The sequence below is a fragment of the Alligator mississippiensis genome, chromosome 12, assembly GCF_030867095.1.
Source record: "Alligator mississippiensis isolate rAllMis1 chromosome 12, rAllMis1, whole genome shotgun sequence".
Lineage (NCBI taxonomy): Eukaryota > Metazoa > Chordata > Crocodylia > Alligatoridae > Alligator > Alligator mississippiensis.
In genome coordinates, this window is record NC_081835.1 from 39144596 (window position 1) to 39288774 (window position 144179).

Below are 144179 nucleotides of genomic sequence, written 5' to 3' on the forward strand. Positions count from 1 at the left end.
CAGTCACCTGGAGTCTGCGTCTAGGCTGCCCTATGGCTCCTCTGCACTGCCACTGCTGCCCTGCTGGGCAGCCCGGAGGCAGCAGTGACAGTGGCAGAGAGGAGCAGCTCAGGAGTGGGCTCTGGGCAGCTGGAGCGAGAAGGGCCCAGCAGCAGTATTTTGTCCACCCCTCGTCAAAACGGATGAGAGAGATTAACGCTTGTTACAAAAATTAATGCATTAATTTGTTTTGCGTTGATCGTGTACATTAGCTGACAGCCCTAGTTTGAATAAGAATATAAAAAACAGGATACAGAAACAACCTGTCAAATTACACTTTACTTATATTGAGAAAATAGGCAACAAACAACACGGTATTCAGATGTACAAATTTACCATTATTTGTTGACAAAATGCTAGTATAACCATGCTGGACACTTCATTTTCATGATGATAAACTGATTTCTTCAAGGATTTTTCACATTTTACGCAGCTGTAAAAAATGTGTCCATGGAAATTATGATTTCAGATGGAAAGACTTTGTTTGCCTATTGTTTAAAATCAATTTTGCTACTAGATCGATTAGCAGCAAACAAATTTGACCCCCACAAATTAGAAGCATTTTAAAGGTCATTAAATGTTTTAGCAGCATACCCAATAAAATATATCCTGTACAAATAAACATTGCACTTCAACATACACAAGGATTTACTATTATTTACACAATATAATTTGTATAACAGCAAAAATTATATATACAGAAAAAAGGGGAAATATTAACAGCCCTAGACAACGGCAGATCTATTGTTGACTCCTTTTTTTCCTATACAGTTTCCCAAGATGCCTCAAGAAAATTATTTCCATATACTATTACATGAAAATAGATCTTACAAAAAGTTCAATTCCCAGCTAACACAAAAGTTTTTACTGTACTAAGTTGTTTACTACACACAAGAACCATGGAATCCAGTTTAGCTCTTTACACTGAGAAAATGCCACATACCTCTACCTACTCCAATACTGTGATTTACTCCAGAATCCACATCCAGGTCACTTAGCTGTATGAATTACCCAGTAAGTTCCAAAGGTAATTCCCTGCCACACAAGATCTCCCACTGTCTTGCAAGGAGTGAAATTAGTTTTTCACGGCTTTCTGCACTTGGAATGAAGATGCACCATTGGATTTCTAGATTTCCACTGCTTTCATGTTTAATGTAGCCCTCTGGGGCACTGAAAGCATCCCCAAAGTGATCCAACGTTAGGTTCTGCATTAAATCTTGGTTCTGAACATCATCAAACACAAAGGTGAGGGCCTGTGGATATGTCTGATAGCCCATAAGTACCCTATCTAAATCCCGGATTCGTCTTCCATCTGTAAGCTGATATTTGTCTCTCTTTGGTGGTTCCTTAGCAAATTCAGGTAGTGGGTAACTGATATAATCCTCATTGAAGAGGAACAAATTTGAGCTAGTTAAAATAAGAGTTTTAGGATGACGTAAACTACTGACTTCAGCAATTACTTCGTTATGGTTCACTTGAAATGCCAGGACATACAGTAGAATATCTAGAGACTGGAGACTAGCCAAACTGTCCATCTTCTCTCCCACCAGAAAAGCAAGGTCTCCGATCTCCTCTTCATTGGGATAAACAAACTTTACTTTGCTAGAATGAATCAGTTCATAATTCTCCATTTTTCCTGCAAGCATAATCACACAAGTTGTACTTTTCACTTAATATTACACAACAGTTTCCCGATGCATTAAAGAACTTTGATAGTGTATTGTAGCTGAAACAATTCAAGCTTCACATTTATTTATATACCATTTTTACTTTGTATACAATACATGAATAATTACTTGAATGCATTTCTCTCCTGGATTTGTCTTCTGTCTTTTGCATCAAGACAATTTCCAGGCAAGTCAGACTGCAGACTGTTTCAGTGGTGGTGATTACAGAGGCAGAAAGAACAGGTGAATTCCCAGATTGCATTTATCGAGCTGGGGGGTGGGGGAGAATCAGTTATTTTTGAGCCCTTAATTTACTGAATCTATTCCCAAATCACTGGAATGCATATCTTAAGTAAACTGTCCTGCTCTGATAGACCCACAAGAATTAACTGGGTTAACAGGAAAGTAGAATAATCAATGCATAAAAACATGTTTTGGACTTTTATGTGTTACAGTGTTTTAAGAAAATGCAGAACGGACCACTTACCTGTACTTTTATTTCCAAATTCAGAGTAAAAGTCCTTATCTACTGGTTCTGGTGAAGGTGTGCGTGCCAGCAATGATAGCACTGCCATAAGCTGCTGTATAAAAGAATGAGTACTGTAGCTGTCTCTAGTCAGGCAGGTTACTATATGATTGGCAGAATGTCCTGAAGAGAAGATAGAACTTGATATACTTGAGTATATAAAAGTAATTTTATTATAACTATTCAGATGTTTTTCTGTTGTCACAGAAGATTAGGGATACTAAAAATGATCTTTTGAATAAAAGGATAGGGTAAACTTTCATCATAGGTACATATAGATACCTTGCCTTGGAAATCAAATGTACACTTCTTGGTAGGAGGTTTTAACTTCATGACTATTTGCTGCTTTGAAAATTTAACCTTAGAAGGAGACTATCAATTTACTATTGCTACAAGTGTCCCTATGATTCCCTCAGATTAGAAAGGAAAAAAAATCTCTTTCTGTTAACTTCCTATGTATATACTTTGGGTAAGGTCACCTCTACTAGTGGTTCTCAACCTCTGACAGGTTGCGTACCACCAATTCAACACAATACAGCCTTAAGTAACACCAGCATTTTTTCATACACATAGGTAACAGGCTTTATACTAAAACAACATAAAATCCTTTAGTTTCCAGCAGGTAAGTCTGTGTAGGGGGAAGGGCAGGGTGAGAGTAAAGGGGTGGGGTGGGGGGGCAGACTGAGACCCCCGTGGTGATGGCGAGACTCAGACAGGGACAGGGTTTGGGGTGAGTGGAGGTGGGGCAGGTTGTAGGAAGGAGTCGTGGGAGGCTTGTCCAGGGGCGCTGGGATGGGCATGGCTCCTCATCATTATGCACACACTGGGAGAGGCATGGGGGCACTTGCCCCTCACCGGATGTGTGTGTGGGGTGGAGGCGGGCTGCCTGCTGGGCTCTGTGCAATGCCATACACCTTCCGCGTGCTGACTGTGCTGCTTCCCCTTTCCGCCTGGCAGTGGAAGTCACAACATGGCATTGCATGTGGCTCCCAAGGCAACAGCAGTGTGGCGCAGAGTCCATCATGCAGCCCACTGCTCCCCAGGAGTTTTCTCTCCTTGGGCTGGCCTGCTCCATCCCCCTGGCAGGGCTGGCACAAAAGGCCATGGCCCCTCCCACCCCCAGGGCCTTTCCAGGCTGGCCTAGGCCTGTCCAGGGGCACACGGGGGCTCCTGCTGCTGCACGCACCCTGGAGGAGCCATGGGGGGCACATGCCTCCCTGATTTGGGCACGGGACAGAGGCTGGGTTCCGTGACTCGTTACTGCTGCCTTGGGTGTTGCATGCTACACCACGCTGTGCTTCCTGCCACCGGCTGGGCAGGGGATGCAGTGCAGTCAGCACATAGAAAGCACATGGCATTGCGCACAGCTCCTGAGGCAGCAGGTCACAGAGCCCAGCGCACAGCAGGCAGCCCATTGCTGCCCTATCCACAAGTCCGGGGGGCACATACCCCACATGCCTCCCCTGGGGTGTGTGCAGTAGCAGGAGCCCCCCATGCCCCTGGACGAGCCACCTGGGCTCCAGCAGTCCCACCACCTGCCCCGGGGCCCCATTCACCTCAGCCCCTTCCCCTGCCTCTGCTCCTCTCCCTCACTGCAGGGACCTAGATCTGCCCCCCACTCTCCCTTTCCTCCCCCAACACACTTACCTGCTGCATGCTGCTCCACATGCAGCCTGACTGTGTGCGCGCATGTGTCCCTCTCCCCCCAGCCTTCGTACCACTTGTAGTATGTATACCATAGTTTGGTAACCGCTGCCCTAAACCATTTTCATGTCTTTTGTAGAGATTTTCTTTTCATTTGTATCATACAGCAACAGGAGAGAGGAGGGCATTTTAAAAACCAGGACAATGCAAATAAATAGCAGTAAGGACCTGGATGAGAATGGGGCAAGTGCAACGCTTGACATTACATTTACTTTACACTAAGATATAAAGTTGACAGTGGCCCTCAAAGTCTAAAGGCTGTATTTTCAATTTCAGACTTCATTCATGCTTAAAAATCACAGTATGATAGAAAATATCAAGCCTTTGTTTTTTGGGGTTTTTAATCGCTTCGTTTTTACTAAGTTGAATCGTATTTTTATACTTATTTTGCCTTCTAGAACAGGAGTGGTAGCGTTTTTTGAGCGCTAAATTATTACGGCCTAATAATAAGACACGGGTTATAATTTTCCAGAGCATCTAAGTGACCAAGAACCCTAAGAGATGTTCACTGTGCCATAAATGTAACATGCTAATTACACTATAAAATGTAACATGCCACACATTTCCAGCTAAGTTATGGTCCAATAAAACCTCATACCAATCACAAAAATGTTTCGTATTTACTGTGGAACATCTTTGGAGCTATTTGTATCATGCCTTAAAATGGATATGTGGCAATGTGTCTCAGATTTGGGGCTGGTCCACGCCTGGGACACAGCCAATCCCTGGTCCAACGTGCGGCATCAGGTAGGGGACAGTCCTGGGTCCCACAACGGAAGCTGTGGGATTGTCCTCTGCCCAATCCTGATGCTCAGCTGCCATAGGGGCCAGGACACAGCTGCTTCCTACCAGGACTGAAGACTGAGGCAGCTCCAGGTTCAGCCCCAACAAGGGTGATTTGGATGTAAGGAGTGTTATGCCCCATCTGAAACGCTGCTGGTCCGAACCATGCACTAGGAACTCTTGAATGCTAAACCAAAAGTTTAAATTAAGACCAGAGAGAACTGTTGAGATTTTCCTCATTTTATTTTTTGTAGGGAAAGTGAGACCACACAACTTCCCACATGGAAGAATTAGACTCTTGGCAAGGGGAACACTGCTGTAAATCAGCAGTTGGCAACCTTCTGGGGGCATGGGTTAGAACAACCCAGCTCAGGTCTGAGGTGGGGCAGTGTTCTAACCTAGGCCACACAGATGTTCAGTTTCTACTGGGAGAACTGGTATTCTCTTGGTAGAAACCAAAAATGTGCAGACATTCAGGCATTTTCTCCTGGAGCAATATAACTGCTCTGAGGAAAAAAAATAACTCAGCAACAACCAGGTAGAAAACACTCCCAAAAAAGGTTCTCCTGGGAGACCAAACGTCCCCACAATTTCCTCTGGTTTAACTCCTCCAAGGCAACAGGAATGGAGCAGCGAGAACAACTCCCATGCATTTCAGAGACCAGGGTCACACTGGTCTGGAGAAGCCACAAGGGGCAACTGGCTCCCACCCCTCCCACAAACTGGTAGGGAAGGAGCAACTGCCAGCTGTTCCCCACCTGCTCCTCACTCCAGAAATCCCAGGAGCTCTCAGGGAGCAGGCACTGCCCCCTGCCTGCTTGCCCTGAAGCGTCCACCCCCCTGGAGGTTTTCCCCAAGCCTGTCTCCTGCCCCCACCAGCTTTTAAATCATCACCCCTGGTGCTCAGTGGCACTGCTGCTGGGGATGGAAGTGGGAGGGGGAAGTGGAGAGGGACAAGGGGAAGAAGGCAGGGGGAGCTCCACTCCCTTTGCTCAGCTCCCAGTATCAAGGCCTGAGCAGAGGGAGCAGCAGGACAAAGCCCCTGTGTCACCTTCTCACAATGGGAACTCTAAAGCAAGCAGGCAGCTGTGCCACTTTGCACTGATTTCTGATGCCTAGCAGCTGAGCAAAGGGAGCAGCATGACAAAGCTCCAGCTTACCTTTCATACAGGAGTTCCTGGTGTGAGAGGCAGTCAGGGGCTTTGCTGTATTGTTACCTCCACTTGGCTCCTGATGTCAAGAAGCCTAGCAATGGGAGTTGCAGTTCCCTGCTTGCTTCTCACGCAGGAGTCCCTGATTTGAGAGAGGCAGGTGGGGATTTCACCCCAATGCTACAGTCCCTCTGGGAATGGAAAGATCACCCTAGTCTGGGGAAGGCACAATGAGCATGAGGGCAGTTGCAGACTGAACATCTATACTGCTCCCCCTCTTGAAATCATTTCTAGCAGTGGAAATTTTCCACAGCTAGAACTGAACATTTGTATGCAGCCTTAGTCACTTTTACCACTTCTCCCCAAGCCCCCAGCTGCAGCATAGGCATAATTTCCAGCTGTCTAGCACCACCAAATCCCACCAGTTCATGTATTACTGCCTACATATGTAATTACAGAAGCATTAGTGATGAAACTTACAAATACAAATTCTAATACCAGCATGACACCCCGATTATCCTGAAGTTTCACTTCATTAATCCACTCATATGCACAAATTGAAGAAAAATCCTAAACATGCACAGTACACTGTGTTCATTAACTGAACACTTAGTCCTTTGACATGCTATAATGTGCACGCTTAAAGGCAAATAAATATTTATCAGATACAAAACAGTTAATTGAAGAAACTTTATTTCTGCCTTCCACCCCACCATTCAAGACCAACTCAAGTGATTTTAAGTCATTCCTTACATTCAAATTAACCTAGTCAGAGTGCAAGTGTAAAATTTCAAACCCCAAAATAGGGGGAAAAATTTTTATATCACTTCAAATGGTTTGACTTCTCAGCTGTGATTATTTATATGGCATAACCAGTGTGAAATTAATGTAAAAGCAAATTAAATTAAACACAAAGAGGCAGCAAGATAATATGATCCTACATATCAAGAACAAAGTAAAGACAAGAGTTTACCTAAGACCAGACCATTCTACAATACCTGTAAAGCATGAAATGTACTTACCAGTAATCCTGAAGTACTGATCAAAAAGTCCAACATTTACTGATTGCAGATCATTAAGTTTTAGTACTAAGCAACATGAGAGGTGAAAAGAGCTATTTTCATAATCTGAGTTTTTTTGGTTCCAAAAGCCTAATGAATGGAAAGGAATATATAGTATAAGACACAAAGGGAAGAATGCTTACTGCATCCCTTCAAATGAATCCCTTCAAAGAAGAAATGCTTACTGCATCCCTTCAAGGATGACACCTTTAAAGATAACATTCTCTGGCTCTCAATTTAAGGGAAAAAAGACAAAAATAATCAAATAAAGACATCTATTGTACATGTAAAAAACTTTTTGTATTAAATTTGATATATAGGAAATTTTGTAGGAAACACTTTGTTTTTAAAGATATGCCTTCTGTTTGAAGAAATATTTTATAAACATGTTGATTATAATGAATGTTGATTGGCTGTTACTCTCAAAGGCAGGATTTAGATCTCACATTTTAGGAATGGCAGCTAGTGGCAGCTTCCTTAGGTGTGAGAACTTTAAAACTTATTTTTAGTACGGGCGCACAGATATAATTTTTTCGGCCGATACCAGTGGCCGATTATTGACCAGCCATATCGACCGATACTGATCCGATTGCTGACATGCAGCCCAGCAGCTTGGAGAGCAGTGTCCAGCTGGTCTGTTGGGGGGAAGGGAAGGGGCGTGGGGGCCACATTGAGGCCCCCATAGTGGGGAAGGGAGTGGGGCTGGGGCAGGAGCTGACCAGCTGGGGTAGTGTAGGGCACAGTGTGATATGGCGCTGCAGGTGGTGTGTTTGGAGGGTGCGGGGGGGTGAGGGGCAGCATCCACCACTGTGTACACCCCAAGGGAGGCATGGGGGGAATGTGCCCCACACATCTGTGAGTGGGGCGAGGGCAGGGTGCCCGCTGTGCACTCGGGGCCAGGGGTTGCACTGGGCTGGGACTGTGGTTGTGCCAGGCAGCAGTGGCGCTGGGAGGGGGAGTTATGGCTATAGCCACCCCAAAATTCACTCTAGCCCCCCATAATCCCTCTCCCAGTGCTGCTACCGCCTGTGCCACCCTGACCGAGCACAGCCCTGGCCCAGCCCCCACCGCTGGAAAGAGCCCAGCGCAGCCCCCCAGCCCTTGCCCCATGCACAGATCCAGGGGGCACATGTGGAGAAGTCACCCCCTGAGCCTGTCTCTGCTGTAAGGCAGCAGCCCAACCCCTCTTCCTGTGCTACCACTGTGCCTGCGTGACTAGCTGGGCTGTAAAAATTCCAATGGGAGGGGGAACCTGCTCTATCATCTCAGGTTCCCACCACTGCAGGTCATGTGACTAGTCATCTCACCTGGTCAGGCTGATGTCATTTGGAAGCATCAGTCAGCAGCCAATGGGGCTGCTTCTGGTGGGAACTTAGTGATGAGGTCATGACAGGTGTATAAGAGGGTCCCTCAATAAGGAAGGCGCCAGACATCTTTGGGAACATGGAAACAAGCAAACAGTCTCTGGAGCTCTTTTAGACTCTGGATGAACATGCGAGTAACCTACCTGAAATTTACCCAGTAATTTAGGATCAAGTGTTCTAGAAGCGTATCAAAAGGCTATCAAGCCGCTTCCATTTGCTCAGGGTTTTTCTTTTGATACTTCTCTGATCTGTACCCTCTGCATGTCTACCCTCTTCAGTCAATAAAGCTGTGTTATAGCAAGCCTTGCTGTACCTACTTGAGAGGGATGAGGCAAGCCTTTTTAGCTCCCTTTTGCTCGGCTGGCTAAGGGAGGCTATTTGTGAATGTTTCAGGTTGAGAAGTACCCCCCCAAAGTACCACAGTGGGTTAAGCAACCCCAAGGTCCACAGGGTCTGTGCACCCTGGGTGGCACAGAGCCCTAACAAAGACCAAACCCCAGGTGGTGGCAACAATTACCCCAGGTTTGTGGGTGTGCTCCAGGAGCGGGGTTGGCCAGATGTAGGTACCCCAGGGGAGACACCTGAAGCATGGTTCCTGGTAGGGCAGTGAGGCGGGTGGCTCAGCACAGAAGTGCCTCCTACTGGCCTGTCACATGTGCCCCCCATGCCTCCCCTGGGGGTGCACGCAGTAGAGGGAGCCACCCCCCACCCTGCGCCCCCTGGATGAGCTGCCCATGGCTCTGTCCCATGCCCCACCCCAGCTGGGCACTGCCTGCCCCTGCCCCAGTCCCTCCCTCACTGTGGGGCCTCAATCTGCCCCTCCCCCCCAGATTTACCAGCCAGACACTGATCTCCAAGCTGTCAGGCTGCACTCCTGGCTATGTACATGCTGTGACTGCTTGCATGCACGTGGCATTTATTGGTGACATTATCAGCCACAACAGCCAAAAAAAGCAGATTGCCGACAATGTCAATTTTCCTTTTACTGGTGCTGATACTATATGGACTGATGTATTAGCGCACATCTAATTCGAAGCACAAACTACAATCTGGCCAAAACATACATGCATAATTAAACTGAGAAATGCTGCGGGGAGAAACAAGATGAATGAAGCAAGTCCAAGGGTGCACCAATAAAGATTTTTGGGCCGACAGCAATGGACTATTATTGACAAGCCATACTGGCAATAATGATCTGACTGCCCATATGCAGCCTGGCAGCTTGGAAAGCAGCATCCAGCTGGTAAGTCTGTTAGGAGAAAGGGGAGTGGGGGAGGGAAGGGATGTACCATGGGGGTCTCAGAATGGGGCTGGGGCAGGGAGGGGTGGAGCTGCGATCAGCTCATCCAGGGGGCATGAGGAAGTGGGGAGTGGCTCCTGCCACTGCATGCACCCCCAGGGAAGGCATGGGGGGCATGTATCCACTATATTTGTTGGTGGGGCAAAGGCAGGCTGCCTGCTGTGGGCTGGGGCCAGGGGCAGTGCCAGGCTCTTCCCAGCAGGGGGCCTAGGCCAGGGCTGCGCTTGCAACCCACCCTGGCTGGGCAGCACTTGCCTCTGCCCCAGTGCCTCCCTCACTGTGGGGGCCTTGATCTGCTCCCCATCATGCCTTCCTTTCCATCCAACAGACTTACTAGGGACTCTGCTCTCCAAGCTGCTGGGCTGCACTCCTGCCTGCTCTGCTGCACCCATGCACGTGGCATTTATCAGGGACATTATCAGTCATATCAGCCAAAAAAAGGTGATTGCCAATTATGTCAATTTTCCTTTTATCGGTGCCAATACGATATGGGCTGATGCACCTCTAAGCAAGTCCCACTAAAACCAGAAGAAAACTGTCTACCATATAGACCAATTTGTCTACAGTGAACTATTACTAGTAAATTCTTTGTCTTTCGAAGAGAAACATAAAAAAGTGTCTATCACAGTGACTCTCATGGTGCCAGGGCATCCTGGGGTGCTGCCAGATATTATGAAAGGTGCAGTGAGGTGTGAGAAGATAAGCAGATAAACTGAGCAGATAAACACAGGCTCAGCCTTGTCCCTGCCCAGATGATCTGCCATCCCTACTGTCGGGCCTCTGCAAGGAAGTAAGCACTATAATACATGTTAGTTTTTTTAATTGGGTGCTGCTCAATTAATAAAAGCTTAAGTCCAGTGAGAGATGCTTTGAGTTCAAAATGGTTTAGAACCCCTGGTCTATCAGAATAAAACTGTTCATTATCCATGCAGAAATATTATGCTCCATTCCTTTTAAAAATAATCATATGAGGAACTCTTAGTCCAGCATACAGTTACCATATAATATGGTATGAAAAGCAGCTTGCTTTTTCTTGTCCCCAAACCGGTAATTACCGGGAGCATGTCACATTCTCAGAGCTACAGTGAAACATCCAGTGAGATCTACTGGTATATCCTATGACTTACGCATATGAATTAAGGGCATAATATGACTCTACGGACTTTTCACACAGCCCTGGCAGGCACTTCAAATGAAAAGGTGCTGGTGCCTAAGAAGTAACAATAAGGAGAACCATGAACAGGCTATCCGAGAAAAAAAGTGAGCGAAATACTTGGAATATTTGTCTGAAAGGTAGAAGTCCCATATGTAAGCCAGGGAAAAACCAAGACATAACATAAGAGCTACTGCATGAATTCAAAGTGTGATACTAAAAAACAGAGAGAGACCTACCCATTAACATGCAAATTTATTAGAGATTCAAAAATTAACAGATATCTTACCCAACTGTTGCTCACTAGCATGAATTACAGAATCATCCAACAGGAAGTAAATTGCTTTTGTTGAGAGCAGCACACAAGCTGTCACTTCTACATCAGGAGTCTTATAAAATAAAACAGAAGACCACACAAGATGCCTCAGCTCTTCATTTTCCACCTACAAGACCAATTGTATTTCTTAATTAACTTGAATGTTTTAAGCTTATACATTTTCTTCACCTATGACTTGCAAAAAGTTGTTTTCAGAAATTGCTTTTCCTGGCAATCCAATGCCACCCCCTAACCAGAATCCAGTGGGAACATAATCATTAAGTAGAAATACAGCGACCACTGAAAATGTTCTTACAGATGGGATAAAATAAATGCTGAGATTTTTGTTACTTCTAGCTTGCAAAACCATTAACTATTAGTTTGATAGAGTTCACCAGAAACTGTTAAGGGCTTCTAGAAAGTTACAATGCCTGCCAGATCTCAAAAAGCACATAAACTCTTTATGTAGTGTGAAGGTACCTGATTTCAAACAGCTTTATGAAAGAGGAAGGAAACATGACTAACAAAGCTAGTCTTGGTGCTACAATTTTAGCTGTTGCTCCCTTCAATTCTAGCTTCTGACAAGTGTGCTATGCAACCCTGTGCAAGTCCCTTAACTTTTTTGTCAGCTGCCCCAGTTGTATAAACAGGAGTAACATATACTTTGTAAAACATTTTAATGAATATGAAAATGCAACATGAAAGGCATACAAAAGATGCTGTTAAGTAGAAAAACTGTTTACTAATTTTACATTAAGTCCCTGCGATATTTAGGCTAGCATACATAATACATCTGTTGAATATTCACTATTTTTTTTTATTCGATGAAGATAATTAAACAAGATTTCAAGTAAAAAGCAAAAAATGTGATGTTCACTATAGATTTAAACAGCCTTTCAACTGATGTTCATATTTTGACCGATCATTCTAAACTACAAGATTAATTCTATTTTTAAGCTGGTTATTTTAGTTGGGTTGCTAGCCAAATTTATCACAATGGACATCCAACCAATTGTCTGCAACCTCCCCTTCTACTCTTCCTGAAAAAAAGAAATAATTTACTTTGAGAATGTAGCCGAGTCAAACATGAAGCTAATTTAGGCCCTGAGAACCTGGTAGATAAACCAAGTTCTGAAATGTCTCATTTTTACTCCTATGGGGCTTCTCCAAATGGGAACTGTTGGAAGATTTAGGCTTTATCAGCTTCCACATTTAGTAGTATCTACTAAATTCTAGACTTAAATTTCAGTCAAGAAAGGTTTTTAAATACATTTTTAGTTTTAAAAGTTTAGAAGTGCCTAGAAATAGTCCCTTTGATTTTTGTACAGTACCTCAGCAATGCTGTTATGGAAACATTCTATAATAGCATTTCCCTTTAGCCCAGCCACATACTGAAGAGGCAGAGGGACTGAAAGGTAAACTGGAATTTGGTTATCTTCTGTAATTTTCTGCATCAAGAATTCAGATGGATATACAGATGACAGGGTCAAATGAGGCTTGCAAAAGCTAGGAGACATAAGAGATCAAAAATCATCATGCAAACTGATAAGCAGAAACAGTCCCAACTCCCACCTCCTAAGCAATGTTAAATGTTTTCCATTTCATTCAGTAGTTGTGAATAAACTCTTATGATTTTCATAGCAGTGGGCCTCCATTTAGTTACCATATTTCCTCAAAGATAAGATCACCCTGAATATAAGGAAAATTTATAATGCATTATAATTTTTCAGGGACAGACTCTTAATTATTGGAAGCTGGCCTGGAATTTGTCCACCTCCCACTTCTACAGCAGGGAAAATAAATTTATTATCCTCCCCCCAGCTTCTTCCCCTTGAAGCCCCTGCCCCCTTTTTATCATCAAACCCTGTTCTCCCTGAGCATGTGGAAGTGAGGGCAAATTTGAAAACAGTGACCTTGAAATAAACATGCCTGCAGTAATTTGCATATAGTACCCATAGACTTAACTTCATCCAGAATTGATACATATTACATTTTTGAAACTACTGCTAGTTTTAGCACAGGTACTCCATAAACACTCTTTTATGCAACACTTCTGTACCTACTTATATATGCTACAAACTATGTATGGCATTAGTCCAAAGCCAAAAGGCTCATGATTATCATATATTTCAGTGGGCTGAGCCCCAGCAGAGAAAACAATGTTTGCTTGTGCCTTGAACTTTTATGTAAAGAAGGTGTGGGACAAATACAGTTTTTGGACAGGGTCACAGAGGGCACAAGCTGTGTTGAAAGCATGCAGGTAGGGTGCAGCAGCTCCCAGCTGTGATCCAACTGGGATTCCACTGGGGTTTTATAATATACCATGGGCAACCAAAGCAATGTAGCAAATGTGGCAAGGAGGTGCACCTGTTGGCACACTGTCTCCTCCTGGTGTGTTGCAGCTGTGAAAGGAAGGGACACAGATCTGCAGAGTGCCAGGAGTCCCTAAAATGCAGTAGCTGTGGGGGGTGGGACACCTATTCTGCAGGTGTTCCAAAGCCTATCTAGACAAAGTCAAACCCCCTGAGGAACAGCATGAAACAAAAAGGGACAGTGAGGGGAAGAGGAGGGCGAGAGTGAACTAGAAATGTTGGATGAGACCCTGCAGGAGAGAGGAAAGGATAAAGGGGAGTGTAATATCTAAAATTGAGGGGGCTCAGGAAGAAACAGGAAAAGGAGGGGGAAGCAAGAGAGACCAAGACATGGAGAAGGGTGGGAGAGAGAAGAAATCGAACAAGAAATGGAGGTGGAACAAATAAAAGAGCCCATAAGTCAGAGGAAAAGGAAGACAACACAGGGAAAGAACATAAGGAAAAGGAAACCTGAAAATGGGAGAATGAATCTGAGCCAGAGAGCAGCTTCCTGCCATTAACTCCCCTGGGCTCCAGCCTGGAGAGTCTGGTGGAGGTGGGAAAATGGAAGGCTTGCGGCAAGTGCCGCCCCCCCCCACAGTCTTGCTGACCGGGGGGGCTCCCCTGCAGTCAATCCCACTGAGGCGATCGCTGCAGCCGCTTCTGGGAGTGGCTGTGGCCACTTCTGGGAATGGCTGTAAACTGGCCAGCACTTGCAGGGGGGGCACTGGTGCTCCAGCCTGCCCCCCCTCCTCCCATTGCCTAAGCAGCGAGCGCGGCCGGTCAGGGGGTGCACCAGCAGTCTCAGGGGGTGCACGTGCACCTCCTATGTGTCACCACTGGCTTTCTGAATGCAAAGGCAGTCAGGCAGCTTGCTTGAGGTGGGGGGGAAGATGGGGAAAGAGTTCACCAAGGGGAGTAGCAGTGCCCAGGAACCTTAAAGGGACTGGAGCACTCTTTAAAACAAGCACAATGGCAACACTGATGATAGGATAGCATCTATTAATGTAGGGTTACCATATTTTCAGTTGCAAAAAAAGGACACCTGTTGGGGGGGTGGACACCTCATTCCCAACCCACAGCCCCCTGGCCCTGCCAGTGCCCCTCACTCCAGACCCACAGTGCCTCGTCCCCATGGGTTATGCTGGTGCCCCTCACTCCCAAACCACACCACCCCATCCCTGATGCTGACCCTCATTCTCAACCTGCAAACCCCTGGCCCTGCCAGTGCGCCTCACTCCTGACCTGCAGGCCCCTGGCTCCCCACAGCCCCACTGGAGGGAGCCTCCAGCTGTCCCTATCCCAACCGGGCCATAGTGCAGATACTTTGATTTGTTCAGGTGGTCGCAGAGTGAGTCTGGCCCCAGCCCGGGTGGAGGGAGAAAGAGGGGAGACTTGTGGCACCTGCTGCCCTGGGCTGGGGTTCCCATGCTGTGCCAGGTGGCCTGGCCATGCCTGTCCCTCTCTCTTGGGCAGCATCTCCTGGATGCTCTGCCCCTCCAAGCATGGGTACCAGCCTGGACACAGAACTCCCCATTGCTCCTGAAGGGCATCCCCACCTTCCCCTACTGGATGGGCAGGCACCTGCCCCCAGCTCTCCTGCCCTGCCACAGCCCTGGTGTCCAGACAACTTCCCCATCACCAGGCACTGCCAACCCCCACCCAACCCTTCCACACACAATCCCTGGACAGTCCCCAAGCCCTGGCCCTCTAATTCTGTCCCCTCATATACTTACCTGCATCCAGCTGCCAAAGCTGCTCCCACCACCCTGCCTGCATGCCTGCCGGCCATGTGCATTTGCATGTGCACTCACACATAGTGTCCCTGCCTCCAATCACTCTCCCCCAGCTCCCGTCAGCAGAACAGAGCAGAGCAGAGCAGAATCCTAGACATTTGTTCAGATTTTAAAAAATTCCCCGGACAGAGATCAAAGGATACAAAAAGAAGACATGTCTTGGAAAACCCAGATGCACAGTAACCCTAATTAATATCAGGAGCATACTAACAAGGAAAAGATGGAAACAGATCAAACCAATGTTAAAACCAAATAAAGGGAAACAATCTGCCTAACAAGAATGTTGGATATCAGGGGAGAGGATTTATAAATGCCTTGAGAAGAGGTGGAGATGGGGACCATCCTGGTGCATCACAGGACCCATGGGAACAAAGCAGCTGGAATGGCAGTGTTATTCAAGAATCCAGAGGTGACAGCACAGCGGGTGGAAGACATCTGTAGCACACTGCAGCAAATGATAGTATCAGTCAGGGGAGCAGAATTTAAAGTTTTTAATGTATTTGCACTACCAGCTGGGAGGTGGGAGGCTCTGCTTAGAAAGGCAGCAGTTTAGGTGGTCAGAGAGAGACTGTGGATAATAGCAAGTGACTTCAATTGCATAATGGAAATGGTTGGGAGAACAAGGGAAGGAGAAGGAATTTTAGACAGTTCACCCAGATTAACAAATACAGAGTCACAAAGAGATGTGTGGGCAGGGGAGAAGGTTTTCACTAGAAATGACCCTAGTGGAAAGAAACAATCAAGAACTGATTTTGTGTTTGTATCAATATGTATACCATAGATTCTGAAAGTGGAACTGACTTTTGGCAAGAGCCATATAAGGAGAAGGGGGGCATGGAAGTTAAACGTATGACAGCTTCAAGATGAGGGGTGGAGAATGCTGAAGAAATATTTAGGAGTACCAGGGAATGGTGGATAATGCTGAAGAAAATGGGAGAATTCTTCAGGAAGGCCGATGAACTGTGGGGAAAAGAATATAAAAGGTGAGAGCTACAAAGAAAGATGCAGGAGCTGCTAAAAGAAGCTACAGAAGGAAGACCAGTATGAAGAACTAGAAGAAACAAGGCAACATATAGAAGGCTGATTTAAAAGAAAGATGAGAGAAAATGTTTGTAGCACAACTGAGCTAATTAGCACCCTGGGTGGGAGAAAACGAAGAGCGGTCCCAATATTTTTGGGCTAGAATTAAGATAGTGAAAGGAGAGCTAAAAGTAGTGTGGGTAGAAGGTTGGTTCTTGGGTAGAAAAGCAGGAGGAGCTGTTGGAGTCAACAAGATTTTCTGAAGAGCTATTTCAGAAGAAGTAAATAAACAGGAAGAAGATGCAGGTTTTACTGGAAGAAAGTAGAGGAGAAGGAAACAAAGAAAATGGAAGAAAAGATAAGCTTAAAAGAAGTGGAGGAGTGCTTAAAAACTCTTTAAGGCAGGGAAATCACCAGGAGCAGACTGCCTATGGAATTTTATGAGAAATTCTGGGCATGGGCAAGAAGGAATATAGTAGAAATAAGAAAGGCAGGGAAAGACTTTACAAGAGATTTTGTGATCTTACTTTTCAAGAAAGGGGAGAAGGAGCTCCTAAAAAACTGGAGACATATATACTCCTTAACATGGACTATAATGGCCAAGATGTTGGCTTTGAGGATGAGGAAAATCCTCCAGAAGATTATACATGAAGGCCAAGTATGCACACTACCAGGTAAAAGGATCTCCAAAGTGATCAGAAATACACTGTCCCACATCCAAGAGAGGAAAACAAACCCAAACCTAGATTTAGAAAAAAGACATATGACAGAGTAGATCATGAATACATATTTAAAGTGCTAGGAAAAATGGGGTTCCCAGAGAAATGTATATGTTGGATAAGGTTATTGTATAGAGAAGTGGAGAGTCAAGTTCAAATTAATAGGCATCTCGGAAGGACTTTCAAAATCCATATGGGGTGAGACAAGGGTGCCCCCCATTGCCACTACTATTTGTGTGTAGCATGCAACCGTTAGCACCAAGAATAAGTAAAGACAAGATCATAAGCAGAGTAAAGCTACCAGGAGGAGGAGAGGTAAAACATGCATTATACATAAGTGATATAAATGTAGTAGTTAGAGACTTCCAATGGAAGGGGGACTACAGCATACATTAGAGTACAGAGAAGCAACAGAGGCTAAATTAAATGGATCAAAAAGCACCATGATGGGAGTGGGAAACTGGAGGGACTTGGAGAAGCTGAGCCTTCAAATGAGAGAGAGAAATCAGAGTGCTAGGGATCCTGATAGACACCAAGGGAAAAGGTAAAACATACAGCACAGAGTGCCTTAAGGTGGGGCTGCATAAATTGAAATACTACATCTGTCAGGACAAGGAAGAGACTGGAGAAAAAGAAGTGGAAGAGGGACTGAACACACTTGTTTCACTGAACCAGAGAGGACTGATGGGAGGGGCAGAGAATTTGAAGTGGTTATTGAGCTAATACTTTTTAAATGGGGTTCCGTATGAAGAAAGAGTTCTGCTAGGGGTTTTTGTGGGAAGCTGAAGTATGTTGTTTAAGGGTTTGATATACGTAGTTGTATATTTCTGGATGTTAGTTGTTTTTTCAATACAAAGTTTTGGTAAAACAAGGATGCTCAATACGTGAAGCTTTGTAAGTATAGGGTGCTAAATGTGGTGTTTTTAATAAAATCTGTAAATGATAGTAAGAATAAAAAGGTTCCCATCAGCATGTTTGCCCCACATGGGCCATGTGTTTCATAGTTACGATCAGTGTTGGTTGCATTTAAATCAGTTTCATAGCTGGTTTCCATGTCAGACAATGTATTTAACGACATTTTCTTGTATCTGAATATAAGATGAGTGGCTTTTCCCCCACCATGGTGGTGGCAGTGGTGGGGAACTCATCTTGTATCCAAGTAAATACATAATTTCACCAACATCTGTTTCTGTCATTTGTTACTCATACTATGCTGCAGGCAAAATGCCAAGCTGTATTGCCTGAGGGCATCTGTTAGGCCATAAGCATAACGCTGAAAAATGCAGGTACAATGCCATATGACAGGTCACACACCACTATCCAGGATAAAAGAAAATACTGTTCTCCCCAAATACAAGAGACCTGATTCTCAATTGCACCAAAATTCATGTTCAAAGTAAACAGAAGTTTTCAGAAACCTTAGACTATTTAGGCCATATTATATTTAGCACTGTAGCATCTATATTTTAAAGGAGTCATTACCTTGCTCTCTGGCTATAGTTGTCTGAATCTAAGAGATGATTCCTTACAGATTCCAACATGTTTGAAGCTTTGAAAATAATTATTGTCTTAATTTCCTGCAGAAGTGTTCTTAAGAGACTGTAGGTTCTTAGAAAATGGAACTTCTCATGAGGTAGAACAAAAACTGCTGTAACAAATCTGTATCCAATACGTAACTCCAACACATGTCCATCTGAAAATGAACCTTTCTGCTGGATGGAATGACCAGTAGGATGCAACACAACTGAAGCTAGTGGAATCCTGCTCAGTTTGAATACATTTTTTGCATCTTCAGAGTTTATGGATTTACCAGGAAGTCCATGGAAGTCAACCTTTACTATGTGCAAATGCTGTGGTGTTAGAAATATCCAGCAAGGATGGAACACATAGTGACTCTGTTCAGCACTTTTACACAACGTGGAATAAAATGCAGAACACAAAACATATTTAGACCACGCTTTGTTATCACCTACCAAGTCTGGTTGACGTAAGGTTTTTAGAACGTCAGTTTTATTACTGTAAACAAGATATGCTGGAAAGCAGCCTTTTATCTCAGTGTCATCTGATGAAATGTGATAAAACCCCATGAGTTGGTGGACAAATTCTTGCAGGCTTGTTTTGTTACAATATAGTGAGGAACTTGATAACATTGACATGCAGTGTTGAGAGCAACATGTATGTAAGCAGGAATAGAAATCTTGAAGATTTTGGGAGTCTGAAATGATAAACAGGCAGTTGTCACTGTTTTTCAGTTTCAGTGTTAAACATATTTCGGGCATGAGAAAGCCAAATTCTGAGAGATCAGTATATGGGAAACACAGTGCTAGCTTCAAGGCAGAAGGGATATGCTGACAATGTCCTTTCAAACCATGATGAGGAATCTCAAACACAGCTATTACACTATCAGTCAAAACCAAACAAGAGGCAAACTGCCTGAGTCCTTTATGAACCTGAATACAAAAATTCCAGAGAATTTTTACTACATCAGTGCTTTCTGCTGCTGTGCTATCAAAAGCTGAAGAATCTGAAGTAGTGCTAAATTCAAAAGTTTGGTCTCTTCCATGAAGTCCCATTTCAAAATAGCCATCTTCAGTGTCTGTTGTTCTGAAATTACTCACAAGATTCCCTTCGCTTTCTGTTTTTGTAGAGGAATGGGGTGATTTCTGAATTGCTTGTCTTATCAAGACAGAAAGGTGCTGGATAAAATCCTGGTTGTTGGTGGTATAGGACATGCAAGTAAAAGGCAGGATGATGGTGTTATGTGGGTCAGGCACCACATAACATTCCTCCTCTAAATGGTCCAAACTACAGAGACAGAACAAATTACATTAAGAATAAGGTTGAAAGCAGTCATGTTAAGACTCATTCCCTTTTTATTTATTTATTTATTTATCTATCTATCAAGACTGAGAATCTAATCTAGTAAATCAGTTTGAGAAAGAAAAAATAAAGCAGTCTGCTTATAGTGTCCACTAGTTTGGACAGCATCTTTGAACTCCATAGCCATCAGTTCTTACAGCAAAACTTTACATTTCTTACAGAAAACCCTTCACTCTCTATTTTTTAACCCTAATAATTCCATCACTGAAGGTTTAACTTAGGGGGACCAAACATACAGTTTATTTTGCCCCCGAATGCTAGCCCTTGCATGGGGCCAGATCTGGTAAATTGACCTCCCCTCCTCCCTCTCCCTAGCTCCCAGTATACCTGGTCCAGTGACTGCTCCAGCCAGTATGTCACCCATGTTGCACACAGCATGGATCCCAGAGCAGTCAGAATGGGCACTGTGTGCAGTGCAGACTGACCGGAGTGACAGCTATACTGCACATGGTGGACACCCTGACTTGACTGCATTGCATACAGCACCTGCTCCAGCAAGTCCCAAGACCTGCACTGCATGCAGCACTCACAGTCCAGGACTAGCTGGAACAAGTGCCACATGTGGCACAGGCCAGAACTGCTGGGATGGTGCCAGATGCACACTGGCTGGACTGCACCACACAGTGCCCTTTCTGGCCATACCAGGATCTGCGCCACATGTAGCATTGGTTCAGACTGGCTAGAGAGGTGGACTGGATCAAGTATGCTGGGAGAGGGAAAGGGGCAGGGGAGAGGTTCCACTGGCTGGATCTGACCTGCAGACTGGCCCCACATCACATCTGGCCCAAGAGGCTGGATGAGTTTGACACCCCTAGTTTAATTAGTGTTAAAGCAAAATAAAAGCCTATATACCACCTCTGTCCACTCTGCTTTATAGCTGCTGCTACAATTACAAATATATCTTACAGTTCAAGAGTGGAAGCATTTACCATGAAGTTTTCAGTCTGAGAAAAAGAAATGCAATGTTCTTTTTAATTTAAACGTAGAATTTAAAACATGCAAAGTATTATAGACAGATTTATATTAGAAGTTAGACGTCTCACCACATGTGATGATCTTTTCCATATTCTTTGGATGAGTCCAAGAGAGAAGTAGGTGCCTAGGGAGAGGAACAAGAATGTCAGGGAGATATTATTACTCATACTTAAAGGACAGAGGTGTTAAACTTCACTGAATATAAATGACTCAATCAGTGCTTAATTCTTGAAGTGTTTACAGTCTGGTCATGAAAATAAGTTGTTGAACCTCAAAAGGTCTGGTTGTTGTGATTGGTATTACTCATTTTCATTTAAAGGACCTTATCTGAGGAAATTAAAATCTTTTATCAACATTACTTCAGCCAAAACACCCTATCTAGTAGACAAGGACACAACTAGGGGTGCACCAATAGAGATTTTTAAGGTCAATACAGATAGCCAATATTTAAGGAGACATATCAGCCAATACTGATCCAATATCTGATACAACTGCAATGAGGTGGTAAGTCCATTGTTGTGGAAGGAGAGAAGGGAGGGAAGAGGCATTGGGGGTGAGGGCAGATCAACACCCCCCGCAGTGAAGGAGGGGGTAGGTGCAGGGGTGTGGGACAGAGGCGCAGTTCATGGGGTGGGGGCAGCTTCCACCTCTGCTTGCACCCGGAGAGGGCGAGGGCGGAGGGGCCTGTGCCCCTGGATCTGTGTGGCATAGGGCAGGTTGCAGCTGTGGGGTGAAGCCAGAACTGGAGCTGCATGGGGCTTTTCTTGCTGGGGGCTGAGCTTAGAGCGGGCTCTGGTGGTGCTGGGAGAAGGCTGCAGCCACCCCAAATTTTGGCGCAGCTCCGCTCCTAGCCTTACAGCACTGCCTAGCACAGCCGCGGCTGAACACCTCACCTACACCCACGCGCTGGGAAAAGCCGGGGCTGCGCCAGGCAATGGGCGCCGATGCGGGGCTGGGAACAGAGCTGCACCTAAATTTGGGGTGACTGCAGCCTCTTCTCAGTGCCCCATTGGGCTGATATCCGATATAGACAATTTTCTTTATATCAGTACTGAGCCGATATCAGAGAGATGTATTGGTGCACCTCTAGACATCCTTCCCTCATCCCCCACCCCCAGCAACTATATAATTATGTATGTATACATGTGTGAAAACTAGTTTGAGATCTTGTGATGAAGAATATTAAATGGTGCAAAGTTTTTCTGCAGATAGCACACAGCTAACTGAGATACAGAACTAAAGTAACTTCCTGAAAACCACCTTGACCCAACTCTGCCACTGCAAGCAACCAGACAAATGGGACAGAAACCCCAACTCTCCAACCTTAGCAACCAGGCTGACATTAGACGGTGATGGGATACTAAGATTGGGTCAATCTTAATATCCACATGCAGCACGGGTCTCAGACTGGCTGTAGCAGTCACCAGATCAGGCATTCTAGGAGCTGGGGAGAGGGAGGAGGGGAGATCCACGTGCCAGATCCAACCCATGGACTGGCCCCATGCAAGGGGCAGTATTGGGAGCCAAATGGTAGGGCTCTGTGGGCTGCATGTTTGAGTTAAACCTTCAGTGATGGAATTATTAGGGTTAAAGAATAGAGGATGGAGGGTTTTGCTGTAAGAAATGTAAAGTTTTATGTAAGGCTTAGACTGAAGTGTAAGGTTTAGCCTTAGACTGAAACATTTAATTGAAATACTGTAATGAAAGCTCAAGACATACTGATTCTCTGTAAAGCCATATGTTGACTCTCTCAGACATATTAGATGTACCAGCCCCTCTAAAGCTATGCGGGAGAAGAGAAGATTGACAGTAAGAGTTTTTGTGACTGAGAGCTGTCAGTTACTATAAATTAGGTCCTTTGCTCAGTCTGCTAGTCCCCAAAATTTTGAGTTTGCCATTAGCTCTTGGATATTTTTCTCAAAAAGTTGAGAATTCTGACTTTGCATCCAATTTATTAAAAATGTTCAAAATAAAAACTGACTATTGTAACTGTAACCTCTTAATTTACAAGCACTTATAGGTTAACTGTTCTGTAAGAAATCATTTTACATTAGAAAACCTTTGCTATGAATTACTACAAGAAGATTCTGAAAAAGAACAATAACTTAACGGCAATATGTTTTTAACAAAACATACATACCTGACTTCTAAATCTAGAGTCTGGTATTTCAAAGCATCTCTGGGGAACTGTATGTTCTGGTGGAGTCAAACTACTGGACTGCAACAAGCTGCTGGCTAGGGCTGTTTCTCTGAAAGTTATTTCTAGAACAAATGCAAATAACTCTTAAAAATGTTGAAAAAACCAAAGCATAGCAGCTAACTTATACAAATTTAATTGAAGTATTTCAACAAGACTTTACTTCAAATAATGAATACAAGAGTGTGGCTTCACCTAACAGGCTGTGCAGACAACAGGAAATGTAGTTACATGATGAATTAAGTCTAATTATAGATGCATCAGCACCTGCATTAAGCATTGTACCAAGAACAGGAATAAAATCCCATTGCTAATATTTGAATTTAGCCAAAATATTTGGCATAATAATTCTGCAGATGACTAGAGAATATTTTAAAATAAGTACTGGTTGGCAAAGACAGCATTTGAAAATGCAAGTATTCTCACAGCTGTTCTTCAAGAATCAGTAACTTCAAATGCAACAATGCTTGGTTAAAAAAATGGCTCATATCACAGAATCATAGAGAAGCAGGGCTGGAAGGGACCTCGAGAGGTCTAGTCTGACACCCTACCCGAGGCAGGATCATTCCTATCCAAACCATCCTATACAAATCCACAATCTAACTTCTTTGTGAAAGTACCATCAACTGTGAACAACACAAGACCTAACACCCTAACCTGCCAAAGTAAAGCAGAGGGAACACTGCAGCCAACAACCTGCTCGTGTAAAAGGTTGTTAATACACACTCAAACTGAGGGCCTCAGCCCTACTATACAGGAAGGCAAAAACCCCTACAGTCCATACCAATCTAACCATGGGGTAAAATTCCTTCCTGACCCCAAATATAGTGATCAGTCTGATCCTGAGCAGAGAGGCAAGGCCCTCTAGCCAGAAACCTCTAGCTGTCTCAGCAGGAACACTGGTACACCATAGTCGAAATACTACACCATAGTACATCCCCAGCCTTGGCTGCTTCTGGGGAAGTTTAAAAAAAAACCAACCCTGATATACGTAACAGAAAGTAGGGGGAGAGGCACAGAATTCCATCCGAGCCTCATGTGGCAACCAGAATAGCCCATAAGTATGGGAAACACCCAGAGTACAATGTAGGCATAGCTACTCCTAGATCATCCCCAACCAGTGGTTGTCCAAACCCTTGGATGGAGATTCCATAAATTCTCTAGGCTGTCTATTCCACTTCCTTACTGCTTTAACAGTGAAGAAGCTTTTCATCTTTAATAATACATTCCCCCTGCTTAGAATAACTGTTTTGAGTTCCACAAGGATGCAGGGGCTATTAAGTAAGTGAATCTATACTACTCACTATGACAACTGTTACAGATCAGCAATTGATTTACTTTAATTAATGATTAAAGGTGAGTTTTCTTGGACCAGTCATCCAGAATTACAATATCAATTTAAACTGACAAGCTTGCACACAAGAAAATTTGTGAATACAATTTTCTAGGCTTTCAAACTTTATCAAGTAATAACAAAGCTTCATTTACAACTACGATTTCTTTTTTAAAAGACAACATTTATTCCTATGGCAGAAAATGTCAGCAAAAAAAACAGATTAAATCAGGGGTCAGCAACCAATAGCCCACAGGTCATATCTGGCCTGCGAAGCTATTTGAGCCAGCTCAAGGACATGGGCTTTTGGTGGCAGGCACATATTTTGTGCTGCCATGGGGAGAAGCAGAAGCACCCAGGTCCTAGTGTATACCTTTCTCTGACCTGAGCTCTGTCACTCCAGTCTACAGCCAGAAAAGGTTGCTGACTGCTGGGCTACATCATCATATATTACATACCCACTCTTACAAACACTTACACACAAATACACACACAAATATATTTACTCCCTTCCTGTGAGAAATTTACCAGTGACATTTAATTTGATTAATACAGCGTTTTTCAACCTTTTTTTAACAAGTGTACCCCTTCTGTCTCAAAGTTTCAGCTCATGGACCCCTTTATATTTTTTTTTCTCGTTTTTAATGTTACCATTAAAAGGAGGGAGGAAAGGGACTGGGGGGCAGATCAAGGCCCCAACAGTGAGGGAGAGAGTGGGGCTGGGACAGGGCAGGCACTGCACAGCCGAGGTGGGACACAGGACAGAGCTGCAAGAAACTCATCTGGAGGGCACAGGAGGGGGGCAGCTCCTGCTGCTGCATGCACCCCGGGAGGGCATGAGGGAGCATCTGCCCCCAGATCTGTGCACAGGGCAGGGCAGGCTGCCGCTGCTGGCTAGGGCTGAGGCAGCACTGGGCTCTTCCCAGCATGGGGCTGGGCCAGGCTGCACTCAGGGCAGGCGGCAGTGCTGGAAGAGGGGCTACGAGGGAGGCAGGGCTTCAGCCACCGCAAAATTTGTAGGCCCCCTGTAGCCTCCCTCCCAGTGCTGCTGCCACCCACCCCTAGCACAGCCCGAACCCCAACCCCCTGCTGGGAAGAGCCCGGCGGCACCCCAGCCCCAGCCCACCCTTGCCCCATGTGCAGATCCGGGGCACACGCCCCCCCCCCATGCCCTCCTGGGGTGTTATGCAGTGGCGGGATCCCCCCCTGCTCCCCCACCCTCCAGGACAAGGTGAGGCTCTGTCCCACTCCCCGCCCTGGCTGTACAGTGCCAGTGCCTGCCCCTGCCCCAGCCCCACTTCCACCCTCACTGCTGGGGCCTCGATCTGTGTCCCCCCCATGCCCCTTCCCTCACAATAGACTAACCAGTCGGACCTGGCTGCTCTCCATGCTGCCAGGCTGCACTCCTGGCTGCCTGTGCCCTGCACTGCAGCTGCATGCATGCACAGGGCATTTATCGGCAACATTATTGGCCACATCAGCCAAAAAAAGCTGATTGCTGATACAGTCAATTTTCCTTATATCGGTGCCGATCTGATATGGAACTGATGTATCGGTGCACATCTATGTAAAACAGTAATTTTTTCTCATTCGTTCTGCCTGTCCCAATGACCTTTTTTTGACAACCACTGGATTAATAATATATCACTGAAATAAATGTGCTGGAAAACTGCAGAGAAAACAAAAACAGCACACTAGGAAATGTAATTTTTGGTAGTTTCAGGTCCCACTGTGAAATTGATACCTAGCTGACATATATCAAAATTTCTAACAAGACTTCTCAAAATTAGGATACTCAAACTGCCTTGTACTATTTTTGATATTTTTTTTCCATTTTTGCCTCTCCTAATTTGTTATTTAAAAAAGTAAGACCTAGAGTAAACAAAATTTAAGCCTTTTGATACTTTTAACAAATTTCTACGAACTGAGGACCTGAAAAAATGCATCCTAGTTTTTTCGCTGCACAAGTTCACTTACTTCTAATCTAAATATTTATTGCAGCAGGATGAAACTTTCTGGCAGGTATGCCACAAATAAAGCCTTGTGCCCTCTCCCAGTGTCACTCCAATACCTTTCTCCTACCCAATCTGCTGCTCTGCTTTCTGCTCCCTGCCCAATCTGCTGCATGCCACATACAGAAGTTGCCCAGGCCACTTGAAGCACAAGTGCTGCAGGCTGGCCACCCTAACTGTACAGTACCAGAAAGAGAGCAAATGTTAACCAAAAATTTTAAATAAAATGTTGTAGTTCTTTTTAACTTATTCATGTACCTTCCCTTTACTCCAACACAAGAAGTCCTAGCATAAAACTGCAGGCTGTTATTTTATAAGACTACATCCCCAAATATATGATCTAAAATGGTGATTTAATGCTTGCAAAAACTATTACAGAATCCAGCTACCTAACAACAAATTGTGCACCTATTATAGAAAAAAATACAGCACTTCATACACAGGTGACAGAAGAGATCTCCTAAAAAGAAGTAAAAAGATCAGATGAAATACATTAAAAGGTAAATTGAACAAATATGCGTTCTGAAATATCCTGTTGGTCTTTAGCATTATTCTATGAGATGAGTCAGACTCTTCCTAAAACTTCAAGAAATGATAGTAATAGGGGTGCACCGCTAGAGATTTTTTGGGCTGATGCCTTTTTTTTTTTTTTTTAGTGAGCCATATCGGCAGATACCGATCCAACTCCAATATGCAGCCGGGCAGCTTGGAGACCAGTGTCCAGCTGGTAAATCTTTTGTGGGGGAAGGGGCACGGGGGAGTAGCATCGAGGCCCCTGCAATGAGGGAGGGAATGGGGCTGGGGCTGAGGCAGGCACTGCACAGCCAGGGCGGGACACAAGATGGAGCCGCAAGAGGCTCATCCAGGGGGGCACAGGGCTCCTGCTGCTGTGTGCACCCCTGGAGGGCATGTTCCCCCGGATCTACACGGTGCAAGGGAGAGCTGCTGCTGGGCGCTGGGGCCAGGGCTGCGCCAAGCTCTTCCCGGCGTTGGGGTTGGGCCAGGGCTGTGCTCAGGGCGGGTAGTGGTGGTGGTGCTGGGAGGGGGGCTGCAGCCACCCCAAAATTCTCCATAGCCTCCCCCAACCCTCCCTCCCAGTGCTATGGCTGCATGCCCCAAGCACCACCCCCAGCGGTAGCCTGCCCTTACCCGACACAGATCCAGGGGCACATGCCCCCCATGCCCTCCTGGGGTGCATGCAACAGCAGGAGCTGCCCCCTGCACACACCCCAGACGAGCCACTGGTAGCTCTGTCCCAGCCCAGCTCCGCCCTGCCAGTACTTGCCCCAGCCCCACTCCCTCCCTCATCACTGGGGCCCCAATCTGTGCCCTGCCACATCACACCCCTTCCCTCACCAGATTTATCAGCTACACCCTGCTACTCTCTACCATGCTGGGTTTCTGGCTGCCTGCATGCTGCACGTATGCACGAGGGCATTTATAGGCCGCATCAGCCAAAAAAGCCAATTGCCAATAATGTTGATTTTCTTTATATTGGTACCAATCCGACATGGGGCCAATGTATTGGCACACCTCTAGATAATTACCATCTTGTTCTCTCTCAGATGAGGAAAGCATAAACTGTAGACATTTCCACCTCTTCCATCATCATTCTAATATTTACAGGAAGGTAAAATTGCTTACGGTTCAACTCTTAAAATTTACACACACCATTGTTTTTAATACTCTTATGCAATTAAAAGTGGTCTTTTCTGATACTATTTGTATGCATTTTCATTTTAAAATAGTTTGAGCTCTTAACTATAGAAGCCAAAATGGCCCAACTATGTTCATTTATCCATAAGTCATGCCTTAGCACTCCCTTAAGTAAGGAACAAAGTGTATAACCATATAATTGGCTATATATTAATGGCTTCTGCAAAAATACAAAAAAGCAGATTTTTAATACTATATACAGTGGTTTTTTAAAGCATATGCTAAAAAATATTTAGGTAAGGTCAGAAAGGTTGCAGCATGATAAACAATCACTGGATTAATCAGTCGATACTGATAATACTGACGTTTTCCTTTGCTCATGTCCTTTTTTGATTACTGTATTTACCCAAATCCAAGGTGACTTCAAACTTAATAACCCCCACCCAAAAATAGATTCTATACATGGGAAATTGTAAGTGTTATAAATTTTCCAGGTATAGAAAATAATTATTGGATGGTCATCTTAAATTTGTCCCCCCCACCACTGTGGCAAGGAAAGCAGTGGCAGGGGGACAAGTGGTGGTGGGAGCAGGGGCAGGTAGCTTGAACCTGGCCCTCCCTCTCCCCACCCCCACTAGCTCCCCTGCTGCCATGTGTCAACCTGCTAGGTGTCTCAATGCCGCTCCCCCACTGTCTGTGATGATTGGATTTATAATGCCTTTTCTAACTGCAGGTACTGTATTTTTACTTGATACTCAGTTCTAAGACAAGGCTTTGTTTTCCTCATGTTGAATGGGGGGAGAGGAGGAAACTTGTCTTGGAATTGAGTAAATAAAGCACTTCCTTTTCAGTTGCCTGATTTAATTTGCTGAATAAACAATATGAGTCCTGCTACACCTAAAACTACCTTTTAATATTTTAACATTAAACAGAGAAAAGCATATTTCCATATAAATAAAGTTGCCAAATAAGGCATTTCCTTGAACTGGGATAAGTACAAGGCACAGACCTTCATCAATGATCCATACAGATCAGATATGGTAGAACCCCCCCCCCCCGCTTCCCCCACTATATTGTGCGCTTAGCATACAGTTGTGGTGAACTGCTGGTGGAAGTTTGCTAATTTAGATATAGTTTAGCTGTCTGAGACAAACTTTTCTGCTTTAGCTGATGCTGAGAAGCCCCCACATACACACTTCATATATATTACAGCAGCCTAGAAAAGCAGATTCAAAAGGCCCAGCCCAGCAGCATGATACATACATGATTACCTTGGCTGGAGTTGACAGGATGAGGCAGAGAAGGAGAGGAAGGATGAACAGTAAAAGAAGTACAGTTTGTTTTGGAGCTGGCAGCAATGTGCCTGTGGTCCTCACTGATCTAATAAAGAAAGTATGTAGTGGTTAAGAAAAAGAGGCACTACAACTACTGAAAACAAACATACAGAGCATGTATCAGATCCTGAATGAAAAGAGGACAACAAAAATCACACAATTTGTTTTACTGTGAAAAAAAATCAATTTAGTTCACATCCTTAGAATCTATACTTTAATTAAGATAGGGAAAACCTATAAAGGATGCATTCTGCAAAATGCCTTTTTAATTATACTGATCAGGTATTGCATCCAAATTAAGAAAACCGAATAAACACAAATTCTCTATATTGCAGTACAGTACCAGTCCTGCTGATTTTTTAAATGCCAAATCAGGACAGTCCAGTTATAAATTGGTCCCAAAGAACATACTTCTAACTGCAAACCTGAAATACCAGTGAGTAGCAGTCAGGCTTGTAACATTCACTTTTGCCATTCTTTTATTTTTCCCCACCTGTGCCATCAGGAAAAGATTCTGGGTAAATTAATACTATATAGCCTACATTTCAAATGGAAGCATAGCTGGGCTAGTCCACAGCTGCAGTACTCCATCAAAATTGGTCACTCTGTATATTCTACTTATTCTTTTTGCTCCATGTTCCTTAGGCCACCACAGAAAGTAAGGCCAAGTTACTGCACTTTAACTGAAGAGGGGAAAAAAATGCAATGCTACATTTAAGATGCACCATCCAGAAAAGAAGCAAGCAAAGAAAGAATTATAAATAAGCCAAATAGGTTCAAGAGTAGTAAGACATGGACTGCACAAGCCTTTTTCAAGAACTATATTATCCATTACAAGTATCATGAAAGTACATTTTACTTGCCTCTCCTCTTCCCTATTAAAAACTCACCTTTTTGTCAGAATTGTTCAGTTTGTATTTGGCCTCCTTTGCTTTTTGTATAGCTTTCAGCACCTCTACAGTATCAAGTTCTTTTTCTGTGGTAATAACATTATCCAAACAGACCTGAAGAAAATTCACAAAAAGACAGGCCTCAATAATACCAAAAGTGATACACTCTTTATGGAAATGATTATCTATACTAACACAAACATTTTATATAATCCAGCACCTCATAGAAAAGAAGGGTTGGAAGGGACCTTCAGAGGTCATCTAGTCCAACCTGGCCCTCAGAGGCAGGATCATCCCTATTCAAACCTATACAAATTCACTGTCTAACCCAGAAGTGTTCAATCTCCTGGCCCCACGGGCCAGATGAGTGATGCAGGGCCAGTCCACAGGCCAGACTGGGTCCCACGCTGCCCTGCATGTCTGATCTAGCACACAGCACCCTACTATCTGGCCCACAGAGCTCCCCATGGGTCTGGACATTTTGCAGCAGGGAGTGGTCCCACCACTTCCCTATCATCACATTTACAGATCCATAGGGAGCCCCACAGGCCAGATAGCACGCCCCTGTGTGTTAGACTGGGCACATAGGGCAGGGGTCAAGTATCCCTCATTTAACCTATTTACAAAACTACAACCACAAAGCATAAGCCCTAACCTGCAATCAGTAAAGCAGAAGGACAACAGTGACCATCATTCTGCTTCTGTAAGGGTTGTTAAAATACACTCAAAAGATCTAAGAAAGGACCACAACCCCCAGTTACAGAGGCTGGCAAAAACCCCAGTCTGTACCAATCTAACAATAGAGTAAAATTCCTTCCTGAATTCAAATGTGGTGATTGATCTGACCCTGAGTAGAAAGGCAAGACCCTCTAAGCAGGAACTTTTAGGTTCAAGTCCCTGCAGGAGCAATGGCACGCCCCAGTTGAAATCCTCAGCCTTGGCTGCAGCCAACACCCAATGCTTCCAAGTAGGATGAACCACCACTCCCTGTGCCCACTGGACCCCACGACACACGTAACAACAGGAGGAGAAAAAAAATTCCTTCACAGCTTCATACAGTCACCAGCAAAGCCCAGAAGCATGGAAAAAAACCCATAGCAGAGCACAGGCATACTACTGCTAGATCATCCCTGACCACTACTTATCCAACCTCTTCCCAAATACCTCCAGTGATGGAGAATCCACAACTTCCCTAGGCAGTCTAGTCCACTGCCTTGCCAATCTAACAGTGAAGAAGTTTTTCCTGGTATCTAATCTAAACCTACTTTGCTGAAAGTTCAAGCCACTGGTCTGCGTTCTGCTCTCTGCAGCAAAGAGAGCAAAGGTGTTCTCCCTCTTCTTTATGGCAGTCCTTCAACTATCTGAATAGTGATAAATCAATAATAAATCACATCTTTAGCACTACTCCACAAAAATCAAGTTTTGGGAATTTAGGATGCAGTGGTCTAAAGATGAGTCAATGCAAATTCAAAAAAAAGAAGAAAAACTTTACCACCTTTTTAGTGTGCCAAGCTTAAATGTGATCTTCCTCTGCCCAATGAAGCCATTAAATGTTCTTTCCATCACTGTAGTGGTAAAGAGAAAGTCTCCAATACACACTAAATGTTAAAGGGATTTTTGTAAAGCGAACAAAGCTTGCATTAGAAAAACTACTCGTTTCCTCCACAGATTTTAGGAAAAAGGGAAAAAAGAAAACAGTTCAAATAAAAGCTCAACATGGCTTACCTCTGAGGCTCTGTCCCCAAACTGAGCTAGTACTTTGGTCCTGTAATCAGGAATGATGCTCAAAGGATTGTTGGATAATACCACCTTCTCTAGGCATGGAAGGCTTCCTATATTCCTTATTTCATCAATCTGAAAATGTACGCATATACATACAAGTGTCAAATCAGAAGTCTTTGAAAGCAATTGTATACATTGTATATAGACTGAAGTATTTCTTGTAAAAACTACATTAATGATAAAAGTAGAAAAGCCTGTTATGTGTATTGTCATTTATTTCATATTCCATTGAAGACAACAGCTCATAACTAAAAACTCAAGTTCTTAAAATGAAACTAATTGCAACAATGAAGCTAAGCAGGTACCTGTTCTATTTTGTTGTTACTAAGATCCAAGTTGACGAGAGAGTATAGTTTGTTAAGACCACATAGACTTTCCAGGAGGTTTCCTGCTAAATTCAAAGTTTTGATGTTTCCAAGTTTTATATGAACACCTTCTAATGATATAAGCTTGTTGTAGGACAGGTCCAGATGAACAAGGTTGTAGAGATGCTACAAAGGAAAATAATAGCAACATGATATTCCAGTTAAGTAAGATTAAAATACGCCTTGCATAAATCTTGGCCAAGAGCCTTAGCATAGTGTTTTATACTGCACTGTAGCCAGTACTCTTAAAACACGTCAAGGAATTAGTTATCCTTAGAGGGCTAAGTGGAAAAGAAGAAATCATTCTGGTTCAGTTTTAAAGACCCATAACTGTATAGCTTCTAGCTGGCAGCAAAAGGCACAGCAGTGAAGTACTATAAAACCCATATTTAAAAAAGTGATCATAAATAAAACAAAAACAACTTTGAAGTACTTTATGTTATGCTGGTACCCTCCAGCAGAGCACAATAGGAAGGTGGTTATCCCATCAGCATTTCACTTCCCACCCTCTAAAGTCCAGAAATGGCTCCCTCTGTGACATGCACCTAGTTCTATTGTCTTGGGATCAGACTCTGCCCTGCAGCTTTCACTTAGCAAGCTGACTTCACCATTTTAGAGCTAGACATGCCATGACCATCATTTTCTGGACAGCCACTGTTGGTTTCTCAAGTGCTACCCAGGCCTTGCAGAAGGCATGCAAGACATAGGCTGAAGCAAACTGTGTCAGCTACTGCTGGTAGCAGCCAGGTGCACTGCCCCAGATGCCTTTCTTTCATGCTCTGAGGTACCTCAAAGCAGATTTCTGTTTCAACACCTGCCTAGATAGTAGCTGAACAGCTCCTTCCTGACAGTTTCCAGTGCAGGGGTTGGTTCATAAATCGTGGCAGGAGCAGGTAGGCAAGATCTCCAAGCAGCAGTTTCAGGGACAGCCACCCCTTCCGGTCCTGTACTGGGAGCACTACGAGTAAACGCTTCCAACATCATGAGGGAAACTTGGAGATCCCAGACCTTGCCAAACCATCTTGTAATCATGTGGGTGAGCGGGCCACTGTGGTCTATGACGCCATGCAGTCCCACAGAGAAGAAGCCAAAGCAGTTGATGTCCTCTGAGCCATAGTGCATCAGGTACAAGGTAAGAACATGCATGCCCAACAGCCCCAATGAGCTCGGAATTTCATTTTGGCAAAATGCTGCTTTGACCTCCTGGGGGTTGGTGAAGCAGAGATACCAGCACCTTGTGGATGATGTGTGGTATACCTCCCAGATAGCTGATCTGGCTGTAGATTCACCCATGCCTAACAGGTTTGCAACATACAAGATGCTTTTGGGGCTTGACAATTTTCAGATAGCAATTGCCACACACTTTGATGATCATGGACCCTTTCATGTTAGTAGACTGGCCCTGGAGTGACATAGCCAGGTCAGCCGAGATCTCCGGAAAGGTGATCAAGGTCATGGTGGGAGCTTGTCTCCCATTGTCCTGAAGAACACAGGATAGGAAACAAATGGGGAAGCAGCACTGGACCCCAGGGATAAAGATGGTCTGGGAAGAGCCAATAGAGTCTCCGACCTTTTGGAGAGAGTCCCAGCAGCATCAAGGGAGCAGAAGCCAAACCCAATGCTGCTCAAGCCACACTTCAAGAGCACGTGCTGGGTTCATGTGAGTGGGCATCCGGCCACTTCTGGTATAACCAGAAGCCCCACGCCGGCCCCAACAGAAAGCCAGCACGCCAGGGAAAGCTGGCAGCCAGCTGAGAGCCAGCATGCTGGAAAAAGCTGGCACACTGGGGAGAGCCAGCATCTAGCCAAGAGCCAGAAGGCCAGGAAAGCTGGCATGCCAGGGAAAGCCGGCACCTTGCTAAAGATAGCTGGCTTGGAGGCAAAGATTGGCCGAGTTTAAAGAGCCAGCCACAGAGGGAGAGCCGAAGGAAACTTTCAGAAGTCTGGACATTCAAAGGAGGATCTAGCAATGGGGGCACAGGAATGAGATCCCCAGACAGAGACAAGCAGATGGCAGAGGTACAAGAATGGCGAAAGAATCTCAAGTTCCTGAGTGAGGGTGCCCAAAAGGTAAAAACAGAAGGGCAATGCACGGGTGTGGAGACAGAAAAGTGTCATTGGTCATCAGTGAACCCCAATTGGCTGGGAGAGAGACTTTCACACCTGTAAGTGTTCTATGCTACTCGGGTGTAGTATACAGTCATCCTAAAATTCTGCAGCAGCTTGTTATTCCAAGACCTCAGGTCTATACATTCCCACCAGCTGGCACTTGCAGTCTAGCAGCTGGCAATGAACAGTCGGCAGATGGCTCTTTTATAGCCTTACTTCTTCCTTCTCTAGCATGTAGCTTTCAAAAGCACAAAGTACATATGGTAAAGTGTCTTTTAGTGCCAAGATCAGGGCGGGCGATTATTTTGGCTGGAGGGGTGAGCTGTCGAGGGCCGCATGGGTAGCCCCACCCCTTGACAACTGCCCTGCCCCCTGATCGCTATATTGGGACTGGAAGTCCTACCCTCCTAGCTTCTGACCCCCTAACTGGAAGTCCCTCCCCTTGCCCCCCAGAAATCCTCCTTTTGGAAAGGCGGGTTGCCATCTTAGAACCAGAAAAAAAACAAATCATACACTAAAAGTCAAACACCTACTAAAACATATTGTAATTTTAGTACAAAAAATAGTTGTCATGATTTGTGTCTATGTGCTGCATTTAAAGGATTGTATAATGTTATGCATAAACAACTCAAAAATAAAGTCTTGCTCTTAGATTGTGTGGGAGGGATGTGGGGGTGAGTGTATGGTGGGATGTATGGGGGGTTGTGAGGGGGAGTGACTCTGTGTGCAGGTGACATAGGGTATGTTGGAGTGTGTGTATGTTGGTGGGGGTTGTGGGGGCAGGGTGTGGGGTGTGGTGATGCCCCCACTCCAGGAAGTCCCCACTGCTGGCAGCACCAGCAGGCAGTGGGCCTCAGGGAGCTCATGCCAGATGTATGGCAGGGTGAGGCTCTGGACAGCGCTGCACGTGGGGGGAGGAGCACAGCCTGCCTGGCCACCTCTATCATGGGGACTCCACTCCATGCACCTGTAGCTCCCACACTTGCATGGGGGAAGCTCCGCGTTGGACTCCATGGGGAAGCCGGTGGTGGGATTCCCTCCACCCTTGGTCCATGAACCTGCGCGGCATGGGGCGGGGAAGGCAGCCAGCTTCAGTGTGTGGCTTCCCCCACTGCGAGTGCAGGAACTTCAGGCATGCCAGTACAGACATGGAAGCTGGGAACCACAGGGGCTGGGCTGGCTTCTGCCATGTTCTGTGGTCCCAGCATTGCAGCCAGGAATCAAGCAGCATGGCATGGAGCCAGTCAGCCCAGCCAGGCACCTCCTGGCTGCCTGATGTTCCTGGCTGCAATGCTGGAACCACAGAACTTGGCAGGAGACAGCTGGCCTCTGCGGTTCCCAGCTGGCTCCTGCTGCCACCAGCTCTGATCCCTGGGGACCCGCACTCCCATCATGTGCCACCTCCTCCCCTCCATCCCCATGCCTGCTGCCACTGCCTTTTCCCTGACGCTGTCCTTCCATCCCTACCCACTGCCAACACTGCCCCCGGCTTGCTGCTCCCCACCCACAGCTCCAGCACCATGTGGTTCAGCTGCAGGGCCAGGACTGCACAGCACAGCAGGAGCCAGCCCAGCCCAACTGGCACCATGCAGTTGCCATCTGAGTACCACCTAGTGCTGGCTGAGCACGACTGACTCCTGCCGTGCTGGCGATCCTCCCCCACCTCCGCCTGTTCGTACCCGTTTCCCTCTTGGGTGATGGGAGGTGGGGACCAGTCCCAGGGTCCCAGGCCAGAAACCTTTGCTAAGGCAGAAGCTGGGGTGGGGCAGGGCCAGTGGGCCTTACTGCTGACTCCTGTCATCTTTGAAGGCAGTCAGGGCAAGATTAATATTATTTTTTTTTAATTTTTATGGGCCCTGAGGGCCTGATGGCCATATTTTACCTGCCCCTGGCCAAAATCATGGAGCTTTACACTTCCATGCTGCAGCACATCAGCTGGAAGAAGTGCTCAAACAGGATGGAAAGCATGGCCAGGGAAGCAAAGACACTCACTCTGCCACAAGCAGAACACAGCTCCATGAGAAGCTCATGGTCCTGCTCCATGAGAAGCTGGAAGGCAAGGAACCAGATGTCCATTCTCTGCTCCCACTGAGATTGCAATGCATGCTGACCAGCCCTGCAACATCAAGAAGCACCAAACAGAAGCCTAGGGTCGAGTCATCTACCTACTCTGCTGTTGCCACTCAGCCATGAATCCCCCCACTTGGAGGCTTTTGAGAACAGCTGAGAGACATGCTCACCTGGCACCTAACTGTGAAGTGGTATAATAGCATTGGTTCTGGCACACTGAAAAGTGCTTCAGCCTGTATGTTTGCGTGAGAGTAAACCACTCCAAATTAGAGAAGGATTTGAAGTGCTGTCCATGCCCAAAGACAAAGTACTACTGACCCTGGAAGGCTGTGTAAGCATTGGTGTAGCAAGGAAAAACAATATGAGTAGGGAAAATGGAGGGTGAGAGGAACATACAGCTATTTGAAGATACGAAGGGCACATAACCCATGATTTAAATGTGTCATCATGTAACAAACTCTACCATTAATCCACATTGTGTAACAAAGGCAATGAGCACCAGAGCCTGAACTAAACAGTTCTGTGTTCTCAAATGCCAAAGAGTTTGGAAAATAAATCCACCTTCAGAAGTAGCACTAACCTGTAAATTTTCTACCAGTGACACACCATTGTGACTCAGATCTAAAAATTCAATCTTCGGAATTAGTTTCTGGAAAAAAAAAATATTTATGAAGTAAAATGTCCCTTATTTTCTGTCAATCTACCCATATTTCCCAGACATCCTGTTGATTAACTACTGAGGCAAGTACATGCTGACACCTAGTCCCCAAAAAATTATGCAAAAAAGAGGCATCTTATTTTTGTAAAAACTGACTTTACTTTGAGAAACTAAACCAAGTTCTACTTTGAAATCCTGACTTCTCACTCAGAAGTAGTGTGCAACACACAATTTAGTCATTCAAGATGTTTCACCTTACTAGGGATATACACAGCAACCCAGATAATGCTAAAATAACAAGAGTCCGATCAACTTGACTGCCTCTTCAAGTAATCAAAACATTTTACAAGTAGTATCAAGTAATTCTAAAACTTTAAGAAAATATTTTCACTATAACCTCAGGATCCTACATACACTCTTATCCTCAACCAATTAATGCCAGAGCATTCATTGCCAACTCACTGATTCGGTGTTACAGTGCCTGCATTATATACCTTTGTCTTGGTTATGTTTAGAAATACAGACAGTTAGAAAGAAGGGAGGGAAAAACGTCTGGACTCAAACCTGTAAAATCAATACTCAGTACTGATCTGTAAGTTGTAAAAGCAGCAATTTTGCAAAGGAAGCAATGTCTTAACTGAGTTTTACCAATGCTACCTTCACGTTCTGAAGCTTTTTCCTTATGCAGCATGTTGGGGTCCCAGGGGCAGATGTGATACCCCCTGGTGGCTCCGCAACCATGCCCTGTTCTGCTTCTAGGGTGCCTTTCCTTCTGTCTAGCCAACTACATCTTGATGTAATAACAGAATTGCCCACTAGCCTTAGCATGGGCCCCAGTCCAGCTGAATTCCCACTGGGGTTCTCTGGCACTCTACTGCCCTCACTTACACTACTCCCAGGGCCGTTGCTGGGTCTCACTACACCCCAGCCCCTCACTGGCTCTCTCCTGACTGTACCACTGTAGGGCACCTATAGCCTTAAAGGCTAATTGTGTGGCTCTGTTCCTCCTTATACCATGCTCCAAGCCTCATGGGTGTTGCTGTACTGTTACTCCCCTGTTGAGGCTTCAGCTTCCTCAGCTGCTGCCCCTTTCCTCTTAGATAGAGCTTCTAGCCTGAGCCCATTGTATTGGACCTGGCTTTAAGGCACTAGCTCTGGTCTAGCCCTTTTGGGCACCAGGCCCCTAGCCCGTGCCTTTCTTGGATGCTGGGCCCCTAGCCCCTGCCTGCTGGACCCATGGCTCCTGTCTGGCTGTGCCCCTCTTGGCTGCTGGGTCCCTGTCCCCCATCTGACTTTGTAGCCTCATGCTTTGCCCTGTTCTGTGATCAGCACTCGCTCAGGCCTCGAGCCTGCCCCTAGCAGAGCTCAAAGCGATTGTATATCCCCAGGGCAATAATGGGACCTCCATATATTGCCCCTTACAGTCCCAACACAAAACACTGGTACTAAACTGCAACTCAAACAATAAGCCCGCAGGCTAGAACATAAACAGTCCCTTTCAGGCCCACCAATACTGGCACACAAGGAGAAACAGCTTTCTGCCCCTTTAAGAGGGAAACCCTTCCCTCATTTCTTGTGGCAGCACAACTTCCCAGCTCCGGGATTATATCCCTGAGGCCCCAAAGCCGCACTGGGGATCCACAGGCAGCACAGCAGTCTATCTAGTGTCTCCTGATAGCTTTCCTGGCCAGAAGCTCCTACCCTGTGGCTTGCAGAGCTAGACTAACTTGATAGCTCAGGCCCTAGGCTTATATGCTTCCCAGGGCCTTGCCTTCTTCTGATCAGACTACCCTGGGCTGCCTGCAAGTGTCTGCTAACTGGCTTCACTGCCCAGCTGCTATGGTGACCTGCAGTCACTGTGCCCCACCTGGCCTGCAGTGCTCCCTCTCTGGGCTGCTTCTTTCTCCCAGAGTCTGTTACACCCTATTTTAATGGTGTTACCTATGTTGCCAACCCATCTGTCATTAAACATCAGCAAAAAGTTTTTTAACTCAGAGTTTCAACCTAGAGAACAAGGTCTAGCCTGGAAGGGAATTCTGGTTTTCTTATAATAAGTTTAAGACTAAAGCTAGCTTGAACAGTTTCAGAATGGACCTTTTCAGTAATTCATTCACCCACATTTTGTAGACATTTTGTTTGGAAGTTGTAGCAGAATCAGGGCTACAGAGGTGGCTGTGATGCCTCCTGGTAGCCATGTGGCTCATGCCCTGCTCCGAGGAGCTCCTAAAGTGCCCTCTCTCTTTCCTCATCTGTCATGCCTTTGATGGAACAACTGGAATATGAATAAGGAGGCTGTTCTCAGGGCCCCTGAGTGAACTGTGAAGTCCAGAGGCCAGCAGATTCTTCCCAAACCCTGCTACACATAGCCTTATCCCTCAAATCCAGTGGGCCCTCCTGGTCCATTCTTGCTCCCAGGACACTTGTTGCCTTATGGGCAATTCATGGCCTCCAACCTCCCCTGGAGCCAGGCCCATGCCTTACAGGTGTTCCCAATCATTACTTAGGTGGGCACTTTGCCCTCCAAATCACCAGGCCACCTTCACCGTCTCTGCAGCCCTTCCCTTTGCTTCTGTGCTGCCTAGATGCTCACACCCTGGCATAGTGTACTACTCTGCAGCTCTTTCCTTTCCTACTTCTCCTAGAAAAACCCTCTTCTGTGTGGCTACTACTCTCCTTCTTTTCTGGCAGCCAGCCCCCTCCCTAGTAGTTATCCTGCTTTCAAGCTGCCAGGCTCATGCAGCCAGCTCAGCCTGCTACAGTTTCCTCTTAAAAGTAACATGAGAGCTTTGGCTTGTTACAGAAACAAAAATATTTATGTAGTCTGACTAGTCTGAAACTGCACTGCTCCAAAATATATTTTTAGTAGTCTATTCTTTAAATTGGCAATCTACAATATTCAGTAAAAGGAAAACACAATTGCAAAGGAAAACCCTCTAAAAGTGATTTTTTTAAAAGCCCAGTTGATTAGTATTCCATGGTGCTAGCTGTAGATTTTTTTCCAAACATGAAAAAAGTCTTGCCAATTGATCCAAGAATTCTTACCACTGAATCATCGATCTGAGAGATACCATTGTGACTCATATCTAAAGTTGTTAAAGACCTCCAAGTTGGAATAATGGCTGTTACTGGACCACTTGAAAGTGCACCCTCTGGCTCCCAATGGTCAAATTCAGAAGCTTCAGGCACTAGGATTTCCTGTTTAAGACAGACATCGAAGAACAATATTAAAATCAGTAAATATATTTTCTTGCATGAAACTGACAGTTTTCAGAATGAAGTCTCACAACAATAATCTAGGGAGTCTTTGCAAATGGTGAAATTAACAGTCACTCCAGATTTTAAATTCAAGTTTGGAAGCTCTGAGAACTGAGCTTCAAAAGCAGTACAAGCTCAAAAAGAGAATCTGCAGAATACTAAGATTATTAAGATAACTACAGTTGCCATAAGTCAGGCTCCTAGCAAACATTATTTCCACCAAGCAACTGGTAATGTTGCTTGATAGGAAGTGGGGACTTCAGTTAGTACTTGTGAGGTACTAAGAAAAAGTGAATTAACTGAAGAGCATGGGGCGTGGCTAAACACAAGTGTGGAATGCCAACGTGTTGGAGCAGCCTCAACTAATTGAGTCTGCTGTAGTGTGGCAATTACTGTACTCCAGGAGCCTCCTGAGTCTGGTGCATCAGCATCCCTGTGCTTAAAAAAATGGTGACAGGGGTGCTTGAACTAAAGCTTGTTCAATGAGCAAGCTCTCCCACCATTTTTAAGTGCAGAGACACTGCACAAGATGTGGCAGTGCTTTAATTAGAGCAGCTCTCAGAGCCCACTCCAATTTAAGCACACCCCCAACCCCCAGAGCACAAGTAAAAGTGCCCTCGGTTTTTAAAGTGATGCTTAAGATGCGTTAGCCTATTTTAATGTGCATTAACTACATACCACTTTTTTTAGTGACGCTTCAACATGCAATAAAATAGGCTAATGCATGTTAAAGTGCACGTGTAGATGAGTCCACTCTCATGTTATGTCACCAGCTTCATGTTTACAGGGCAAACTATCCAGAGAGGAAAAGAGTGCCCTGGGGCCTTGCTCTGCCAGCACTTGCCACGAAGGAGAACTGAAGAGCTGCTTGCAGAGGCTGTCATCCACTCCCCGACATATCTTCAGTTAATGAGAAGTGAGTTCTGAGCTCCCCCTGGGTGAAGGAGCTGCTTCCCTCCCTTGGCTGGTTGGGGAAAAGGGTGGAAGAGGGCCATCGAGTCATGGCATCTCTTGTTGAGGCACTCTGGGGCAGCAAATTTCAGCATGAATCACAGAAATCCCATTGTAGGAAGGAAGGATGGGACAGAGAGCTTGGGATGCTGGCCAAATACTATCACCTGATGTTTGACATAACACACACTCAAATTAAAGCTTCATAGAAACTAGCTACAAAAATGCTCTACACTTTTTAAGCAACATCTTTGTGGCTGATTGGCCATTTTAATTTTATGATAATTACTTTGCATATGTAGCCTGTCTAAATTTATTGTGCAATCGACCAATTAACTGCACAATAAATGTAACGTGTGTCAATTAATCAGCATGCAAGAAACTGATAACCAAGAAATAAATTCAGTCACAAGTAAGTAACTGGTGTACTACTGTACTTTATTAAACTGTAAGAGATTTTTAAATACTTGTTCATAAAGAAAGATTAAAGACTCAAAACAGAAACAATAACACTTCCTTCACATTTTAAGTGACATTAAATGACAAATTCCATAGCACCTTTCTATCATAGGTCTTTAATAGCAGAATGTAAATCAACAGAAGAATATCTTGCATTCAAACGCTTATCTAACTTTCCCAACTGTGCAGTTAGTCCAATAAAAATAGCAGTCTAGAAAATCCTTGCTTCTCTAAGAAAATTAAAGGCATGATTTCAGATACATGCCTGCAACTGAAAGTTTATTTTTGAGCTTTTTTTAAACAACTGCCAGCTTAAAAAAAATAAATATCTTACTTTCATTGATGTTGCTGAAAATCGAACGCTCATGGTGGCTAGAGTGTGCTTTGATGAAGTCAGCCCTTTAATAAGCTTTGCACCACAGTGACTTATCTGGTTAGGAAGAAAAAATACAGGCTTACAAAACACGTAACAAATACAGTGGTATTAGAATTGGTATTAAGTGCCAAAAATGATGCTGGTACCAGCTCATATATCAGTTTCTTAATTAAATAAAACTATGGAAAGCATTTACAACATTCTTCTAAAATCGCTCTTCCATAAAATATGGATAAATGCTAGGATCAATTAGGTCAGAAATGCCTAAACTTGGACAGGCCAAATCAAAACACTGGGACGAATAAACAAAGAAGCAAAATTCAAAGAGTTTTTTTTAAACAAAACTGCCCATTACCAAAAAATGAAAAAAATAATTTAAAAATCCTCTCTCTAATCATGAAGCTACCCAGACAGTTTAACTGAACTTAAAATTTCACTCTCACAAAAAAAAGACCTCATAATTATATTAAGACTTACATATAGACAAGTTTACTAGATTATACCATCAAACCTTGTGCAGTCTCGACATTGAAAAAGTTAAAGGCTGTAGAAGAAACTACACTGAGCATTGTATTTCTTAGTCCATTAATCATATGGGATTGCTTAAAGCAGAGGTTTCAGACTCTTCTGGCCTTGCGTGCCAGATGAATGCTGATGGGCCAGTAAATGGGCTGGATCAGGCCCACGGACCCTCCCCCTCTCCCACATACCTGATCTAGTACAGGCAGCACCCACCTGAGCTTGTCCTGGTGGGTAGCACAGATCAGGACCTGGCCCCAGAGGGTTGCCCCGCTGGGGCCAGTCCTGGGCTGCACCACCTGCACTGCACAATGGGGCTGGGTCCAAGGCTGAGCCTCTCACTGGGGTAGAGTCCTGGGCTGCATCACCCACTGAGGTGAAGCAATGCCACCAGGGACTCAGCCCCAGCAGGCAATACAGCCCAGGACCCAACCCCAGTGGGTTGCCGTACTCACTGGCACCACCAACCCCACTTACTAGGACCACATCCTGGGCACTACCACCTACACTACTTGCTGAGGTACAGGCAGTGCAGTGCAGCCAGGGTCTGGCAGCAAGAGGCATAGGTAGTGCAGCCTCAGACTGGCCTCAGTGAGCAGCATGCCCGGGACCTGGCCTGAACAAGCACTGCAGGTTGTGGTACACTTCCTTGGCACTGTGCAGGGGGCTGGTATGGCACAGCAAAGGGGGTTGGCACCAGGGGCTGAAGCATAGAACTCTGTGCCCTGCATCCAGACCAAGGGCCACACATTTGACACCTCTGGCTTAAAGCATAGAGAAACGTTTATGTTCAAATCAAAGTTTCAGTTTTCTTTATTTTAATATTGGCTGAAGGTCAGTGCCAGAGGTTCTCAGGAGCTTCAATCCAGTTAGCTCCTACCAAAAAGGAGTTAAAAAAAATCACAAGATAACCACCACAACTGACACCCTTTCTAACAGCGAAGCTTTCTAGCTGCCAAGAGGGATTAAACAGGCATACAAACTGAACTCCTTCCAAGCTTAAAAACAGGCCTTCCTGATCATGGCCAATATATTACTGGAGAAATATAATGATACTTCTTTACAAAAGTACATTCCATAAACAATTATAAGAGATCTTTTAGACTGGAAACAACTACAGTGCTGTTTGATTTTTTTTTTTTTTTAAACAAATATACAGGCTAAAATTGTATTCTAAATTTTAAGATCTTTTATGTAGAAGGCATGAGATTAACTGTTCTACATATCTAGTCTAGCATCCATCTTCTTCTTAATGAAAGTTACTGTATAATTTATTAGACATTAAATATGAAAAGAACTTCATACGTTATGTCTAGGATTCAAGTAGATGACAGTTAACTAATTTGACTGATATACAGCAGGCTGCAATAATGTCATGGTAAATTCAATATTTGCATAGTTTTATAAAGTTAATGAGCAAGCAGTTTCTCAAACTTACCTCTATTTGATGAAGAGATTTAAAAATTGAAAGATCAAAAGGTAACAAACTATCATGAATGTTGCTGTTCCCAAAAGGTCCCTCTGTGCCAGTCACCTAATAGTTAAGAAAGACAGAATTAATGTTCATCTTCTTTGCAACATATCTTTTTCAAGGTGCAATCAACTTAAAGAGTAACTAACTATGGGTGCACTGATGAAGCTTTTTTGGGGTTGATACCGATGGCCAATTATTAACGAGCCATATCAGCTAATACCAACTGGACTGCTGATAAGCAGCCCAGAAGCTTGGAGAGCAGTGTCCAGCTGGTAAGCCTGTTGGGGAGTGCTCAGAGTGGACAGTGGCAGAGGGCTATGGGGTGGGCTGTGGCCACCCCAGAAATTGCTGTAGGCCCCCCCCATAGCCCTCCTCCCAGTGCTGCTGCCGCCCACTCTGAATGCAGCCCTGGCCCAACCCCCTTCCCCCTCTGCTACGAAGAGTCCAGCACCACCCCTAGCTTCAGCCAGCAGCAGCAGCCCACCATCACCCCATGCACAGATCCAGGAGGCACACCCCACCATGGGTCCCCTGGGAGTGTGTGTAGCAGTGAGATCCAACCCCCCTCCTTGCGTCCCCTGGACGAACCTCTTGTGGCTCCGACCCATGTCCCACCCTGCTCAGCCCCGTCCCCACTCCCTCACTCACCACAGGGGCCTCGATCTGCCACCCCACATGCCCCTTCACCCCAAGAGACTTACCAGCCAGATGCTGCTTTCCAGGCTGCTGGGCTAGCCACATGCATGCTGTGGCTGCGCAAATGCACACGGCATTTATTGGAGACACTGTCAGCCACATCAGGCAAAAAAAAGCTGATTGCCAATAATGTTGATTTTCCTTCCATCGGTGCTGATACAATATGGACCAATGCACTGGGGCACTTCTATAACTAACCTAGATATCTAGCTGAAATAACAAACTTGGTGGGACTTGGTGGCAGCTTATAAGTATACTAGGGGTGGACATCAGGGCCTGGGGGAGCAGCTGTTCACCCAGGCCCCCCAGGGGAGGACAAAAAACAATGGGCACAAACTGACTGAAGATCACTTCAGACTGGACATAAGGAAAAGCTTCTTTACAAGTCGAGCGCCGAGGGTTTGGAAGAGGCTCTCCACAGAGGTGGCTGTCATCCACCCTGGCGATCTTCAAAAAGCATCGTGATGCCCACCTTGCTGGAGTCATCTGACCCCAACAGTCTTTTCTGGGCAAGTGCATGGAGGCTGAACCCGATGATCTGTAAGGTCCCTTTCAGCCCCTAACATCAATGAAACTTTAGCATTTATATCAGTGGTAGGCAAAATATGGCCTGTGGGCAAGGTGCAGCCTGCCATGGATTCTATCCAGCCTGCAGTGGGTCCCTTGGGCCCACCCAGCCCAGGCACGGGAGGCAGCACACGCAGCTGGTCCCACTGCCCCCAAGTGCACAGCAGGACTGAGGTACTGAGGCAGCCAGACTCTCCTTTCCAGCAGCCCCCATAGTGACAGCTCCTTCCAGCTGCTGTTGCTAGTATTGCTGCTGCTGCCAGTGTCACTGACACCAATGGACTTGGCCCCACTGCCCAGGCATCCCAACCCATCCACCCTGCCAGGGGTGCCAGATGGAGCAGACAGACAGGGCCTCCATGGAGACTGGCCCAGGACCCCCCTTGTGGACAGGGCAGTCTCAGCCAGGTGGATGGGATGGGGCTACGGGCGGGCAGAGAGCAGACTCTGGGAGAGAAACAGACAGGCACATGGGCAGGGCAATAACAGCACAGGGCCAGGGCCTGGGGCAGAGCCATGATCAGCTGCCCATATGTCCTTGCAATGGGGGCCAGTTCCATGGGCAGGGGTGTGCCGGGAGTAGAACGTGGCTCTGCCCTGGGACTCAGCCCTGTACTGTCACTGCCCCACAATCCACATCCACCCATCCTGCTCTCAGATACCACTCCCTGCAGTCCCATCCCATCCACCCAGCTAAGCATACCCTGTCCACAGATGTCCTGGGTCAGTCTCCATGGAGACTCCAGGGCCAGGGCTGGTATCGCGGTGTGGTGACAACGCAGAGCGGGGGTCTAGGGCAGAGCCACTTAGGGAGTTTTGGTGCCACGCTGACCTGGCCTGGAACAGCTCACCAAAACTCCCCAAATGGCCCTCCAGCCCAAATAACTGATCACTCCCTTAGTTAGATCCTGTTTTCCAATTCAATACTTAGGTTTAATATTTAGCTGCAATTAGGGTAGAGTAAGGTTAAACAGGTCAATCCATAAGTTCAAGGTTTCTAATCTAAGGGAATCCATAAATAACGCCCTCACAAAAAAGAGCAAACTAAATTGTTAACAGTTTAAAAAAATGCAGGTAGAAGTCCAGCAGCAGTGTGGGGTCTACCCAGCTTATTGTACCAAGTACAGCATATATGATTATCTCCTTTGGGGGCATGTTTCATATATGTGCACCTGGTGCAAGCAGTTCCTGTTCACAGATGAGGCTTTCAGGAACACTGCAGTTCCACCTCCCTTGCAGCAACCACCCCCTACCCACCCCCGTCGCTGTGAAGGATGAAAGCCTCGGAGATGGATGGCATTAAGATAGGAAGAAAAGAAACTCTCTCTTAGATGGAACCCACCTTCCTGTTGATGTCATAATGTCCCCTTGCGGCAACGGTACTCCTCCATGGAAGGGGACCCCACAAGATAGAAAGAAGCAGGTGGCTGTAGTGGGGAATTTGGTCTTTAGGCACAGAGACAGCTGTGTTTATGATATCCAAGAGGACTGCATGGTGACTTGCCTGCTGGATGCAAAAGTAGCATCTCTCACAAAATGTGTAGATAGTTTAATAGATTCATAGATTGTTAGAGGCTGGAGGGGACCTTGCAAGATCATCAGGTCCAGCCCCCCCCTGCACTAGGCAGGAAAGACAACTGGGGGTCAGGTAACCCCATCGAGGTGACTGTTCAGTCTCCTCTTGAAAATTTCCAGGGTAGGTGACTACACCATCTCTGGAGGGAGTTTGTTCCCCAATCTAGACACCCTGACTATGAAGGAGTTTTTCCTAGAATTGAGCTTGAAGCAGTCTTCCAGAAATTTGTATCCATTACTCCTGGTCTTCCCCAAGGGTGCTCAGCTGTTCACTGAGCTCTTGATGTACTCCCCTGATGTAGTGGTAAGCTGCTACCAAGTCCCCTCTCAGCCTTAGGCTACTAGTGGGCACTGGGGAAGAGCCTATGGTCCATGTGGATACCGACAATGTAGAAGAGAGATCCTAGAAGCTAAATTTAGGCTGCTAGACAGGAGGTTAAAGAGCAGAACCACCTGGCAGAATTCTCAGAAATATTTCCCATTCTATTGACAGGGCCAGAGACAGGCAGAGCTCCAGAGTCTCAATGCATGGATGAAATGATGGTATAGGGAAGAGGGGCTTAGGTTTATCAGGAACTGGGGGACTTTCTGAGACAGGAGGAATCTGAATAGAAAACAATGGACTCTGCCTGAACCAGAATAGAACCAGACTGCTGGCATTAAAAATTAAGAAGGTCGTAGAGCAGTTGTTAAACTAAAAAGTGGAAGAAAGCTGATGAGTGCAGAAGAATATAGAGGTTGGGTTAATGCAACCCCAAAGGTTTCTATACTGTCTTGAAGAGGACAGTAGGAGAGTAGGAAATATAAATCTAGATAAGAGAGAGGATAAGTCAGAACATCTAGAGGTCCAACCAAGTAGCGTGAAGAGTAAAAGGCAGCAACGACAAAATTTATAAGCGTCTCCATGCAAACGCCAGAAGCCTAAAATATTAGACGTGTGAACTAAAATGCCTGGTATTAAATGGTGATTTGACATAATAGACACCTCAGAGACTTGGTGGAATAAAAGATAATCGATGGAATATTGTTCTAACAGGTTGCAAACTATATAGGAATGACGCAGTAGGATGTGCAGGTAGAAAAGTGGCACTGTATGCTAAGGACAGTATAGATAGTAAAAAAGCATTCATTTAATCTGAAAGGAAAACTACCATAGAATCCCTATGAGTAGAAATTCCATACTTGAATAAAAAGAAAATAGTACTAGAATTGTACTACTGACCACCTGATCAGGAAGGTAAAGGTGATTCTGAAATGATCAGGGGGAGTAGAGAAACTGCTAAAACAGGACAAGCCCTAATAATGGGAGACTTCAGCTATCCTCACACAGACTGGGTAAACACCTCACTGGAGTGAAATATGGAAGTAAAATGGATGCGATAAATGACTGCTTTCCTTCCATAATTCATCTAAAGGATCAGTCAAAAATGTAAAAAGTCTGCAAGCAGCTTGGAAGCTGCTTAAAAATACCATATTAGAGGCTCCGGAAAAGTGTACGTCACAAATCAAAAAGGGTACCAAAGCAGATCAACAAAATCCCTGTATGATTTAAAAGCAGAGTTAAAAAGAATATTCAAGGCAAAAAGGTATCTTCAAAAAATGGAAAGTGTGCTCAAATCAGGAAGCTCACAAACTCTGGCAGGTCAAGTGAAAGTGAAACAAGGCAGGCCAAAAGAGAATTTGATGAGCATCTAACAAAAGATGCTAAAGCTAATAATAAAAACTTTTAAAAATATATCAGAAGCACAAAGCCAGCTAGAGAATCAGTGTAGAAAGTGTGCTCAGGGGCCGTGTCCAGATGAGCGCAGCGTGTGGTATGTGGCACCACAGACATGTCTACAACATGACATACTGCACATTCAGCTGTTCTCCACACTGCAAAGGAGCAGCACAGGGGGAAGAGGGGTGCGGGGGCACTGACTGGAAATCCGAGCACACAAAAAAAGCAGAGTGGCACATGCAGAGGTAGCGCATGCTGCTCAAAATCGGAGCCTTCCTGCCTGGAGCAATGCTCTAGCTGTCAGTCAGGCTGAGAGGTAGGATTATTGCTGCTGCAGCCCCAGGAGGCCCCCAGGTAAGACTCCCCTACCCCACCCAGGGTAACCTTCCACACCCTAGAAGGCAAGTGGCACAGGCATTCCCCAGGAACAACTAGCAGTGGCACAAAGTGTGCCACTGCTAGTTGTCCCCAGGGAACCAAATGTCCACACTTGTGTGGACACAGCCTAGGATGATAAAGCCATAATAAAATTTTTTGCATGCGTTTACCCCAGAAGACGCTGGGGAAAATTCCAAAGCCACATCAATCCTTTCTAGTAGATTGGTCTGAAGAGTTGAACTAAACTGAAGTGACAACAGAGGAAGTTTTATAACAAATTAATAAACTAAGTATTAATAAGTCACCAGGACTAGATCGCATTCACCTGAGAGTTCTAAAGGAACTCTAAAGTAACATTGCACAACTGCTGGCAGTAGCACGCAACCTGTCCTTACAAATGGCTTCTGTGCCAGATGGCTGGTGAGTTTCTAACGTAACAACAATCTTCTAAAATGACTCCAGAGCCAATCCTAGGAACTACAGACCACTAAGCCTCATTTCCATCTCTGGCAAAATCAGCTGCCACATGGGGGAAAATCAACATGGTCTTTGTAAATGGAAAGCCTGCCTCACCAATCTACTGGAGTTCTTTGAGGGTGTTAACAAGCACATGGATAAATGGGATCCAGCTGACATAATATATTTAGACTTTCAAAAAGCTTTTGCCATGGTCCGTCACCAAAGACTTTTTTTAAAATTGTGTTGCCACAGGACTGGAGGTGGTAGAGGCAGATCAAACAACTAGGTTCAAAAAGGGCCTGAATAAATTCATGGATGATACATCTATTAATTATTATTGAACAGAATGATAGAAAATGTTTCCTCTGGTATCCCTAAACCTATAATGGTGGATGCCAGGGAGGATAGTGAATAGGGGATAAATCACTCTAGAGATATCCAGTCCACTGCTCTCCCTATAGCCTCAATTTCTGCCACAGTCAGATATAGGATACTGGGCTAGATGGGCCATTGGTCAGATCCAGTATGGCACTTCTAACGTTTTTATATCTGTTATAACTTACAAAGGATTGAACCAAGTACAATGGCTTAGAAAAGCTTTCCAAAACACCCACCAGGAGTCTCTGAAATGGGCTCTTGTTTATACATTCAGCACTTAAAACAGAAGGAAAATTTCAATGGCCCAAGTCAATCATAGGAAGTAAAGAACAGAATAAGGCTGCCACCTTGTGCTTACATGTTGCAGCAGATCAGAACTGTGGCAAGAACACAGTGGTTGAGAATGACATTTCCACTTTAAGACGACACCCTAAGCTCCCATTCACTAAAAATCAAATTTTCCTAAAATATGTAATCTCTCATCTACCCATATTTTCATCCCAGTGCATGAAGCTGGAAAAGACATTTCCAAGATGCAATTGGAATAAAGTTAACTATTTGTTTGCAAAACTTAAGTAGTGCAAATCCAAAGACTAACTTGGTTTTATAATTGTCCTCAGTTAGCTTCTCTAAGGGTAACAATGCTAAGTGGCTTATTTATAAATACTTGTTACAGAATATTTGGATCTTTGAATTGAAAAGTTTTCAGGATGGCCTCAATTAGACTGCTCAGGTTATTTTAACCTCTGAAGGAACACACACCTGTTTGCCACAAACAACTAGATCTGGCAAGTTTTAGAAATTCTGGAGATTTAAGATCAAGATTGGATGTTTATTTCAAAAAAATATGGTAGTTCAAATAGGTATTAGATCAGGGAAGACCTGTTGTCTGCACGGTACAAGAGGTCAAACTAACCAATTGCAATTGTCCTATCTGGCTTCATAACCTGTGAAAGAGCCACTAGGCTAAATAAACCACAGGTAGCTCTGCAGAATGCAAGAGGAAAGACTAAGCTTCACTGGAACAAAACTACATTTAGAATTACATTCCATTTTCTATTAGCTATAGAACCACATTTTTAATTCAAATGCAAAGCCTCTAATGAACCTTCTGCATGCTTCCCAGGCACTTAATTTTGTTGGTTGTGGGATTAAGACCTCTGTAAATGAGAGATGTCAGTTAAGACCTAGTGAACTTGCTCTTTTGTTATAAAATACCAAAGAAAAAAAGAATCCTGGGGATCACCTTTTTTATTCTGTACAACAAAGGAAAACCCTTCCCACTTCACTGGGAAAAGAAATTACAGTAGATCCTAATTGATACTACCAAATTTGGGGACACTGGGAATGTTTACTGTGAAATGTCAGTTTTAAATAGAAACCACCTGCAATCTCAAATGTGGAATTGCTGTTATTTACAATTATAGATAAAATATGATGGAGGAAGAGAAACTGTTAGAAGAGTAAGATATTATGTACTGACCCTTGAACTCCACAGTCCACTGAACTGTGTACACCTCTGACAGCCAATCAAGATTAAGAGATGATTTCATGTCTGGGTGCCTATGTATACAACACCTACAGCAGATTTGATAGGAGGCTATGTCACAGAGGAAAAATCAGCTTCAGCCTTAGACCCTTAGCTGTGGTGTTATATTTAGGCAAAATAAAGTGAATAATCTAAACCATAAGCCAGGCCCTCTCTTGACTGCAGAAAGATGAAGTGACATTAACAACAGACTGCAACTATGTGCTAGTGTAGGCAAACAAAAACTCCAAAAGTTCATTAAGCATAACGCTAAAAGCTGCATGAAATAATGCATACAGTATGTACCCAAATATATTTTACCTTTAAATATTTTAGCCTACATGTGAAATCTAGGACATGACCTAGATCTGTTTTGGCATCTCCATTAGCACACGTAGGTTTCCCCTGTCTCAGCTGTTGCGTGATAGCATATAACTGCAATGGTCTAATGCTGAAGACTTCCCCAGCCATTAACAATTGTTCTCCTGAAAAATAAAAGCAGAGTCATGTTAATCACGTAGTTACAGTACTTTAAGAATTCATGCCATGACTAAACCTCTAAGGTCCTCCACTGCTGTGGAGAATATGAGAAGAATGATTTATGTACCCTGATTACCATCAAAATTTTTCTAATCTTTGTCATTCCAGTACTGGTATCAAATTGCAGGAAATACCATCACATTGTCAAGATGGCATTTCAGATGCTAGAAAATGATGTGGTGCCTATAGCTATTAAAAAAAATACAGAACTGGAATTGCTAGCTTTTCTTTGCTTCCTGTCAAAGGAAGCAACTTTGGCAAGTGGGACAAAGCAGACATCACCTCATGATTAAGATTTTCAAAATCACTTAGTCAGTAGTAAAGCTCCCTTTGGAGTAGAAGTTAGGCCACTGCTGAGCTTCGCTGATAATGCCAACTTATGCAGCAAAGTTTAACACCAAGGCCAGGTTCAGCTTTTGCTATTGTGTACATCAAACTAAGTCTACAGTAACTGTTTCCAATGAACTTTCTGCCTGATAACTACATTTTAAAGAGTTCCACAATTTTCTGAACATTACTTATGAAATGGTTCTTAATTTCATAAGCCCGTGATTCTCAACCGGGTTGCCCCAAGATTCTCTCAAGGGTGATGCAGGGTGCCACACATGTTAGCACTGTTAAGTGTAAAAACATGATTTGTATGCTAAACCCAGAGATTTCAAATAGGAATTCATAGTGTTAGAAACATTTTGACAAGTTGTGGTCTTTCTGAGGTCTTTGTAATAGAAGAACTGCTCTATTAGTTCTGTGTAATCAAAAAACAAGTGAAAATTCAGAGCTAGCATTTTCCAATGGGTGTCTCAAGTCTAAAAATATTGAGAAATGCTATCATAAGCTCTCTATTGCTGAGATCCAGAACAGCTCTATTAATAGCAAAAGTTACCTTACTGTATCAAGGAGAAATGCATTTGTTTTCCAAGTCTCAGAAAAGAATGCTCTGTAACAAGTTGACTAATAATGGTCCAATAATTATATAGCTAAACTATTAAGTTAGAAATACAAACTCTCTCTCAAATTCTGTGTATACTGCAACACTAGTAACAAGAAAACCTTATGTATACCTCAGAACTTAATAGGAAACATTGGAATGAGTCAAGGTATAGAGAAAGCTTTTGACAACGGTGCTCTGCCTTAATCATATAGAAGTTTTGAATGTGACAAAAGTTTCAAGTCCCTTCTAACAGCAAAGGAGAACACCCTCGCAGCAATATCTATTTGCTAAACATCAACAGGCAGTTGAATTACTTTCATAGTACTTTTACAAACCAGCACAGTGTCTTAAGATTTGTTTAAAGCAAAACACATCTGCTAAAGTGGAGTAGTCAGTAGAAAAGCTGCCTGGAAGGATGTGAAGAACAGCAAAAAATGAACTAAAGAAAGTGTAATCCATAACATTCAAAGGAAAAAAAAAATCTGTAGGGTGTTGTCTCTAGGCAAATCGCTAAGTCAGGGGTGGGCAAACTGCAGCCTGCAGGCCAGATACAGCCTGCCAGGCCATTCTATCCATCCCGTGGGGCCCGTAAAAAATTTTAAAAGTTAATATTTATCTGCCCCTGGCTGCCTGTCATGCAGCCCTCGATGCCTTGCCAAAACTCAGTAAGCGGCCCTCCACACAAAATAATTGCCCGCCCCTGCTTTAAGTATACCACATGAGTACTGTTATCCCCCATTGCCCTGTTATATTCTAGGAAGTTTCATACAGTACCTCTGTGAAAGAGCTCTTCAGCCAATCCAGCTGTGATCCCGTTGATTTCCTGCAAAGAACAAATCACTATGTAAAAATATTTACTGTTCCTTCAAATGTGTTAATACCAGACATCTCCTTTTCCTGCTAAGGCACCAGATCTTTTGAAATGTCCTTCAAAACCCTGAACACTTCAACCATGATTAGACCCCTAACAAGTGTTTAAAAATATTAAAGACGCTTTGAGGAAATAAGCTGCAATAATACCATTTTAGTTATCAAAATGAAGTAGAACCAGCGCTCAGTGACAATTAAATAGGCACATGGTTAGATAAATAAGTTTAACAGAGAATGAAGACAAGAGATGTTAGTAGGGGTGAACTGATAGATTTTCTTGGCCGCTACCGACAGCTGATTATTCAACCAGGCATACTGGGTGATACTGCTCTAATAGCCAATTTACAGGAGCACAGCCAGGCAGTGTGGAGAGCAGCTCCCTGCAGGCAAGTCTGTGGAAGTGAAGGGGCATAGGTGGGAAGATCAAGGCCCCCACAGTGAGAAAGGAAGTGGGGCAGAAGCAGGGGCTAGGGGTACTGCTTAGCCAGGGTGGTCAATGGGACCCTAGGACTGGGGCAAGAAACGGGATGGAGCCACAGGCAGCTCGTCCAGGGGAACAGCATCCTGGTGCTTAAAAATGGTGGTGTGGGTGCTTGAATTAAAGCTTGTCAAATGAGCTTTAGTTAAAGTGCCGCCGCCACCATTTTTAAGTGCAAGGATGCTTTAGGAGTGGAGTCAAGGAGGGCAGAGGCAGGCTGATCACAGTGGGCTCGGGGCTTTCTGCCCTGCTGCCTTTGCCCCGGGAGCCACACATGGACTATGCTGCATACCCCAACTACCCAAGAGCAAGAGGCACAACTTGTTGCCCACCAACGCTGGGTGGGCAGGGGACGTGTGGCCAGCACACAACTCCCGGGGCCAAAACTAGAAGGGCGGAGGGCCCCGAGCCCACAGCGGGCAGCCCACATCTGCCCAGCAAAAAAATATGAGGGGGCCGCATGCCCTGCCTTCCCTCCTCTGGGGGTGTGTGGGGAGCTGTTCCCCCTCCCCCCATCCCTGGACGAGACACCCATGGCTCTGTCCTACTCCCTGCCCCTGGCCCGAGGTCCCATTTACCGCCTTGGATGGGCAGCACCCCCAGCCTCAGCATCACTCCTTCCCTCACCATGGGGGCCTCAATCTATGCCCCGCCCCCCCATCACGCCCCTTCCCCTCCACAGACTTACCTGCAAGGCACTGCTCTCCACACTGCCCAGCTGTGCTCGTGGCCGTGTGCATGCTGTGGCTGCATGCATGCACACAGCATCCAGGAGGCCCAGCAAAAAGGCATATTTTATTTACATTATTGGGTACAACAGTCAAAAAAACCCGATAGCTGATAATGTTAATTTTCCTTTTATCAGTGCCAGTTCAATATGGCATCAATATACTGGTGCACCTATAGACATCAGATTGAATATTGCCATGAAGTATTATTAGCACTGCTTGAAAACAACTTCATTCCTGAAACAAAAGCAAGTAATCAGTCTTAGACCTTAAAGTATCAGATGACCCTGATTATAAGACAACCCCCCCAAAATTAGACTCTATATATGGAAAATGTATAAATTGTTATTTACACAAATTTATAAATTTATATAATTTCCAAGTATAGAACCTAACTATTGGAGCGTTGCCTTAAATGTGTCCTTCTTCCACTGCTATAACAGGGAAAATACATCTGGGGAGTCAGGCAGCCCCTTTGCTCTCTGCTTCCCTACAACTTTATCTCCTCACAGTCCATTTCCCCTCCCCTTACTGGCAGACCCTGCTCTCCCCTAAGCACATGGAAGTGAGGAGCAAATTTGAAAACAATGATCTGGAAATTAGACACGCACGCACGCACCCACGCACTCTTAATTGCAAGGGCCAAATCGGTTCCAAATTCCCTTGGGCAAATCCCAAGAAGCAAGTTCCAAATTTCAACTGAGCAGAGCTCAATCATTAAAGTCTGTGTGGCTCTACCATTGAGCAAGTATCCTGCCATCCAGACCCATTGGTCTAGGACTTCAAATACTCTCCAAATCCATGGGAGGCATCTTATGCGCTAGGCTCAGGCCCCGTAGTCTCACTTGCTTTTAGCCAAAAGGCCAAGGAGCAAGCCAACCGAACACGGTTGTAGCAATTTGCTTATAGTACCCATACACTTAGTTCATCCAGAATTGATGTGTTATGTTTTTTTGTTTGTTTGTTTATTTTACTTCTACAAGTTTTAGCACTGGTGTTTGATAAACACACTTTTGAGCAGCACTTTGGCACTCACTTATATTTAGTGCAAACTTTTTTATTATCTTTTTCAACGCCAAATCAGCTTCAAATTCAATTGGACAAAGCTCAATAGCCAAGTTCCAAGTCGACTGAGCAGAGCTCAATCATCAAGTCTATGTGAATCTACCATCCAGCAAGTGTGCTCCCAATCAAACCCATACATCTGGAGCTTTGGATCCTTCCCAGATACATGCAACCTGCAGACCTGGAGACTTTGGGGTTCAGATGCCCCCAGTCTTGCTTAACCAAAAGGCCAAGAACAAATTATACATATAAGTCCAAAGCCAAAGGCTCAAGAATTACCACATAGTCCACTGGGCTGGACCCCACCAGAGTCAACAGCATTTCAAGCCATGGTGACCCCACAGCTCAGCACCGCTCAGTCTGTGTATGTACTCCAGATGCCCTTCACAAAGGATCCAATTGCTAATTAGTCCCTCACTCATGACTGGAACTGAGTATTATCACAAATTCTGGGATGCTCCAAATATTTATATGCAGCTGAGGTGCAGGACAACCTGGCCTGGCTTCATCTCATGGAGGGCGTGACCACGCTAGTTATATGCCAGGCTGAGAGAGGGCACAACAGATGTGTTCTGGGTGAAATGTTTGGAGCCCTATTTCATGATGCTTGCCAGGTATTTAAGGTTGGTGAAGAATTAGGAACGAGCAACTTGCCCACAGTCACACAGGAAGCTTGTGTACAGTCAAACCAAAAAAAAGTTTTCCCTCATTAGCTACCAAGACAAGCCACTCTGTATATTTATAGTGTTTGAAACCATTTTAACTTAACACAGGATGCAAACAGGTGAATTTGCTCAAAACTGCACACCGATAGTGATAAGACAGAATAAACCCTCTAATATGAAACAAACCCTCTATTACAGGGGTCAACAGCCTATGGAACAGATCCAGCCTGCTGAGTTGAACCACTGCATCCAGCCCACGGAAGTAGGGCTTTGATAACATGGCATTTGACAGGAAGGGCTTCTCCCCATGCTGCAGCAGGGAGAAGTGACAGTAGTGGGAGCTTCTCCTGGGCTGTAGCAGGAAGAAGGGTGGTGCTTTTCCTGTGCTGCAGCAGCAGGGGCTGGGTCCTAGCACCCACCCATCTCGAAGCTGAGCTGGATCATTCCAGTCCGTAGCCTGAAAAAGGTTGCCAATCACTGCTCTATTACTTACCCAAGTCAAGCTTCCTAAACTCACCAGTGTCGGGACCGAGGGCGGTCTAAGGCTATGGCCAGTAGCCCGGACCGTCAGGTGGGGTTTTTCTACGACGGAGTAGAGTTAGGCACGGAAGCGTATTGGTTGTACAAAGAAAGCTTTACTTACACTGCCGATGGTCACAGTGCAGGAAGGAAACTTGCTTGAGTTACAGTTGCGCACAAACAAACAGAAGTGAGATCTCTTCCGAACCGAACCGAGATGAGTCGTCAATGTACGACTCCGCATGCTCAACACGGGGGATATGTCAAATTTTCCACTATGACGGGGAGTGGCTAGAAGCTGATCAGGTCCCTATGTCCTCCTCCAAGACGCACGTGGGGTTTGCTAGGCTCCACAGCGCGCTTAGTTCCCCACGAGATGGTTGTGGAGTCCTCCAACTTGGGTAGAAACTGCCTTGGCAAAGTCTTTGAAAAAATTATCAAGGCTCACATTTGTGAGAGCCCGGCAGGACAAATTATGCTGAGGGGAAACCGGCACAGGTTCATGGCAGGCAGATTGTGCCTGACCAATCTAGTTTCTTTTTATGACCAGGTTACGAAACACCTGGACACAGGAGGAGGGGTGGATGTCATATACTTAGACTTCAGGAAGGCCTTTGATACAGTATCCCACCCCATACTGGTGAACAAGTTAAGAGGCTGTGACTTGGATGACTACACAGTCCGGTAGGTGGCGAATTGGCTAGAGGGTCGCACCCAGAGAGTCGTGGTGAATGGGTCAGTTTCGACCTGGAAGGGTGTGGGCAGTGGGGTCCCACAGGGTTCGGTCCTTGGACCGATACTCTTTAATGTCTTCATCAGTGACTTGGACGAGGGAGTGAAATGTACTCTGTCCAAGTCTGCAGATGACACAAAGCTATGGGGAGAGGAGGACACGCCGGAGGGCAGGGAACAGCTGCAAGCAGATCTGGACAGGTTGGACAAGTGAGCAGAAAACAACAGGATGCAGTTCAACAAGGAGAAATGCAAAGTGCTGCACCTAGGGAGGAAAAATGTCCAGCACACCTACAGACTAGGGAATGACCTGCTGGGTGGCACGGAAGTGGAAAGGGATCTTGGAGTCCTAGTGGACTCCAAGATGAACATGAGTCAGCAGTGTGACGAAGCCATCAAAAAAGCCAATGGCACTTTATCATGCATGAGCAGATGCATGACGAATAGGTCCAAGGAGGTGATACTTCCCCTCTATCGGGCGCTGTTCAGACCGCAGTTGGAGTACTGCGTGCAATTCTGGGCGCCGCACTTCAAGAAGGATGAGGATAACCTGGAGAGGGTCCAGAGAAGGGCCACTCACATGGTTAAGGGCCTACAGACCAAGCCCTACGAGGAGAGACTAGAGAAACTGGATCTTTTCAGCCTCCGCAAGAGAAGGTTGAGAGGCGACCTTGTGGCTGCCTATAAGCTCATCACAGGGGCACAGAAGGGAATTGGTGAGTATTTATTCACCAAGGCGCCCCCGGGGATTACAAGAAATAATGGCCACAAGCTAGCAGAGAGCAGATTTAGATTGGACATTAGGAAACACTTCTTCACAGTTAGAGTGGCCAGGGTCTGGAACGGGCTCCCAAGGGAGGTGGTGCTCTCCCCTACCTTGGGGGTCTTCAAGAGGAGGTTAGATGAGTATCTAGCTGGGGTCATCTAGACCCAGCACTCTTTCCTGCTTATGCAGGGGGTCGGACTCGATGATCTATTGAGGTCCCTTCCGACCCTAACATCTATGAATCTATGCTCTAACCTTTTATACGGCTAGCGAGCCAATTGCTAGCCGCCACATAGGAATAATTTAGAATTGACCAATAGTGCGACACTAATTTGCATACATGTGGCAGGAACTCTTTTGCACCGGGGTTTTCTCTCTGCAGCTGAGAAATCCACCATGCAAAGAAAGCTCTATGTGGCGGGAAAATTCCAATGTGTCGAGGCACTAAAAATCATTGGGTTATGACAATCAGTACTTTTTCTAATTACATGATGTGATAAGAATTTTTTTCTTTAGTCATTTAAACTTGATCAATTTTCTTAATAGATTATATACAACTCCGTTTCCACAACCATAAAAAGCCACTCAGCACCTCCCAATCCCAAAGAAATTCATTACTTTTCCTTCCTGTTTCAATCACCAGTGCATATTCCTTCTAATGTCTGCCTTCTCTGTTACAAAAAACCTACTATGCAACTTGAAGTCTAATGACACATGAAAGATTAATTAACTTAGGGTAGCTTGTCATATTTTATGCTTTAAAGTTGCACCTGTTTATAGAGTGGCGAATTACAGTATTGTTTAAAGTTGTCGTTTATATTCAACCTAAAGTTCTGTATAGCCCCATTGGTATCTGAACTTTTTATGTTGCTGATGTTTGCAACATCAGCTGGCCTTGCCTCTTCCAAGCAGCTTATGGCCTTGAGTTTACTCGCATGTTTCTTTCCTTTTCTATCACTCTGAGAAGTTTTTCTTACAGAACATAGTAATAGTTTTTAGGGCCGTGCGAAATTTCACTGGCTGTTTCATTTCGCTGCTGTTTCAACTCATTTCAAGCTCAAAACAGCGAAATCGAAATGAAACGAAGGGCCTCAAAACAAAACGAGGGTAGTCGAAACATTTCAAAAGTTTCGAAACGTTTCAAGTTTCAAAGATGAAGCTAGTCTTGCTGCAGGGAAACAGAAAGTAAGGAGAGGGAGGGGGAAAGCGGGGGGAAGGACTGCTCTGATATTGACTGTGACTGTTTGGCTGCCTGAGATGCTGCTAGTGCTACTGCGCTGCTTACTAAGTTATTACCTGTTGTCATTTAAAGTGGTGGACCGAGCTGAGGCTGTAGGGGAGGAGGCCTCATTGGGGCACACTACCGTGTCGTGTAGAGGCCCCAGTGCCAATAAGGATGCACCTTAACACACATACACGTTTTGCTTGTCAGCACCTTGAGGCGCAGTTTCCCAGGAGCCCATGCACCTATCTCCTTGAAATCTGGCAAGCTTCATGGCCTCAGCAGCGGCTACCATGCTTGCTGTTTTTACCTTGCTGCACCTTAACACACACACGACATGAGTTTTGCTTGCCAGCACGTATCTCTTTGAAACTTGGCACGCTTCATGCCCTCAGAAAGGGTTACCATCCCCACTGTTCTCATTCAAATCTGCCAAAAATTACGAAGCTATAGGCAGTTTTGTGCTTTCCCATTATAGCCTATGGGAAAACATCAAAACAGTTATGATGAAACGAAGCAGAACAGTGCTTTCGACACTAAACGAAACTTAAAATGAAACAATGTCCCAGCAAAATGGAAGTCGAAACAAAATAGTCCTGTTTCACACAGCCCTGATAGTTTTGTTCCTAGCTCAAACTGGTTGAATCAGAGGAATGAAATGATTGGATATGTTAATGAAAAGTGATAAAGGAGACCAGTAGACAATGCCCAAATTAAGATACCAGAAGAACGCCAAATTAAGAGGTGTGCTCGTGATGGGTCTGTTAAACAAAGAAATATGCTGATAGGATAAAGTATGGACTGTATGCTGACTGCAGAGACACCGATCTGAAAACAAGGAATCATCAAAGAAGTCAAGTTAAAGAAAAGTATAAAAGGGGAGAGCAAGAAAGCTGTGTGTATCGTCATCATCATAGTCATCATGAATCCAGCTTTCAACACCTGTCTGGACCGTCCCAGCCAACAACGCACCCTTTGCTTCAGGAACTGAGTGGCCAACTTTTCTGTTGAACAAAGTAACATCTGGGATTGGGTGAGACTATTGTACTAAGTTCTTTTTCTCTCTTTGAATATAGAAACTGCTAAGATAATACTTGTACTAATGAAGCGAGACTTTGATTTTAGGACACCGAGTCGTCTCTGTTCGTATTTCATGTTCCATTTAAGGGTTAACTGTGCTTCCCTAAGCACTATCTTCTGGACAGTGGTGCTGTCAAGTGCATATTCCTCCTAATGTCCGTCTTCTGTTACAAAAAAAGCACTATGCAACTTGAAGTCTCATGACATATGAAAGATTAATTAACTTTTTTAAACCTATGAACCACAATAGGAAGTCACTGCCACTACAATATTCTATTCAGTGAATACAGAGATTATGAAAAGGCCACTCCATTAGAATGCTTTCTTGGAGACACCATTTTTTTTTTTTTTACATTTCACTTACTGGAAACTCTTTCAATATGAACCACAGGTTCTAATATTAAACCATTAACTAAGTAGAGGTTCAGTTATGTAATGTTTTATTTTCACAGCTAGCAAAATTGATTTCAGCAAAAAAGTTAGAATCACAGAATGGTAGGACCAGAAGGCACCTGTAAGATCAAGTCCAGTCCCCTGCCATAGGCAGGAGGTAACTGGGCTCAAATGAGTTCAACGAGGTACTTGCCCAGCCTCCTCTTGAACTCCTCCCATGATGGTCACTGCACCACCTTTGCTGGAAGTGTGTTCCAGATTCTAGATACCCTTATGGAAAATAAGTTTTTCCTTATGTCCAGCCTAAATTTTTCCTCAACTAGCTTTTGCCCATTGGACCTCATCCTCCCAAGGGGTGCCTTTCTGAAGAGTTGCTCCCCTAGATCTTGGTGTTCGCCCCTGACATACTTGTAGGCTATCAAGTCACCTCTCAGTCTTCTCTTACTCAGACTGAACAAACCCAGTTCCGAGTCTCTCCTCATAGGGCCTATCCTCCAGGCCCCTGATCATATGGGTGGCCCTTCTCTGTACTCTTTCAAGCTTATCCACATCCTTCTTGAAGTGCGGTGCCCAGAGTTGGACACAGTACTCCAGGTGTGGCCTCACCAATGCTGAATGGAGGGGGAGGAGCACCTCTCTGGATCAGTTGATGGACGCCAGAGTTCTATTTGCCCTGCTGGCGACTACATTGTACTGATGGTTCATGTTCATCCTCTGGTTGACTGTCACCCCCAGGTCCCTTTCAGATGCAGTGTTAGCCAGGGGACCACCACTCATCATATAGTTATGATGATGGTTCTTCCTACCCGGATGAAGGACCCAACACTTGTCCCTACTGAACCTCATCTGATCGCGTTGAGCCCACAGGACCAGCCTGTCAAGGTCATCCTGGATTCTTACCCTATCTTCAGATGTACCTGGTTTTCCCCACAGCTTGGTGTCATCTGCAAATTTAATCATTGTGCTTTCCACTCCCTCATCCAAGTCATTGATAAAGATGTTAAAGAGCATAGTCCCAAACACTGATCCCTGGGGTACACCACTGGAGATGGCCCTCCAGGATGAGGCCATCCCATTGATTACAACTCACTGGGATTGGCTTTTGAGCCAGCTGCCAACCCACCTCACTGTAGACTGTTCATGGCCAGTACCCTCTAGCTTAATTGAGACAATCTCATGGGAAACAGTATCAAAGGCCTTGCTGAAGTCTAAGTAGATGATGTGAATCTCATTACCCATATCCACCTGGTGGATAGTTACCTGGTCAGAAAAGGACACCAGGTTTGTTAGGTATGACCTCCCTTCAACAAAGCCGTGCTGGTTGCTTCTTAATACCCCACCAGTTATGAGCTTGTGGTTGATGGTCTCCTTGACAATTTTTTCCAAGACTTTTCCCAGAACCGAAGTCAGACTGACTGGTCTATAATTAGCAGAGTAATCCCTCTTCCCTTTCTTAAAGATGGGTACCATGTTAGCCCTCTTCCAGTTACTCAGAAACACTCCTGAGTTCCATAATGCTTCAAACAGTCTTGCCAAAGGCACTGCAATGAGTTCGGCCAGTTCTTTCAGGACTCTTGGATGCAGGTCGTCTGGCCCAGCAGACTTGAAAACATCCAAATGTTCTAAGAGTACTTTCACCTGTTCAGAACTGATTTTATGTGGACTGCTGTCTTCCATGTATTCTCTGGGCCTCTGGACAGGTGATGAGTTCCCATCTGATTTCAAGAATACTGATGTGAACTAAGTATTTAGGAGCTCTGCCTTTTGACATAGATCAACTGTGAGCTGCCCCTCTGTATTCAGCAGGGATCCAACAGTAGAGCTTGATTTTTTCTTGCTCCCTATGTACCTACAGAAGGACTTTTTGTTGTCTTTTAATTTGGCTGCCAGCTTCATCTCTATGCATGCCTTGGCCTTCCTTGTCTCATACCTGCAGACCCTATCTGTATGAGTGTCCTCCTCTCTGGATAGTGAACTATTTTTCCATTGCATGTACACTTTTTCCTTTTTAAGAAGTTCCCTAATGTCCCCATTGAGCCAAGCTGGTCTCTTGGCCCCTTTCCTTCTTTTTGACCATGTGGGGATGGCATCTTTTTGAGCTGTGAGAACTGTCTCTTTAAGGAAGCACCACCATTCCTGAATTCCCAAATCGTCCAGTCGCTGGTTGCGAAGGGCCTTTCTAACTAGACTCCTGAGTTTACCAAAGTCTGCCCTTCTGAAGTCTAGGACTTCTGTACTGCTGGCACAATTCCTAGTCTTATGGTGGATGGTGAATCTGACCAGATCATGTTCACTATCACCCAGAGTACCTTCAATCTTCAGGTCACTTACTATGTCTTCCCCTTTGGATAGCACCAAGTCCAGAGTGGCTTTACCCCTAGTCGATCCCTCCACAGTCTGTTTCAAGAAGAGGTCGTTTATAGCTTCCGAGGAGTTGGCTGACATACTGGAGCTGGCTGAATGGTCTTCCCAACAGATGTCAGAGCAGCTGAAGTCATCCATGACTTCAGTCTTTAGTGCTGGCTGCCTCGGTCAGTTCCCTAGAGAATGCCTGGTCACTCTCCTCTTCTTGGTAGGGAGGCCTATAGTAGACTCCCATCATCAGGTCCCCTTTTCCTAAGCCCCTTCATATCTCGACCCAGAGGGTCTCAAGGGACCTCCCGTACAGTCAAACATGATCTGCAGGGAAAGATATCACTCTTTCACATAGAGGACCACTTCTCCACCCTTCTTTCCAACATGATCCTTCCTATAGAGCCTATAGTCGTCAGTGTTCACTGCCCAATCATATATATAGTCCCTCCAGGTCTCCATCAACCCAGTGACATCAAATTCCTCGTCTGCCAAAAGGAGTGCCAGTTTGTCTTGTTTATTGCCCATGCTTCGGGCATTCCCATAAAGACAGCCGAGTTCACCCTTAGTCTTCTCAGGCTTTCTGTTCCTCTGTCAGCATCCCAGGGCCTTGGTACTCGTTTGGATGTCCCCTATGTGAATACCCTCCCCTGGGTCATCTTGGCCAGAGGATTTATGCCTGGCAATGGAATCTACCCCCACCCCCAAGACTTGCCTAGTTTAAAGCTCTCTTCTGCAAGTCAGCAATTCTCATAGAGAAGAGCTACTTACCTCAGCCCATGAGGTGGATACTATCTCTTGCATGCAGACCAGTGCTGTTGAACTGCATACCAAGGTTGAGGAATCCAAAACCAACAAGGTGACACCATCTCCGAAGCTTTCGGTTGACTTCTTCGATGCATTCCTCCCTCCAACAACCACAGCCTCTAATTGGGAGGATTGAGAAGACCACTTGGGCTCCTAGTTCCTTGAGCTTCGGCCCCATGGTCTTGTACTCGCTCATGATTCTCCCAGCATCGTTTCTCACTGTGTAGTTGGTACCCACATGGACAAGGAGCATGGCGTAGGGGTCCGTAGGGCGGACCAGCTTTGGGATCTTTTCTGTTACATCATGAATCCTGGCCCACGGAAGGCAGCAAACCTCTCGAGAAAAGGGGTCTGGACAACAGATGGCACATTCTGTTCCCCGCAGCATGGAGTCTCCCACAACAATCACCCTTTGTTGTTTCTTCGATGGGGGCGGCTATTCCTGTCTTGTCCTCAGTGTACATGACACGGTTGCTTCATCCACTGATGGTGTTAGGGCTGCATAGTTATTGTGTAGGGCTACTGGTGGAGCAGCTGATGCACGTCCTGGTTTTGGGCCTGATGTGACCAAATGACACTCTTGATCATTACAGGCATCTTGCTGAAGCTTGCTCTTCTTCCTGGTCTCCGTGGCATCCTTCTCCAGCTGCAGGGCCTAGTAGTAAGCATCGATTGTCCGTCTTGTGTTCCCTGAAGGTTTACAGTCTGCTCACCTCCTCCTGGAGTTCCCTCACCCAGCCCTCCAGTCTCTACCAATGAGCACATCCCACAAGTGGAAGTGCCTGTACCCCAGGTCCCAGCCTCCAGCAGACGTGCCAGGCAGCATCATAGATTCAAAGACGTTAGGGTCAGAAGGGACCTCAACAGATCATCGAGTCCGACCCCCTGCATAGGCAGGAAAGAGTGCTGGGTTTAGATGACCCCAGCTAGATGCATATCCAACCTCCTCTTGAAGACCCCCAGGGTAGGGGAGAGCACCACCTCCCTTGGGAGCCCATCCCAGACCTTGGCCACTCGAACTGTGAAGAAGTTCTTCCTAATGTCCAGTCTAAATCTGCTCTCTGCTAGCTTGTGGCCATTATTTCTTGTAACCCCCGGGGGCACCTTGGTGAATAAAACCTCACCAATTCCCTTCTGTGCCCCTGTGATGAACTTAAAGGAAGCCACAAGGTCGCCTCTCAACCTTCTCTTGAGGAGGCTGAAAAGGTCCAGGTTCTCTAGTCTCTCCTTGTAGGGCTTGGGCCACTCGTACGGTTAAGGGCTTGCAGGCCTTCTCTGGACCCTCTCCAGGTTATCCACATCCCTCTTGAAGTGCGGTGCCCACAATTGCACGCAGTACTCCAACTGCAGTCTGACCAGTGCCCGATAGAGGGGAAGTATCACCTCTTTGGATCTATTCGTCATGCATCTGCTGATGCACGATAAAGTGCCATTAGCTTTTTTGATGGCTTCGTCACACTGCTGACTCATGTTCATCTTGGAGTCCACTAGGACTCCAAGATCCCTTTCCACTTCCGTTCCACCAAGCAGGTCATTTCCTAGGCTGTAGGTGTGCTGGACATTTTTCCTCCCTAGGTGCAGCACTTTGCATTTCTCCTTGTTGAATTGCATTCTGTTGTTTTCTGCCACTTGTCCAATCTATCCAGGTCTGCTTGCAGCTGTTCCCTGCCCTCCGGCATGTCCACTTGTCCCCACAGTTTTGTGTCATCCGCAAACTTGGACAGAGTACACTTCATTCCCTCGTCCAAGTCGTTGATGAAGACATTGAAGAGTATCGGTCCTAGGACTGAGCCCCGCGGGACCCCACTGCCCACACCCTTCCAGGTCGAAACCGACCCATCCACCATGACTCTCTGGGTGCGACCCTCTAGCCAATTCGCCACCCACCGGACCATGTAGTCATCCAAGTAAGTCACAGCCTCTTAACTTGTTCACCAGTATGGGGTGAGATACCGTATCGAAGGCCTTCCTGAAGTCTAAGTATACGACATCAACCCCTACTCCTGCGTCCAGGCGTTTCGTAACCTGATCATAAAAAGAGACTAGATTAGTCAGGCATGATCTACCTGCTACGAACCCGTGCTGGTTTCCCCTCAGCATAATTAAACCTGCCAGGCTCTCGCAAATGTGAGCCTTGATCATTTTTTCAAAGACTTTGCCAAGGATGGAGGTGAGACTGACTGGCTTATAGTTGCCCGGGTCCCTCCTTCCTCCCCTTCTTGAAAATGGGGACCACATTGGCCCTTTTCCAGTCCTCCGGGACTTGGCCCGTGCACCACGAGCGTTCAAATATTCCCGCCAGTGGCTGTGCAATGTTGTCGGCCAGTGCCTTAAGTACCCTTGGATGGAGCTCATCCGGGCCTGACAACTTAAAGGCATCCAGATCCTCCAAGTGAATCCGCACCATCTCAGGATCTACGCATGGCAGTCTGGCGCCTTGCTGCTGCCTCTCTACAATCCTAGTGAGAGACTTGTCTTGCCCCTCACTTAGGAACAATGAGGCAAAGAACTCGTTGAGGAGTTCAGCCTTGTCCCCCCTGTCCGTCACCAATTGCTTCTGCCCATTTAGTAGGGGTCCTATTCCTCCCTGGGCCTTCCTTTTACTCCCCATATATCTAAAAAACAATTTTTTGTTATCCTTTACTTGGGATGCCATCCTCAGCTCCATGGTAGCTTTGGCCCGTCTAACTGCCTCCCTACAAGCACGAGCAGAGGAGGTATACTCCTCTTTGGTAATCTCTCCCTGTTTCTACTTTTTATGCGTCTCCCTTTTGGCCTGTAGGCTGCCCTGGATTTCTCTGGTCAGAAAAGGAAGCCTCCTGGCCCCTTTCCCTCTTTTTCCTCGCATCGGGATCGTCTCCCTCTGTGCCTGAAGGATCATTTCCTTAAGGCACAGCCATCCTTCCTGGGCTCCCCTCTCTTCAAAACTCCTACTCTGCAGTGCGTCCTTGACTAGTTGCCTGAGTTCGTTGAAATCAGCTTTCCTAAAGTCTAGCACTTTCACCCTACTAGTTACCTTACCCACTCGACGTCTTATGAAGAATTCTATTAATAGGTGATCACTGTCCCCCAGATGACCACCGATCTGTAGGTCTCCTACCATATCATCCCCCGTTGCCAATACCAGATCCAGTAAGGCATTCCCCCTAGTGGGACCGTGTACCTCCTGCGTCAGGTGGAGGTCCTATACACAGGATAGGAACCTACGTGAATGGTGGGACTTTGCTGTCTGCATCCCCCAGCAGATGTCTGGGAAGTTTAGGTCCCCCATGACTACCGCCTCCTTAGCTTTTATGGTCTCCGAGAGCTGCCTCAGGAGCCCTGAATCTAGTTCTTCCCCTTGGTGTGGGGGTCTGTAGCAGACCCCTACCACCAAATCCCTTTCTCCTTGCCCCCCATGTAACCTAACCCACAATCCTTCTACTTTCTCATCCTTCGATTCCGTCTTGATGAGGATCGAAGTATATTGCTCACTGACATAAAGCGCAACCCCTCCCCCTTTCTTCCCCACCCTGTCCTTTCTGTACAGCCTATAACCCTCAATATGTACCGCCCAGTTGTGGGACGAATCCCACCAGGTTGGAATCCCATCCGCAGCCTGGAGTCAAGAGCTCCATCTGCATGGAGGCTGGAACCACGGACTCCATCTGGGTAAAGACCCCTGAAGTACCAGGTGCGGGAGGTCCAACCAGATCAGGAAGCCTCAGGGTGCAGTGCACGCCCATCACCCTAGTGCTGGGTAGGCCCTGTTCGCACAGCTCCTAGGTGCTTGTTTGAGTAGACCAGCTGGGTATGATTACCCCCATGTTGCCTTCTCCAGCAGCTGATGCTGTTGCTGCAGCCTAGCAGACAGGCTTGAGTAGCTTCCTGGAGGAGGGTCCCCTGGCTTCCTGGCTTCTCAAATAGTTGGGGGATTCCCTGGGTCCCCAGGTGTCGCCCGGACAAGGGGGGGGTGGGTAGAGGAGGAGGGCTGATCCCTTGACCCCTTTACCTGAGTTCCAGCATCTGAGGTCTGTCCCACAGTGGGGGGGGCTTTAGTTGCCCAGGGGCGTAACAGGGGTTGAGAGCCTGCTGGTGGCCCCTCAGAGCACCCTCCTGCGCTAACTCACGTGCCAGGACCAGAGTGCGACTGTTTGCACAGCCCCCTGGGGGCTGGGCTAAGTAGGGGCTGGGGGGTGGGCATGACCCTCCTTGACTCCACTTGGCTGCCCCCCATCACTATTTATAGCTACCCACCGCCGTCCACCACTTACCTCCTAGCTCCGCGCCAGGGGTTGGGGGTCTGCAGTTCTTGGGGAGACAGTGGGCTTCCGCCTGTGCATCTCCTCCAGAGAGCTGGCCCCAACAATTAAACCAGCTGTGGATTCATTCAGGGCACCTCAGTATCCTCCAAACAGTGCCTTGTTTCAAAGGCACAGTTCATACTATCAACTAATACAGCCTCTACTTTAACAGGGATAGTGCCTGGGACATCATTGGTAAATCTCATTGCATGAGCTCAACTCTTTGTATCATCCAAACCCTACAAGGGAAGAGATTCTAGACCTTCTTTGTTTAAACATAAAAAATGCCAAACCACTCAAAATAGCGTGAAAACTTCACCAGATTCTTAGTTTGAATCTGAGAAGAAAGGGACAAGAAAGTACAATGAACAGATGCTTACAAAATACTTAGAAAATAACTTACATATAGATGAAAATGTAAGAAGCATGATAATACTTTGGGTGCAGCCATAGGGAACTTGATCAGAAGTGTTTGCAGGTAAATTTCTAATTCCTTCTGTCTTTTTTCCACCAAGGTTTTAGAATTTTTCCCAATAATTTTCTTGGGAGGCAACAGGTTTTTATCTATTTTCTTTTCTGAAACAAGCTGAAAAAAACCCCAAGGATATTAGAGTTAGCGCTTGAAATAAGTATTACTTTTTGAGCTTGCAGTAGTAACAGAACATATTGAGAGATTTATCTTTTTTTCTGTAAATTCCTGGTAAAACTGCAACTACTCAATTAAGTTTGGCTACTACTCATGTTTTTGGTGAAAGAATATACGAACACTAGAACAATAAAAGATTTAACAAGATAAAAATTTTGGCAGTCAGTGCCCGAAAATGTTTGAACCCCATCCTCTCCCTAAACCAACTTTACCAGCAAAGCTCACATATACCAATGACTAATATAAATATTTCAGCAAACAAATCCTATGGAAAAACAAAGGGTTACTGGTGAGCTCTAGTCTGCATGCCTAGGACTCATTTATAAATTGCTCTATCACTATTTTAAATCACTACAGGTTAATAGGTGCAAGAAATGACTATTCAACAATTGCCTGTTAAGGACAAGAGTCAGAAAAACACTGGCAGAGACAGTCCATCTAAGAGTGGAATGCAGTGGGGCTTATTATATTGCCCAGGCAAAGAGAACAATATTTGTCAGGGCATTCTACCCTGTCACTTTGACTAGAACTATATGGCAAAGCCCAAATAGTAATTTTTGTGTTTTGGTTTTTTTAAAGAGTGAGGTGGAGGAAAGGAAGCAGCTTCAGCAATTTTGTTTGACAAAGCATAGCTTGAAAAGCTATTCAAGATGTTTTGCAAGAGCTCAAAGACAAGATCATTATCTTTTAATGATTTTTACCTTTTCGTGTAGGTCATGGAAGTCACTGTAACGATGTTTGACTGTCCACTGATGACTTCCAACACTGACTTGAATAATATATACCTAAAGAAAACAAAAAGCAAAGCAGGATGGATAAAAATCAATTATTTTTTTAATTTAATCAGATTTTTAATCAGATTTTCTTGATGTATTCATTTTTGTTAAGATGCTTTTTAAAAAAAAGTAAACCTATATATAGTTTTAATTTAAAATAGGTTAAAGCTCAAAGGTATCATCATAGAATAGAGATTATAACTTCTAATTATATACTGTTTGAGACAATATATTCATCACAGTGTTTCAGTTCTCAAACTATGGATTTGTGTCTCCAGGGACAACATTCTTGTTAATAGCAGTATATAGAGATGAGAGATAACAGACCTGATTATCTAACCATCAGTCCTGTTGTCTCTCTGCAATTTGTGTATACAGAGTCAAGTCCTTACCTTTCTCTAAAAATGCAAAGTTTCAAGAATTTAAATGAATAAAGGATATCAAACAACAAGAATGCACTTTTTGTAGAACACAATGATTAAATTGAGGCTTCCTGACCAGTGATTTAAATAATGATTTAAATTGATTTGATTTAAATCAAATTTACTCTAGAGCAAAATAAGGTATTTGGGAAGTATTAATAAAAAAAAATATTACTATGCAATATGTTAATGTAACAACATAAAATGATCTTGTATTAACAAAGACATGTTTATATTAAATGTGATTTAAAACAGTGATTCTCCACTTCTTTAAACTCAAGGAACCCCTCAAAAATGTAGCTCTTCATTTTCATTTTTTTCACTACAGTAAACTTCTGTTGTAAAGAACGCTGAAAGACCACAATCAGTGAGAATGTTCTTAACACTATGAAGTTCCATTTGAAATTAAGGCTGCACGAAATTTTGCCGGCTGTTTCATTTTGACACTGTTTCAACTCATTTCGAGCTTTAACAGCAAAAGCGAATGAAACGGAGGGCTCTGAAACAGCCTCGAAACAAAACGAGGGCAGTTGAAACATTTCAAAAGTTTCGAAATGTTTCAAGTTTCGAAGCTGAAGCAAGCTGGGCTTGCCTGCAGGAAAACAGAAAGTAAGGAGAAGTACCTCATCAACCTCCTAGGTACAGAGACTCGTGGACTCAATACAGACATTGGAATTCTGACACACTACAACCTGCTGGGCATCTGACTCCTCAGGTACCTTTCCACTTTTACCTGTGCTGCTACATCCTCCTTCCCCACCCCCCCACCCCAACCCCAGCCTGTCGCCCCCTAACGCCTCCATTTCCATTTTAACTGACTGGCTTTCTTGCCTGCATTGCATGCCAGCCTCTGGCTTGTTTACTATTCCTTCCATCCAGGAACAGCACACACCAACTGCAGGTGCTTCCTCAGCCTGACAAAGGGTTTTTCAACCTGAAAACTTGCTAAGATACATTTCTGTAACTATTCAGTCAGTCTGTTAAAAAAATACCAGATTAGATCGACCCGAGGAACCTTGTCTACCAGTGCCATGTCCTTAGACCAACACCCCTAGCACCTGTCCCCAGTCAGCTGATCAGAAGGACACAGGGCCCTGGGCACATCTAAGCCCCCAGGCTGGGGCTGGCAGAGAGAGTTCTCTGGCAGCTGCTGGAGAAGAAGCTCCTGCAGGAGAGGAAAGAAAGGCTCTGTGACAGTTTGGCTGCCTGAGATGCTGCTGGTGCTACTGTGCTGCTAAGTTATTATTACCTGCTGTTCTCTAAAGTGGTAGACTGGACTGAGGCAGTATAGGAGGAGGAAGACTCATTGGGGCACATTACCATATCGTGTAGAGGCCCCAGCACCACACACACACGTCACAAGTTTTGCTTGTCAGCAGTTTGAGGTGCAGTTTCCCAGAAACCCCTCTACCTATCTCCTTGAAACTTGGCAGGCTTCATGCCCTCAGAAGGGGCTACCATCCCTGCTGTTTTCATTCAAAGACACCAAAAAATGACAAAGTTATAGGAAGTTTTGTGCTTCCCTATTATAGCCTATAGATGAAATGTCAAAACAGCAAAACAGTTTCGACAAAACAAAACAGAACAACGCTTTCAAAATGAAATGAAACTCGAAATGAAACACTGTCCCGTCAAAACGTAAGTTGAAATGAAACAGTGCTGTTTCGCACAGCCCTATTTGAAAACTCTGGGTTTATCTTACAAATCATATTCGTACACCTAATGTGCCAACACTGAGTGACACCCCACAGCACTCTTGAAAGCATCTCAAGGGAAGTCAGGGTGCTGTGGTACCCTAGTTGAGAACCATTGGTAGAAAAATAATCAAAACCTGTATCCGAATTTACTTAACTAATATGGTGGTTGTGCAACAGAGAATACAATCTCAGTTACCAGGGCAGTACAAACAGAGGCACAACTGATTTTCAGCCGACGACACCAAACTTTGGGGCAAAGCATCCACACCTGAAGACAGAAGGGCGAGATCCAGGCTGAGCTGGACAGGCTCAGCAAATGGGCGGACGAGAACCTGATGGCGTTTAACATTGAAAAATGCAAGGTTCTCCACCTTGGGAGGAAAAAACTGCAGCATCCTTATAGGCTCAGCTTGACAGTGCTACACTGGCTAGTACTATGGAAGAAAGAGACATCATTGACCACAAGATGAACATGAGCCTGCAATGCGATGCTGCAGTTAGTAAAGTGACCAAAACGCTGGCTTGCATCCATAGATGCTTCTCAAGCAGATCCCAGGACGTCATTCTCCCCTTGTACTCAGCCTTGGTGAGGCCGCAGCTGGAGTACTGCATCCAGTTTTGGGTCCCACAATTCAAAAAGGATGTGGAGAAGCTTGAGAGAGTCCAGAGAAGAGCCACGCACATGATCAGAGGTCAGGAAAACAGACCTTACGATGACAGGCTGAGAGCTATGGGGCTCTTTAGCCTGGAAAAGTGCAGGCTCAGGGGTGATCTGATGGGCACCTATAAGTTTATCAAGGGTGACCACCAGTATCTGGGGGAACGTTTGTTCACCAGAGTCCGCCAAGGGATGACGAGGTTGAACGGTTATAAACTACTGCAAGACCGTTTCAGGCTGGACATAAGGAAGAATTTCTTTACTGTTTGAGCCCCCAAGGTCTGAAATAGCCTGCCATCTATGGTGGTTCAAGCACCTACATTGAACACCTTCAAGAGTAAATTGGATGCTTATCGTTCTGGGATATTATGACCCCAGCTGACTTCCTGCTCTTCAGGCGGGAGGGCTGGACTCGATGATCTTCCGAGGTCCCTTCCAGCCCTAATGTCTATGAAATCATATGAAACCATCTATAATTTATCCGTATGATTTAAAGATGAACTGCACAGATGACCTCAAAATTCCATTTTTTTCCTCCCCAAAAATTTGAGCTAACATTTGCCCTAACCATTTAAGTGGGTACTCAGAAACATCCAGCATAAATCTAAAGTTACCACCTTTCAGATCTACCAAATTTGTGTCAGGTGACAACTTAACATTCCACGTGTTAAATACTTACAGCCACCTGCACCACAGAACTCTGGAACTCACAAAAGATAAGTTTCTTTTTAAATGATTTCTGGTGCCCTCAAATGGAATGAAACTTTGACAAAACAAATAATGGGATAATTCATGGTCCAATGAACACTGTGAGAAAGCAGCGCTGAATAATGACCATGACAAAACTAGAGACCGCAGACAATACCCGGGTGTCATAAACATACTTTAAAAATGTCTATGTATTATGAAACTTGAGATTTTCATTTAAGTCACACTGAAAAGTTCTAAAGGAAATTTACAATCCACCTTCTGACAGGGTGGAAGCAAGAGATTATGATGAAATTTAGATGGTACTGAAGGAAGAGAAAGACAGGACAGAACTCTACATTTACAGACTCAAATCTCCATGTGTGCAGCAACCTGAGGACACTAAAATAAAACTACAGTAAAATCCAGATGTGTTGCCAGAGATGGTTTTTGATAAACTTAATGTGCAGCAATTTACCAAATTAAGAATGAGGTGGTTATCTCCACTGGCAATTTTTCAGCTCTCCCCATGATGGTAAAGGGGAGACAGTGCCTTGGGTACATGTAAGATTCCCTGTGTATTACACAGCATATTAACTGGGGTATCCCCTGTGCCAAGCTGTGGAGCAACCAGGCCAGCTTTCAGCATAGTCCGGGCACAGCCAGAATCAATGACAGCCAAGATAATCACAATCCCGATCTTGACAATAACCGTAGGCTTCAGGACTCCCGAGATGATCTTCTGCCGACCACAGCTGCAGTCCATCATTTCATCATGCGTCTCCTCCTGGAATCGCTCATTCTGATGTTGTGGGGTTTCCTCCTCGTCACCCCTCACGGGTCTGCTGAAGATTATACCATATGCTCTGGGGCCCCACATCAGTAGCATACCAGCTCCCATGATTCAATCCTTCTGAATGGTCAGGCTGGGCCCGGGGAGGGCTCAACTTCCTTAGTCGGGGCTCCCTGGTGGATGGGAGCTGGCCCTGCTCTGACAACTTTTCCTTTTCCCATCTTCTCCTTCAGCAGCAAAGGCCTCCACTTCCTCCAACATTTGAGGCTGGTACTGTCACACCCACCTTTGTGTGTCCTCCTCCAAGTCTTCCAGAAACTGTTCCAGTGTAAAGATCCCCAAGACTTCTGTTCAGGTTTTGTCTCCTGGCTTAATCCACCCGTCTATCAGATCTTGCAGCATCTAAGCCAGAAGACAGGGTTGCTGTTCCTCCCTTCTCTTCTTGGCCTGAAATTGCTGTCAGTAATATTCCAAGAAAATTTCTAGCCAGTATGGGATGATGGCTTTCACCTCATAATCTGTAGCCTCATGTCTGACTCTTACATCTTTTATTTCGAAGGGCACTACTTTTCCTAGTGATTCTCAACCAGGGTGTATTAAGACCTTTAAGGGTAACATAGGTTTCAAGGAGGTAAGCACTGTAATAAACTAGTTTTTGTAAATGGGGTGCCACTAAATTCACAAAAGTAATGAATCATAGAGAAGGGCTGGAAAGGACCTCCATAGGTAATTTAATCCAGGGGTTCCCAACCTTTTATTCTGAGGACTGGCAAACCATGGGTCAGAAGTGATTCTGGATCACCAAACTGCAGACCAGCAGTGACTGCAGGCAGGAAGCCAACCTTTTTTTATATTCAATATAAAGATGACCAACTGTTGGTCTGTAGTATGCCAGTCACTTCCAGTTTGCAGTTAGCCAGTCTGTGGTCACTTCCAGTCCAGCAGCCAACCCTTTGCGGCCCGGCACCAGGCCACAGCTCAGGAGTTGGAGACCCTTGACCAACCCAACCCCCTGCCTGAGGAAGGATCGTCTCTATCCAAACCACTCTATAAAAATCCATCTTCTACATGGTCAAGCCTGACACAAAACATAACACCCTAACCTGTCACAGGTTAAGCAGGCAGCCAATGTTCTGCTGCTGTAAAGGCTGTTAATATACATTCAAGAGATCCCAGGAAGAGGGAATCCTCTCATTACACAGGAAGGCAAAAGCCCCCACAATCCATGCCAATCTGACCATGGGGTACAACTTCTTCCTGACTCCAAATATGAAATAGTCTTACTGTGAGCAAAGGTGCAAGAATCTCTATCTTTAAGTCTCAGCTGAAGCACTGGCACATCCCAGTCAAAATCCCCAGCCCTGGCTGCAGCCAACACCCAAAACAAAACAAAACAACACAACCCTAACACACAGCAGCAGGAGGGGGAAGAATTACTCCCCAGCCCTATGAGGCAATTAGCAAAGTCCAGAAGCATGGAAAATACCCACAAGCAGTGTAGTGCCTCTCCAGGCATCAAGAAAAGGCACAAAGATCTGATGCACAATTCATACAATCACACTTCCTGCCATGCCACACGTGCACAGTTTAAGGCCCGACTGTGGGACCATGCATCAGATCCTACATGCCTTATTGCCAGTTCAGGAGAAGCCCGGGCTGCAAGCTCCTAGGCTTGGGGGTGCACATGCAACCCCTTGCTGGGAGCTCTGACCAGCTGACAGGGCTCCCAGCCACAGGGGCACCCCTGGCCACATGTTCAATTAATGGTGTGATAGGAAGGAGCCACAAAGTTACTACATGTTTTTTATGTATTAATATTGGTGACTTATTCCTTATTTTATCATCACACCATTAAATACTTGAACATGTCATCAGGTCGCAACTTTAAATGGTGATTAACTGGTTAATCTCATCTTAAGTGTAACGTGTGGCAGGGGTCATAGGCATAGATAGCTATGGCTAGATCATCTGCTACCAGTGGCTGCTCAACCTCTTCTTGAACACCTCCAGTGACAGAGTCCACAACTTCCCTAGGCAGTCTATTTCACTGTCTCACTGTTCTAATAGTGAAAAAGTTTATCCAGATATCCAATCAAAATTTACTTTGCTGCAACTTCAAGGTCACTGGTCTGTGTCCTACTCTCTTCAGGAAAAGAGACAAAGGTGTTCCCCTTCTTTATGGCAGCCCTTGAGTTATTTAAAGACCATTATCATGTCCCCTCTTAACACCTTTTCAGCAAACTGAACATGCCTAACTCCTACCTCTCCACATATTGATTTGCCTTTCAAGACCTTTATCATTGTTACCTGCCTCTGGATCCTCTCTGACTTCTCCACATTCTTTTTGAAATGTGAAGCCCCAAACCGCACACTATACTCTAGATAAGGCCTAACCAGCGCCGACTAGAGAGGCACCCTCATCTCCCATGCCTTGCACCTAATGCTTCTATTGATGCATCCTAAAACTGTATTAGTCTTTTGTGCAGCTGCATCACACTGCACACATGTTGACTGTGGAATCTACCAAGACTCCCACATCCTTCTCCATAGCACTGCCATCCACCCAGATGCCATTCATTTTATATTTGGATTTTGATTATTCTTCACAAGGTGTAGCACCTGGCATTTGTCAGCACTGAATTTCATTCTGTTAGCTTCAACCTAGCTTTCCAATTTATCAAGACACTTCTGAATTGTACTTCTCCAATTGACCGCCAATGTGTTCAAAATCCTTTCCATTTTTGTGCCATTTGAAGACTTGCTCAAAAAGCTTTATATTGCCAACAACCAAATCATTAATAAACAAGTTGAACAACACTGTGCCCAGCACAGACCCCTGTGGGACTCTAATCAAAGCCTCTTGCTGTTCTGACCTGGATTCATTTATAATTACCCTTTGGCTTCTGGCTATTAAGCAAGTTGTCCATCCACCTAATAGTAGTTTTGTCCAGTCCACATTTCTCCAATTGGTTTATGAAAAGGCCACGTGTGGCCTTATCAAAAGCGTTCCTGAAGTCCAGTTGATTCCCTTCACCCACCAAGTAGTTACTGTCAACAAAGGAGATCAAGTTTGACACAGTTTTTTCCTTTGTAAATCAATGATGGGCACTTGTAATCAGCCTTTCCTCCTCCCGATGCTTGTAAATTGACTTCCTTATTTGGCTCAAAAAATTTTCGCTGATTTTTTCCTCTATACTGCATAACCCCATGACAGGTCAGCCCCAGGAAGCAGAATAAATTTGCATGTGCAAAACATTCTTTAGCAAAGCTCAAAGCTCCTGGCCAAGGTCAAATGGTACATCTGGAGAAGGCTCCACGTTTAGGAGTATTCCCCTAAGGGCTGTGGTTGGGACTGGTTAACAGGACCTGGGAGCACCCACAGGCGGAGTGAGGGCTTAAGGAAGGTCAAGGGAGAAAACCGTACTGGACCTTCTCAGGGACTGATTAGGGGGTTGTGAGAGGCATTCCCTGTAAGGCAATCTACAAGAAGCAAACTTGCCAAAATCGACTTGCAAAAGCTGCAGCCAGAGCAGCTGAGACTCCAGAGCAGCAAGTTGCAAGATGAGAAACAAATAGAGCAGCAAAGGCTGCATCCAGGAACTGGCCCTGAAGGGAAAAAGAAAACTCTGCATTCTTCTACAATCCAGCCTTGAATTACAGTTCTGATCCATTAGTTGCAATTGGCTCAATGGCGACTTTTTGCAGCCACTGCCTTGCAATGAGATGGAAAGGAGAAGCCCCAAATGAATGATCCTCCTTGTCAAATCCTCAACAACTATGGGACAACCACAAGGAGAATCTGGCACAGGATATTTTGCATTGGGCACAAGCGCAAAATCCAAACCTTGAACTGGACTACAGTGATGCCATCTTCAATCACGCTCTCATTATCATTGAGGACAAGATCAAGGCTTTGGGTGGCTCTGACCTCAAAACTTCTGGCCTTCCTGACCCACAACGAGACAATGATAATGAGCTGATAAATGAAATTTTGAAAGAGACCAATTACAACATTGATGACCAGCTTACTAAATACATACACTATAATGAGCCAAGTCTGGTCCCAGACCAAAGAGAAGCCTTCAACAAGATTACTCAAGCAGTTTTCAATGGGAGTGGTGGCATCTTCTTTCCAGATGCTCCAGGTAGAACTGGGAAAACTTTTCTCCTCAATCTTCTTTTGGCCAAAATCTGGCAGACAAACAGGACTGCCTTTGCAGTGGCATCATCAAGCATTGCTGCCACACTGTTGACAGGAGGAAGAACAGCTCACTCAGCCTTCAAGTTGCCCTTAAAACTGGCAAGTGCAGAGGCACCAACCTGCAACACTGCTGGGGTACTGGCAAGGCAAACGTCCTGCAGAAGTACCAGCTCATTGTCTGGGATGAGTCTCTCACACAGTGTCTCACAAAGCTGCCTTAGAGGCTCTTGATCGCATCCTCCAAGATCTTCGACATAATGACAAAACAATGGGAGGAATGACTCTGGTGTTGGCTGGGAATTTTCGACAGACACTGCCAGTCATTCCACATGGAACCAAAGCTGATGAACTACAGGCTTGCCTCAAAGCTTCATACATTTGGAAAAACATTCAGGGACTCAGCCTCATGACCAACATACGAGTGCATCTAACACAGGGGTGGGCAATTATTTTGGGTGGTGGACCGCTTACTGAGTTTTGGCAAGCCATCGAGGGCCACATGACAGGCAGCCAGGGGCAAATAAATATTAATTTTCTAAATTTTTTTTAGAAAGCAGCCATGGGCCTGACAGAATGGCCTGGTGGGCCGCATCCAGCCCGCGGGCCGCATTTTGCCCGCCCCTGATCTAACAGGTGATGAATTTGCTGGAGAGTTTGCTGCAAACCTGCTCAAACTGGGAAATGGGGCCATGGTATCAAGATGGAACTATCTCAATGAACAACATTGGGAAAACAGTTGCAACACTTCAAGAACTGAAAGAGGCAGTTTTTCCAAATGTTGTGCATCACCTTCATGACCACAAGTAGCTATGCCAAAGAGCCATCCCAGCACCAAAAAATGATGCAGTCAATACCATAAACAAACACCTTCTTTCTCAATTGCCTGGCACTGTGCAAAAATACAAGTCAGTGGACAATGTCCCAGACACCAATGAGGCAGCCAACTACCCAACAGAATTTCTCAACTCTCTCGAACCACCAGGTGTGCCTTCACACAATCTGGAGCTCAAAATTGGTGCACCCATCATTCTTCTCAGGAGTCTGGACCCACCAGCACTCTGCAATGGAGCACAATTGGCTGTCAACAAGCTCATGCCACAGGTCATGCAGCGGGACAGGATGTCTTCATTCCAATCATTTCCTCTGACCTGCCATTTCAATTTAAATGGCTCCAGTTCCCGATCCACCTCAGTTTTGCCATGAGCATCAACAAGACACAGGGACAATCACTCAAAGTTGATGGCCTCAACCTGTGAAGCCCATGCTTTCCTCATGGCCAACTCTATGTTGGTTGTTCCAGAGTCGGCAATGACAAAAACCTTTTCATCTTGGCACCAGATGGCAAAACATGCAACACTGTCTATCCTGAAGCTCTACACTGATAAAAAAGGGTCAAACACCATCATAAACTGCAATAGAAAAATGTGATGTGAAATCCTCAGTGCTATGCTAAAGTCTCACAAAGTAAATAAATAATTCTACCTCACAATTCAGTTGTTTAATACATTTAAATGTTCAACTTTTATAGGTTTTTGTTATGACCAAAAGCTCACTGTCAAGCTGTATCACACAAGTACAATAGGATACAAAACTAAACACATACACACAGCTTATTAGTAGGTGGATATAAAACAGAATGAAAATATTTTATTTATAGAACATTAACATTTGATTACTGCAACCTGTGCAAAGCTGGGTACTTTGGCTAGTTTTAAATAAAGGGTTCAACAAAAGCTACAGCACCTCAGAGGGCCTGTGCAGAAATCTTCTATGACAAAATATACTACTAGCTACTTCAGTACTGGCTAATTCAGGGATTGGGGAAGGGGGGTAGAGGGGAGGCATGCTAAGGACAGGCCGGGTCAGTAGTGCCGTGCAGCACCGTGCCTCTGCAGGCAGGCAGTGGTGCCAGGGGGGGGGAAAGTCTTGGGGGGGTATAGTCCCCCCCCCGCAAATTCACCTCAGCCCCTCATAGCCACTCTTTCGAGCACCGCCACCTGCCTGCAGAGGCCTGAGCCAGCTCGGCCCCGTGCACAGCCATGCAGCAGCTCCCTGCTGGTCAGTGCAACAGGGCCCACTGGGAGCGGAAGCCACCGACAGTTTGTGGGCTGGAGGGGGGTCCTGTGGGGGGAAAGCGTATGGCTGTGTGTGTGTGTGTGCATCTGCTTGTGTCTGCACACATCTATGCATGTATGCACGTGCGTCTACATGTGCACACACGACTGCTTGTGTCTGTGTGCATCTGTATGTGTGCATTTATGTGTGTGCATCTGTGTGGCCACATCTGTGTGTGCGCACACGCATCTGTGTCTATGTGCATCTGTTTGTCTGTCTGTGCATCTGTATGCATCTGTTTCTGTGTATGCACGCATCTGTGTGTGAGTCCATGCACCTGTATGTGTGTGTGTGCATGCACATACCTGTTTACTGCAGGGAGAATGTGCTTGTGTCTGTGTCCATGTGCATAGAGTGAGCAAGTAAGAGTGCACGCCCATCTGCATATGTGTGCGTGCATCTGTGTGTTCATAGCAGGGAGAGCATGTCTGTGTCAGTGTGTTCATGTGCAGAGTCAGAGTAGAGTACGTGCCCACCTGTGTGTATGCCTCTGTGTGTATGCACATGTTTGGCCATAGCAGGGGAGGGGAGGCGGAGGGCAGAGAGAAGAGGGGGGCATGTGATCCCCTCACCCCCAACCCAGCAGGGTCCACCCAGCCTCCCCTGCCAGCACCAGGAGGGGGAGAGGCCTCTCCCCCTCCCTGCAGCTAAGCTCCCATGGGGGGAAGGAGCCTCCAATTTTGTGTTTGCCCAGGGTCCCAGTACACTTTCATCTGCTGAACACTGGTATCACAATTAATTTGAAATCTGTTCACTCCCAAAATAATTTTAAGCACTACCTCTAAGCTCACCTGCCAATTTGTGCTTTTACAATTAGACTTTTCCATTTAAAATTTTAAAAACTGTTCCCCTCTTGCTGTGGGAAAGGTTGAAAACTAATCTGAAAACACATTCTTGTTGGTTTTTTCAGAGAAATAAATAACCAAGGTGTATTCTGATGTCAGGCAGAAGGCAGGGACAGGATGACACCTTAAAGACTAAATCATTCAGAAAAGCATAAGCTTCTGTAGGTGACAGCCTACTTCATCAAATGCCTTTCTGATGAGTTAGTAATAGATCTTCCTGACCTAACTTCTGTTTGACTTCTCAAATGCATTAAGCCTAAATATCAGTTGCAACAACTGTCGGCAACACATTTTCAGAAAGAAGTGCCATTTTTAACTTGACTATGTCCCTCAATCTCTTAAAAAAATATAAAAGCAGCTAAGGTGGGTAGAAGGAAAAGTTTGTGGAAAGACACTGATGAATTCAAAGAGAAGGGATTGTTCCAGTCACAGCAAACTAGACTAGGAGAAGCACAATTGTTTGTGTCTATGAAACAGGCTCATTTGCTGCAGACATTATCTATGAACAGTGGATGAGAATCTTTTTAAAGAACTTTCTCAAAACCAGACCAATTAACTGTTTACAAAATTAGACAAGAAGAACCTGCATATCAACTCACTTCAAATCCTACCCAGTCGTTTTTGTCAATACAGCAATATTTTGTCTATAGACCCTCAATAAACACCCTTCCAAAACATCTCACTTCATTTGGAGAAAAGAAACCAAGACAGCTTCAGTCTAGCTCCGCTTTAAAAGCGCTCTTCTTCACTCTGAAAAAGTGGCCGCGATCCGGCCGACCGCAGTCACTGCCCTGCCCCGCGTGGCGTGGCCGGACCGCGCGGGTGTTCAGGTCCTCGAGGGCTCGGTCCCGCGGCAGAGCGCCGCCCAGCGCGGGCGCGGCAGGAAGGGCCTCGTCTCGCCTCTGCCCGGCATCCAACCACCGGCCTGACGACGCCTGTGCCCGCGGCTCAGCGCGCCGGCTCCTGCTGACACCTACTCTCGGCGGCTCCCGACGCCATCCGCGGAGCGAGCCACGTCCCAACGACAATGATAGTGCCGCATCCGCGGCCCTGCGCCCTCTGCGAGCGCCGCTGGGACGAGCCCCGAGGGCGCCGGAGCGCCCAGGCCCTGGCCCGCTCTCCCCGCCCCGGCGCCGCCCACCCCCTTCCGTGCCGCCGGACCCCGCAGGCCGTCCTCGGTCCCCGCCCCGCCCCGCCCCGCCCTCCATCCGCAGGATCGCGGCCGCTCCCCGGCCCGCCAGCGACCCCAGACCCTGCCCCGAGGCCCCGCCGGCTCCTCACCGTGTAGTTCTCCACCAGCTCGGAGCCGACGACTCGGGCCTCTTTGGGCGGCTCCTCGGCCTCCTCCGCGGGCCGCGCCGCCTCCATCTTCCCGCAGCGCCCCGGACTGGCTACGCGTGCGGGCCTCCGCCTCGGCGGCCTCTGCTTGGCCTGGCACCCCCAGGCGGCGCCCGCTGCGCCGCTGCCGCTGCCGCCATGTTGGCCCGCACGGCCCGCCTCCCCAGTCCGCTGTAGGCGGTGGCCGCCCAGATCGCTGCAACTTTATTGGAGCGCGGGCGGGGCGGGGCGGGGCGGGCGGAGCCGCCAGCCTGGCCGCAGCGCTGGGCGGGGCTGTGGAGGGGCGGGCGCACGTACTGGAGATCCGGGGGGGGACGTGGCTCCGCCCAGCGGCAGGAATAGCTGTGCCCGAAGAGCGGAGACGTCTACTGCTGCCTTCCTCTTTTTGACTTTTCTTTAAAATTCTGGTTACGCAAAGGGATAAGAGTGGCTGTGTTTGGTTGCTTAGCGGTTGGCACGGGATATATAGCTCTATCAAAACAAGAAGCTGAGATGAAGTTTTGGGAAATGTTTTAAATCAGCAGGTTCCCTTTCCCCTCTGTGGGTACTTTTGATTAACAGAGCAGTGCACAGCCCCAAATGAGGTTGCTATGAGTTGGAGAAATAAAAACATTCTTGGGCCCCAAGCACCTCTCAGGGCTGTCTGTAGTGATTCCTAGTTAAGTTAGGCTTCTGGAAGGTGTCATTCTGAGCACGCTAGATACTGTTGTTTTGTTTGCTCCTGAAACAGCCACAACATAAACTTCTTGTAAACTGCCTTGCAGGAATTGCATGGAGATGTAGGAGGGGGATTTGGAAGTACACACCCAGTCGCAAGGGTAAGAACCTGTTTACTGCCTTGGAAGCTGTCCTCTGTGACCAGTTCTTCTGACTCAGCAAGACTCCCTGGTTTACTTTTTGAAAATCAGGCCATCCGACTTTTGCAGGTCAGCGTGCATGAAGAAATTGCAGGTTTAGACACTATTTGCTGAAAGTCTTTTTGCCCCTGTCTTCTGCCCAAGGGTTGGTCTCCAAAGCCTGTTGCTTTCTTATCACTCTGACTTCTGCAGTCTGAGTCTCTGAACACCCTCTCCCTCCCCCAGCTTTTGCTGCCTGGGGTCAGGCCAGTGCAGCCTGGCACAGCTGAAGGTGACCCTGCGGGTAGCAATGCAGTGGTGGGGCATAGGTGTACAGTGCAGCAGTGCAAGGGGGACAGCCTTCGTGCAGTCAGGGAGGGGGGACTGTAGTTTGCATTAATGCATCCCATGAGGTGCTTGGGCCCTGAACAGCCCTGCCTCAAGCTGCTAAAAATGAAAGGCTGCACACTTTCCTGCTTACACTGCTTGACCGAGTGAAACCAGAATACAAAACTGGACAGTGAATGAATCTGGCATTAATCTTCCTATTTGTAGACAGTTGTATTCTTTCCTTTCCAATATGACTATAATTCTTACAAAAGATGGACTACAGTCAGGGGTGGATCCAGAGAGGGTGCACTGGCACGGCTGCATGCCTCTTTTGGATTGCACTGCACAATGGGAGCCTCTGGGGACTGTTTAAAGTCCCTAAAGCAGGTAAAAATTCTCTTCCTTCATCTTCCTGCTCAAACGCTTGCCCACTCTCTGCTCCTTCCCTCTGTCCCACTCCCCCACCTGACAGCCATTTCTGCCTGCTGCACAGGGGCTGGGCTCAGCTAGGGATCAGGACAACAGCAACAGGGCTGGTCCCGGAGCTTCCCCTTCCCCCTCACAGCACCAACAGCCAGGACAGCTGGGAAGGGCAAGGGAATGGGGATTTTTGGCTGCTTTCACTTGGGAATTTTCAGTCTGCCTGCACTGGTGGAGGGGGAGAAGGCTGGGAGCAGGGGGTGTATCCACCTCTGTGGTGCAGGTTGCTGCTCCCACACCCCACTTTGGAAAATCCTGGATCATCCCATATCTACAGTAATCTTAAATGATTGCCCAAGGCACTGCGGATCACCATAACGTAGTAACTGGGGCAGGGTGGATTTGATTTAATCAAACCTTTTTAAACCATGATTGAAATAATGATTTAAATCACTGGTCAGGAAGCCTCAATTTAATTATTGTTTTCTACAAAAAAGCGCATTCTTGTTGTTTGATATCGTTTATTCATTTAACTTCTTGAAACTGCACTTTTAGAGAGAGGAAGGGCTTCACTCTGAAGAGTCTCCCTGCAAGTTTGTGTACACAATTTGAGGAGGCTAAAAGTGAAGACACAGTTACAGGAAGTGACTGTGATCTTCTGCTTGCTGATGACTTCCCTGAATGCGAAATCTGAGTGTGGTATGCAACCGAGTATGGATCATTTCTCTTCAGCTTGTGACAACTTTGGTCATAATCAACACTAAGAAGATAGAAGTGATGCATCTCCATATACTGCTGTTAACAAGGATGTTACCTCTGGAGACACAAATCCACAGTTTGAGAACTGAAACTAAGCATCACAGAGTTGCTTAATGGGATCTTCTAGACTGAGCACTGAGTCCCATTGGGTACAGTGGCTTTCTTTTATCTTTAAGTAACCTGTAGAGGAGACTGGGAACCCCATAAGATTGGTCCCCTAGTGTAGTCCATGGCCTATTGAGACCTATTTCTAAAACTTTTCTAAGAAGGTTAAATGACTATATTGTCTCAAATAGTATATAATTAGAAGTTATAATCTCTATTCTATGATGATATCTTTGAGCTTTAACATATTTTAAATTAAAACTATATATAGTTTTTTTTTAAAACACCATAACAAAAAAACCCCTGATTAAATAAAAAATCTGATTTCAGTAAAAAAATCTTTTTTTCAAAACATTGATTTTTATCCACCCTGGCTTGGGGTCATTACTGTACTATATTGTGTCATTATTTTCTTTTTAAATAAAAAAACTATGTTTTCAAAGCAGTTGGTTACTTTTTAAAAGAACATGGTTAACCTGAAATCTATTTAATTTGTGAAGAGAGTATCAAGAAATTTCAGATTCACCCCTACTGATCCTTCCAGCTTCTGCTGTTCAAGGATTTTTTGTTTGTCTATTATTGTACCACTTTGGCATTTTGTTATGATAAAAAATATTGGTGTGCATTACTCAGTGGCTGCCTCTGATCATGCTTTAAAATGCAACCTCCTGCCAACAGTAGCACTTCTTTTCCTGAAGCTGAACCTGTTGAGATGATTTGCAGAAGAAAATGACAGAGAAGCAGCCTTTCCTTGCAGTAATCAAGAGGAAGCTATAGAGTTGGGATGAGAGCTATTCATTCTTGTTTCTTCAGTAGCAGCCAAAGGAATAGAGGAGGAAAAAATAGAGGAAAAAAAATGCCTTTATTTTTAACAGAATATTTTTAAATATTCTTTATTTTATTTTTATTCTTTATTTTTTTAAGGCCTGGATGGAGACAAAAGCAGCTATACTATCATAGCAATATAGAGGCATAGAGGAAGAGAGTTCTGCATTTATCAGACATCTGCTAGCATGGGGAGATCTCAGATTTTGAAAAGGGGGATGCAGATGGTGTGATACATCATCACATATAACACAACACATATTTCTACATTTAAAAAGAAACTAGAGGTTTTACTAGTATGCCAGTGGAGGAGGGGAGCTCCAATCTGCCCACCCCACCCTCCAGTGCCAGCTGAAAAAAACCGCAGACTGAGCTTCCTCTGCTCCCTTCCCCGCCTCCTCTCCCCCCCCATTCTGAAGACAGGGCTGGGGCTAAGGAAGAGCAGCTGCAGACTCTGACCCACTCCAAGTTGCAGCTGAATTCCCCAGCCCCTGGGACCCAACAGAGAATGTCTGTTGGGTCTGGAGGATTGCTGTAACTCATAGTGCTTTCTGCAAAGCACCATGAGTTACAGTGGGGAGCTGCACTTCTATCTGCACCCATAATTTTTTTTACTAATTAAGAGTTAAAAAAACAATAACTGCTTTTTGTTCAGGTAGAGAAATAGTCTAGTAATGGTTGAACTTGAACCCATTCCTATTGTCTACTGCAAGGCTTAATAGGTAGAGGAAGCAAAATGCCCTTTGACTTCTCAAAATAACATCAGCTAAATGTCATAGATTTCATAGACATCAGGGGCTGGAAGGGATCTTGTGAGATCGAGTCCAGGCCCTCTGCCATAGGCAGGAAATCTGCTGGGGTCAAATGATCCCAGCAAGATAAGCATCCAAACTTTTTTTGAATGAGTCCAGAGTAGGACTCATTCAGTGAGTCTATTTGAACGAGTCCAGAATAAGCAGAGCCGACACAAGCAGGGTGCGGGGCCCCACCCCTGCTCCGATCCCATGGGCCCTAGACCTGAAGAAGCTGCATGGGGGGGAGTAGTGAATGCCTGGACATGGAGCCACCACTCCACCCACCTCCACGCCACCGTTGCTCTGTCCAGCTCCGCATGGCCCCCCAAAGCATAGGGCCTGGAGCAGTTGCCCCGATTGGCCCCCCGCGCCTCCCCCAGGGACGGACCTAAGAGTAGTATCACCTCTGTGGGGAGTCTGTTCCAGACCCTGGGCACTCGGACTGTAAAGAAGTTTTTCCTTATGTCCAGTCTAAATCAGCTTTCCAGAAGTTTGTGGCTGTTAGACCTTGTTATCCCTTGGAGAGCCCTGGTGAACAACTGTTCTCCCAGACCTTATATACTTATAGGCTGCCACCAAGTCCCCATCCTGAGCCTTCTCTTCTCCAGGCTGAAGAGTCCCATGTCCCTCAGCCTTTCCTTATAAGGCTTGCTCTCTTGGTCTTTGATCATGTGGGTGGCTCTCCTTTGGACTTTCTCAAACTTATCCACATCCCTACTGAAGTGGGGGGCCCAAAACTGGATGCAGTTCTCCAGCTGCAGCATCACTAAGGCTGAGTAAAGTGGGAGGAAGATGTCCCTGGTTTTGCTTGAGATGCATCGGTGGATGAATGCCAGAGTTTGGTTTCCCTTGCAGGTTATGGCATCGCATTGGTAGCTCAGGTTCATCCTGTGGTCAATCAAGACCCCCAAGTCTCTTTCAGTTGTGGTGCCTACCTAGCAAGTGTAACACTGCTGAGCCTATAAGTATGATGCCGGGTTTTCCTCCCAAGGTACAGCACCCTGCACTTCTCTACATTGAATGCCATCGCGCTTTGGCCTGCCCACCTTGCGAGCCTGTCTAGGTCGGCCTGTATCCCCAGCCTGTCCTCCAGTGTGACTGCCTTCCCCCATAGTTTAGTGTCATCTGTGAACTTTGCCAGTCCACATGTGATGCCTGAATCCAGATCATTAATGAAGATGTTGAAGAGTACTAGCCTGAGTACTGAGCCCTGAGGGACACCGCTGGTCACCGTGCACCATGTTCATTTGCTCCCATCAACTAATACTCCTTGGTCCCAACCCTGGAGCCAGTTCCTCAGCCATCTGACCATGAGATGGTCAAGGCTGCAGTTCCCCAGCTTAACCATGAGGACCTCATGGGAGACCAAGTTAAAGGCTTTCATGAAATCCAGATATATGACAACAACCTCATCTCCCTTGTCCAGGCAATGCGTCACCTGGTCATAGAAGGAGACAAGGTTGGTCAGGCAAGACCTTCCAGCAACAAAGCCATGTTGACTGACACTCAGAAAGTTGCCTTCCATTAGCCTGTTGCTGATGAAACCTTTGATGATTTTCTCCAGGATCTTTCCAGGGATAGATGTCAGACTGATTGGCCTGTAATCTTTTTTGCTTCCTTTCTTGAAGATTGGGACCATATTGGCTCTTTTCCAGCCTTCTGGTACCTCTCCTGAGTGTCACAAGTTCTCAAATATCTTTGCCATAGGGCATGCTATGATGTCCACCAGGTCTTTCAGGACTTTCCGTCCGGGTCTGCAGACTTATGGATGTTAAGCCTTTCAAGCTGATCCCTCACTTGATCTGTGTTGATTGCAGGCCCATCTCCCACCTCCTGGATGCTTTGCATCTCGTCTGACAGGGTGACCCCCTTGGGCAGGTGGAAGACTGACGCAAAGTAATTGTTTAGGAGATTGGCCTTTTCCTACATCAGCTGCCCCATTTGATTTAGCAGGGGTCCAATGTTCCATTTGTTCTTTCTCCAACCTCCCACATTTCTGAAGAAGGACTTTTTGTTGTCCTTGATTTCCATGGTGAGCCTGAGTTCAGTTTCTGCCTTGGCTTTTCTGGTCCACTCTCTACAGGTGTGGGCTAGTGCTGTGTAGTCCTCCTTGGTGATGAGTCCCATTTTCCATCTGGTGTAGGCTTCTATTTTTAGTTTCAGGAGGTCCAAAAGTTCCCTACTGAGCTAAGGGGGTTCCCCAACCCACTGACTGGATTTCCTGTGGGATGAATGGACCTTCCTTGTGCTTTGAGGATTGCATTCTTAAGGAACAACCATTCCTCGTGGACTTCCATTTCTGAGGAGCCATGGTCTCTTAGTGCCTGACTGACCAGTCTCCTGAGTTTGTGAAAGTCAGCCTTCCCAAAGTTGAGGATTTCTGTTTTACTGAGAGATTTGCCCACCCTGCATTGGACAGAGAAAGTGATCAGTTCATGGCCGCTGTCACCAAGCTTCCCCTTGATCCTCAGATTGCTCACCAGCCTCAGCCAGTTCCCTACTGAATTCAGGATTCAGCTCTTCCCCTTGGTTGGGAGATGTAGACTCCTACAGTTATATCCCTTTCCCCATGCTCCCCCTGTATTTTAACCCAAAGGGTCTCAAGATGCCCTCCTTGGTTGCTAAACTCAGTTTGAAGAGAAGTGTACTGCTCCTTCACGTAGAGCTACACCTCCACCCCTCTTTCCAACATGTTCTCTCCTGTATGAGGTATAGCCTTCTATACCTATGGATCAGTCATAGGTGGATTCCCACCAGGTCTCCATTATCCCAACAAGATAATAAACTTTGTTGCTCAGTAGAAGGGCCAGTTCCTCTTGCTTGTTTCCCAAACTCCTGGCATTTGTGTACAGGCAAATGAGCCTGCCATGGGAAGCCCTGGGCTTCCCTGTGCACTGGGACGTGACCTTTCCTTGGGCTGTTGTTGGAGTAGGTACCCTGGGGTTACCTAACCTATTAATACTCTGGCTGACATGAGCTGGGCTTGGACTGTTAATTGATCACCTGTCCCCCAGCGATCTTAGTTTAAAGCCCTATCAAGTAGGTCAGCCATTCTGGCAGAGAAAAACTTCTTCCCTTTCGGGGTGAGGTGGAAGAAGCTCTTCTCGGCTTCCAAATTGTCACAGGTTTCCATCCTCTGTGCGCCTGAAGTAAGTCACTTTTCAGCTTGACAAAGGACCTGATCCCCAAGCCCACTGAAGGCAATAAAGCCTCCTGTTGACTTCAACAGGCTTTGGCTAAGGCCCTGAAAATAATACAAGAAATCTCAGAGGCTAGGTACAGAATTTACACTTATTTTATGGTAAGCACACAGAAAGCCATAACCAAGCAGACTGGGGACATAAAGTGCTGTAAATGATGGATCCCACTCTTAAGATAAACCTGGATGGATGTGGTATCAGACTTCAGTGCTGTAGGTTAGAATGCTGTAATGGACATCTGTACGATATCAGTACCACATCCTATCGTGACTCATGGTAGGTTGCATTCCACCAACATCCCATGGAGCATTGTGGCACCCTGCTGACCCCCTACTTGTGGGCAGCAGTCTAGCCTAAGCCAGAACTTGCCTCCTCTACCCAAGCACCAGGCCAGCCCCGCCCCTGGGCATTCAGTGACCAGAAGTGGCAAAGTCCCTGTTTCCTTCCCCCTCCCCACCGCACCTTGTTCCCTCCAGCCAGCTTTGAGCCACGGTCTGGTATTATTGCTCAGTGTACAGATTCCATCTACCCTGTCTGGGCATTTGTAAAGATTGCAGCTTTCAATTAAGTGCTGTGCTCTTTGCTAGACACCACATTCATCCAGGGGGCTATCTAAGATGTCCATCTGGTACAGTGTTGTTTTGAGGTTTCCATATCCAGACAGTTGTTCCACTTGACCCATGCTTTTCTGTTAAGGTTGTGCCTAATGGCGGACTGTGAAAAAGACTTACCAGACAAGGAATGGAGGTGGCAGGACACCACATTGGAAGATGAAAGCAGCAAAAGGGAAAAAACAAAAAGGAAAAAAAATGGCCGAGGCCAAAGGAGCCGGGATTGGCTCCCTCATTGGTGTGGGCACGCTTTATAATAGTGTGCCGGGATCACTTGGGTGGCCAGAACCCCGGGTCCAAGATAAAAGACCTTGCGGAAGGCAAGCAAGAGGGACCAGAAGTGGAGTCCCCAGCCTGCCTGGAGGGCGAGAGCACACGGACAATCCCAGTGAGGGGACCTGGTGGTTACCCCAGAAGGGATCTCCACAAGAGCACAGGGCCAGAGAGGACCCGAGGATTTGCTTATAGGGCCAACATAGACCGAGGAAGTTGGCAGTGAAGACTGGAGCCTGGCAGGACTCAGCAGTGATAGGATACAGACATGACTGACAGACGGCAAGTACCAAGCCCGGGGAAGAGGCAACACGCCACGAGACGGAACAGTACTGAAGCTGGACAACATATAATCGGGGAAACTGGGTCATGGGAAATGCTCAGGATAGTAACACCTCCTCTATCTGGCAGCCATAATATTCCAAGAACCTGAGCACTGAGAAAGTACAAGACACGAGCCTCAACAATGCAGGTGATGACATCGTGGTTGGCATTAGGTGGATGTAGGGGAGAGGTGGAGGCCCACAAAGGCAGAATAGTGGGAACAACCAAGGGGAGATGCCAAGGGGAGGCAGGACCAAACATCGTCCTCCCAATCTGAAAGTAATCATTATCAAAAACATGGCAGGTGAGGCCCCCTGGTGAACTGACCCAAAGTCATTCCAATAACCAAGCTGTTCATCCCTAAGAATAATGGTGAGGCTTGAAAGGAATCCCCATACACGATGCATAGGGAAGAGACACGGGAGACTACAAATTGGTGCATTGACCAGAAACGTGGAAGCAGGGGTGACCCAGGAGGCCGACGCCACAATGGAAGTCAACTTAAACCCTCAGACTGACTTATTAGGTCAAACATTGCACACTGTGACTAAGGTCCTAGAAGTCCAGCAACAGTAGGCGATGCAGCAGCAGGAGTGGATGCATCGAAATTGGACAACATTCTGGATGCATAAAATGACTCATGAGGATGATGTGGAAGTGTATATCGAATCATTCGAGAGGACAGCAATTCAGATGGGGTTGGACAGGCTACAGTGGGCCAGCCAGCTTGGATCCCTGGTGGCGGGCAAGGTGCAGGCCACGTACTGGGCCCTACCAAGGGAAGATGCTTATGACTATGACAAGGTGAAGGCGGCCATATTGCATCAACTAGAGCTCACCCCTGAGCATTACCGTCAGTTATTCTGGGCCTGAAAAGGCAAGGAGGACTGGAAACCCGGGAATCTGATGCAACTCTTGAAAGATCTCTTGGACAAATGGGTGCCTTCAGGGAAGATAGACTGGGTATCCCTGGCCAACCAGATCTTACTTGAACAATTTATAAAAGATTTGGAGGGTGACACCCAGCTGTGGGTGCAACTGCAGTTACCTCGGATGGCTACAGAAGCATTAAGAATTGCTGAGGCTTTTGCAGCTTTGAAAGGAGAGCAGCCCCAAGAGATAAATTATAGAAGTGCGGGGACTACCGGTAAGAGGGAGGATAAGACCCGGTGCGGACTTTCGTGGTATGCTAGATGAGGGGTCGTGTGTTATCGATGCGGTAAGACTGGCCATGTCTCCAGAGAATGCACCCTGGTTGCACAGGAAAGGTGGAGACCAACCAGAGAACCTATGGGGTTGAAGGAACAACATGAAGCAAGTGAACCAGTTGAGGAAATGCATTTTAGTTTTGGACATACAGAGGAAATAGCGGTATGGGATCATCCCATGGTGACAGCCTGGGTGGCGGGTAATTCACTTCAGGCCACGTTAGACACAGGCTGTTCCCAGATGCTAATACGAACCGGGATAGTGCCCAGGGATGCTACTGATTGGTGTCGGCCGGTCAGAATGTGGTGTATACATGGAGAAGCAGAGCAGTACAAAAGGGGCTTCATGGATGTTAAAATTACTTGTAAGAGCAAGTTACATGTGGGATTCACCCTGCAATTAGATGGCCAGATGATCATGGGATGGGACTGGCCACCCCTGTACGAAGTCTTAGAGGAAGTGTGAACGAACGAATTGAGATGCAAAGGGTGTCCTCGTGTTGAAGGATGGATTGCAGAAGAAGAGGCAGTGTCATCAGGAGAGGACGATTGGATAAGCCTGAGGATGGGTGCCAAGGAACCTCAATTCCAAACCGCACAAGAGGAAGACGACAAATTACAAAGGATTTGGGAAATGGAGGTTGCTTGCATTGAGGAGGAAGTCATACGGCCTGAGGTGAACATAAGTAATTCCCATTTTTGGGTCCATAAGGGATTATTATATCGGGTTAGTGAGGGGAATGAACTCGACAGTTAGTGGTACCTGGTAGTCTCCATAGTTGAGTGTGGAGGTTAGCACACACTAATTCTATGGGAGGTCATTTCGGGGTGGACAAGACTCTGACCAAAATTGGCCAGTGGTTTTTTTGGCCAGGCATGAGGGATGAAGTCACATGGCAGTGCGAGGCCTGTCCCGAGTGTCAGAGGGTCCAAGAAAGGAGGCCACCACATGCGCCATTACAAGTGATGCTGCTTATTGAGGTACCATTTGATCGAATAGCACTAAACATAGTGGGACCTTTGGCAAAGAGCAGCGCTGGACACCAATATATATTAGTCATAGTCAACTACACTATGCGTTACCCGGACCTCTGAGATCAGCTACTGCTCCACAAATTGTGGAGGAGTTATTAAAGTGGATATCTTGGGTGGGAGTGCTGATGGAAATAATCACAGATCAGGGGACAAATTTCATGTCCAGGGTTATCTGAGCTATGTGTCAAGTATTAAAAATATGGCAACTGCGTACCTCGGTGTACCATCCGCAGACCAATGGCTTGGTCGAACACCTGAACAGGACAATTAAACACCTGTTGTGATGCTGCTCCCAGGAAGAACCGCAGAGGTGGGACTTGATTTTAATACCTCTTCTTTTTGTGCTGAGGGATACCTCACAGACATCGATGAAGCTGTCCCCTTTTGAATTGATATATGGCCACAAGCCACGAGGTTTGTTACAGGAAATAAGAGAAGAATGGGAGAGCTTGGGATGCTGGAAGTGGGGGTCCAGAGACACAGGGAGGAGATGATAGACACGCTTGGGAAAGCTAGATGGCTAGCACAGGAAAACTTAGCCAAGGCTCAGCAGAAGCAAAGATGGGAGTACGACAAAGGGGCCTGCATTCATGAATTTCATGTGGAGGACAAAGTTCTTGTCCTACTCCCCACTACAGCTGACAAGTTATTAACATGATGGCAAGGGCCATTCAAAATCGTGTGCTAAGCCAGCCCTGTAGATTATGAAGTCCACCACCCAGGGTATAGAAAAGAACGGCAAATTTATCACGTGAATTTGTTGAAGGCCTGGTGGGAACCCGAAGGGTGGATGTTGAGTCCTGAGGAACTGCGGGAAGAACTGGGAGCCAAGGCAGGGGAGGCACAAAAGAGGATGGACCCAGTTGGCCAACTAACACTTGAACCAGGGCTCAACGGAGGACAACGTGGCCAGTTACGAAGGTTGGTGATGAAATTCAGTGAGGTATTTAATGAGAGACCTGGATGGGCCCGAGGGGTGTGACATGAAATCAATATGCCAAAAGGAACCATGATCCAAGAAAGATGGAGACCCATCCCCCACCACCTGTGGGAGAAGGTACAACAAGAACTACGAAAAATGTTGGCAGAGGGGATCACTGTACCATCACGCTGCCCCTGGCGGAGCCCAATGGTAATAGTACCCAAAAACGACAGGACGCTCCAGATATGCATTGATTTTAGGAAGGTCAATGAAATCGCCAGATTTGACGTTTTTCCCATGCCACATGTGGAGAAACTCTTGGACTGGGTAGGTCAGGCCCGGTATATCTCCACAATCAATATGGCATAAGGGTATTGGCAAATTCCCATGGCGGCGAGGGACAGACAGAAAACAGCTTTTGCCACACCCTGGGGTCTATTCAAGTTTACAAGAATGCCATTTGGCCTGCATGGAGCTGTGGCCACGTTCCAATGGCTGGTGGACCACACACTTGCCCCACATACCATGTATGCTGCTGCGTATATCAATGATGTTGTGATATACTCACAAACCTGGGAGCAACATCTACGCCATGTAGGAGCAGTGTTACAAGAACTCCACCAAATAGGGATGACGATCAATCCAGAAAAATGTGCCTTAAGAGTACAAGAAACTAATTACCTTGGGTTTCGAGTAGGACAGGGTATCATACGTCCTCTGGCCAGCAAAATAGAAATAATAGAAAATTATCTGCCACCCCAGACTAAGTGGCAAATGTGCTCTTTTCTAGGGCTAGCTAATAATTATAGAAGATTTAGTCCCTGCTTTGCGGAAAAGGCAGCTACATAACAGACACTATAAGGGGAAAAATACAGGGTCCCATTCATTGGACTCCTCAAATGAAGAAAGATTTCGAGGATGTCAGAAGAGCCCTGTGTAGGTATGTAGTCGTTATAATGCCTGATTTTTCCAAAACTGTTGTCCTGCAGACAGATGCCTCCTAGATGGTCATAGGTGCAGTACTCTGTCAAAAGCAAGGAGGTGTAGAGCGTCCGGTCGCCTATGCTAGTAGGAAACTAAATGATGCTGAAACCAGGTATTCATATATTGAAAGGGAGTGCCTGGCCATAAAATGGGCGGTAAATTATTTTAAGTACTATTTAATGGGGCAAGAGTTCAAGTTAAGTCACAGACCACACACCCTTACAGTGGCTGAATAAATTTAGACATGATAATGTGTGGATCACTCGGTGGGCATTGTCACTACAACCATTCAAATTTAGGGTTAGCTACTGACCGGGAAAGGCTAACCACGTGCTGATTTTCTGTCAAGGTGCAACGAGACAGAAAGGATAAGGACTGATTGATACAAGACCTCTGTTGAGAGTATGGGTGAACAAGGGATGAAAGACATGATGCCACAAGGCAACTTAAATGGGGGGTATGTGAAAAACACTTACCTGATAAGGAACGGAGGCAGCGGGACACTGCACTGGAAGATGAAAGCAATGAAAGTGAAACCGTGGCAGGCACAGCCGCTGCAGAAAAAAAACAAGAAAAAAAAACGGCTGAGCCCAAAGGAGCCAGGATCGGCCCCCTTGTTCATGTGGCCACGCTTTATAATAGCATGCCAGGTCCACTTGGGTGACCAGAACCCCAGATCCAAGAAAAAAGACCCGGTGGAAGGCAAGTGGGGGGGGGGACTGGAAGTGGAGTCCCCAGCTGATCCAGAGGGGTCACAGCACACAGGCAGTCCCAGTGAGGGGACCTGGTGGTTACCCCACGAAGGGGTCTCCACAAGAGCACAGGGCCAGAGAGGACCTGAGGATTTGCTTATAGGGCCGACATGGACCAAGGAAGCCGGCAGTGAAGACTGGAGCCTGGCAGGACTCAGCAGTGACAGGATACAGACGCGACTGACGGACGGCAAGTACCAAGCCCGGGGAAGAGGCAATGTACCAGGGGACGGAACGGTACTGAAGCCGAACAATGTATAATCGGGAAAAGGGGCCGTGGGAAACACTCGGGATAGTAACACCTCCTCTATCTGGCGGCCATAATATTCCAAGAACCTGAGCACTGAGAAGGTACAAGACATCAGCCTCAACAATGCAGGTGACGACATCGTGGTTGGTGTTAGGCAGGGTGTAGGGGAGGCGGAGCCCCACAAAGGCAGAACAGTGGTCACGACCAAGGGGAGACACCAAGGGGAGGCAGGACCAAACATCGTCCTCCCAATCTGAAAGTAATCATCATCAAAGACATGGCAGGTGAGGCCCCCTGGTGAACTGACCCGAAGTCATTCCAATAACCAAGCTGTTCATCCCCAAGAATAATGGCAAGGCTCAAGAGGAATTCTCATACACGACGCACAGGGGAGAGACATGAGAGACTACAGGGACTTGGTTGGTATTGGTGTAAAATGCTGTAGGAATAGATTTGTGATCGTATTACTTTGAACGATCATTTTGCTTCCATTCACCCCACTCCTTACCTAAATTTAGTGCAACACAGAAGGCCACAGTACCCAGCCTGCTGGGCTCTTCAAAGGCCCAGTAACCTGACAGCAGGGAAGCGATTTAGGGTCTGTCTTCTTATTTCACTTGGTCTAATGCCTGAGAGTGCAGGGAATACATCTAAGTGGGCATGTCTACACATGTTTTTACTTCAGCCTAGATCTACTGTGTAGTGAGCTACTGCACAGTAAGGGTTTTTATGTAGGTGTCTATGGGCATTTGTACATGCCACGGCGTTTCATAGTAGGTAGGGTCAGAAGGGACCTGGGCAGATCATCAAGTCTGACCCCCTGCCATGGCAGGAAAAAGTACTGGGGTCAAACGACCCCAGTAAGGTGTTCATCTAACCTCCTCTTAAAGACCCCCAGGGTAGGAGCCAGCACCACTTCGCTTGGAAGTTGGTTCCAGATCCTAGCCACCTTGACTGTGCAGTAGCACCTCCTGATGTCTAGTCTGAACCTACCCTCTGCCAGCTTGTGACCGTTATTTCTTGTCATTCCTGGTAGTGCCCGGGGGAACAGGGACTCCCCCAATACCTGCTGGTCCCCTCTGACTAATTTGTAACAGGCCACTAGATCCCCCTCAGCCTTCTCTTGTGGAGGCTGAACAGGTCCAGGTCCCTTAGCCTCTCCTTGTAGTGCCTGCCCTGCTGCCCCCTGATCATGTGGGTGGCCCTCCTCTGAACCCTCTCAATGCTGTCCACATCTCTCCTGAAGTGCAGTGCCCAGAACTCAACGCAGTAGTCCAACTGCGGCCTGACCAGTGTCACATAGAGGGGGAGGATCACCTCCTTGGACCTGCTCGAGATGCATCTGTGGATGCATGACAAGGTGTGGTTGGCCTTCCTGACCGCATCCCCATACTGTCGGCCCATGTTCATTTTGGCATCAATAATGATTCCAAGATCCTTTTCTGCTGCTGCACTGACAAGAAGGGAGTTCCCCAGCCTGTGGGTATGCTGCTGGTTCTTCCTCCCCAGGTGCAGTACCTTGCACTTGTCAGTGTTGAAACCCATCCTGTTCTCATCCACCCACCCCTGTAACCTGTCCAGGTCCAATTGCAGCCTATTCCTCCCTTCTAGTGTGCCCACATCCCCCCACATCTCAGTGTCATCAGCAAATTTGAATAGGGTGCTTTTTACCCCCTCGTCCAAGTCACTGATGAAGGTGTTGAACAGTGTGGGTCCGAGGACCGAGCCCTGGGGGACCCCACTGCCCACATCCCTCCAGGTCGAAAATGACCCGTCCATCACCAGTCTCTGGGTGCAGTCCTCCACCCAGTTTGCAACCCATTTGACTGTGTAGGTGTTGACACCACAGGCCCCTAGTTTTTTAATGAGAATGGGGTGAGAGACAGTGTTGAAGGCCTTCCTGAAGTCCAGAAAGACTACGTCTACTGCTACTCCTGCATCTAAGGATTTTGTGACCTGGTCATAGAAGGCCACCAGGTTGGTCTGACAGGACCTGCCTCTAATGAAGCTCCTTAATTTGGATCCTCCTTAATTTACCTTGCCTTAAAAATTTTAACCCAGGTTATTTTGGTGCATTTCATTTGTGTTTATATACCACTGGCTTTTGACCAAAAGTCCCATGTGTAATTCTGCACAGATTCCAGCAGGAGGAGCCAAATACCAATACTAAACATCATCCCTCTGCTCCCATCAGCCAAGTAAAACAAAATCTCTGACATTTGGTTAGGGCTGGGACGGGATGTGTGTGGAGGCTGGGGCTGCTACAGGCCAGGAGGGGTGGAGGCTGCCTCTGAGGGCAGCTGAGCAGCACAGGGGCTGGTGCCTGTGCTCTCAGGGGCTGAGTGGGCAGGAGACGCTGTCCGGGAGAAAGAGGGGCTGTAGCCAGGCTTCCTGGTGCTGCATGGCAGCCCCATCCCAGGGCAGTGGGGTGGGGGGGTGGTACAAGCCTCCACTTGCATGACAGGACTACAGTTACCAGCATCCCCCGGCTGTCTGGGCTTGGTACAGTTTCCATGGGGAACTACAGCTCACTGTCTCATCTGCTGCCCTTTCTTCATCAAGCCAAACAGTGGAGAATTTCTTAGCGCTTGTGTGTGCGTTCCTAGAAATCTCTCCAGTGTAATAAAGTTGCATGTTTCTCAGTCTATGCATGCTTTGTTGGGAAAGAGTGAAAATGCCTGCCTCTGGGTGGGAGGGGAAGAAAATCTCTCAGCCTCTCTTGCTGAGAGAAGAGAACAAAAGAGATACAGCTCTGCTTGAGAGGTGTGATAATTTCCCTTTTTGAAATGCAAAGGTTGCCCTCCCTGCTCCTTTGACATTAAAAAGACTTGAGAATTATTTCTCCAAGACAGGAAGAGACTGTCTGCCCATCAAATACAATCTGTTCCTAAACTAAGAAACAATATCAGGTGATCCCTGTTAGGCTTGTGCAAAGCGACTAGTATTTGATTCGGATTCAGATGATTCGGGGGACAGTGATTCAATTTGGTGATCTGAATCAGTTCTGAATAGATTTGGCTGAGTCTGACTCAGAGATTCGTCTGCTGCCAAATCTCCGAATCACCCAGGCCAGACCCATCCCCTGCCCGCTCTCCCATTCCTGGCAATGGCTGCCCCACCTGCCCCATCTCTTGGCACTTGGGAAAACCGCCTCCCCAGCTTACCAGGTGCTGCCAGGCAGGGGGCCATCACTGCTGCCCCCCACTGCCCCATGCTGTGTGGGGGGCTCTGTCATGAGCCCCATGACCACTCCCTGCTGTCCCAGCCCCCCCACGGCTGCTCCACCCACCCCAACTCTGGCCCTTTAAGAAAAACAAACCCCGGACTTTCCTTCCTGCCAGGTGGGGGGTGATCCCTGCTGCCCCCTACTGCCCCATGCCATGTGGGGGGCTCTGCACAAGCCCCCCAAAGCCCTGAGGCTGCTGCAGGAGCGGTGAGTCCCAGGATTTTTTCGTTTTTTTTTCTTAGAGGGCCAGAGCTCGGGTGGGTGGGGCAGCCATGTGGAGGGGCTGGGACAGCGGGGGAGGGGAGGGAGGTCCATGGCAGCGCCCCCAATGCACCATGAGGCAGTGGGGGGCAGCAGGGATTGCCCCCCTGCCCAACAGCACCCAGTGAGTCCAGGCTTTATTTTAAAGTACTATGAGCTGGGGCGGGCGAGGCAGCCATAGAGGGCCTGTGGAAGTGGGTTGGGGGAGCTGGGGAAGCAGGCAGGGGATGGGGCCTGGCAGGGGTCCCCCCATGGTCCCCTCCCCTCACTCCAGCCCTCCTCCCCAGCCCCCTACTTACCAGCTCAAAGCCTGGGTCCAGCTTACGGCTGCAGTGGGCGGGGACTGCCCAAATCACCAAATGTGTCTGAATCTTTTCCGAAGATTCAGAAAGCTTTGAATCAATTTGTATCTTTTAACTGGTCCCCTGTTTTGATTCAGATTCAGAGATTTGGACACCGAATCGGGCCAAATCTCCTCCTAATCAAATCAGCCCCCTGAAGCTTCACACATCCCTAATCCCTATCCCAGTGGGTTTTTAAAATGTAATAGTCATATGCATTTGCCTGACAATGGTTTAAAAATGCAAGAAGGAACAGTTTCTATTCTCAGGGCACCCTTTGCATTTCAAAGATGGCAATTGTCACAAAGGGTGCCCTGAGAAAGTTGATCATCCTGTGTGTTTACTGCCAAAACATGTGGGAAGACAGTAGTAGTGGACAAGCTCATTTCTGGCTCTGTTCAAAACAGGTCCCTTGAGAAGTTCCAAATGAGGTCATTCATCTGTGACTGTGACTGAGGCTGATTGCATGCAGTTTTTGAAGTGGCTGCAACGCAGCCCTCGGCGTTGCCAGGGTAGCTGGCAAAAATCAGCATTTTGCTAGTTTAGTCGCATGTGAAAATACACATTGACCTCTTTTTATTGTGGTATATTTTGTTTTATCATGGTAAATTAAACCACCTTAATTTCTTTTGGCCTTCAAATTCAGGGCTCCACTGGAAACCCCAAGAGTCCCCCAAGTGATGGGAGAGGGGAAAAAGTGGGTACGCTGGGGGAGGAGGTGTGTGAGGTATGGGTAGTTGGCGATCAATGCCCTCTAAAGAAGAAATAAGCTGTGTTTGCATGGTTTCCAATTGTGTTCCCTGAGGCAGAATTGCAAGCATGCTTGAAGTTGGGGGGGGGGGGGGGGGTTAAATGATGAAAGATGCTGCATGGAAAAACAGGTTTAGAAAAAGGAAAAGCCCCTTACTGGTGTTCCCCGAAATTAACCACGCAAATACATTTTTTCGGGGAGAGCATCTGAAAATGCTTCGCTGACTGGCAGAAAAGTTGTCCTTATGTGGGGTTCTGATTAGTGGTCTGTGCAGGGAGACTGTTTATGGAACCCCAAACCAAAAAAACCCCATGTCTCACCCCAAGTCCCCACCCCGCCCAATACTGCTTATGCTGGCCACCTGGGCTCCACTCAAGGCTGGAGGTGAGGGCTGGCCAAGGCAGCCTTTCATGTTTCCGAAAAACAGCACCTCACGTTTGTGCCCCTGGTCACGGAGGTCCCCCTAACATGCAGCCTGGCTGCCAGGGTGATGACTGCAAGCATCCAAAGACAGTCCACCAAGCAACCAACAATTCCTTTTGGTCTTTGAATTAGGGGCTCCAGTGCCGCCCTCCCCCCCCCCAACAATTCTGATTAGTGACCAGTGCTGGGAGAGTGTTTCCCAAAAACAGCACCCCACCTTTGTGCCCCAAGGTCCCCCTAGCATTCACCCAGGCTTTCTCTGTCCAGGCAGCATGATGGCTGCAAGCATCCAAAGATGCTTCACCCGTCAAGCAACAATTCCTTCCAGTCTTTGAATTTGGGGCTCCACTGGAAACCCCAACAGTCCTCAAAGTGATGGGAGGGGAAAACATGGATACCATGCGGATTTGTTGGGGAGAACACCAAGAGAAAGCACCCAACAACGAATTAGCTGGGTGAATGGAAAACATTTTGGGGGGATGGGGAGGAATGTAACCAAAAGCCACCCCAAAAAATAAACCAATCACTAATACATTTCTAAACTGCCCCCTGCTGTAACTTAGTACTAGGACAGGGGTTTCCAACCTTTTTGGATGTGGGGCCAGATCATGAACTTTTTATCACCCAGTGGGCGGGCAAGCCATATTCAAAGACCTCACAGGAAGCGGTATCACATCACCCCTCCCAAACGAAAGTACAGTATTTACTTTTGTTTCTTGTCGCAGCACCTCGGGCCTCAGAAAACAGCTTGGAAGGCCGCGTGGCGGCCTGCAGGCTGTATGTTGGACAAGCCTGTACTAGGAGGTCAAGAGGGTAAAATTGTTATGAGGTGCCCCCTAGCACCTTTACTGGTAATAGCATATTAACCCATTATGAGTCTTAAACATGTTACGTAACGTGAATGTAACATCATTTGTTGTGGTACATTGCAAGAGTGAAATAAATGGAGGGAATATCTTTAGCTAGAGAAACCCGATAACGTGTACAAATGCACCCTGTGGCTAGCTAGTTTTAAGCCTTCATTCATTCTTTGGCTTGCCTGACAACACTGCATACAAGATTACTAATTATGCTAGTTATGGTTTGGGTTAGAGATGTTAAAACTTTCGTTGGTTTAATTGAAAAAAATAATTTGAATTATTTTCAATTCTTGAGGGGTGATATTTTTACCAAAATCATTATTAAAATGTCTTTGTTACTAAAAAGCATGTTTTCTTACACAAACCAGAAAAACTGAAAGCTTAGAAGCAATTTTAACAATAATTTAATTTTAAAAAAGGGAAAATACAGGATGTTAGAGGGGAAAAGGTCCTTTTTAATACCTGAGAAACAGAACCCATTTAAAAAATGATACACAAAGTCATTTTCCTACTTTCAGCCCCTTCTAGTGTGGACACCTACCCAGAGAGAGCAGAGAGAAGCCACCTATAGTCTAATTTTCAAAGCTTACACTTAAGCCAACTGTGGATGATCAATACTTTTATTGAATAGTGTAGTGAAAGCTATTGTTTTTAGTGTTGATTCTGTAAAATAAAGCACTTTAGGCCACATCCAGATGATGCACCACATACAGCACATTCAGCTGTTCTTCGCGCTGCAAGGGAACAGCGCAGGGGATGGTTTTGACCCCTGGGTACCCTGCCAGCCTGCAAGGGAAAAGCCACAGCTTCTCACATTTTTCTCCTTTAAAGGAGAACCTATTTTTAAAATTTGTTGATCCTTTTTTAAAGTTTGTTCACGACCCTTTCATATATTCTTGAAACCCACTTTTGGGTCATGACCCATGGGTGGAGAACACTGCTTTAAGAGTTCTGTTTTGGAAGGAAAAAAAGTAATACATTTGAACGTATGGTAGTTCAGCAATAGCTGATATAGACACAAGAGGGAGCTCTTGGTCACTAGAAAAAAATATCTTGTTATGTATTCCAGACTTGTGGTTTTCAACAATATATCAAACAATTTCTGTGCATTTATTTATGCATATGATACAATTCAAGAAAATTAACTTATTCTCTGATTTCAAATTTTACTAGTGAAAATCCAGAGTAAATCCATTAACATCAATCAATGAGTCTGAATCTATCCCAGTGTAACAGAGGACAGGATTTGGCCCAGCCTGTATATGCTAACAGGTAGTGATAAAATCTTGGACCCTCAAAAGGATTTAAGCACCTTAAGTGGGAATTGGTGGGAGTTAGATACTTTAATCTAAAATCTAAACCAAAACCCCCATTCAGGTGTTCTCTAAACTAGGAGGTACCTAAAGCCCATAGCCACTTACATTTCCTTATGTTAAAGTTTTTCTGAGGCCTTCTGGACATGGTTAGAAGCACTTCAATCTTGACAGTATTTGGGTAGCCATGCCAGAGCCCCAGGGGTTCTACAAACTAGGCATTCTCCTCCTGTCCTGCTTGGTAGAGATAATCAGCCAGTGTTCACTGAGACTACTGGATTGGACTTTAAACCAGTGGTTCTCAACCTTTGGTACCTTACGTACCCCTGCCAGTTGACATGGCAGAAGTGAAACCAGAAGTCCCACCGTGGCACTTTCAGTTTCACAGCCATGAGCTGAGTCCCACTTTTTCCTCATGGACCATGGCCCAGGGCAAGGCAGCCTGCATTGGGTCTCTCTTCTTATCCCCTGGCACATTAATGTTGGCGAGTGAAAGCCCCGGCGAACTGGACACAGTGGGAGGTGCAGCGGCCGGAACTTCCAGCCTGAGCAGACAAAGATGCCTCCAACCCGGTGGGCAGGGAGGCAGGCCAAACTTAAAATGCAGCACCCGCGTACCCGCAGGAGTACGCGTACCATGGGCTGTGAAACACTGCTTTAAACAAAATGCAGAAGCAATTTTCAGTTTCCTTCAAAACTGAGGTATGGAAGTAAGGAAATATTGGTCCTCTCTAATCATAAACAGTCTAGTGGTTAGAGCATTCATGCCATGGTATGGACTAGGGTTGATAAGCCAGTCAATTGACTGGCCAAATAGTGTCAATTGACAAGTCAATTGACTATATATTTTTGACTGGTCAAAGATTATAGCAATTTTCAAAAAAAAACCCTACTTCTTTGTAGTTTTCTTGACAGAAATATGATTTTTTTAAATTGTTTTTGACACATTTCTTAATGGAAAAATTGTACTTTATCTGTGTATTATTTGAACCTATTGGCAAGTTTTGGTAATTTTTGACCAATATTTGACGAGTCAATTGACCAAACTTTATTTGACCAGTCAAATACCCAACCCTAGCACAAGCACAGGTAATACTTAGCCCAGTTTAAATTTGGTTTAAACCTGAAATGGAGAGACATTTAAGCCCAGAAAGCTGGTTTAAGTCTCCTGGAATGGTTCAAAAGTGTACTTGGAAAATGAGGCACTCTTTTGAACCAGTGCACTCTGAACTGGGTACATGTCATGTATGGGCACCACGACACAGATCTGTTTGGTCCTTCAAGCACTTCACACTGCATTTCTTCTCTGCCCCCACAACTCTGCAGCTGGCCACTAGAGTACATGACTCGAATTCTACTGCCCCTTCCCCACCCATCTTGTTGGCCGGTTTTATCAATGAGTTCCCTTGCACTACTTGTTCAGTAAAAACTATTTTCTAACAAACAGCTGTGTCCTTACTCCATATTTGACTGTAGCTCCTCATCATGACCCTTCAAACCATGGGAACTCAAAAGGGTGGATCCAAGCACTCTCTTCCCACTTGTGGCCACCCCAAGTCAGGCAAGTACATTGCAGATATCAGTCAATTGCAAACTATTGATGTTTATTAAGCTCAGAAAGAAGGAAAGTAGAAAACTGAAAATGTGCTCAGTCACAGGTCACTCATGCTCTGGGACCTCCAAAGCATGGATGCAAGCACTTCCCCCGCAGACACCCACTATGAGGCATTCTGGGCTGGGTGCTCACTCCCACCTCCACAGCACTTCAGCACCTAAAAGAAGACCACTACATGGAATGACAGGATTTTGAGCATGGGGACACCTCTGACATGCAACAATTGTGAACTAGTTCCCAATCAGTGAAATCTGGGAACAGTTGCATTGTTATGCGTGTCTACACCCTCAGATGAGGAAACATGGTTTGAATTCCCTCTCAAGGGGATTCAAACTTTTTCAGGAGTGAGACCAAACCACTGAACTAGTGGTATTCTGGGAAGGAGAAGAAGACAGCTCTCAAAAGGTGCCTCTCCACACGTGCGCACATGCGGTTTGCAGTGCCACAAACCCATCTGTGGTGCCTTAAAATGCACGTACTGCACATGCATGCATTTGCTGCACTGCTAATTTGCAGCACGGGTTTTTTGACATGGGGATCTCCTGGTAGCAGCTGCATGCACCACTTGAAACCAGAGCCTGGCTGGCCAGAGCCACACTCCAGCTGTAGGCCGGGCTCTGTGTGCACAGATTGCTACTGCTGCAGCCCCAGGAGGTCCCCAGGACCCCAAGTAAAGCTGCTGGGACCATCCCAGGTGCTGGCCCTAAGCCCTCCTTACCCCACTTGGGGCAACTTGCTGTGTACCAGAGCATTCATGCAGTTGTGTTCCCTGGGGACAAGTAGCAGTGGCACAAATTGTGCTGCTGTTATCTGTCCCTCCAGAAACACACATTTCCACTTGTGGGGACATGTCCAAAATGTTTTACCAAGGTTTGCAGACAAGGAAACTGATCTACTGAGAGGTTAAGCAATATGCTCAAAGTCACTCAGTGGATCAGAAAAATAAACACCCGTGGTCCACTGCATCATGTTTTTCATAGCTGTACAATTTGATAGAAACTCATAGGACAGACTTTTCTGATGTTTTGCTTTTTGATGATAAGAAGGGCACACACATTGCTCATTGAAAGCTCTTTTGATTGGGTTGGGTTTTTTTTGCTCCTATAGACAAATACAGAAGAAAAGGATGTACCCTATAATATTTGAGTTTTGATTTAAACTTTTCCAGAGATTAGGAGTTCTGGATTCAGGGCTTGGTCTCTGCTGTCACAACAAAAGGGGCCAGCTGCCCAAACATTTCCAGCTGCCCCAATATTTTCAGACTTGCTCCCATTCCCACTGACTTGTAGAGATACTTTGCTACTGAGTTCAAGAGAAACTGGATCAGATTCTTAACTTGACCTGAATATTTGCTGGTACCCATGTAATGAACTACCTAATTGTTATTCAGATATTTTCAGTAGTAATAAGGCTAAGCAATAAAAGGATAAATAGGCACAGGTAAAGCTTGCATTTTTGGCCTGATTTTTTATAGAAGTAGTATAGGTTTCCCCTTATAGGCACCCTTGACACAGTGATATATATTTAACCAATCTGGCTGAGGATCTAAGGATAGCAATGAGTTTAAAGAGGCCCAATCCTGATCCTACTGAAGCTAAAAAGTAAAACTATTGATTTGAGTAAAAGCTGGATTGGGGCCTTGGAATGCAGAGCTACTGGCTTTGTATAGCTTCCCTGCCCATAGGGGTGACAAATTCCCATTTGGAGTGGGTATCACTGAGATACATAGATATATATAGTGGTTTGGTGATGCAGTAAGCTGCAGCCCATTTAGGGCTTTCAGCCTGCTATATTAGCAGTGACAAAAGGAAGTGAGATCTGACAGAGACTTAACATTTGTTTGTGTACCACTTGTCCTCTGTTCAGCTTGTGACCACCAATAATTAACCATGGATGATATCTATAAGGCAGCAGTAAGTATGTTTTTAAACATAACTTTTGTCTAGGATTGATTTTGAGGTATTATATAGATTTTTTTGTGTGTGATTTTGCTAATCTCCCAAAGGTATAAGAAGACACAGTACTCATTCATGTTTAGTTTTTTTCTACAAATAATTAACAGGAAAATACTTAGGAGAAAATGTTCCTGTAAGTATCCCACTAAAATATTTACAACAAGTCCTCTCCAAGTTCTGTGTTGTGTAATAAAGAGATGAAATTTAAAAGTAATCTTATGTTCCTGGCTTTACACAGGACTAGGTGGATTCATTCTTGTGCACCAAAATTCCTCACAAAAAGTTTGTCGCCCTGTTATTGATATCCACTCTGAGAAAACATAGTGCCAATTATGCTCACTGTACTTGATAAAAACAGTGGCAGAAACTTAATGAGATGCAATTTTGCCTTATATAGCTGGCCATGTAGTTTATTCTATAAACCCAAAATATTTTTTCTCCCTTTTAATAAATAGAAAAGCTACATTATATTGTGCCTTAAACAACTGATTATGTGTAAATTAAATGGTATCTTTGCATTCTGTAATGTATGAATCTCTCTGTCCTGGAATCTTTGCTACCACATTCTGTGCATGACTTTCATGACTATCTGGTTACATATGGGGTTGTAGTTTTTTGGTAACTGATTATGACTTTATATTTTTATCACCACCACAATGATAAATGAGTTATGGGTAGATTCTAAAGAAACAGAGATCCTGACTGACATATGACAAAAAAACAGCTGTTCATCATATTTGCCTAATCTGTGACTTCTTGTCAATATTTAAAATCTGCACTAGCCTGGAACTCTATTCTACAAACTGTGCTTTTGGTGGTTTCAGTGAGCCTGATCAGGTCAGGGTTGTAGAATAAGACAACAGATCTTTAAAGAAAGGAATAAAAAGAGTGACCTAAACACTAAAGAAAATGCATGCCTCTTTATGGCTGTTTAACTCAAGTCCCATAATATTTAGGGACATTAGACATACACTCCAAAATGAAAAGGTGAAATATTTCTTAAGTCAGTAATGCTAAAAATTAGCCAAATGGATCTGTCACTCAGACTGATAGAATGCATTCTGTAGCACAAAGAGTTAGTGTAGGGAAAAAATTGCATGTACAAATATTAGCCTCCTTTCATATTGCTTAATGTTGAACACCATATATGGCATAAAATATGAATCCCTGATCTAACTCCATTGACTTCAGTGATCATCTCTCTACTTAGCCTGTGGCAAGTTAAAGGGCATTTTTGATATTTCAGGTGTTCTGCCTAGTAGTTGTGAGGGTTGTTCCTGACTGCTTTTAAAAACAGGTTAAAATGAGATTCTAGTTAAATATTGTTTTTTGTTGTATTGTTGCAAGATGATGGCACATTTTAACAAATAAATATTTAATTGATTCACATCAAATACTTTAAAAGCACCAAGAAATACACTCTAGAGCTGGATCCAGATGTGCAGGCACATGAGGTCGTAGCACTGCAAACCTCTTTATAGTGCCAGAAAACACACATATTGCATGTTAAACCATTTGCCCCACTGTTAATTTGCAGTGCTGAAGCAAAATTTGTTACTGGGATTTCTTGGTAGCAAGCCCCCCACAAAAAACAAAACAAAACAAAACAAAATGGATCAAAGCATGCCAAAGCACCATGTGCCAGGGACAAACACAGAGACGGGGGAGCGGGCAGCTCCCTAGATTCCCCATCTGGAGGCACACTGCGCCTCAGCCAGCTGCGGAACAGCTATGTGCAATGTGCCTCAACACGGGGGAGCAGCCAGCCTAGGGAGCTGCTTGCTCCCCCATCTTAAGGCACACTATGTGTCTACACATGTAGATGCATGCCCAGGACAGCTTACTGTGTAGAGTACTATACTAAACTGCTCCCACATTATTTGCATGTGTAAATGTGCCCAAGGAGACTTTAGTTAAATACTTATTTTTTGTTGTATTGTTGCAAGATGATGGCATATTTTAACAAACAAATATTGAATTTATTTTTATAAAATACAATGCTCCAAGAAAACCCAGAGGGTCACTTGTGCCTACATAAGGTTATACAAATACAGAGCTATTCTGGTAAAGTTTTCAGACTCAGCTGAACAGTACTAAGATCAATGCCAGGGACAAATGTCCAAATAAGAAACACAAGGATAAATACCACTGTCATTCAGCTTCTGGGAACAATCACAAGGTTTATCTTTATCTCTAGTACCTCAGTCAGTGGGGATTATAAATAACTTGCATACCAAAAGTGTTATGTTACATAGGAGGCAACAGACATTTGTTTACTGGATATAGCTCATGCCTTCCAAGCCTCCAACCAGTGCCAAAACAATGAAGAAGCAGTCTGCAGCTGCTTGCCTTTCATCATGGATGGCAGGGCACAAAGAGTTCAGATTTCATGATGAAATGCTAAAGAAGAGTTGTGCTGCTATTGTTATCAGTGTGTGCATCTACACATGTAATTAATTTGAAGCAATAAAGTCTGGAGCAGTTTGAGCCAGAATAAACCACTCCCAGGTACAGCATCTACACGCGCACCCAAGACAGCTGCAATATGAGCTGGGATAGAACAGTTTACATAAGGGCCAGCAGTGCTGTAGCAAGGAGGGGGTGAGCAGGGAAGCATGGTGGGGAGAGGGGTGCCCCTCCAGATCTGTGCATAGAGCAAGGGTGGGCTGCTGCTGTAGGTTTGCCTCAGGTGCAAACTTAGTTGGATTCAGGTAAATATGGTATTTGTCCTCTAAGTAAAAGCATTTTCTCTACCCCTGTTATGGGTTTGGCAGTTTTCAATGAAAAATTCAAAAACTCTTGACACGTGCTAGTACGAACCTCAATATGTTCTCCAGAGAGGATACAATAGCAGGTAATTCTGGATTAAAGGGCTTTGAAAAACTTACTGCCTGTCAGGACCCAGGAATGAAATATAGAGGGTGTTGAATGTATGGACAATGTCCTCAGAAGGACACAGGACTTACTAATAGAGGAAGCAGCAGGTAATAACTATGGTTTATCATGATATGGAGTGGAGAAATAATTCTAGATTGGTTATAATCTACCCAAAAGTGGTAGGTAAAGATCTTAAAAAAGGGATTAGAAATGAATCTGTGTAAACAATGTAGTGATATATGAGAGCTATGGATAGCTACATAGATGCAATATTTGGTGAAGTAATGGAGGAAAGGAGTCAGGAATGCTTCATTAAATTATGTGGAGAATTTAATAGGATCTGTGCGACAGTAAAGTCAAGAAGGCACATGCCCAGAGAAGGAAGTAGGTTCAAATAAGAGAAAGTGTGTTAAGATAGTTCAGAAGACTACTATATGAATTGTAGCATGGGTGACTGGTGCCACCTTAGTTGGGGGCGGGCAATCTCACCAACTGGGGGGGAGTCCCCCTGTGGCTGATCGTGCCAACCAGGAAGCGGCTGCGACACTCCTGGAAGTGGCTGCAGCACTTCATCCGGCAGTCCCACTCCACCGGCACTCACGGGGGGCACCAGTGCTCCTGCCTGCCCCCCCTGCCCATCGCCTAAGTGGGGAGTGCGGCCTGTCAGGGGGTGTACCAGCGCTCTCAGGGGGTGCATGTGCACCCCCATGCACCCGCTATGTGTCGCCACTGAATTGTAGAAATTTCAGGGTACTACTGTATGAATTAAATAGAAAGTATATTGGTCTATAAAAGATATCAGAGATCTACCCAAAGAACTTTGACTGCCAAGGCAGTTCAGGGTACTCCTATATGACCCCAGAATTACTCTACTCAGCCTGCTGGTGTTCCTTATTTATTAAAATGTACTAGCCAATTGCACGTCAAGAATGGTGGCTGGATGCAGGAAGGCCAGGGGGCTGGGATTGAGTGCCACCATCTAACAGCCCATGCTGCCATTGTTCTGCCTCTTGCAGAGAGTGGGGTGGGAGAGCCAAGGTCAGCGCTGCTTTACTCAGCTCCCCCACCCTCTGTCTGGTCCTCAGCATGGCTTCAGAATCATGGCAGAGCTCCCTCATGCTTGAAGCACTCTGATTGGCCAATTGCCCATCAAGAATGATGTGGGGGGCAGGCAGGGACAGACTTCTGCCCCCATCTGGACCTGCTCCCAGCCCCACCATAACCTCCAATGCCATGGTATACCCACTCTTCCCCACCCCCCCGCGTCAGGCCCACTCAGGGATGGAAGAAGTGGGCTCGGGGTCGACACAGGGGAGGGGGGTGGGAGAGGAGTGGGCCTGGGCCCAAGGGGGAGAGGAGGCCCGCTCCTTCCCTCCCCCAGCTGCTGCCACATCGAGCTGGGCTTCTCTCTCGCCCCCCCCACTCCATCCCCTGTGTCCCTGCCATCATGGTGGCAGGCTGCCTTCTGTCAAAATGCTTCTTCATGCTCTGATCGGCTGTTTGTCAGCAAATCAGAGTGCGAATAAAGTGTTACAGACAGACAGACAGACAGACAGACACAGGCTTTTATAATATTAGAATACTAACAGGACCTCATTGATATTTGCGCTTGATATAATAATGGCAGAAATTGGAAATACTTTTCCAGACCAGTACAGCTGAACATGATGCTAAATGGACTCATTTACGAGTAATAGCAAAGCAAGCATGCCAGTGATGTTACAACACCTCTGCTTCTCCACCAACTCAACATAGGTCCCAGATCTGCAGCATTTGTGGAGTGGACTGAGGGAGCAACAAGGCCAGGTTGGAGACTATTACCTATAGCCTATAACAGGCTGCAGAAAAACTCCAGAGCTACTCTCTGACCTGGCCATTGTTCAGGCATGGACTCTTTTCCTACCTCATAGTTCCAAACACAAAGCCTATTTATTCAACCTGAAATTTGCAGGAGAAAGGAGGGTGAATTTCATAGCAACACATCTTTCTCATTCCAATTTAGTAACGTAGATTCATTTTGTTTCTTTATTTAACACCTTTTACCTACTCTATCTTACCTCCTTCTTGCAGCACACTATACAACCCTGGAGCACCAGTAATTTAAGACTGCAATAGAAAATGGAATGGAATGCCTTCCATTTTCATGATAATCAATGCAATAAAACTCAGGAAACAAATACCTGTTTAACACATTCCCATTATATTTTCAGGTCCCATCCTGACCCCAATTGAAACTGGGCCGTAAGATTCTTTTCAATATGTGTTGAATGTTAGGGAATGGGTCAAAAACATACAAAAGCAAAGAGCAGTCTCTGAATGCTTTATCCAAAAATAGTGAAAAGGAGATGCAGATGAATCTTTATAAAGGTCAATCAGTTATTAATGGGCTAGGCCAGGAGTACTCAATGCCCAGCATGCAGGTCAGATCTGACCCCCTCTTCTGTGTCATCTGGCACGTGGGTCAATGAGGAGCTTTGCAGGCTATAACCCTATGTGCTAGATTGGGCACACAGCATGACACTGGACCTTATCCCAGCTCATGAGGCTGGGTGGTGACAGCACTGGCCTCTGGGGCCTAATCCCAGTGTATGGGGCTGGATGGGAATAGTATGGAGCCCAGTACTGGTTCATTGGGTCCTATCTGGCCCACAGACCAGCCCCATGCAATTCATCTGACTCATGGAGCCCAAAGGTTGAGTGCCACTGGGCTAGACAGTTTGGTAGGCTTGTGGAATCTAAGGTCAAAATGGACTGTTACAATTATCTAGCCTAACTACCCACGTAACACAGGCTATAGAGCTTCACTTGGTTACTCCTGTGTCTGACAACAATTAGAGGCCAAATGAGAATCTCTTTTAGAAAGACATCCAATTCTGATCTAAAGACTCCCAACAACAGAGAACTAATCATTCCCAGTATTCTTTATATATGAAAAATGCATTTCTTAGTTGGGCCTCCTACTGCAAATAGTTAAATGAAGCTTTCTAGTACAGGGGTGTAGGCTTTCTAGTACATGCACTCTAGCAAATAATTTAACTCCAGGAAAATAAAAAATAAAATATTTTTAAATGTGAAGAATTACATCATATATTAAAAAGCTACTGTGTCAAAACCACTTACAGTAGTTAAAATACCTTCTACACCTCAAGAAGGGCGGTTGTGAGTTAGTTAATATTTGTAAAGCATTTTTGAACCAGTAGTGTGTTATGTAAATGATGTTAACAATTAGTGATGACTAATAAAATGAATTAGTTTATCTTTTTATTTTAATTACAGGTTGAACAGTTGACAGAAGAACAGAAAAATGGTAGGTGTATCTTTAAACCTGACATAACTGTGGACAAAAGATTATCTCTTCCAGCAAGTCCATTATCAACCTATGGCATTACTTTGTGGCTTCAGCAGCCAACACAGGATCTGCAATTAGCTGCTACAAGTGATAGACAATAGGGCTGCGCGAAACGGCATCGTTCAGTTTTACCTTGAGTTTCGATGGTTCGACAGAGCAGTGTTTCATCTCGAATTTCATTTTGAGTCAAAACAGCTGTTCCATTCCGTTGAAACAGCAAGGCCATTTTGACGCTGCTTCAAGTTTCGCTGGGGATGGGGAGTCAGACCAGCTGGGCTGACTCCCCATCCCCAGTGCCAGGGGCGAGAGGCAGACTAGCTGGGCTGCTTTTCCATCCCACATGCTAGATTGTGCCAGGGGTGGGAGGCAGCTCAGCTGGGCTGCTTCCCTGTCCCCCACGCTAGATTGCGCCGGGGGCGGGAGGCAGCCCAGCTAGCACAGGGGACAGTGCAATCTAGCGTGGGGGATGGGAAAGCAGCCCAGCTGGGCTCCTTCCCACCCCTGGTGCAATCTAGTGTGGGGGATGGGAAAGCAGCCCAGCTGGGCTGCCTTTCACCCCCAGCACAATCTAGCACAGAGGACTGGGAAGCAGCCCAGGTGGTCTGCCTCCTGCCCCAGTGCGATCTAATGCAGAGGACCTGGAAGCCACCCAGCTGTGCTGTTCCCAGCCCCCGGTGTGATCTAGCATGGAAGACTGGAAAGCAGCCCAGCTGGGCTGTCTTCCACCCCCTACCGGATCTTGTGCTGGGGATGGGAAGTCAGCCCAACTGGACTGACTTCCCATCCCCAGCCTATGATCAAAATGTTTCGACTTTCAAAACATTTCAGCCAGCCTCATTTTGTGTCAAGGCTATTTTGAGGGCCTTTGGTTTTTTTCAATTTTGCTGTTTTGACCTCGAAATTGGTCGAAACAGTGTTGAAATGAAACGGCCGGCAAAATTTTGCACAGCCCTAATAGACAACCTTCAGCAGTCAGACAAAATAAAGTGTAAAGCAAATGAATCTTCATTACAAGGCTTAAGTAAAAGGACTAAAACCAAAAGACTAATTTCTATGATAATATTTCATGCTATTTCATATCTTAATGCTATTTAGGTTACACACAGCATATAATAAATATAGTAGGGATTTTGTCAGGCCTCTGAGTACTCCTGTGTCAAAAATCCTGAAACATAATATGGAAAGGAAGTACTGTACTAGAAATCCTGTGAAAAAGCCTATTCTTGTGATGTATCTGGCTCATATTTTTAAATTGAAGACATACGGGAATTATAGAGTTGGAAAAGTAGAAATTTGGGTTTATGTATACAAACTGAACCATTACACTGTAGCTGTGCTAGATTCCTCAACTGTATCTGACAATGGCTGTCAAGAGTGTCTTCAAAACTCCTTACTCATCAGCAGGGATCCTGGTTTTCTCTGTTTAAAAATCCCAAATTCTCTGCTTTAAAAAAATCCCAAATTCTCTGATTAAAACCCCCCAAATACATTTTTCCATGATTAAAATGAAACCCCTATTTATATAGGTGTCAATTGAACACAACGTTTTATTCATATATTTACCATTTTAAAGCAATTTGGATGCCTATCAGTGCCTCAATCATTATAATAAAATAAATTCTGAATATCTATATATTCTGGTGTTTGGTTTGGTTTTTTATCATAGGAAATCAGAGCTCCCCCTGCCCCCTTTGCTCATCAGGAGACAGGTCAAACTGCAGTCATCTCCCCAGTTGCTTTGTGGTGCTGAGCAGCTTTGATATGCAGTTGCCCTTCATTCCCAAGCCACACCCACCCCAGCCCTACCAGTGCCTCTCACTTCCAACCCACAATCTTCTGCTCCCATCTTTACCCCTCAGTCCCAACCCACAGCCCCCTGGCTATGGGACTTGATGGCTGCTATACCCAGAATAGAGTACAGAGCCCAGGCCCCTGCTCCATGGGTGGCACAGCTGGAGCAGAGCTGAGCAGAGCCCGTGCAGGTTGGGGGAAGATGTGGGCTGCCCACTGTTGGCTCAAGCTCCCCATCTTGCTACCCTCCCCTTGGGAGTCTAGGTGGCCCCGCGGGTAGAACCGGACACAGGAGGGTGAAGTGGGGCAAGGAGGCTTGGTGCCGCTGCTGTTGGGACCCCCAGGCCAGCTGTGCCATGGTGACAAAGCACCCCGTGCCCACCTGGCAGCAGCAGAGGTGGCAGCACAAAGTTGTGCCCCCTGCTGCTGTTGGCGGGCAGAGGGCAAATTACCATGAGGGCGTAGCTGGTGTGCGGGTCCTGGCAGAGGTGGCAGTGGTGGCATTGAGCCTCTCTGCCCCACCCCACTCTCCCAAATCAGGTCCCACTCCCTGGGTTGCAGAGGCCCCTGGAGGGAGGGCAGGAGAGCAGGAAGTCCTGAGCCATAGGTGGCAGAAGTGGGGGACTAATGGGGCTTATCCCCCCCGCATAATGTGGGGCAGCAGTAGGGCCGCAAGGCAGCCCAGCCAAGGGCTTCTGGTGCAGCAGGGGTGGGGAGGGAGTGGGTCTGCAGCTGAGGCTGGCGCTAGGGGAGGGGCAGGCACTGCACAGCTAGCAAGGTTCAGGACTGAGCTGCGAGCAGCTTGTCCAGGGGGCACGGCTCCTGCTGCTACCTGCACCCTGGGAGGCACGGGGGGCATGTGCCCCTGGATCTGCACAGGGCAGGACTGGCTGCCAGTGTGGGCTGGGGCCAGGGCTGCACTGGGCTGGGCTGTTCCTGGCAGGGGGAGAGGCTGGGCTGGGAAAGAGCCCAGTGCAGCTTTCACCCCAGTCCACAGTGCCCCCTGCCCTGCCATGCTCCACACAGATCCAGGGGCATGTGTCCCCCATGCACTTCTGGGATGTGTACAGCAGTGGGAGCCACCACCCTTTCCCTGCATCCCCTGGAAAGGAACAGTGACGCGGTGCAGGCAGGTGCGAGGATCCTGAGGGCTCCATCCCATCTGGCCCAGCAGTGCAACCAAGGCCCACTCTCCTTCTCATCATGGCCACCTCTATCTGCACCCCGCACATCACCTTTTTTCCCCCCATCCCCCTCTCCGCATCACCTATGCCCCCTCCCCTCATAAACTTACCTGCAGGCAGCTGGGGGAGCTGTTCTCCACTGCTGCTTAGCCATATTGCTGGCCACGTGCATGTGTGTGCACCTGACACCCCCTGGTCCCACTCCCCCCAGCCCCAAACAGCCCTTTGCAGGCTGGAACTCTGTCAGCCTGCAAGGGAAAACCTGTAGTTTCCCATGTTTTTCTCGTTTAAAGGAGAAAATCCGACTCTTTCCACAGCAAATGGAAAACCTGGATCCCTGCTCATCAGGACTGACTGTAGTGAGTTAAAATGACTATGGAGCTGAGCTGACCCTGTTGCCACATGCAGGGCAATCACTTTCCTACTAACTTGACATCTATTTACAATCACAGCTCACAGTTAAAAAGGAATCTGTTGACATTCCTTTGAGGTTTGCCTATTACTACAGTAGTGAATATTAATATCCTTAATGCTGACTCCTATCAACAGGGGCTAACACCTTCCTGTCTAATTCCTCTCTCTAGAGTTCAAGGCTGCTTTTGATATCTTTGTCTTGGGCGCAGAGGATGGCTGTATCAGCACAAAGGAACTTGGGAAGGTGATGAGAATGTTGGGGCAGAACCCCACCCCTGAGGAGCTGCAGGAGATGATAGATGAGGTGGATGAAGATGGTAAGCTATTCTCTTAAATCTTCTAGGTGCCAACAGTGCACATCAAAGCATTCACAGTGCCACAACACTGCACAACATTGTGTGACATTCAACCTTGTACTTGAATGAGACACTTTGGTAGCTTTTACCTAGTCCTTCTACTTCTAGTTTACAGTAGGTGGATCACTACTAACCAGATTTTTGTTTGCTGAAGGTTTGCATGGACAATAAAGATACTAAGACACATATCATAAGATTAAGAATTTGCCTCAGTCTCACTGCCTAAGATTTCATCACCTCCTATTGTCTTGCAGCATACTGCTGGTTTGCTCGTCTACCCCAGCACTATCCTGCTATCTCCTCTCTGCCCTCCCCGCCCTCCTGCCTTCCCTTCCCTTCCCTTCCCTTCCCTTCCCTTTTATATTTTAATTTCTCTATCCTTCTTATACACTGCTTTCTGCACATTCCACAGCCTCTGATGAAGTAAGCTTCAGCTCACAAAAACTTTGCTACGCATCTACTTTGGTTAGTCTATAAGGTGTAAATCTACCCTGCCTTCTAACATATTGCATACCAGACAGTTGTCACCCTCCCCTGTATTCATGGTGGTGCTTTTCAGAGGCATCATATGTACATATTTCTTATAAGTTGTTCCATGTAGTTGAAATTCTGCACCCTCGTGGAAACTTAATGGATTGTAGTTGGGTACAGGGCTCTGCCTGTATGGTACAACTTGTGGAACAGGGCCCATACTTTATAAAATAGCACAACTGAGATTTTCAAAGAAGTACAAAAATTTTAGATGCTCACACTTGCTGAATTTCAATGCTTGCTTCAGTGCTGCAGGCTCCTGTGGCAAATCCAGACTAAATGATGAAAGATGCTAAGAATAGTGATTATTATTACTGTAATGAATGCAGCTACATTTCTCAAACTTATTTTAAGGGACGCAGGTACTCAGACACTATAGGGGACACAGTAAGGACCTGTACAGACTAGGACACATGGCAAAGATTATAGGTTGAACACTGAAACTTCTATGAGTGCAGATTCCATATGTGCAAATTTTTATCACGAAACAAAATCTTCAGAGCTTAAATATGAAAGTATATATACCAGTAACAGCAATTAAATTATTATAGCTATGAATAAACCCATGAATGTATGAAGGCTAGAGAGAAACAATAGAGCTAAAAAATGAAACAATAATCTATTTCTAAGCTACCAAAAGTTGGTTAAACAACATGAAAAAAACCCTATGAGTTAAGGAAAATTGATGTCATTTAAACAACCAATATACATTTTTTTACAATATATGTTGTAAAAATATAGGTCATCATTTTCCACTGTCTTGTATCTTATGTTGAAATTTACACCTATGCACGATGAGCATGAAATGTTAACAAATCAGAATTTCTCTTACTGACATATTTGATATGGGTTTTTTTGAGTTTGTAAAGACAAAATGACTACATCACTTGTGAATCTAACATATAATTTCTGTTACTCCATAATCTTTGAGACTGTCATTTGTTCTCAGTGCAACAACCTGGAATTCTACAGCTAAATTACCAATAGGGATTTATCTCTGTCTTGTGCATATGCATGTTCGTTAAAGGAAAAGGACATGACAAATTGTCCTCCAGACTGTAGCATGATCTAACTTCATGTATTCCACTTTTCAGGCAGTGGCACTGTAGACTTCGATGAGTTCTTAGTTATGATGGTCCGATGTATGAAAGATGACAGCAAAGGAAAATCAGAAGAGGAACTCTCAGATCTATTCAGAATGTTTGATAAGTAAGAGGCTTGAGTGTAATATACCATATTTACTTGATTCTAAAAGAAGTTTTTTCCCCCCATTTAACATGGGGGCAGGACCAGATTAATGCATAGGTAAACTAGGTACATGCCTAGGGCCCTAAGTGAAGAAGAGGCCCAGTTGTGCTTATTTTACATATTATAATTATTGAGTGAAAAAAGTAATATAAATATATAGTATTAAGTAGGGGCCCATGTGTTTGTTTGCCTAGGGGCCACTAAAGGGTTAATTTGGCCCTGCATGAGGGGTGGGGAGGGAAAGTCCCTCATCTAAGATGTAAAAGTGCAGTAGGGGGGCAACTGCGGCTCCAGCTTCAGCACCTACTTAGGACCCAGCTTTAGCTGCAGCGGTTGCCTGTGGCCTCCCTTCTACCCGCGCGCCCCCCCTCCCCCATCCATTGGCAATCCGCAAAGGGTGCACATGGGTGCATGTGCACTCCCTGAGATTGTCCACCGCCAGTGTCTGTGGGTGGTCGCCGCTCATCACTCCTCCCCCCACCGCTGACACTGCTGGCAGTGTCTGCGGGTGGTCACCAATCGCCGCTTGCCACTTGCCAATCACCACCCCCGCCACTGCCGAGACCGCTGCAGCTGCCTGTGGGCAGTCCCCCACTTGGCCCGCCTTCACTGCAGCCACGCCTCCACCACCAACACCGCCGCTGCCACCTGCGAGCAGTTGCTGTGCCCCCCCCCCCGGCCTCCAGAGGCATGAGGCGTTCATGCTGCCATCTCCCCCTGTGCAGTCTTTCCCCATGCCATGTAGCCTTTGGTCACTGCCCTCCCACTTACCTTTGCTCTGCAGGGGCAGGCTCTGCATGCTGCAGCCTGAGGCACTGAGCACAGTCCCAGCCCAGCCTATTGCAGCAGCAAGCAGAGTGCATGGCAGCTACACCAGCTGGGCTAGGACTGTGTTCCATGCTCCAGGCTAGAATGGAAGTGGAGCCTGCTGCACAGAGCAAAAGGAGGGGAGAGAGTGGGACCAGAAAGGCTGGAGATGAGGGAGAAGGAGGGGGTGTAGAGGCTGGGGAAGTGGCATGAACGATGCATGCCCCTGGCGACTGGGGGAGCATGGTGGCACTGGCAGCGGCAACTGCCCACAGGGGTGCAGTGCCATACTCGGGGTGCACATGCACCCACATGCACCCCCTACACGTCGCCAATGGGAGGGGGGGAAAGGGAGGAGCAGATGCTAGGGAGAAGGACAGGAGAGTAGAGGTGGCAGGAGTCAGACAGATGGTAGCAGGCAGGCACAAGCACAGGGCAAGCTGCTTAATCTCTGCACCTACCCCCACACTGTCTGCTCCCCTGCAGTGGTGAGTAGGGATGAATTAAGACAACCTTTCACTAATTAGATTAGATACATGAGAGATTATAAGAAATGTATAATTTTTCCTTGTACAGAATCTAATAATTGTGTGTGTGTGGGGGAGTCATCTTACAGTCAGGGTCATCTTAGATTCAAGTAAATATTATATTAATTAAAAAAAAGCCTACCCTGCAAACAGAAGTGATCTATTATTGAGGTGCCAATAACGACTCCACAGTTAAGGCTGAATTAAGTTTTGCACAGTAGTGAATCCAGGAATGGGGGAAAGTGGGTGTGGCAAGAGGGGTATAGCACTTTGGTGGCACCATGCATGTGCATTGCACTCTGAGCTCACTGCCTGGTCACAGTCAGTTCTTGCAGGAGCTCCATGTCAGCAGTGAACTCCAAACTCAGCAGCTGATCAGGGCAGGGTCTGGCTGGATCCCTGCTTTTACTTGGCTCTGCAGCCTAGGAAGTGAACACTGCTACTGTTCACCATTCACCTCTCTCCTCTCCCCCAGCACTATACCTAGACTCCTGGCAGCCCCAGGGAAACTTTTAGTATCACCCCATGTCCCCCTTCACCAGAGATGGTAATAATAATAATTATAATAATAATACCATTTTTGGTCTCCTTTTCTGTCTGGGCCCTGGGTGGAAGCCTGGCTCAGCCATGCCTTGTGTCCAGCCCTGCTCTCCCCTCCCTACTGAATTCAGCAGCTGGAGAAAGGAAGGGAATGATTGATGGCAGCAGCACTCAAAACCTGGACTCTGAAGCTGTGTGAAAGCCAGGGCTCTGAGCAGATGTTGGAGAGCTCAAATGCAGCACAATCAAAGCGAGGTGCAACTGTGCAGCTCCCTTTGGATCTGTCCTGAGTTTTGCACTTAAAGCAAAGAGTCAATTTTTTAATTGCATATAAATAATACAGAATGTCCTCCTAAAACGTAGCATCTTTTTTTTGTTCCAAATGATACTGACAATGAAATAGCGCTGAAATTCATCTTCTAATTCTTTCATAGTTAAGACTAATTGAAATCTTGTGAGCTAGCCACATTTGAAAAAAGGTGTTAATTATATAAAATTAATGGTTAGTGGATTTAACTGTTAGGACGATGTACTACAGATTAGGCCAGGTCTAGAGATCAGGCTTTGTCCATCTACACAAAAGAAAATCTTGAATTTAGCTGGAGCAACAAATAGTTTACAAAAAGATTAGTGTTACAAGCCATAATGTTATGTTATTCTTCATAAATTAAAATTTCCCTTTCAACAGAAACTGACACTTAAAATAACTTCAGAGATACTAAAAATTGCCATCTTACAAAATAGATGCAATAGGACTTTTAGCAAATGACTTAAGTACATCCTTAACTGTAGACACATTTGAAGTCCAAGATCTAAATCACTCACCAAAGTTTTTTTTCTTTTGCAAATATTATGCCTTTATCGATTACCAGAAACAAAAAATTATCATTCTCTTTTAGTATCCCTGATGTAGATTAATCTTAAAAGATGGTTTCCCCAGAAAAGAGAGAGCTAATGTCATCTCATTTATTTATCTTCCTAATTTATGTGGGAAATACAAGTGAATGGGTTACTAGGGGCAGTTATTTAGAAGTGATATAACATGGGTTGGAATGTCCCATCTATTTCCCCTATATTGAGCTATTCCAACTTTGAGCAATTCTGTTGCACAGAAATGCTGATGGATACATTGACCTTGAAGAGCTAAAGATCATGCTGCAGGCTACAGGTGAGACCATCACTGAAGATGATATAGAGGAGCTGATGAGAGATGGAGACAAAAACAATGATGGCAAGATTGATTATGATGGTAGGTTTCTTAAGTGCATAATTTGGGAATTGCAGGAGATGGAGATCTGAATCCCTCTTCAAATTTTCTAAAGTTTAGTTTCACCTCACCTCTAAAATATGAGGGTTGTTAATCCTACATTTTCAAAGCAGCCTTTAGATTTACACTGTAGCACATGGAAACCTAAATTATTTTGCAGGAGAAATACTTTGAATGGTGATATGTCAGATCGTTCCCTTACTTTGAATAGATATGGTTTGTCATAATTTACACACACAAATTTACAAATTAATTTAACACACACAAATTTAAAGGCTGGGCTAGGACTGTTATTTTCCCCAAAAACATTAAACTAAAACTATTATATTGATTTTGTGAATAAAACACATTTCCCATTAGATTTCACTTTAAATCTGTCTATGCTACTGTCTGCTTTATTGTTTCCATAAGGCAATATTTATGCCTTAATCCAGAAATTTGCTCTGTGAAATCTGACCTTTGTGTCTATACATAGACCCATTGACCCTAGGGGGGGTTCTGCATAGTACATATATTTAAATACAAGTAACATGCTGCAGGATAAGAGCCTCAATCCATAATGATAGATGCACTAATGCAATGGAAAAGCCATGCTCTTAAGTCATCATTGTTTAAAATTAATATTGGACTATTACATATATACGAAAGCTAATCAATATCAGCATTTGGAAAACCAACTATTATGCTATAAGTTGATTAAAAAATTAACACTTTTCAAAAAAGATTGCAATTTTTTGCAAAACATTTTTGTCAATTTAAAAAAAAAAATCCTGATCAGCTGCAATGCACAGGTATTTTGTATGAGGATAGAGTTTGAAAATTCACAGAAGTAAATGCTATTTTTCAAATGTTATCTTGAGGCAAATCTTCAGTTCATATAAGTGGGTGCAAATCTACTGAATTCATGACAGCAATGCTTATTTGCAAACTGAGATCCAGGCCACTATCTTTTGGGACACATCCTCCACTATAAATTTTCCATGAATCTTTCCCTACCTGTGCTTGTGCTCAGTTTTACATTTTAGTGGCACATGTCTCAGAAAGAGTAACATATAATCTTCTATTGCTAGTAGAAAACTAGCTGTGATAGGAGGTGTTTATGAATATGAAGAGGAGACAAGAAATAAGGAGAATACAGTTGTCTTAGAAATCGGTTGAAAGAATGCTAATTCAGAGTGACTTTCCAGTTGTCTTTGAACATGCACATGACTTTCATTTTCCTTTCTTTGGCAGAGTTCTTGGAGTTTATGAAGGGAGTTGAATAAATCTGAAACAACAGGATGAACAGCCTTGTCTTTTAAATCCCTCCAATTACTTGTGTCATCAACTTGGTTATGTCCCCTTGGCTGCTAGCATGAAGAATGTGTTGAACAGGGTGGCCGTCTAGAGAATACAGTGTTTTCATATCAAAGTGCCTCAGATGATTGATCCATGAAGATTTAAATAAGAATGCTATAACACAATTGTGTATTAGTTATTAAAGTTCCCTTGTGCAAGTGTCAAGTCTTGATCAATCAAGAGTAGATGAGATAACAAAAATATCATTATATCTGTAAGAAACATTTTGCCTGTAGTCTAACTGTAACCTCTCAATTGTAAAAAGCAAACAAAGAATTGACTATTACTAAAGCACTACATATTGTCAGATATTGCATGTGACCCCTCTGTGAATTGTTTACTAAAAGGTTGCATGTTTCTTATAGCTGTGCACTGAACTATGCATTTGGAGAAATTCCTGTTCCTGGTGAAGTGAATAAGTGTCAGTTTTAATGCTACCATGATTTGGTCTTCAGCACTTGTGGGGCTAATCATATTGCATGGAACAATGAATAATGAAATATTAATTTGTGTTTGAACCTTAAGTAGAATGATGATTTGAGACATTTTAACTGTCACTGAAAATTCAGATTTTAAGTAGAAAAATGCAATATACAGTCTGTACTCTGCTTCCTCCTCTACCTATCATGACAGATGTCCAGTATTGTGGCAGTCTGCTCTGTGTGCAAAAATAAGATTCCTTTTCAAAATGCTAATAAAAACATTCATAAGCCAGAGTGGATGGTTTGTTATTTGCTGTTTCACAAAAGCCATTTTAGTTACAGTTTTAAAATAATCAAAGGACTATTTTCAGAGGAAATAAGTGAAGTGTGTTGCCAGGTTTTCATGAGAACAACTGGATCAGGGTGAAGGAAGTCTTCATGTTTTTGGAAATAATGCATTCAGAATCTCTATTACTGAAAGTGGAAGTCACTTAAATCATGTCACAAGTATCCACAACACTACTATTGTATGGTAAGATATGTTTTGTAAGCTGTCATTATCACATCAGAAGCTCTTCAGGGCTCTTCAGAATTTGTCCTCAATAGAATAAAAAAAAATAGGGAAGGAAGGGACCTCAGGAGTTCATTTAGTCCAACCCCCCTGCTCGAAGCAGGACCATCCCCAATTAGATCATCCCAGGCAGGGCTTTGTCAAGCCAGGCCTTAAAAACCTTCACGGACTGAGATTGTACCACCTCTCTAGGTAACCTGTTCCAGTGCTTCACCACCCTCCTAAGGTTTAATAGTTTAATTTTTTCCCCTTGGCATGATGATTCTGTAAATTTTTGAGGTATTCACACAGTGATTCTCAACATTTTTAGATCCAAGGCGCCCCCTCAGAAAATTCCAGCTCTTGGTGTTCACTTTTTTTTTTAGGGGTGGAAAGTATGGGAAGAGTTTATTGGTGAAAAGAAAGTTGGAAGGATCCCTGGAAAGAATGAATTTAAGGAAGCATGTGAAGCAGGAAGTTGAGAGTTCTTGGTGAACAGGAGTAGATGAGATAACCAAAAGAAGAGAACAACAGAAGATCCAAAGTTGGCAGGCCCAGATTCTGAAAAGCATTTAAGCCTGTGCAGAAGTTCTGCAGGCTTCAGTAGGACTTAGTCACAAGTACATCTCTAAGTGCATTGCTGAATAGGGGCATAAGTGTGAAGAAGGAGGACAAAAGAGTGGTTTTGGAGGAGCTGAAGGGGAAAATAAGGATCAGGACAGACTAAAAGAAATAATCTGTTCAAGGGTAGGATTAGGTAGGGCCTGGCAGGGAGGACAAAGATCTCAGACCTGTGGAACTAACAGAAAAGGATTCTATGAAAGGATTTGAGTTTAATAGTTTCATTTGTATTTTTTCCTGGGATGATGATCATATTCCTTTAATACAGTGGTTCTCAACAGTTTTAGACTAAAGGCACCCCTTGATAGGCTTGAGGCACCCTTCATAAAATGCCAGATCTTAATTTTCACTTTTTTATTTCAGGAAAATAAGAGAACAATTTTTCTATTGCAAAGAACTCAGATAACAACAGGTCAAAATGGTTTTAACACTATGAATTCCTATTTGAAAACTCTAGGTTTATCTTGTAAATCATGTTTGTACACTTAACAGTGCAGTCATTGTGTGGCACCCCAAAGCCACAGCACCCTGGTTGGGAATCGCTACATTAACTGTTCCATATAAACATATAACACAACTGTCCCACATATAACAGTGCTGTCCCACTCTGTCAATGATGTCCTACGTTCTCACATTGCTTTTATGATGCAACAAATAAAACATTTACCCAGAAAAGCAAACATAACGCTGAAATGTTTAACAACCTTAAATATCTGCAGTGTATGCACTCTAGACCATTGGTGTTCAACCTCTGGCCTGCAGCTTGTGAACCCAGTGTGAAAGGCCCATCACTGGAGCATCAGCATGGGTGAATACTGCCACAACTCATCCCCTCCTTTCTCTGCTGCTAAGTTCAGTGACAGGGGAAAAGGTGATGAGCAGCAATGACGTTCCCCCACACTGACATGCTGATGAGCTCAGATCTTTTCCGCAGCTCCAGAGCTCAGGGCATAAATACTACCATCATTTGCCACTCTTCCTCCACACCCACCCCAAATTCAGTGGCAGGAGAAAAGAGGGAATGAGAAGTGACACCACTTGAACTCCAAAGCTGTGCAAAAGCTCTGAACATGTCAGCATGAGCTTCATCAGAGCCACCACTTTTGTGCAACTCTGGAACCCAGGGGATGAATACCAATGCCATTTGCCCCATAAGCCTTTCTGAATTCACCAGCAAGGGGATGAGCGGTGGTGGCTTTCATTTGTGCTGACAGCTGGTCAGCTCAAAGCTTTTGCACAGCTCCAGAGCCTAGGGGGTGAACACTGCTGCTGCCTGTTCCCTCTTTCCCCTGCCACAGAATTTGGGCGGGGGGGCGGGGGCAGCAAAAGACAGTGGCTTTCACTCCCCGGGTTCCAGAGCTGTGAGAAAGCTTGGGAAACTGGAAGAAGAAAAGGCAGTGGAGGTCAATCCCTGACATCCTCATGCATGCATGTCTACAGGGCTTTGTTATAGCACAAGGGGTGGCTACAGCACCTGGAAACAAAGAAGAATTATTTCAAATGAAGACTTGCTGCTCTGGAGAAGAGGACAGTCTCACTCCAAGAGAATTTCAAAAGCAGACAGTACTCCCTTTAGGAGACACTGGTAGGGCACTGGGAAGCAAGGGAAGCTGAGGTAAAGTACAGTGCTGCCAGCTGGGCATTCTCAGAATCCCTCAGCCAGCACTAGAAATCTGGAAGTGGGTCAACTTCCTCCAAGTTAATGCAATCCAATGGCCCATCAACTTCGATCCCTGCTGCTGCCCAAGAAAAGAAACTTTGAAATCCAGGGAAATCACATCATCCTTTACCTCCCTTTGCACTGCTGTGTAAGATGAAGTTTCTTTTCAACCTGGGAGAATTTTTACAATCTTTGAACTCTCCTCTGCATGAAGAAGGCTGTTTGGACCCAAAAGCTTGCAAAGAAAGACATTTTTTGTTACTAGCTTTGTCTAATAAAAGATGTAGCCTCTAGCACAAGAGTTTTGTCTGCTTCTGCTTTTCTAGACCAACACGGCTACAAACTATACCCTTGCAACAAGCACGCACTGTTGGTACATATTCAGTTTATTGTTCACTATAACCCCAAGGTCCTTTTCTTCAGAGCTGCTGCCCAGCCAGTCAGCCCTGAGCCTGTACTTGTGCATGGGATTGTTCTGTCTTAAGTGCAGGACTTTGCACTTGTCCTTGCTGAACATCATGAGATTTCTTTTGGCCTAATCATCCAATTTGTCTAGGTCACTCTGAATCCTAGCCCTACTCTCCAGCATATCTACTACTCCCCCCAGCTTGGTGATATCTGCAGACTTGCTAAGGGTGAACTTTATGCCATCTTCCAGGTGGCTGATGAAGACACTGAACAAAACTGGCCCCAGGGCCGATCCCTGAGGCACTCCACTAGATACCAGCTGCCAACTAGACATCAAGCCATTCATTACTAACCTCTGAGCCCAATGCTCCAGCCAGTTTCTATCTACCTTACAGTCCATTCATCCAGCCCATACCTCCTTCACTTGCCTGTGAGAATGTTGGGGGAGTCTATATCAAAAGCCTTGCTAAAATCAAGATATACTACATCCACTGGTCTCCCAGTGTCCACAGAGCCAGTCATCTCATCATAGAAGGCAATCATGTTGGTCAGACATAACTTGCCTTTGGTGAAACCATGTTGACTGTTCCTAAATTACCTTTTTCTCCTTCAAGTGCTTACAAATGGATTCCTTGAGGATCTGCTTCATGATTTTTCCAGGGACTGAGGTGAGGCTGACTGGTCTGTAGTTCCCTGGATCCTCCTTTTTCCCTTACTTAAATATGGGCACTATGTTTGCTCTTTTCCAACCATCCAGGACCTCTCCTGATCTCCATGAGTTTTCAAAGATGATGGCCAATGGTTCTGCAATCATATCAGCCAACTCCTTCAAAACCCTTGGGTGCATCTCATCCAGCCCCATGGACTTGTAAATGTCCAGCTTTTCTAAATAGTTCCTAACCTGTTCTTTCACCACTGTTGGGTTGCCCACTTCCTCCCCAAACTGTGCTGCCCAGTGTAATCCGGGAGCTGACCTCGCCTGTGAAGACTGAGGCAAAAAAGGCATTAAGCACTTCAGCTTTTTCCGCATCCTCTGTCACGAATTTGCCTCCCCCATTCAGTAGGGGACCCACACTTTCCCGGATCCTCCACTTGCTACTGACATATTTGTAGTTTCTTGTTACCCTTCACATCCCTTGCTAACTGCAACTCCAATTGTGCTTTGGCCTTCCAGACTTCATCCCTGCATGCCCGAGCAATGCTCTTATACTCCTCCCTAGCTATTTGTCCAAGTTTCACTTCTTATAAGCCTCCTTTTTCTGACTTAGCCTGCTGAAGAGTTCCCTGCTAAGCCAAGTTGGTCTTCTGCCATACTTGCTAGTCTTCCTGCACAGTGGGATAGTTTGTTCCTCTCAGTAAGGCTTCTTACTGCCAGCTCTCCTGGACTCCTCTCCCCCTCAGACTGGTTTATCAGGGAATCCTGCCCATGAGCTCCCTGAGAGAGTCAAAGTCTGCTTTTCTGAAGTCCAGCATCTTTACTCTGCTGCTCTCCATCCTTCCTTTCCTCAGGATCCTTAACTCAATCATCTCATGGTCATCACTGTCCAAGTTGCCATCCACTACTACATTCCCCACCAATTGATCCCTGTTTGTGAGCAGTAGGTCAAGAAGAGCATGGCCCCTAGTTGGCCGCTCCAGCACTTGCACAAGGAAATTGTCCCCAACACTGTCCAAAAAGCTTCCTGGATTACCTGCACACTGCTGTATTGCCCTCCCAGCAGATGTCAGGGTGATTGAAGTCCCCCATGAGAACCAGGGCCTGTGATCGGGAAACTTCTGCTAGCTGTTTGTAGAAAACCTCATCCACCACTTCCTCCTGGTCTGGTGGTCTATAGAAGACACCCTCCTCAATATTACCATTGTTGCTCTCCCCTCTAACCTTAACCCAGAGACTTTCAACAGGTCTCTCTCCAGTTTCATACTGGAGCTCTGAGCAATCATATGGCTCTTTTACATAAAGTGCAACTCCTCCTCCTCAACAACTTGTACCTTTCTGAACAGCTGAACAGTTTGTACCAATCCATGACTGTGCTCCAGTCACGTGAGCTCCCACCGAGTCTCTGTTATTCCAATCATGTCATAGTGCTGTGACTGTGCAAGGACTTTCAATTCTTCCTGCTTGTTTCCCAGGTTCTGTGTATTGACATAGAAGCACTTAAGGTAACAAGTTGATTGCCCTGATTTCTCAGGAAGTATGAGAACACCTCCCTTGTTGCCTCCTCCTGCTTGCTCTTCCTCCAGGTCTCCTGCTTCCCCACTTACCTCAGGGCTTTGGTTTCTATCCCCCAGTGAACCTAGTTTATAGCCCACCTCACTAGGTTAGTGAGCCTGTCTGCAAAGATGCTCTTCCCCCTCTTCATCAGGTGGATCCCATTGCTTCCCAGCAATCCTTGGAACAACATCCCATGGTTGAAGAAGCCAAAACCCTGCTGGTGACAGCATCTGTACAGCCAGGTATTGCTCTACAGGATGCACCTGTTCCTGCCTGGACCCTTTCCTCCCTTGATCGGAAGGATCTAAGAGAACATGACCTATTCCCCAGACCCCTTCACCTTTGCACCCAGAGACCTGTAGTCACTTTTGATCTGTCCTGCAGGGAAGTCAGTAGGGTGGGGGGATTGAGACCCCCATAATTAGGAAGGGAGGGAGGAAGGGAGGGAGGGAGCTGGGCAGGGCTAGGGCCCTGAGCCAGGTCCCCCAGCAGATAGACTGCCCATCTGGGCTGCTGCCCTGCATTCACCCACTCTCCATGTAATCCCTGAGTGAGAGATGGCCCCTGCTGAGCCCAGCCACATGAAGAGGGATGGGGAGCAGGCTGAACAGCATCTGCTCTCAGCTCTAGCTGAGCCCCTGGGCTGCCGCCCTAGCCATAGTGTCTACAACTGTGGTGGTACTGCCAGAGGCTGGGGTTCTGGGTGCCTCTCCCCAGGCTCCACACCATAGGCACCACCAACCCACCATTTCCCCTGACATTACACCAACCACAGTCTTGTAAATAGTTGCATGGGGAAGAGGGTCTTACTGGTAGTGAGTGTTGGGTTTGGGAGAAGTGGGGGCAGGAGGGAGTGTGCTGTGGTGGAGAAAAATTAAGATTCTTGATTTGAAACTGTCCAGAGTTCATGTGCTCTTAAGGGTAACCTGTGAGCCTGGGGTCCATGAACAGGCAGCCTACCAGGGGGATGGGGGAGGAGGTGGTCCACAGGTGCCTTGCAAGCAGGATACCCTTTCCACCACTGCCGTGAAGGAGGGCAGGGAGTGTTCATGGCGCACTCACCACAGACTCCCAGGATAGCATCCCCTACAGGATGAGCTTGTCCCCCTGGAGACCCCTGTCAGGCTGAACCCGCCTATCCCCCTTGGGGACTCCTGCCATGCTGAACTCATCCCCCATGGAAACCTGACTGGCTGAGCCCATTCCCCCTGGAGACCGCTGCCAAGCAGAACCTGCCTCCCCTCAGAGACCCCTGCCAAATTGAGCCCATCCACCTTGGGGATGCCTGCCAGGCTAAGCTTCCCCCCCACAGATCCCTGCCAGACTGAGCCTGCCCCCCATCAGTGACACCTGCCAAGTTAAGCCCATCCCCCTTGAAGACACATGGCAGACTGAGCCTCCTCTGGACCCTCTCAAGGTTATCTACATTCCTCTTGAAGTGTGACGCCCAAAACTGGATACAGTACTCCAGCTGCGGCCTTACCAGTGCTGCATAGAGGGGAAGTATCACCTCCTTCGACCTGTTTGTGATGCACCTGCTAATGCATGACAGAGTGTGGCTAGCTCTCCTGATCACTTTGTCACGCTGTCGACTCATGTTCATCTTTGAGTCAACTGACTCCAAGATCCCTTTCTGCTGCTGTGCTGCCCAGAAAGACATTTCCAAATCTGTATGTGTGTTGGTGATTTCTTCTCCCCTACCAGGGTAAGCCTGTCTCCCTTGGAGATGCCTGCCAGGCTGAGCCTGCATGCTCTAAAGACCCCTGCCAAGCCGAGTCTGTACCTGCTGGAGAACTCTGGCACCCGGGCAGCTGTACCTGGTGGCTGCAGCTCACCCTAGCTGCTGCAAGAGGTTAGAGCAGGAGCAAGCCTGGATCTACTTAATCTTATAAGAAGCAAATCTGCTTCCACCAGGGTGCATGTGTAGATGAATCCCCAGGGCTATCTTACTGTGCAGTAAGTCTAAATAGCATTAATTTCATGTGTAGACATACCTAGCCCAGAGTTACTTCCTAGCTTTGTTAGGCTTAGGTAGCCCTGGCTCCTCCCTCTTGCAGTCACCTGATCTCCCTACTTCCAAGAACCAGGCCCAAGGGTTTTTCATTGCCTCCCCTGTAGGCTTGCTGGCTTGTAGACACTTAGCCCTGCTGACTTCTTTAACAAGCCTCAGGACTTTTCTCCTTATTTGTTAGCAGTTCTGCTGTTCTTGAAGCCTGCATGTTACTCACAGCACCAGTAGCAAGCTGATTATTCTGGAGCCTACCTCTTTCTACTGGCTGGTCCTAGTCACCTGTCTCTCTCCCTTTGAGTAACAGAGGGTGGGAGTCCTCTATTACACCGTTATCAATCAACCTTAATGATCAACTTTAACACTGCTATTTGTTACCTGCACCCTGGTGGTATCAATTAACCTTTGATGAGGCCTGCTTTAATCAATGCTCTTAGAAAAGCCTTTATACACATTGCATATGGTTTGATCAATGTTTATATACCCTTGGAGGCCTACACAAAGTAGTGTATCTACATACATAACTGCAATTCAGTTCTGGGAAAAAAGGAAGAAGAATCACACTTAGGTGCATAGTTGCATAAATGTGGCTTTTGCACCTCTTACATGGGTGCTTGAGGTAATAGCATTCTGCATCTTGTTTCAGTTTTTGACATGTAGGCAGCCCCATTCTTTGCAGCTTCTGAAATGAGGCTAAATATAGGGACAAATGCAGTTTTGCAATGCATGAATAGAAGCATTAGATACAAAACATGGAAGGTGATTGTGCTTCTCTGATCAGCACTAGTTAGGCTTCATCTAGACTATTGTCTGAAGTTTGGGACTCCACATTTTAAAAAGGACATGGAATAGTTAGAGAGGGTCCAGAGACAGATGACAAAGATGATAAAGAGCTTGGAAAGCAAGTCATACGAGGAGAGGCTGAAGGAGCTAGGCATGTTCAGCTTGAGAAAAAGTTGTTTAAGAGGGGGTATGATAGCATTCTTCAAATACCTGAATGGCTGCTATAAAGAAGAAGAAAAACACCTTTTCTCTCTTGCTGCAGAGAGTAAGATACAGACCAATGGCTTGAAATGCAGGGAAGTAGATTTAGACTTCTTCATTGTTAGAATAGTGAGGCAGTGAAAAAGACTGCTGGGACTTGAAGTTAGAGATTCTTGGCTAGCTTGACTGTTTTGTCCATCTGCTTAGGGTCAGACCAATCTCCGTATTTGGGGTTAGGAAGGAATTTTACCCCATGGTCAGAATGGCATGGACTGTAAGGGTTTTTGCTTTCCTCTGTAATGAGCAGAGGAGGACGGAGGGAGGAAGAAGCAGGTGAAAACAGTCCTCTACCTGAGATCTCCTGTGTGTATATATATTAACAGCCTTTTATAAAAACAGGATATTGGCTACCATGGTTCCCCTGCTTTATCTGTGGCAAGTTAAGGTGTTATGTATTGTGTTGTGTCAGGGTTGATGGTAGTTTTACAAAGAGTTAATTATGGATTGTATAGGATGGTTTGGATAGGGATGATCCTGCCTCAGACAGAGGGTTGGACTAGATGACCCATGAGGGTTCCCCTTACAACCTCTATTATTGTAAAGGAAATAAGCTGGTTGGAACTAATATGGGGGGGGGGGGTCATAAGGGGTGCCTGTACACAAGTGGGAAGCTTCTCTGACACACTGTAATTACAGTGCTTCAGAACAAACTCTATTAATCAAGTCTGCTGGAGCATGGCAATTACTGCACTCCAGGCAGCTTCTTCATCTTGTGTATCAGCATCCCTGTGCTTCAAAATGGCAGTGGGGGTGCTTGAACTAAAGCTCACCGAATGAGCCCTCCACCTCTGCCCCCAGAGCACATGTAAAAGTGCCCAGAGAGTCCAATAATGACATTTTTAGGATATAATACAGCAGAACCTACAGTACTTCTGGATGCATCTGCTGTAGGCTGTGAGCTGGCACATAATTAGGATTTGGCAATGACTAACTTTCAATAAAATCCACCAATAACTCTTCAGATGTGGCATATCTTCAATTAAGGCAGTACCTATTTAGAGCCATATTATTTCTGGTACACTGGGAACATTTATCAGACAGCTCATTCTATCCCTGATTGATGCTTCCTTTACCATGTGTGTATCTACATGTTTCTGTCATGGTGAACTCTGTTAGAGTAGCTGGGAGGTAGGGAAGGGCTTCCAGTTGTAGGCCTGATTACTGTTGCTGCCATATTAAGATACATAACCTTTCAAAAAAGCCATCTTGAGAGTAAGAAAATGAGAAGTACTCTTAGAAGCTCAATGAAAGGGTAGAACTGGCACTGGTAAGAACCAATGTCTGGCCTAAAGCCAGTATCTGAATATCAACTGGTAATACAACCCACTGGTTTTCCTAGGGACCTAAATATCCATCCTCAGAGCCATGCATGTACAGAACTGTAAGAGCTGACTGGCATAGGCAGTCAGTCCAAAGGGATCACCTGTGGTCAGGAGGTTACTGGAGTAGAAGCCAGGGCCAAAGCTGGGTGTCAGTCCTAATCCATGATAGCAAGCCAAGAGTCCAGACAAAGTCATGGGTAGGATAAGAAGCTGATCCAGGCCAGGAGGTCCAAGACAGGAAAGAACAGAAGTAAGGAGGTTCAGAGTACAGTCAGGTTTAGTGGTTCCAAGCTGGCCAGGGGTACAGCAAGGCAGTCTACTGCCCAAAAAGCCTGCTGTTCTGTGGTCTGAACTTATATAGGCCAGTGTAGGTTTGGCTTTTTTTCTGAAGAATCTCTCACCCTGATTCCCTAATTACTTCCAGCTGAGACCTGGGACTGGATCTGCCCCAGCTGGGATTTGGCTCATTTCAAGAACTCACTTGTCATATGCAAGGAGTAAAGAGTATCATATCTATGGAGCTTCCTGCATGCCTGAATGTAGAGTAAGTCCTCTCTGTGCAGACTGCTGACATATAGTCTGGGTATAGGAGGATCTCACAAGTGTGACCTGGATGTGGGGATCAGGGCTCCATAGTAAAGATCACAAGTTGGGAGTGTAAGACACTAGGGGCAAGGCAGGTCAGAAGTCCAAGAGTTAGGCAAGGGATTGGACAAGGAACAGGCAGGCAGCAAGCACACTGGGACTAAACATGTAGTATTCATGGGGTTCAGTAAAAGACAGTCTGGCATGAATGAGAAGAAATAAACAACAACTTTTACTGTGGAGCAGTAGGCAAGTTTCTGCAGGCCATTGGTCTCTAGCTAACTAACTATTCTAACTGAGACACAATCTGTCAGTTCCTAGTTTTGTCATAGAATCATAGAAGTAGGTTCGGAAGGGACCTTGTAGATCTTCAAGTCTGACCCCCTGCCTGGGCAGGAAGAAAACTGGGCTCAAATGACCCCAGCCAGGTAAGCATCAAGCCTCTTCTTAAAGACCTCCAGGGTAGGAGCCAGCACCACTTCCCTTGGAAGTTGGTTCCAGATCCTAGCCACCCCAACTGTGAAGTAGTTCTTACAGATGTCTAACCTAAACCTACTCTCCAACAACTTGTGGCTGTTATTCCTTGTTATCCCGGGGGGCGCTAGGGGAAACAAGGTCTCCCCCAAACCCTTCTGGTCCCCCCTAGTGAGTTTATAAACTGTCACCAGGTTCCCCCTCAGCCTTCTCTTGTGAAGGCTGAACAGGTTCAGGTCCTGTAGCCTCTCATTGTAGGGTCTGCCCTGCTGTCCCCTGCTTGTCAATCTTCTAAATTAGGGAGCATCTCTAAATTATAACTTTGTCGGGACCCAGGGCAGCCGGCCAGCAGCTCTCCCTGACTCCCACCCGGGCAGATAAGGGTCCGTCGCCTTAGAAGGCCGTCAGGCGGGTACTTGTGACGCTTGGAGTGGAATTAATTAGGCGGACGCTTATCGGTTGCAAAGCAAGATTATTTACTCACGCCGTCAAGGTGTTGAATAGCGGAGGTCAGAGATACTTGGTTAGTTACAGCTTAAGGTTCGTAGGTCGTATGTCGGTCTGCATAAGAGTTCGTCGGTCGGGCAGATAAATGGAGAAAAAAGTCGGGCCGGCAGGTCGTTGATTTACGTCTGATTAGGTCGAGACGGGGGAGACTGACAAGTGATCAATTTGTCAGTTATTCTCACGCATACGTTGAGAGGTTTTTCAGGTGTGTGTGCGGAGGTCTCCCGTTCTTCACGGAAGTGAAGACGGGTTTTATTTGTGTAATAGCCAATTGCTTTTCGCCACGTCATAAATTTAATTAGAATCGCCAATTATCTAGTGGTCTTCGCTAGGGTGTTATCATAGGGACACTCCTGGACACTCCCCTGTCATTCTGACCAATTACAATGATTTATGTACAGCACAGAAGGCTAAGTTCTATTTCATGTTGGTGTCGCAGTTATAAATTTCTTTTTGACATGCGCAGCAAAAAAGCGGTTACTATCATTATTGTTAACCCTTAGTTAACCTAGTGCAGAAAAAAACTGTTTTGAATGGTTTTACTTGTTTGTGACATGGGCACTACTTAATTGGGTTGTGACAAACTTCTATTACTACAAGACATAGAAGAGAATTGTCTCATTGACAGCCCACTGCAAAGACTGCCGTTTGTATGCCGGCAGCCACACCTACAAAGTTTAACTAAGGCCATCTGGGGGCACTCATAAACAGGGCAGGTCATCCCACCCAGGCAATCAGGGCCAGATGGAGCTTATCAGTCTGCCTGCTGCTGTGACTCCTAACAGAGGAAATTCTCCTACCAGGTTAGGCTTAGGTTCCAGAGGGCAAAGTTGGCAGGAGGGGTCCCTGTGAGTACAACTCCACCACAAGTATGTTAGTAAAGAAGTGGATGGGACAGAGGTACATGGCCTCAAATAGATGGTCCTCTGTTTCACTGCATCTCCAAGATCTGACTTTGGTGAATCTGGGGATTGAAGGCTCTGCTTCTTCACTAAAGCTGAAGAGCAAGCCCTTCCCTTCTCAAAAAGAATTCACAGGAAAGTAAATTAATCTAGCAAAGAGGCTTTTCTTTGGGTTTCCCCATGTAAAGACTGAGCTGTGCCCAAGGAAAATTTGGCTACCGCAGTTGTGAGAATACAGCAGAATTACAGAGAAACAGAGAAGACCCAGGGATACTATGAGTTTTGTGGCAGCTGAGGACTCTTAGCCCTTCATTGATGGTTAGGGGCTCAGTCCCACATATAGAATCATAGAAAAGTAGAGTTGGAAGCGAACTAAGGAGGTCATCTAGTCCAACCCACTGTGCAAAGCAGCCATCCCCAACTATATCATCCTAGCCAAAGCTCTGTCTAGCTTCATCTTAAAAACCTCCAAGGATGGAGATTCCACAGCCTCTCTGTGTAGTCTGTTCCAGTGCTTTACCACCTTCCTAGTTAGAATTTTTTTCCCCAATATCTAACCTAAACTTTCCTTGCTACAACTTGATACCATTGCTTCTTGTTCTGTTATCTGCCACCACTGAAAACAGTCTAGCTCCATCCTCTTTGGAACCACCCTTCAGGTAGTTGAAGGCTGCTATCAAATCTCCCCTTAGTCTTCTCTCCTTCAGACTAAATAATAGAATCATAGATAAACCCATAAACCTAGTTTCCTCAGTCTTTCCTCATAAGTAATGTCCCCCAATCCCCTCACCATTTTGTTGCCTTCTGCTGGACTCTCTCCAATTTCTTCACTCCTTCTTATAGTGGGGCCCCAAAACTGGACACAATACTCCAGATGTGGCCTCACCAGTTCCAAATAGAAAGGAATAATCACTTACCTCAATCTGCTGGCAACACTCCTATTAATGCACCCCAGTATGCCATTAGCCTTCTTCACAACAAGGGCACACAACTGGCTCATATTCTGCTTATTGTACACTATAATCAAGGGGGCAGGCAATTATTTTGGCTGGAGGGCTGGTTAACGAGTTTTGGCAAGGTGTTGAGGGCTGCATGGGTAGCCCTGCCTCTTGACAGGTGCCAAACCCCCTGGTCACCATCTTGGAACTGGAAGTCCCGCCCCTAACCCCTGACCTTTGCCACCAGAAGTCCCTCCTTTTCCCCCCAGAAGTACTCCTTTCAGAAAGGGGGTTTGCCATCTTGAAACCAGAAAAAACCCCCAAATTATATTCTAAAAATCAAACATCTACTACAGCATTCATTAATTTGATTTCAATTTTTTTTGGTCATAATTTAAATATGTTAGTGTAGTGTACATAGAGGTGATTGTATAATAGCTTAAAATTAAGTCTTACCCTTGTATAGTGTGTGGGGGGGGAGGGGGTGGCAGGAGAAGTTGTGGCATGTGTGGAGGGGGAGAATAGCTAGGGTGTGTGAGTGTGTATGGGTACATGTGTAGGTTGGGGTATGCACGTGGGACACCCCCTGCAAACATGCCCCCCCCCATACCCCTTGCTGCAGCAGCCAGCAGTGAGGCCTCGGGGCACTCATAGCCCATGACAGGAGCCCCTGCCAACCCAGGCTCCAAGCTACTGCCAGCCTGGACTTCATTCTCCTGTGGCCCCTGGCCCTGGGGCACCAGCGTGGGCCCCACACTCCTGCCTGCCCACTCGCTGCCACTTCCCACCTTCCTGCCTGCCACCACTGCCACTTCCATACCTTCCCACCTGCCTGCCAGCCACTTTGGCACCATGCAGTTCCCAGGTGTATGGCTGGGACCACAGAATGCAGCAGGAGCCAGCCCAGCCCAGCTAGCACTGCATGAAGCCAGCTGGGAATTGTGGGGGCTGGGCTGGGCTGGGTTGGCTCCTGCTTGTTCTGTGGTCCTGGCCATGCAACTGGGAACTGTGTGGTTCCAGAGCAGCAGGCAGGCAGGAGTGGCGGCAGTGGATGTGAAGGTGGGAAAGTGGCGATGGCAGGTGGGGAAGGAGGGGGGCAGGAAATGGCTGCTTCTCCCCACCCCTCTGCTTGCCTGCCTACCACTCCAGCACCATGTGGTTCCCAGCTGCACTGCTGGGACTACAGAATGCAGCAGGAGCCAGCCCAGCCCAGCCCCTGATTCCTGGCTGACTCTGTGCAGTACTGGCTAGGCCAAGCCAGCTCCTGCTGCATTCTGCATTCTGGCCCCGAGGCCACAGAATGCAGGGCAATCACCAGTGGGCCTCCCCTCTTTCCTGTTCTTAGCTTAGTTTGCACTTCCAGATGCAGGGAGGGCAGGGGAACAGCCCCAGGGTTGCCAGGCCACAAGCCTCTGCTAGGCAGAGGATTCCAGTTGGAGCTGAGGGTGGGGTGGGGCAGGGCCAGGTGGGCCTTGCTGCCAAGGCTGCTGGGTCCTGCTGGCACAGGCATATAACAATTTTCTAACTTTTTTAGGGGCCCCGTAGGCTGGATAGAAAGGCCTGGCAGGCCAGATTTGGCCTGTAGGCCATATTTTGCCCACCCCTGCTGTAACCCACAGGTCTTTTTCTGAAGAGCTGCTGCTTAGCCAGTTGGTCCCCAGCCTGTACTGGTGCATGGAATTGTTCTGTCCTAAGTGCAGGACTTTGCACTTGCCCCTATTAAACCTCCTGAGATTTCTTTTGGTCCAATCGTCCAATTTGTTGAGTTCTCTCTGAATCTTAGCCCTATCCTCCAGTATATCTACTGCTGCCTCCAGATTCAGGTCGTCTGGAAACTTGCTGAGGGTGTACTCCATCCCATCTTCCAGGTCACTGGAAGATATTGAACAGGACTGGCCCCAGGACCAACCTCTGGGCCACTCCACTTGACACTGGCTGCCACCCAGACATCAAGCCTTTGAGCCCATGGTCCAGCCAGTTTTCTATCCACTTTACAGTCCATTCATCCAACCCATACTTCTTTAGTTTGCTTGCAAGAATGCTGTGTAAAACTAAATCAAAAGCCTTGCTAAAGTCAAGGTATACTACATCCACTGTACTCCCCACATCCAGAGTCAGTCATCTCATCACAGGAGGCAAATAGGTTGGTCAGATATGACTTGTCCTTGGTGAATCCATGTAGACTGTTCCTAATTTCCTTCTTCTTCAAGTGCTTAGAAATGGATTCCTTGAGGACCTGCTCCATGATTTTTCCAGGAACTGAGATGAGGCTGATTGGTCTGTAGTTCTCCTGATCTGCATTCTTCCCTTTCTTAAAAAGATGAGCTCTATGTGGCAGCAAGGATCATGCTGCTCGTGCCAAAGACATCCCAGGGACCTGGGAGAAGAGCCATGGAGATTACAGGGACTGCTGGAGAGGTGACTCCAAGCACAAATTCTTACCATGCGGCAAATGAGAAGGAAGAAAATCTGATGCAGGGGGGATCAAAGGTGCTGCAGTTTGTAACTTCCTGCCAGTTCTGGTAGGCTGGGTGTGGAATGAAGAGTGATTTAAAGACACACCCAGCAGCAACTGTGGTAGGCTGAGAGAGAGAGAAGAGAGTGGACAGCACAGATAAAAGCAAGTAAAAGCAAAGACTAAACCCCAGGAGGAGAGTGAGTAATACTCCCATTTTTTGAGGCTTAGAGGAGCTTCTCTACTTACCAAAACCCAAGAAGGCAAAGGAAGTGATTGGTGAGACTCAGTAGACAGTTACCTCCGAACCTGCAAAACAAATGGAGCAACTAACTGTGAGTGTAAGACCTACAGTCCCAGTGGAGAAAAAACTGTAAACCCATGGTCCTGCAGCCTGCCAAAGGAAATATTAAGGACCATAGTTCAGAGGGGAGGAAATGGGTAGCAAGCTGACAACCTCTGTATTTTGGCAGAGCTAAAGAACGGAGCAGGGTATGAGAAAGAAAGACGCTAATCAGCTCAAAGGTTGTCAACAATTCAGAACCAGTAAGCCTCCCTCCTTTTGTTGTTTTACAACAAGTCATGGCAGGTGAGATAGGGAGGGCATGCTATATGAAATCTTAGTTACTAGATTGGCTTTGACCTTTGACCTAACACCTGGGGTATCTGGACAGTAAGTAAGCGGAGTAAATTAGTAATTCTTTAATTAGAATACCTACTCTGCTTACATTCTATATCTGCCCTTCTCTGATCATCTGGGACCTCCCCTGATTGCCATGAGTTCAAAGATAATGGTCAGTGGCTCTGCAAGCACAGTGGCCAACTCCCTCAGTACCCCTGGGTGCACTGCACCAGGTCCCATGGACTTGTAGAAGTCCAACTTTTTAAAGAGTCCCTAACCTGTTCTTTTGCCACTGCTGGCTGCTCACCTCCTCCCCACACTGTGCTGCCTGGTGCAGTAGTCTGGGAGCTGACCTTGCCTGTGAACACTGAGGTGAAGGAGACATTGAACAATTCAGCCTTTTCTGCCCCATTCAGTAAGGGACCCACACTTCCCCTGATCCTCCTCTTGTGGCTGACACTTGTAGAACTGCTTTTTGTTACCCTTGACATTCCTTGCTAACTGCAACTCCAGTTGCATGTTGGCCTTCCTGATTTCTTCTCTGTATGTCCAAACAATATTCTTATACTTGTCTCTAGTCATTCATTCTAGTTTACACTCCTTGTAAACTTCCTTTTTGTGTTTTACCTCCCTGAGGAGTGTTGCACTTAAAAATGGATTTTTAAACCCAGTGCTCTAAGAATTGACACAACTTGCAGTTGATGAATAGCAGAAAGGTTTGCTTTATTAATTACCAACAAGCTACAAAACTAAATGACAGAAAAAAGAGACTCTTTCCCAATATAAAATGAGCTATTAGTCCTTGTATTATCTGAGCTGCAAAGAGATCTTTACCCAATGCAGGCAGGAAGCAGTTCTTGTACAGCATCACAGTGTGGATCCTTTGCTTATCAACTGGGTGGCAGGATGGCTTCTTGATCTTCCCTGGACTGCTTACACCTTGCTGGCAGTTCTGTCTTGCTTTATAATGTTTAATTGTATAATTTTCAAAGCATTTTTCCTTGATAGTTGGCCGATTTTAAAGTCAGAACAGAAGAGGGAGGAAAAAAGGGTGACCATCATATTATAACTGTTTTTGGATTTGTCTAGGTGTGAAGACTTGCGTTTCTCTGCAGCCCCTGCAATTATAGGTCAATTACAGGTGATGGGCTTTGAGTGGCCAAACAGGATGCTTAGAGGCATTGGTTACTCAACCTGTCTTTGTTTATCAATGGGGCAAATTTGCAATAGTTTGTACTAGTGACAGTCTATTTACAAAAACTGCAAACATACATTGAATGATTGAGATATTTGTAACACCTTAGGCATTGGATGCCTGTTTTGAGAAATGTGAGCATGTCATGTACAGGACATCTTTCCTGTACTCAATGCACCTTATACACTTCAAGCAAACCTATAAATTGAGTCTTTTGTTTTCTTTAGTGACACAGATCAATTGATACATAGATGCAGTTTCCTTGCCTTCACTAACTCAGCCTCTTCTTTGGCTTTCTTAGCTTGGAAATGCATTTGATGTGTGTGTCAGCTCTATGCCAACAATTTCAACCATCACTTTTATTATTTTATGGCATGGGTCTGGTATTGGGTACCACAAGCACTCCACTGTCTCAACACCTAATGGGTTGCAAGCCATTAGCGGAGTTTGATTTTCTTGTGGCAATTTCGTTACCACAATCCAGTCTTGCATTTTTGTGCAAGAGACACTGTCCAAGCTTTCACAGATTTCATATGCAGCAAGAAGTTTCCTGCTAAGCCAAGCTACTCTTCTGCCTGTAAGCTGCCATGGGCAGGGTATGTTAGGTCAAGCTAGTAGAGCTGACCAATTTTACTTTTGCTGCTGGCTTTGGCCAAGGACCCACTGTTTAGGGCCCTTGCCTCTGCTGCAGTCAGGCTAGTAGATAACATTCAGAGGCCACCCTGGGCTTGTCAGCAATGCAAAATGAACAAAAGGAAGTCCAACAAATGGCAGACCTATCATTTCTAACCATGGAACCCTAACAGAAGAAATATCAGGTTTCATTGAATCCATCTTAAAACTACTTGTCACCCAAAGACCAAGTTTCATCCAAAACACAACTGACTTCTAGGGCTGTGCCAAACACCATCATTTTGTTTCAACGTATGTTTTGCCATTTTGAAGGGACAGTGTTTCATTTCATCATTTTGTTTCAGTTTGAAGCACTGTCCCATTTAATTTAATTGAAACTGTTTTGCTGTTTCGACGTTTTGTCCATAAGCTGTAATGGGGAATCATGAAAATACCTAAAACTTTGTCATTTCCTGCCTGATTCAGATGAAAATTGCAGAGATGCTAGCCCCTTCTGAGGGCATGAAACCTGCCAAGTTTCAAGGAGATAGGTGCAGAGGTTTCTTGGAAACTGCACCTCAAACTGCAGAAAGCAAAACTCGTGACACTTGCTGGCAGCAGCAGCTTCCTGTCATCCAATGCACAGATCCAGGGGGCCGAACCCCGGGAGGGCTGCAGGGCTGTGCTAGATTCCTCCTGGGGGTGCAGGCCCCCAGATCTGCATCAGATGACAGGAGGCTGCCACTGCCGCCTGGGACCCACAATAACACCATCGCCATTCCTAGATCTTACACCTGCACCTCCATAAGTATTATGTATCTCATGGAATATATGTAGGAGAAACCAAACAACAACTGTGCACCAGAATGAATGCACACCAAAAATCTATCAAAGACAAGAGGACCCAAATACCTGTGGGGACACATTTTTCACAAGTCAATCACTCCCTCTCCTATCTCTCAGTTCTAATCCTCTGAGGGAACTTTAAAAGCACCTTTTGTAGACAAGCCTAGAAACTTCATTTCATAAACCTACTGGATACAAAAAAATCATGGACTCAATATAGAAATTGGATTTATAACACATTACAACCTGCAGGACATCTAATTCACCAGGTACCTGCCTGACCTGACCTCTTGCATTCTTATTTTTCCCCAACTTTTCTCCCCTCCCGTACTTTTCTGCCTGTTGTCTTCCTGATTTCCAACTATTTCCTTTTCCATTGTTAACCTCTTTTTTACCTTGTATTATTACCATTGTAGTGTTTCCCTTTGTTTTCCCCTGCTTTACCTTCTGTTTTTCTAATGTCTACCTATTTTTATTTTCATTGACATCCTGTCACACTTTTAGCTTCTCTCACTCCTGTTTGCCTGATCTCCTACTATTTCCTTTTTCACAGACAGTCTCTTTTCTACCTTGTACTCTATCACTGCAATGTCTCCTTTTGGCCTTGTTTTCCCCCTGCTATCTTCCTCCTCCATTACCTGCTTTACCTTTTGTCTTTGAATTCCTACCTATTTACACTTTCACTGACATCCTGCCACACTTTTAGCTTCTCTTTTTCTTTGGCATCTCAGACCATCAGAGACTCCCTGTGCCTGAAGAACAGTGACTACCCCCGAAAGCTTGCTAAGAACTTTTCCCCAACTACTCAGTTGGTCTAATAAGAGATATCACATCTACTCGGAGAACCTTGCCTGCCTACATTCCTAGACCAAATTGGCTACAACTGAAAAACCAAACAAATAAACTATCACTTAACTGTCTTTCAGAAGTTCTTCCAGGCTTCACCTTCTTGTTGCCTCTTATCTTTTCAGAGGCTTCGCAGAGCCTGCAGGCTTGTGCAAAGAAAGCAAATGACCAAGCAAGGAAACAAACACATGAA

At 45.8% G+C, this 144179-nt stretch overlaps 2 protein-coding genes and 2 long non-coding RNA genes across 9 annotated transcripts in view; 2 read left to right on the forward strand and 2 right to left on the reverse strand.

Moving 5' to 3' along the window:
• Nucleotides 1-298: 298 nt before the first annotated feature.
• Nucleotides 299-83283, reverse strand: NISCH (nischarin). Of its 5 annotated transcripts, none has more exons than XM_014604992.3 (21): nt 83099-83283; nt 70325-70408; nt 69381-69563; nt 53792-53840; nt 51868-52031; nt 44210-44305; nt 42211-42306; nt 40254-40406; nt 37134-37202; nt 32315-32500; nt 31953-32081; nt 30228-30341; nt 29275-29383; nt 22946-23067; nt 20874-20929; nt 18433-19755; nt 12396-12570; nt 11038-11191; nt 6893-7021; nt 2194-2355; nt 299-1675 (listed from the first exon to the last, which is right to left on the reverse strand). In XM_014604992.3, the coding sequence occupies exons 1-21, from the start codon at nt 83183-83185 to the stop codon at nt 1047-1049; spliced, it is 4269 nt and encodes a 1422-aa protein (XP_014460478.1). In that variant the 5' UTR covers nt 83186-83283; the 3' UTR covers nt 299-1046. The 5 variants fall into 5 exon arrangements, 4 of the variants coding, with proteins under 4 accessions (XP_014460478.1, XP_059572073.1, XP_059572074.1 ...); XM_059716090.1 differs by lacking the exon at nt 299-1675 and adding an exon at nt 1682-1976; XR_002090996.2 differs by lacking the exons at nt 299-1675; nt 2194-2355 and adding an exon at nt 8239-8364 and having other exon boundaries at nt 6935-7021.
• Nucleotides 83284-83347: 64 nt separating this feature from the next.
• LOC109283725 (uncharacterized) lies at nt 83348-86047 on the forward strand. Of its 2 annotated transcripts, XR_002090995.2 has the most exons (3): nt 83444-84081; nt 84594-84708; nt 85297-86047. It is a non-coding gene; the product is annotated as an uncharacterized LOC109283725 (long non-coding RNA). The 2 variants fall into 2 exon arrangements; XR_009456118.1 differs by lacking the exon at nt 84594-84708 and having other exon boundaries at nt 83348-84081.
• Nucleotides 86048-107379: 21332 nt separating this feature from the next.
• Nucleotides 107380-124473, forward strand: TNNC1 (troponin C1, slow skeletal and cardiac type). The gene is made up of 6 exons (XM_006270364.3): nt 107380-107486; nt 113682-113712; nt 117314-117460; nt 119125-119239; nt 122265-122401; nt 123653-124473. Exons 1-6 carry the CDS (start codon nt 107463-107465, stop codon nt 123682-123684), a joined length of 486 nt encoding a protein of 161 aa, XP_006270426.1. The 5' UTR covers nt 107380-107462; the 3' UTR covers nt 123685-124473.
• Nucleotides 124474-138433: 13960 nt separating this feature from the next.
• Nucleotides 138434-144179, reverse strand: part of LOC132244554 (uncharacterized) — a 7488-nt gene continuing 1742 nt past the window's right edge. Inside the window, exons 1-3 of the long non-coding RNA XR_009456120.1 lie at nt 141322-144179; nt 140115-140174; nt 138434-139787 (exon numbers count right to left, since the gene is read on the reverse strand). The exon at nt 141322-144179 is cut by the window's right edge and continues 1742 nt beyond it. This is a non-coding gene — a long non-coding RNA (uncharacterized LOC132244554). The remainder of the gene's footprint in view (nt 139788-140114; nt 140175-141321) is intronic.

What these genes read in the sequence shown, in the direction of transcription:
- NISCH (XM_014604992.3), bottom strand. Translation starts at nt 83,185, where the DNA reads ATGGAGGCGGCGCGGCCCGCGGAGGAGGCCGAGGAGCCGCCCAAAGAG. An exon ending in AGCTGGTGGAGAACTACACG is followed by an intron (nt 70,409 to 83,098) that starts GTGAGGAGCCGG and finishes TGTTTTCTTTAG; the next exon opens with GTATATATTATTCAAGTCAG. An exon ending in TGCTAGTGAGCAACAGTTGG is followed by an intron (nt 7,022 to 11,037) that starts GTAAGATATCTG and finishes TCCATTCATTAG; the next exon opens with GCTTTTGGAACCAAAAAAAC.
- TNNC1 (XM_006270364.3), top strand. Translation starts at nt 107,463, where the DNA reads ATGGATGATATCTATAAGGCAGCA. An exon ending in GACAGAAGAACAGAAAAATG is followed by an intron (nt 113,713 to 117,313) that starts GTAGGTGTATCT and finishes TCCTCTCTCTAG; the next exon opens with AGTTCAAGGCTGCTTTTGAT. An exon ending in TGGCAAGATTGATTATGATG is followed by an intron (nt 122,402 to 123,652) that starts GTAGGTTTCTTA and finishes TTTCTTTGGCAG; the next exon opens with AGTTCTTGGAGTTTATGAAG.